Genomic DNA, 139,740 nt, shown 5'->3' on the forward strand with positions numbered 1-139,740 from the left:
CCAGTCCGGTCAGTGATATGTGGGAAAGGTTTATCCCACAGGGGTAAAAGGATGCTGGGACAGGAATTAGCAGGGCTCATTTGGAGGGCTTTAAACTAGATTTGAAGGGGGATGGGGTTGTAGCTGGGCTTGCATCAGTGGGGCAGCATGCTGGAATCCATAAAGACCGGGAGGCCCCTCAGGCTCCTAGGGTGAAATCAGTGTACTCGGCTCGCTCCCTGAAATGCCTGTACACCAATGCGCGCAGCATGGGGAATAAGCAGGAGGAGTTAGAAACCTGCGTTCAGTCAGGAGATTATGATCTGGTGGCATTAACAGAGACATGGCGGGACAGCTCACATGACTGGAATGTGGTCATGGATGGCTATGTCCTTTTCAGGAAAGACAGGCCAGCCAAGCGTGGTGGTGGAGTTACTCTTTATGTGAGAGAGCAACTACAATGTACAGAGTACTGTCCAGGTGCGGTTGAGGAGCAAGTTGAGAGTCTGCGGGTGAGAATTAAGGGGCAGCTGGCAGGGGTGACACTGTTGTGGGAGTCTATTACAGGCCACCAGATCAGAGTGAGGATGTTGATGAGGCCTTCTACGGGCAGCTGAGCGTGGCCTCACAGTCACAGGCTCTGATTGTTATGGGGGATTTTAACTACCCTGATGTTTGCTGGAAGGACTACTCAGACAGCCAGCCAGCCTCAGTCTAGGAGGTTCCTCCAATGCATTGACGATAACTTTCTGATGCAAATGGTGGAGGAGCCGACTAGGAGAGGTGCACTGCTGGATCTCGTCCTCGCTAAAAAGGAGGGTCTGGTTGAAGCAGTAAAGGTGGGGGGCTGCCTTGGTTGCAGTGACCATGAAATGGTGGAGTTCAGTATCTCCTGTGGTGGGAGCAGAATATTGAGCAGAATTGCAACCCTGGACTTCAGCAGGGCCGACTTTGGCCTGTTCAAACAATTGCTGGGGGAAATCCCGTGGGCAAGGCTGCTAGAAGGTAAAGGGGCCCAAGACAGTTGGTTAACATTCAGAGACTTCTTCTACCAAGCTCAAGATCAGTGCATCCCGACGCACAGGAAGTCAAGGAAGGGAGCCAGGAAACATGCGTGGTTAAACAGGGAACTGCTGGGCAAACTCAAGTGGAAGAGGAGGGTTTACAAATCATGGAAGGAGGGGCTGGCCACTTGGGAAGAATATAAGGCTGTTGTCAGAGGATGTAGGGAGGCAACTAGGAAAGCTAAGGCCTCCTTAGAGTTAAACCTGGCGAGAGGGGTCAAGGACAACAGAAAGAGCTTCTTCAAATACAGGGCAGATAAAACTAATGCCAGACACAATGTAGGCCCACTGATGAATGGAGTGGGTGCCCTGGTGACAGAAGATACAGAGAAGGCAGAATTACTGAATGCCTTCTTTGTCTCTGTCTACTCTGCCGGAGGCTGTCCTGAGGAGCCCCGTACCCCTGAGGCCCAAGAGGAAATCAGGACAATGGAGGAGTCTGCCTTCATTGATGAGGACTGGGTTAGGGACCAGTTAAGCAATCTGGACATCCATAAATCCATGGGTCCAGATGGGATGCACTCGCGGGTGCTGAGGGACCTGGCTGAAGTCCTTGCTGGACCGCTCTCCATCATCTTTGCCAAGTCTTGGGAAACGGGAGAGGTGCCTGAGGACTGGAGGAAAGCAAATGTCACTCCAGTCTTCAAAAAGGGCAAGAAGGAGGACTCGGGCAACTATAGACCGGTCAGTCTCACCTCCATCCCAGGGAAAGTGATGGAACACCTTATCCTTGGTGCCATCTCAAGACATATCAAGGATAAGAGTGTCATCAGGGACCGTCAACATGGCTTCACCAAGGGGAAGTCATACTTAACTAACCTCATAGCCTTTTATGAAGACGTAACAAGGTGGATTGACGATGGCAGAGCAGTGGATGTGGTCTACCTTGACTTAGTAAAGCATTTGACACTGTCTCCCACAGCATCCTCATGGCAAAACTGAGGAAGTGTGGACTGGACCATCGGGTAGTGAGGTGGACCGCAAACTGGCTGAAGGAAAGAAGCCAGAGAGTCGTGGTCAATGGGGCAGAGTCTGGTTGGAGGCCTGTATCTAGTGGAGTGCCTCAAGGGTCAGTTCTGGGACCAATACTATTCAATGTATTCATCAATGACTTGGATGAGGGAATTGAGTGTACTATCAGCAAGTTTGCTGATGACACCAAGCTGACACACCAGAGGGCTGTGCTGCCATCCAGCGAGATCTGGACAGGCTAGAGAGTTGGGCGGGGAAAAATTTAAGGAAATATAACAAGGGGAAATGTAGAGTCTTGCATCTGGGCAGGAACAACCCCAGGTTCCAGTATAGGTTGGGTAATGACCTACTAGAGAGCAGCGTAGGGGAAAGGGACCTGGGGGTCCTGGTGGACAGCAGGATGACCATAAGCCAGCACTGTGCCCTTGTGGCCAAGAAGGCCAATGGCATCCTGGGGTGTATTAGAAGGGGGGTGGTTAGTAGGTCGAGAGAGGTTCTCCTTCCCCTCTACTCTGCCCTGGTGAGACCTCATCTGGAATATTGTGTGCAGTTTTGGGCCCCTCAGTTCAAGAAGGATAGGGAACTGCTGGAGAGAGTCCAGCGCAGGGCCACAAAGATGATTAAGGGAGTGGAGCATCTCCCTTGTGAGGAAAGGCTGAGGGAGCTGGGTCTCTTTAGCTTGGAGAAGAGGAGACTGAGGGGAGACCTCATCAATGTTTATAAATATATAAAGGGTGGGTGTCACGAGGATGGAGCCAGGCTCTTCTCGGTGACAACCAACAGTAAGACAAGGGGTAATGGGTTCAAGCTGGAACACAAGAGGTTCCACTTAAATGTGAGAAGAAACTTCTTCTCATTGAGGGTGACAGAACACTGGAACAGGCTGCCCAGGGAGGTTGTGGATTCTCCTTCTCTGGAGACATTCAAAACCCGCCTGGACGCCTTCCTGTGTAACCTCATCTAGGTGTCCCTGCTCTGGCAGGGGGATTGGACTAGATGATCTTTCGAGGTCCCTTCCAATCCCTAACATTCTGTGATTCTCTGATTCTGTGATTTCCCTTACTCTGCAAAAAAATGTATATAAAAAGATAACAGATTGTTTAAGATAATAAAGCCTTGCTTGCAAAGTACATGGTGCCAGAAATGATCATTTATCTAAAATATAAAGAAAAGTTTCACATTTAAAATTTGTATTTGCAGATTCCTTGTTGTGAATGAAATAGCATTTGTGAAATAACACTAAAGGGCATAACATGAAGAGAATGTGCTGTCAGGTGGATCTTTGGAAGAAAACTGAAGGTTTTTTTGCTTGTTTGTTTTCTCTTTTCTTTTTGTGCTTTACAACGATAAAAAAAAAAAGATACAATATTTGTTTTATGTGTTTAGATCATCAGAGTTGTAATTCTATTATACAATCAGAGTAAAAATTATAATTTCATCTCTACACAATATAGTTGACTGTGGTGAATATGTACATACACACTTCTTTTTTTTAGTGGAAAGAATATTGGAAGTGTTCATAGAACTGCTTTTTCGGTTTTGATGAATTTAAGGGAGAATGAGTTAACATCTACACTGTTATACTATGGACTTTGTTTCTCCTGGAAATGGCATATTGCTCAGACAGTTGTAAATTCAACCATCTTTTCTGACCACACTTAATGAACGTAAACAGAAAATGACAGATGAATGAAAGTAATTAATAAGAATAATAATAATTGTTAATAATATTGTGGTTGTGAAATCTCCAGACCTCCGGACCTCCAGAGGTCCCTCTAAACCTCAACTAGTATATGGTTCTGTGAAAAACTAATAAAAAATCATCAGTGCAAGCACTGTACTTTCTTGCTCTTACATTTACTCTAACTCACAAAAGAGAACTTGTGAGGAAAATAAGAAGATGCAGCTAGGTCAGGGGAAAATCACAGAAAATCAGTTAGTGGAAAATGTACATTTCTGTATTCAGTGGACCCTCACAGGTCTTTCATGTGTGAGTCTATTTTATTTTTTTTTTAATTTCTTCATATTTCTGAAATCCACAGTCTGTTGTGATGATGAACTGATGATGTATCACAGGTTACCCTGCACAATATCTGTGAAATACTGATAGGACTTTCTGCAGTGCAGTAGTATGAAATGTCTTTAAATACTTACGTCCTATAAAAACTGGTAACTCTTGAAGAAAGCTACAAGCATAAGACATTTCATTTACCTCAGATGCCCAAGTGCTTCAAGAAAAGGGACTACTATGCTAGCTGTCACTAAAGCAACATTTTTAAAGCTAAGTGCTCTAAGGTCTTACTGGGCGTATTGGCACAAAACTGAAAGGTTTGTTTGCCTCAGGTTCTAAAAAATGGTTTAGGCCACATGGGTTCTGAACCTAATTCTATTTCAGACTGAGTAGGGGTTCAGTGATGATAGTGTAGCTAGATAACTACCATATCCCTTCATCAACTGAAGGGTATGAACAGCTGTGGCAAGTGATTTGAGAAATCTGTCAAAATTATATTGGGTAATTCAATCTTAATATGATTTTTTAAAAACTAAATATTTAATATGAAAAGGTTTGCTTTTGGTTTTGATACAGAAAACTTTTATTACTTTCAGATACATACTTTCCTTTTTTATTCTAAACTTTTTTTTTTGTTTCCTTTTTTCCAGATATATCCTTTTTCTTTTTCTGGGTATTCTGTCTCCCTGTTTTTCAGACACTGCCCTAAAACACAGGTATTCAGCTTCATTCTTTCACTTTATGATCAGTAGTTCTGGTAGTTTCTTTCTAAGGGTGTAAGCTGTTGATCGAGTTCTCAACAGCCACATTTGTCTTGTTCAGGTCTAAGCTTCAGAAAGGGAAGACAGCTAGGAGTGCAGAAAAAGCTGGTTGTATATTTCAGTTGATGTAAACCAACATCCATATAAGGTTGTTTCAGCCACCAGGATGTCCATGGGAGTCAAAGATCTCATACAAACAAGGATAATTTCTCAGAAGTCACCCGCTGAAGGGTGATGATATTGTAAAATATATGGAATGTTACTGAAGCTCCAGAGATGTATTTACTAAAATGTGTAAGATGATGACAACAGCATTAGATGACTTCTGATAATGATGTGCAATGACATGTTCTGATATTATTACAGTAATGACAGAAGCTATCAAAATACAACCATATGATTTACTGTAATTTAATGACTCTGTGCTTTCAAGCTCGCGTTCTGTTACTTTAGAGATAGTTTCATTTCAATGATGATTAGAGTTCAAGTTTCAGAGACACTAGGAAATTACATTTCCTACTTGAATTCTGAGGAAAAAAGTATATCAGAAGAGTCGAACCAGAAAGAAAAGAAAAAAGTGTACACACACATACATATGAGAACCAAGCTCAACTGAATATTTGATCACCAGGATAATAATTTTAGAAAGATACTTCCAGAGATTATGTCCCCTGTTTGTTGAGACTGCCAAATTCTATTGATATGTAGGCCCACTGATGAATGGGGTGAGTGCCCTGGTGACAGAAGATACAGAGAAGGCAGAGTTACTGAATACCTTCTTTGTCTCTGTCTACTCTGCCGGAGGCTGTCCTGAGGAGCCCCGTACCCCTGAGGCCCCAGAGGAAGGCAGGGCAATGGGGGAGTTTGCCTTGGTTGATGAGGACTGGGTTAGGGAGCAATTAAGCAATCTGGACATCCACAAATCCATGGGTCCAGATGGGATGCACCTGTGGGTGCTGAGGGAGCTGGCTGAGGTCATTGTTAGGCCACTCTCCATCAACTTTGCCAAATCTTGGGAAATGGGAGAGGTGCCTGAGGACTGGAGGAAAGCAAATGTCACTCCGGTCTTCAAAAAGAGCAAGAAGGAGGACCTGGGTAACTATAGACCGGTCAGCCTCACCTCCATCCCAGGGAAAGTGATGGAACACCTTATCCTTGGTGCCATCTCAAGGCATATCAAGGATAAGAGGGTCATCAGGGGCAGTCAACATGGCTTCACCAAGGGGAAGTCATACTTAACTAACCTCATAGCCTTTTATGAGCATATAATAAGGTGGATTGATGATGGCAAAGCAGTGGACATGGCCTGTCTTGATTTCAGTAAAGCATTTGAAAAAGTTTCCCACAGCATCCTTGCTGCTAAACTGAAGACGTGTGATCTGGATGATCGGGTAGTGAGGTGGACTGTGAAGTGGCTGAAGGAAAGAAGCCAGAGAGTCGTGGTCAATGGGGCAGAGTCTAGTCTGAGGCCTGTTTCTAGTGGAGTCCCTCAAGGGTCAGTACTGGGGCCAGTATTATTCAATATATTCATCAATGACTTGGATGAGGGAATAGAGTGCACTGTCAGCAAGTTTGCTGATGACACCAAGCTGGGAGGAGTGGCTGACATGCCAGAAGGCTGTGCTGCCATCCAACAAGACCTGGACAGGCTGGAGAGTTGGGCAGGGAAAAATTTAAGGAAATATAAGAAGGGAAAGTGCAGAGTCTTGCATCTGGGTAGGAACAACCCCAGGTTCCAGTATAGGTTGGGTAATGACTTACTAGAGAGCAGAGTAGGAGAAAGGGACCTGGGGGTCCTGGTGGACAGCAGGATGACCATGAGCCAGCACTGTGCCCTTGTGGCCAAGAAGGCCAATGGCATCCTGGGGCGTATTAGGAGGGGAGTGGTTAGTAGGTCGAGAGAGGTTCTCCTTCCCCTCTACTCTGCCCTGGTGAGACCTCATCTGGAATATTGTGTGCAGTTTTGGGCCCCTCAGTTCAAGAAGGACAGGGAACTGCTGGAGAGAGTCCAGCACAGGGCAACAAAGATGATTAAGGGAATGGAGCATCTCCCTTGTGAGGAAAGGCTGAGGGAGCTGGGTCTCTTTAGCTTGGAGAAGAGGAGACTGAGGGGAGACCTCATCAATGTTTATAAATACATAAAGGGTGAGTGTCATGAAGGTGGAGCCAGGCTCTTCTCGGTGACAACCAATGATAGGACAAGGGGCAATGGGTATAAAGTGGAACACAGGAGGTTCCAATTTAATTTGAGAAGAAACTTCTTCACAGTGAGGATGATGGAGCACTGGAACAGGCTGCCCAGGGAGATTGTGGAGTTTCCTTCTCCAGAGACATTGAAAACCCGCCTGGATGCCTTCCTGTGTAACCTCATCTAGGTGTCCCTGCTCTGGCATGGGGATTGGACTAGAAGATCTTTTGAGGTCCCTTCCAATCCCTAACATTCTGTGATTCTGTGATTCTGTGATATTAGTAATTCTGTCTCTTTTTCTGGCACAATGTATTTGCCAGAGGGGGAAAAAACTCAACAGTTTCTTACACAGACTTCCATAAACACTTCCTCCTTTAAACTTTGAAATCTAAGAATGTAATACTATAATTAATTTATGAAATATTATGCTGTAAATGCCTTCACAGCCAAGATAAGTATAGCCAGCATCCCTCTAAACTTAAGACCATCTCAGCCAGTTAGATCCTTTCTCTTTTTTCTCTCTAGTATATATACAGACAATAGTAAATGAGGATCAAATATTAATTTCCAGACAAGTACCACATCCATGAGACTATGAATGGTGGTTTAAGGTAGTTTTGTTTTCTATCTGTCACAGTCTTGTTATGTAAAATTGAACAAGTCCTTAACTTTCCATACCCATCTTTCCCTTTTTGTGGAAAGCAGTCAATACCAACTGCCTTACGTGGATATTAAATTTGTTATGTTTACAACTCATATGAATCTGAGTGTTCTATGGTTCTTGTCTTGATGTTTAGTCTTCCCAAGAATAGTCTGTCTAAAAGTCATAGCTTTATAATTCTTTCCATGAAACTTGTTACTTATGTATCAAAGCAAGGTCTATAGACCAGTATCAACTTGTAACTATTTATTTATATTTTGCTTGCCTGAATGTAGCTATATGAATTACACTAGCAGGTTTTCAGGAGGTACAAATTTCCATGAGGAAATCTTATCTTTTACATTAACATTTTAGTGGGACTCTGAATTTGTAAATCTGTTTTTTCAAAGTGGAAGGTTGGTTTGGTTTGTGTTTGTTTGTTTTAAAGATGCTAAGTTCATTAAATATTTGTGTATCTCGTACCTGGTACAATGAAAGAAAATCATAGAATAATAGAATTGTTTTGATTAGAAAAGACCTTTAAGATCATCAAGTCCAACCGTTAACCTAGCACTGCCAAGTCCACCTCTAAACCATGTCCCTAAGAACTTCATCTACCTGTCTCCTAAACACCTCCAGGGATGGTGCCTCAACCACTTCCCTGGGCAGCCTGTTCCAATGCCTAACAAGTCTTTCAGTGAAGAAATTATGCCTAATATCCAATCTGAACCTCCCCTGGCAAACCTGAAGCTATTTCCTCTTGTCCTATCACTTGTTACTTGGGAGAAGAGACCAACACCCACCTCACTACAACCTCCTTTCAGGTAGTTGTGGAGAGCGATAAGGTCTCCCCTGAGCCTCCTTTTCTCCAGGCTAAACAAACTCAGTTCCCTCAGCTGCTCATCGTAAGCTCGTGCTCTGGACCCTTCACCAGTTTGTTGCCCTTCTTTGGGCATGCTCCAGCATCCCAGTTTCCTTCTCGTAGTGCGAGGCCCAAAACTGAACACCGTATTTGAGGTATGGCCTCACCAGTGCTGAGTACAGGGGGATGATCGCTTCCCTAGCCCTCCTGGTCACACTGTTTCTGATATAAGCCAGAGTGCTTCTTGGCCACCTGGGCACACTGCTGGCTCATACTCAGCTGTCTGTCGACCAAAAACTCCAGGTTCTTTTTCTCTGGGGCAGCTTTCCAGCCACTCTTCCCCAAACCTATAGCATTGCATCGTTGCTGTGACACCAGTGCAGGACCTGGCACTTGGCCTTGGTGAACCTCATAAACTTGGCATTAGCCCATCCATCCAGCTTGTCCAGATCCCTCTGTAGAGTGTTTCTACCCTCAAGAAGTTCAACATTGCCACCCAACTTGGTGTTGTCTGCGAACTTACAGAGGGTGCAGTCAATCCCCTCATCCAGATCATTGATAAAGAGATTAAAGACAACTGACCCCAGTAGTGAGCCTGGAGAACACCGCTCGTGACTGCCTGTCAACTGGATTTAACTCCATTCACCACAACTCTTTGGGCCTGGCCATCCAGCCTGTTCCTTACCAAGAGAAGAGTACACCCATCCAAGCCATGAGCAGCCCATTTCTCCAGAAGAATGCTGTGGGAAACAGCGTGAAAGGCTTTACTAAAATCCAGATAAACCACATCCACAGCTTTTCCCTCATCCACTAAGCAGGTCACCTTGTCATAGAAGGAGATCAGGATAAGCAAGTAAGACCTGCCTTTCTAAAACTCATGATGACTGGGCCTGATTGCCTGGTTGCCCTGTATGGGCCATGTGATGGCACTCAGGATGATCTGCTCTGTTACCTTCCCTGGCACCAAGGTCCAACTGTCAGGCCTGTAGCTCCCCAGATCCTCCCTCTGTCCTTTCTGGTAGATGGGTGTCACGTTTACTATCCTTCAGTCAACGGAGACCTCCCTGGTTAGCCAAGACTGCTGATAAATGATAGAAAGAGGCTTGGTGAGCACTGCTACCAGCTTCCTAAGTACCTTTGGGTGGATTCTATCTGGCCCCATAGACTTGTGCACGTCTAAGTGGTTTAGCAGGTTGATAAACATTTCTCCCTGGATTATGGGGGTTTTATTCTGCTCCCCATCCCTGTCTTCCAGTTCAGCACTCATTGCTGTTTTAGAAACGCATGTTCCATTATTTATTTGTGCATCTATCCTAAGGTACTCAGTTGCAAAAAAAAGATACTCCAACAAAAGTACCTACACAAATATAAAGTAGTTAGTGACCTGGTTGTTAACTTTTTTTCCAGCTTCAAGGCAGAGAAATCAAGAAAGAATCTGAAAGATAACAACACATATATTATTCTGTTATACCAGAATCAATAAACAAATTAGATTCATGTGCAGCAAGTTGCCTTTTAATCTGATATGAGTTCCTCAGCAGCAGTGAATGTAAGTTTCATTCATATCAATAAAATACTTGAATCTTCTAAGATGTGTAGGAGCTTCATTTTGAATTCAAAGTATTCCCTTAAAACACTAGAAAGCAATATTTTGTAGAGACATTCATCATATACCAGCAAGTACTCAAACCAGTTGAAAACAGCTCAATTACTGGATATTTAACAAGTCAACACAAGACAACCAAATGAAAGCAACAATAATGTGAGGACAGAAACTTGCAATTATATGTTACAGGTTTAATCTTCACAGCTAGGAAAAATGCAGTCCTGATTGTATTTGTTCATATTTACAAAGTCACACTGAACTGGTAAAAAAAGATTAAGGCAAAAACAGAACAGAGAAATAAATTAAAACAAACTGCAAAGTAACATTTGGAGTCCTCAATGGAAACTTCCATGTTTACACAGGAGATTTCATGTGTTATGAAGAAAATTCTACTGTAAAAAAGTAGTGGACTTAGACTCTGAATTAATGTTTTATTTCACTAATTTTATAAATTTTAAAGTCATTTACTCTCCCCCATTAACAAAAAAAAATCAGGTAAAAATATATTAAACTGTTTCAAATTAAAAAAAAATATACTTCTGTTTTATATATCACTAGATTACATGGTTTTCAGAGCAGAATTTAGATGAAAGTAGCAGGTTTCTAAACCTACACTTGGATAACATACTGAAGTCCATAGAAAACTAATATATTTAATTCAGTCAGAAGGATACAGTAATGCAATTTTATTTTAGTCATTATGTTTGGGGTTTTTCGTTGTTGTCATTTGTTTGGGTTTTTTTGGTGTTGTTGTTTTGTGAGCTTAACATAAGTGTTGCAGATTATCTATTCCACAAAACACACACCCCTTCCCACACTCCCTCCCTGGCTTTGCTCAAGTATCCCTAAGGGCTCTTCTTTCTGCATTACCTCCATGCTGTGCCTTTCTTATCTATGCTATTTTCTCTCTCTTCTGTCTCCAAGCAAATTCAGGAGTAATGTCACAGTAAAGACAAACAAAAAAAGAGGTGGGAAAGCATGAGGGAGTGGATACATAGCACTCAAGCCCAGCCACTCTCGCGACTCTGTGCTGCCAGGTTATCATTTGCAAAACTTCACCGCAAATCGCACAGCTGTTATGTGCACGAGATTATAAAACAATGACAGACCTACACACAGCTTTCAATTTTGAAACAATTTTTGAAAAATATAAACACATTTTCTTTTAATTTGACTAGACTTGAACGTTATATTGAACTATGTTCCTTTTTTGCTTACACTAGGATCTAATACTAAGTCAGTGTTTGTTCAATGTGAGAAGGGTAAGGAGCTGAAGAAAAGGAAAGAGGGGCTGAAGGAGGCTTAGTTGAAGTGTTGAACATCCAGTGTTTTCAGTATAGCTTCAGTAACGACCAAGATGTCAAAACCCTGAGATATGAATGCATGAAAACAAGAGTTTTCAGGAAGCACAGCAGTCCTTTTATTACAGAAGAGCGCAAGTGCTCAGAGTTTGGTCTAACTTAGTACCTCAAGAGAAATTCTGACTTCATAGCAATGCAGATCTGCTCAAGATAGGTTCCAAAATTCATTCACTTTTCTTGTCCCTTGAGGACTCTTTCCTAGCAAGATGTGTGGTAACACCTTGATATCATTCACACCTCATTAGCAACAAACAATAGTCACATGGACTCTTCATCTTCTTACTCTCTCTCCATATACCTGTCCATCTTCTATCAAAAAATGAAAAATAGAGGGAGAGAACGTGTCACTATGGGTATACAAGAACCAAGGCTCTAGATTTGTATCTCACAGAATGTCAGCGTAAGGTTTCTCTTTCATTAGTGCTTTCTTAATCAGATTTCTCCTGCAGAAAATTGTGTCTATTTCAGCTATTTGTATGTCATTGTTTAACCCCAGCTAGCAACTAAGACCATGATAGCCACTCAGTCACTGTCTCCCACCCCCAAGTGGGTAGAAGAGAGAATCAAAAAGGAAGAGAGAAATCTGTGGGTTGAGATAAGAACAGTTTAATAAGACATAACTGTAGTAGTAGTAGTAGTAATAATAATAATACTAGATACTCAATGCAATTGCTCATGAACTCCAGTTAAGCCAAAAGGCCAGTCCTGGAAAGAAGAGAGCATTCTAGTCTCAAGCAGCCAATCTCAGTCTCAGTCTAATCTCAAATAGCCAGGAGAGCAAAAAGGCAAAAAGCAGAAAGGCCAATGGCCAACTACAAAATGGCAGAATGGTAAAAGGTTGAATGAACACCGAACTGAAAATGGAATGGAACTCCCAAATGCAACAGAATTAACTAGCTGGAAGAGCTGGCTCCAGCTACATAGTAAGCATGACGCTAATGCTAGGGTATATTTCCTTGGCCAGTCTAGATGTCAATCTAAGTGCTGTCCCACTTGTTTTCCCTCTCATCTGCTGGGTACACCTGCAGCTGGACAGCTGAGGAAGTCCATGGTCTCCCTGGCAGCAGTCAAAATATCAGTGAGTTCTTACATTCTTTTCATACCAACTCCAAAACATAGTCTAGCTATTGGAAAGAAAGAAGTTAGCTCCTGTCAGGCAAAACATGGGAAACTTAGTGTGTTATCATGTAATTTTCCTGTTAAATTCAAACCGAAAGACTGCACTACCTACTAAGAAAATCCTATCTGCATGAAGAAAATTAACTTGAATTTAGCTAAAACAGCATAATGTATTAGATATTGTTTAATTAAATTAAATAAGACAACACACCTGAACATCAGGAAGGACATTATGTTAAGCTGCTTTTGCCATATTAAAATTGTACTGAAGAATGACACAGAATAGATGGCAGGTAGTGTACAACTCTAAAGCTATGCAGCAACCCTTTGCTTTTTCAGCTAAAAATTAGAAAAATAACCATCTCAACAAGCATCACAAAGAAATGAGAGGTTTCTTCGACTCAAGGTTATAAGCGAAACAGATCTCAAATTTTCAAAGTAATCTAAAATTGTTAACAGACGCTCTTTCTCAGTTCAGTGGAACATATAACTTCCTTTGTCTCTTTTTTAGACATGTAACCTGTATTTAAGTATTGCACACATATCTGTACTGTGGCAAGATTGACATTCCTAACTTTGTAACCATATTAAATTAGAGCTACTCTAAACTAACTTAAATATTAAAAAACCCAGATTTTACAAATGTCTCCCAATGCTAGGTCTGTTGATGAAAGCAAATGCTGAAGTTGTTATAAATTAGTCATTATTAAACAGGTTTGAATACGGAAATTCTGTTAATATCTAGTATATTAATAAAAGCAACATTTAAAAAGTGTTAGTTGTGTCCATCAGCATAATTTTGACTTTACATCAAAGTCTGATAAAAGATTAATTATTCATGACTTTCAATGTAAAACTAGCTATTGATGAAGGTAAAGTTAAATATCTGTCACTTCCTAATGGAAAGACGGTAGTATTTTAATATTATTATTTTGGTTTTAAATGCAGTTTTAACTTTTGTCCTACTATTGCCTCTTAAATTGACTGCATTCTTTACTCCCCATCTTGTAAATCTATTCATTCAATGTTAATATTAACGTGGGGAAATTTTGAGAACAACACTGCTCAGTATAAGTTAGGACTATGTAATGAAGCCATTCACAAAAATTTTAGGGAATTAAGGAAAGACAGAAAGAAACCTGATCCAAGATCAGCTATTGTTTGTGGTTTTGTTAACTTGTATGAATCCTCTACTTTCATACATCACAAAATTCAAAACAGGAAATACCCTGTTTCTCCAAAAATAAGCCCTACCCCAAAAATAAGTCCCAGCATGATTTTTCAGGATTTTTGAGGATGCTTGAAATATAAGCCCCACTCCAAAAATAAGCCCTAGTTACAGTTCATTAAAAAAGTAAATTTAAATAGTGTCCAGGCAGCTTTACATGTAAAAAAAGTAAGAAGTTTTGGAGCAAAAAATAATATAAGACCGTGTTTTATTTTCAGGAAAACAGGGTATGTAGAAAGTCGACAACTAAGGATATACTGTGGAATTCTCAACAGCTGTAAGATACATTTTGTAATAGAAGCATTAAAGCAAATGTATCCTCGCTATAAGCAGAAAGAAAAAGAAAAACAAAAGAACCACACACACACATGCACACAAAAAAACCTGTAAAAATGAAGACTACAAAACAAGGACCCCTTTGCGTAGGGTCCAAAATGGTGATGTCCACACCATCATGTCCAACTGGGGAATTACCCAGGCCAACCAGAGCAGTGACAAATATTCATTAGCTGCCTCCCAAGATGGAAATCAGAAGGCCAACCACCTCAAGGGTACACACGGCTATGGTGGATCCTTCTGCACACCTCATGGGAAACCCGCATGCTCAATTACTTCTCTGAAGTGTCTGTACACTAATGCACATAGCAGTTAAAGGCCCGTGATCTCATTGCTATTACAGAAACATGGTGGGACAGCTCACATGAGTAGAATGTTGTCATGGAAGGCTATGTACTTTTTAGGAAAGACAGGCCTGCAAAGCAAGGTGGAGGAGTTGCTCCTCATGTGAGAGAGCAACTCAAATGTATCAAACTCTGCCTAGAGAGGGGATGTAGAATGAGTTGAGTCCTTGTGATGAAAATTAAAGGATGGGCTAACAAGGGGGACGCTATTGGGGGTGTTTACTACAAGTCACTTGATCAGGAAGAGGAAGTTGATTAGGCTTTCTACAAACAGCTGGGTGTAGCTTCACAATCACATGCCATGGTTCTCATGGGAGACTTCAATCACTCTGACATCTGCTGGGAAGATAACACAGCTAAGCATGCACAGTCCAGGAAGTTCTTATAGATCATTGATGAAAACTGATTGTCACAGGTGGTAGAGGAGCCAATGAGGAGAGGTGTACTGCTGGACCTTGTCTTAACAAACCAAGAAGAACTGGTTGGAGATGTCATGATTGGGGGCAGCCCGGGCCAGAGCAGCCATGAGGTGGTGGAGTTCAGGATCCTGCATGCTGGAAGAAGTGCAATAAGTAGGACTAAAACCATGGACTTCATCAGGGCAAACTTTGGCCTCATCAAGGTCCTACGTGGAAGAAGTCCTACAGGTTAGGAGCCTAGAAGATAGGGGATCCAAGACAGCTGGCTAATATTCAAACATCGTCTCCTCCAACCTCAAGACTGATGCATCGCTATGAGGAAGAAATCAAGTAAAGGGAGTAAGAAGCCAGCATGGATGTATAAGGAGCTCCTGTTAAAACTCAGATGGAAGTAGGTTCTTTATGTAATGTGGAAAAAAGGACAGACCACCTGGGTGGAATATAAGGTGGCTGTTAGAGTATGCAGGGATACGGTAAGGAAGGCCAAGCTCCACTTGGGATTAAATCTGGCTAGAGATGTCAAAGACAACAAGAAGGGCTTATTCAAGTACATCAGCAGCAAAAGGAAGGTTAGGGAAAATGTAAGTCCGGTGTTGAAATACATGAGTGTCCCAGTGGTGGAGGATATAGAGGAGGCAGATTACTGAATGCCTTCTTTGCTTCAGTTTTTATTGCTAAGACTGGCCTTCAGAAATCCTAGATCTTAGAGGCAGGAAAGGAAGTCTGGCAAAAGGAGGAGTTTTCCTTCGTTAAGGAGGATCATGTTAGAGATCATTTAGGCAAACTAGACATGCACAAATACATGGGTCTCAATGGGATATACCCACAAGTGCTGAGAGCTGGCAGATGTCAAGAGGATGGGACCAGACTCTTTTCAGTGGTGCGCAATGATAGGATGAGGGGCAATAGGCACAGACTGAAGCATAGAAGGTTCCATCTGAATATGAGGAAAAACTTCTTTACTTTGAGGGTGACAGAGCACTTGAACAAGCTGCCCAGAGAGGTTGTGGAGTCTCCTATGGAGACATTCAAAACCCACCCGGATGCTTTTCTGTGCAATCTGCCTTAGGTGAACCCACTTTAGCAGGTGGGTGGCACTACATGATCTCCACAGGTCACTTCCAAACCTAGCTGTTCTGTGATTCTGTGACATGAATTAAGGTTGGATTGGGGTAAGGTAAAATATTTTCCTGAAAGAATCAACTGAGATATTTTATAGATGTCTTCTTCATTTGTCTATACATCATATTAGTCTATTGCAATAAATAACATAGCAAATTGCACATGTGAAAGGTATTCTCTGCAATCCAATTCGAAACTTCTGTTGGAATATCTGAAAAATATTTTCTGTATAAGCCTCTTACACATGCACATTATTTAGTAGCCATCAGATTTAACTTTTATTTTTATACCACCAAATCACTGCAACAACATATTTTATCCTCCTCCCTAGCTAAACAACACACAATTTTCCTATTTCCTTTCACAGAACAATTACCTTACATATAAAAATATGTTTTCTTTCTACACCTTTCTGCTCAATCTACATAAAGAATGGAGCCATGCCATACCTTGCACCAAAACTTGGGTCAACTCAGCTGTAGCTAATTTCAAGAACAACAGGTGCTGCAATAAGCACTCCACAGGAACTAACTGTGGCTAATTTTGCAGTGAGAAGCACCTGAAGCACTTTAATATGCTTTTCTTCTAGGGTAGCTGCATTCATAGCAGTATGGCAGTATATGAAAAGATTTCGACAAAACTTAAGGAATCCAGTTCTTCAGAAAATCAAAACATCAAATACTTGATTTTGTGAATGTATGTTGTTATTTGGAGTGCCACTTTTTATGTCACTCATATCTGACAAAAATGTATTTTGTTGGTGATTCATGAATGCAGATACTATCTTCAATATAAGCGTTTAATGAAATAAATGGAATAATCAATATTTCTTGTAACATTTTGTTTCTCTTCAGCATTCCTATTAAGGGCTTAGTTCAGCAAATCTCATTCTGGTTTTAGGTCACCTGATACAAGCTCAAAAATGCCACACTTCCCAAAATTTATTTTTAATGAAAACTTACTCTTCCAGTTCAGGTATTCTATTAAAAGGACTGAAATAAACATTTGCACTCAAATGAACATTACACTGAGCCACTTTAACTTTATGCAGTGTATCATGTGTTCTTCTGCAGATAGTGTAAGCTCTATATTCTTTGTTCTGATCACTCCTTATCATTTGGTCTGGTTAATTCAGTCAAAATGTTGTTCTGCTGTTCAGTTCATACCACATTTGTGATTGCACAGGTCAAATACCAATACTGAGGAAATCACTGTCTTGCATAAAAAAAACCCCAAATTAGCAAAACAAAATTACCAAAATGAATTTCGCATTCCTGGAGTGCATTAAGAAAAGTGTGACCAGCAGGTTGAGGGAGGTTATCCTCCCCCTCTACTCTGCCCTCATGAGGGTACATCTGGAATACTGCATCCAGTTCTGGGCTCCCCAGTTTAAGAAGGATAAGGAATTACTGGAGGGAGTCCAGTGGAGAGCTACAAAGATGACTATGGGTCTGAAGCATCTTTCTTATGAGAGCTGAGTCTTTTCAGCCTGGAGAAGAGAAGGCTCAGAAGGGATCTCATCAGTGTTTATAAATATCTCAAGGGTGGGTGTCAGACCAGGAGGATGGGACCAGACTCTTTTCATTGGTGCCCAATGATATGATGAGGGGCAATGGGGACAGACTAAAGTATAGAAGGTTCCATCTGAATGTGAGGAGAAACTTGTTTACTTGGAGGGTGGCAGAGCACTGGAACAGACTGCTGAGAGAGGTTGGGAAGTCTCCTTCTCTGGAGACATTCAAAACCCACCTGGACACATTCCTGCGCAATCTCGTCTAGGTGAACCTCTTTTAGTAAGTGGATTGGACTAGATGATCTCCAGAGGTCCTTTCCAAACCCAACCATTCTGTGTTTCTGTAATTTAGGAATCTGATTTTAATATGGTCTGCACTTCTTGTCCTTTTCCAACTCCTGCTTTCCTCTTATACTTCCCACACAACTCTGGATAAGCATTTATCTTCCTGTTTGTTTCCAAATACTTTTCCACCTCCTTTTCTGTTTTATCCAAGACAAATAAAATATATTCCTGTCATCCAAATATAAGAGGCCTTTTAAGTGGCTTGACCTTGTATCAAAGAGCAAGGCAGAAAAACCTAGGGAACTGAAATCATTCTGAGTATTAGAATATGGAAACCATCCCAGGCAAAATGAAATAATAAAAATGTGGGTAGCAAGTGTGTCTTTTTCATTTAGCACAAAATATGTGGTTTCAGAGGAAATCTGTGGTCTGGGACTTTTTCCTCCTCGTAAACATATCTAACACATCTTGCTCAGCAATGAGCAGGAATCAAGGTCTTTGAAAATCTTCCTAGGAAAAAAGTATAGGTTGCACTTCAAAAACATGTTGCAGTAGTTAAAACATTTTGAGGAAGACATGCAAGTCCAAGGTTTTCTTTCTTCTTTGTAAACAGTCGTTAGATGAAACTGGATCTCTGGCTTAAGCAGAGAATACAATATTATGGCTTTCCTTTTTATTCTGAATTTCAAAAATTTTGAATTGATTCGTTTGTTTCTCTGCTTGTGGGTTTGTTTATTTGGTTTGGTTGTTTGTTTTTGTTTGTTTGTCAGTTTGGGTGGGTTTTTTTTGCAGAAGTACTATTTCCAAAAAAGGATACTTGCACTTGACATTCCACCTATAATTAAGATTTGGAGCTTCTCTTATAATAGCACTTTGAAAATGAATCTCTTACATCACAGGTGAATGGTCTAATCATTTGACTGATACAGAAAAGAGATTGGCAATAATTTATTCTCTAATTGAAAAGTATATAAAAGTTATTGTTGTTATTATTATTATTATTATCATTATCACATTTAATTACTGTGTAAACTCAATAGAAACCTGTCATGCTATTGTCATGCAGGGTAAGTAACATCTTTTTGCTAAGTGATAAAATATTGTAATGTTTCAAAATCATCAACTGGTAGAACTTAAGGAAAAAAACACACTACAAAATATATCTGAAACCTATTCCCACAGAATTTGGAAGTTTTAAACTTTATAAGGTTTAAACACCATCTTTGTGAAACATGAGTTACATCCATCAGTTTACATGTAAGACAGTCCTGACTGAAGAAATAGATTAAAATCAGATCTCAAATTTGAAATATAAAATACTGAGATCAAAGGACTCACATATTCAAAGGACTCTTTCATGAGTACTAACAGAATTAGTACTATACAAAATTCCTTTCCTTCTAGTAAACGCTTTCCCAGGGGTGGCAATTTAGATCTGTAAAGATATTAACACACAGTTCATGTGTAACACATAGTTCAGGAGTAATGATGAGGTGGCATAGTCCTTTCACAGTCTTGAATGGAAGTAAAGGTAGCCAGAAAACAGCCTCAGTCAAGGATGGTCAGACGTAACTGAAGATAAAACATGTCAGTTAACCAAAGAAAGTGGTCCTTTTCATTTGGTAGCATATTTATTTTGGATTTTAACAAATTTAATGGAAGCTCCTCAGAAATATGTTCTGAGTTATATTTCTGCAGCAGCCATACTTCCACCCCCTTGAGTGGCAAATGTGTTATTTGGCTGCAAGTAATACATCTCACACCATGATTTTTCATCTTTATTAACAAGTGAGCTCCACAAAGAATATCCTTAAGTGAACTGAAGTATTTCAATTGCCTGTTTAAGAGAAGAATAAGAAAGCGAACCAGGTGAGTAACCTAATTTGAATATTAAGGTTTTACTTGATCTTTCTCTTAATGTTATTTTTAGATGAAAATCAGGTATGGATTCATATGTCAGCTGCTTCTACTCAAAGCAGAAGCAACAATGTAGTGTTCATAAAAATGTCGTTCTGTTGCTATGGAAATCATTGTGAAACCAGAAATTAAGAATAATAGTGTCAGAGAAACATCTTTTGCAGATGCGTATTTGTTATCTGGAGCAGGAATTGGATGGAATATTAGAAAATGTAAAAGATGAATAACAATTAGACTTAGTGTCTCTTAAGACTGTGTTCTTTTTCTTACGATAGTAAAGACAAAATTAAGCATCAGACATCCTAGCATATAGTTTCTCTCTAAAACTATTTCTAATTTTTATAACTAACAATGTCACACCATACAAAATATCGCATTCTATGCAGCATACTTTTTTAATCTGTTCAATTTTATGAATAATAGGAGAAGATTAGGAATTTTCAAAATGTAGTAAGGCAAGTATACTACTTTCCCAGACCTATTTGTAAATCCAGGATTTACAAAATATTGCTAAAGAAACAGAACCAGCTTCTATATGGTCTTTAAAACACTTATTTCCTGACTCCTTTTGTTGTAATTTTACTTATTCTAGGACTCCAGATACTAGTCCATGGTTAATTATCAAACTGACTGACCCACACATGGGGGGAATGCAATATTCTTTCCTGTCTGCTAAACTGGTATTGATTAACTTTGTTGTTTATTATCAGAGAAATTAATTGCATTTATCACATATGAAATTACTACCCCCTTTTGGGCATGATTTAATCTAAGAAAGGAGCCTAAACTGAGACATAAAAGTTGTTCGCTTGAACAATAAAGGTAGTACTGTAATCAATGCCTGGCAATACATTTTTGTAAAGACCAATTTAAACAAAATACTTTCAGCACAAAGGATGTATGTTATTCCTTCAGATAACATGGTCAAGATGTAATGGGGAGAAGGAGTTGCAGTGGGATCTAGCTAGTCTGCTGATGTTACTATGAAAGTAAAGCTTTTTGAGTTGTTTTTGTTTCATCAGAATCATGATACTCTTGAGTGTTGGCAAGGAAATGCGAGGTAATGGGAATGCAGTGAACATGCCTTTCATCAGCTGAACATCTTTAATTGTAATTGCAGCATGTAATGGTATAATTAGTTGTCTAAGTGACAGGGTAGGCTTGAATCTTTCCTACTGTTCTGCAAAAAGACCATTTAGTTCCCAGAAACCTTTCTTTAGACTACACAAATGGCAGTGAAAGACTGAAGATTTTTTTTAACCCCTAATTGTCTAAAGTAAAGGAGGACTTCACCTTACAGAATGTCCAGAAAAACCCTGTGGAGACGCAGTGAAATATGTAGAATACTAGGTTACTGGGAAAAAAAAAAAAAAAAAATTGTGAGAAGCATTAAACACAGAAAAGGAGTATGCAAGGACTTGCACAGGAAGCAGCAAAGAGGAGGTGTTTGGAAATCATTCTCTGATACCTGGGAACAATCAAGAAAAATTAGTCGTGACTATCATGTAACATGTTCACAAATAAGATCAACAGAAAAACAAGCTAGAGGACTGTATCTTTTTTTTTTTCTTATTAAAGAAAGAATTAAACATCACTGACTCATTTTACAATATAATTTTTAAGTGGGACCAGTAGTTTCAGTTCATAGTTTATTGTAACTGGGTTTTTTGCCTCTTGAATTTATATCGATGATTCTACCATGCTGGATAGTGATATGTTAAAAAAAAAAAAAAATCTGTATTCTGTAGTTCTCTGTTTTATTGAAGAATAAGTCATCTAGGTGGGGCACATGTCAGGAATTCCACCTCTTCATTCCTCCATAATTCCATTGCTCTCTTTCAGATGGCTTCTGGGAGGAACTCAGGAGAAGGATAAGGGAGCAAACCATGACTCAGATATTTGCAAAACAAGATCTGTGTCTAATTTGTTGTTGCTGCTCCCTGTTGGCCTCTTTAAGAAACCTCCTGAGAAATCTTCCCTGAGAGCCTGAGAAACATATCAGCTGGTATTATTCACATGCATGAAACAATGGTCTTTGGAGCAGGTATTGTAATGAAATTTCAATGAACGTAGGTTAATAACATTTATACGTTAAAAACCCCAAACAAACAAAAACATCTGCATAGAATTAAAAATCTTGAGGAATCAAGCTTCTGTGATTAATTTATTAAGCACAGTTTAACATATAAAGCTATGCATGCTGCAGGTGTAGAAAAATATTTAAGTAGAACATTTACTTAATCTCAGTTTACTGTTAAATCAAATGCAAAATTTTAATGACAGAATTAGAATTTGACTAGTAGCTCTAGTGTTATGTTGACACATCTTTGTATTCAGTACCAGCTACTTCAGATATAATCTTTCTTTTGGTATTTTAAATTATAGCAGATGTTAAAAACATACTGTCCTTAGAGACAAAAAAAGTGTGCAATATGCAAGTTATGTTAAATTAAGAATACAGCTTCTTCCTCTAGCCTTCTCTCTTTGTACAACCAGAAAATCAGTACCTGGCTCAACATAACTGGGCAGGTACTCAAAAAACAGCTGTGGAAACAAAGGCTCTCTTCAACAACGAAGAGCTCAAAAGTCTTAGCAAACTTTTTATTTCAGAATTTCATATTTCAGACATGCACATGAGTCACTCCACATTTCAATAGTTTTCCATTATCTCCTAATCAGGTTAGAAATTAAGAAATAGATACTCCTAATATTCAGAGTCTTTAAAATAAACATTTTAAGCTAATATGTTTTCCTTTATTTTTTTAGTAAATAAATTATGGCCGAGGATCATATAGTTCAGGATTCAGAAAATCGGTATCATCTTTGTGTATCTGCTGCCAGAAGTGTTCTTTCTCAACTGTGCGAAAAGTCATTAATTTTAACAGATATGTTTATATATTACAAATAAATTATTTTCAAAGCTTTCCATTCAAAGTTCTTTTCCTTTCTTTTGAATATAGACTTAACTTTAAATATTTATTTTAAAGTTACTATTTTGGTTATTGAATATCATTAGCAATAATTACACTTTATTTCTCTTAGTCTCTCAGAAGATTTACTGTAATATTTTGAAAACTTTCACCTCATTAGTTAAGTACTAATTGGTTCATTGCTTTGTAATCGTACATAGGAAAGGATTTAAGTTTAAATCTCTGGTACATATTCTGTTTCACAACTCATTTCTAAAAAGAACCATCAAAGTGAGAAAAAATTAAAAGACTTTAAGGTAGATTAGACAATTTCTGTGTCAAAGCCTTTTGATATAAAAATAAGGTACCATTGGATGACTACTATTCTGTTTTAAACACATAGACTGACTGTAAGTTCCAATCTTCAATAAACAGGAAAAAGTTAGTCTTACGTATGGTAATTTCAGAAGCTGGCATTTACATATCGCTTTTCCAAAACTTGTAGTATAGGGGAATTCCTCTCAGTCTTTCAAATATCCAGGTGATTAATCTACTTTGTCAAAAATATTCAGACTGCCACTATATACCTTAGAATTAAAAAGCAAATACAAAAATCCAAATTGCTCATGTTTCCCTAATTTCTTTTCCTGATCCTTTCCTGATTTTTCTTGTCACTACAGAGTTTTTCTTAGGGCATTAGATAAGCTATTCTATAGTTTCTCACTAGTATCACCTGAAAAGTCTTCTGAATATACACAGCATCCATTGCATTTCAGGAAAATCTAAAGATGTTTAGGGAATCACTATAGCTGGTTTCATACAAAACTGGGAGATAAACGATTATTTTTCTAAAACTTGCTCCAGCAAAACCTGTTCCAATCAACTGCTAGTACTTCTTATATGAAGTGGAATTGAACAGGTTTTCTAGTCCTTATGCATTATACTATTACTTAAGAAAATAGTGGTCTACTTAGGAAAATAGTGGTCTGTTGAAGACTTCACAATTTAAGTAGTTGACAGAGATAACATTGGGAAGAAGCAAACCAGAGAGTACACAGGAATGGTGAGACAATAATTATAACAATACTTACTGGTACCTCTTTAAAAAAAGAAGAAAAAAGAAAAAGAAAAAAAAAAGAAAAAATAATTTCTCATTTTGATAATCTTTCAGTAGACTCTTTCAAAACAAGCTAAAATATTAGAAAAAAAATATTCAGCAGTGAACAGGAGATCTAAGTTTATGAATCGGAGCAAAAAGATTAAAGAGAAATAATTGATTATCATCTTTCCAAAAGTTTGGTATTTGTCTTCCATCTGCACCTCTCCAAAGAAAAGAAATATGTCCACTGCACTAAAGCTCAGGCTTTTATTTTCTAATCAGGACACACTAATCTTGTGACAAGACATGGTTACAATCCAGCTTTTAATACACAACAAACTGTAGCTGCTGCTGTTCAGTTATTCCAGATTCCAGGCTCCACCTGACCAGGAGGCCCATAGTAAACACCAACCACAAGGTTCCCTTTGTTTTCTTGGTTTCTGATTTTTACCCAGAAATCTCTGATGAGCACTCCATATTAGGTCATTTTCAAATTGGTCTAGCAAAAAAGAAAAAAAAATCTAAAAAAGAGTTTAGAACATGTCAGATCAAAGTCATTTTGACAATTTCTGCCTGAAAATATATACTGAATGAAACATTGCCTATAATAGAAACATCTTCAATAGAATAAGTGAGGCTGGCAGTCATGCCTGGAGATTGCCTAGCCTCAATGTTACTCAAGCAGGGTCGAGTACATCAGACTGTCCACAGCTATGACCAATTGGGTTTTAATGTCTCCAAACATGGAGACTACATGATCTGTCTGGAAAACTGTATCATTGTGAAAGAGTCAGTAACTCAAAAAATGGAAGATGGAGAATCCTTTACAGGTTCACGAGTTATTCTCCTGTCCTTGCATGAAAGCCAAAGTAAAAGTCCATTTCTTGTATAACTTGATATCTGAGTCATCAAGTGTTCCAGGAAGAAAAGTTTAGGCAAAAGAACCACAGCTACAAGTGTGCATTGGATTAATTTTTCTCCTTCATGTTATTGAGAGGATCAAAGACATTCATGATACAGACGTTCTGACTACCTTATTTCTTCCACGGTCTTTAGAGGACCATGCTTTTTTTGAATACGCAGAAGTTAGACAAGAATTGCCAGGCATTTGTCTTCAACTTTCATTTGAATATCGTCTTTACATTTCTACATTTGGACCAGTCACTCCACATGTCACTTTATGTCATATTTATGTGTCATCTTATGTCTGCCAGGTCTATGAAGTTATCTAAGATACCCCAAGAAGCCTAAAGTGGCACTAAATATTTATGATTGAGCAAATGAATTCACATCTCTCCCTTCTTTTAACTAATTTATGGTTCAAGTATACCTCTAAGTCAAATCTTGAGAGATCTGGACAGTAATAGCTTTTGAAAGTTCAAAGAGGCAGGTATATAGATTTCTGTAGCATTAAGCTCCTCTGGCAGGGCAGTGCAAGCTACTCTTATTTTAGTGGACTTTGAGGATGAGAAGAGAAAGGTAATGTTTAAAAAGATAAAAGGTATTTTAATTTCAAGCCTTGGTGTTAAATATTTGAGAACTTTTTGAACTCTGAGTACTATTTGTATGTAATAAGAAATCCTTTATTGACATAAGAAATAAAACTTTTTTTTTTTAATGCACAAAGTAAAAAGCACATGTATGTTCACAGACTGATTAATGGGCACATGGCTAGTCAGCTAAGGTCAGAGGCTCTTTAGGAAGATTATCTAACTGTAGGACAAGATGCTGTAAATAAATGGACAAAAGTACCTTCCTAGAGCCTGGAATTCAGTGTTTGAGCAGATCTACATAGGATTTACTTTGGCCACCTGTATTTTCTCTAGCTTGAGGAATCTTCTGCTGAAAATGGTGAACATCACTGTCTTCCTGATCAACATATCAAATGGCAGCTGTTTGTGTGAGATGCTGACCTTTCCTCTTACATCATGCAGGAAGAAAAGTTAGGTAACTCAAAATTCTGAATTTTGGAAGGTTTTTAAAGACTAAAACTAAAAATGTGGGTTATTTATTCAGTTTGGTCCTTTGATGCTAAAAAACTTTATAAATAGCTTGTTTGTTCTTGGCAGGAGTATTCTGTTTTCCTCATGATTCATGTAAAAGGACTGTTAAAACACAAACAAAATCGTATTGCTAGTCTGGTCTTACACTGTTTATATTATCAATATTGAGGTCAGATTCGAAAGCTACTTACTCGTACCAAAAATACATGTTGAATTGTGTGTAACTTTTCATTTTCTTCATGCAAAAGGAAAATATAATATCAGAACACTCATTGAATTACTACGTCAACTACAATTAATTAAATTTTATGATGAACTAATCTTTCAAATCAGTCTTTGTTACACTTCATAATCACAGCTGAGATTTCATAACGCAATACAGTATTTATGCCTTTCCAAGTTCACAGTGAAGTAGGATGCTTAGTATCACTAATAACTATTCATTTTCTCACATGTAAAATTACAAAAGGATGGCATGGATTAGGAGAAAAGATTATATTTAAAGATTTGCTTTTATTTGACTGCAGGGAAAATGGAATCTACATCGAGATCCTATGCTGCTGCTAAATATATGAAGAATACGTTCATATGGAGAACAATAACAATTCAGTCATCTGACTGACAAAGCACCTTAAGCACTCACATAAAAGTTGCTATCTATACTTGCTGTAATTTTTGTTATTGCATTAGCCAATGGTGTAAATTATCTAAAAAGGGAAAAAGACTAATATAAGCCACTTCTTTTATGAAGTCTTGATTGAGGAAAACATCATTCTTAAGGAAAAAAAAAAAAGCATTCTTTCAGAAAAAGGCTCAAGTACTTTCTTAAGATTACAACTTAATCTGAATGAGTTCTAAATCTGTAGTTTTCTGCTGCATTTACACTTTTCAGCTTCCCAAAACAGGTCCTGAGCTATGTGTTATTACACAAACACTGCTAAGTTTCTTTTCTTGGGTTCTTCCTGAGTCCCTGGTAATAAAATTCATACACTTCCACTAGCACCAAAACAGAATAAACTCAGTTCTGCATGGTCAGCATGTATGGTTGCTGATAAATAACTTGGGGCAAATCATGTCTGATTAACTTGGCTGCTGTCTATAATGAAGTGACGGGCTCCATGATTCACCAGAGTGGTGAATACTGTTTTCCTTGACTGTAGAGAGGCCTTTGACATGAACTCCTAGAGAATCCTTATAGTTGGATCAGTGAGACATGTACCAGATAAATGGATTACAAGGTGGATAGAAAATTACTCAGATGATTAAGTTCAACACAGTATGATACGCAGTACAAAAGATGTTTATGAGTATCATTCCTCCAAGGTCAATACTGCAGCCAACAATCCTTATTGATTACCTAACAATGGGATGGAGGGCACCCTCAGCAAGTGTGCAGATGACATCTGAGAGGTGTGGTAAATACAGTGGAGGACAGGGCTCCCATAGAACAAGCCAGAGAAGGAGGCAGACAGGAACTCAGTGAAGTTCATCAAAAGCAAACACAAAGCCCAGCACTTGGGACAGATGAAGCACATTTCCTCCCAGCTCTGTTACCTCTTCACTTGTTTTTTCAGTTCTTCCTTTCACAACAGGTACAAACAGAAACTCGATTGTCTGACTGTTTTGTAGTTTCCAGGCCAGAAGTATTATCTTCTCTGTTCTTATTCTCTCTCGTTTTAGTGCTTCTACCATTTTTTTCATTTTGTTTACTATTTTCTTCCTTTTTTGTTTGTTTGTTTATCTCTCTTTGTTTCATTCTCTTCCAACCATGGCTCTTTTTGGCTTCTGCCTAAAAGATTAACTGCTTCCATCCATGTCCTGCTGCCTTCTCTGGTGTTGCAGAGTGGATCAAGTGGACCAGGATGTTTGTCTGTGCTATGGATATATTTTGCTGTTTCAGGTCTGCCATGTTTCTTGTTAAGCAATTCCAGTTTTCTAAATGAATGCCAGCCATAACTTTCCGATCTTGATTCTGTTTTCAATCTCCTTTTACCTCCATTTCTTCTTCCAAGAAAACAAAGGACAAAGTATGAAACTATCTTGTTATTTTGTCCCTGTGAGGTTTCTTTTTTCCATAAGTACCTACTTCTTTCCTCACCTTTGTTAAGTCCATTCTAAGTGGTCTTCTTTAAACTTCCTTAATTTCTCTACCTTTTTTTTTTTTTAATTTACCAGTTTCTTCATTTCTTCTTGCTCTTTTCTTGGACACGGCTAGCATCTTCAGACTAAAAACTTTTTATCTTTGAACATCATTTCATTTTCTACCTACCACCTTTTTTTTTTTTTTTTTTTTTTACTTTTTTTTTTCTCCCATCACTGACTTATTGGGACAATATTTGCCAGCTTCCAGTCAACTGGGACTTCTCTAGATTCCCAAGAGCACTGAAAAATTATTGAGAGAGGTCTTGCTATGACATCAGCCAACTCTTTAAGTACACCTGGGTGAATCCCATCAGGGCCTATCAACTTACAGAGACGCAGCTGGAGCAGCAAATCCTGCACAAGTTGGGAGTTGGTTGGGAGTTATCTTGTCACCTTAGTTCTAGAAGATTCATGCTCAGCCAAAACAACTTTCTGCCTCACCTTCTTGCCTTTTGATATTTTGGAATTGCCAGCTCCTGTGCTCTTAGGAGGTGGTACTTAAAAAGTGACCGGCACTGATGGATCCCTGGACCTTCGAAAGCTTTTTCCCAGGGGACATTCCTATGTAGTTCCCTGAGCAATCTGAAGTCTGCTCTCCTCATATCCAAAGTTGAGGTCTCGCTGGCAGTTTACCTCCTGTTATCATAGATTTTAAATTTGACTGCTTCATGGTCACTGGGGCCAAGGCAGTCACCAATTGACACTTCACCCATAATAGATAAGCATTCACTGAACAACAGAAAGAAAACATGGGAAATAGAAATGTAACAGAGAGTTAATCTTCACTTACTTATCCATGAGGGACACAATATAACCCTGCACCGATCCCAAGAAGTATCTAAAGATGTGTAGGAACAGTAAGTGCTGATAAACTGAACTGATTTATTTTGTCTCCTAAAATTTATGCTGCATAGTCTTTACATTTCAGAGAATATGAGAACTCTCTCATGTCATTCTTCTTTGTGTAGGAATTGAGCTTTATATATGTTTTGATAAAGTTTTATAACAGGCACTTTTTTTGGATTTTTATCTCTTTGAAAATAGTTTTAATAATAGACATTTTAAACTAACAAACAAAAACCCAAACAAAACATTCAGAGTCACCTATCATCTGATAATGTTTAATTAGCTAAGATTTGGTTGTTTTTATAATATTTGTTCACTCATATATTTCTATTACCTATAAGAAGTGTCTTATTGCAAGTGCCTCAGGGTCAGAGGCATTCATTTGTTTTATAGTACTGAACATAATGTTATATTGTGAATTTAACCTTATGCAACTGTATGTTTATAATGAAGATACAATTTTAAGGTTGTTGAAGAGTGAAGACTGCAGTTCAACCCTTTTTTTGTCTTTTTTAGGTTCCTGAATTTACGCAACCAATCTAAAACTTAAATGATCTACTGAAATAATTTCCTCCTTCTTAAGGGAATAAGAATTCCATTTCTTTGTACTTAGGATGCATTGTTCAGAGAGCTTTTTGATTAAAAAAAGTCTCAATCTGTAAAGCCAGCATAACTTAAAATGTAAATATGAAAATACCCCCAAAGATATCTTTTCTTATTGAAATAACGACGTATTGTAGTTATAAAGGGCAAATTATTATAATGAGCACAAGCACTCATGTAACTTGTCATATTGCTCACTTGATGAATTAGAAATTAAGGGTTTTATTTTGTTCTGGTGCATGTATATAGCTTTAACCATACATCAATAGAAGAATAAGCCTTTAGATGTAATGAAACACAAATTTTATGTAGTGTGTGGGATGCAGATATGGAATCCTTACAATGGACACTGGAATGTAATATTTTTTCACCAGACTTTCTTTTTTTATAATCAAACTTTCATCTAGTGGAAACTACTTGCTGCCATAACAGCTGAAAATTAGCTCTGAGGGTGGCATATTTTTACTGGCTGTCTTGCTCAACTTAGTTTCCATTTTGTTTTGGTTCACCCTTGATCATGTAAAGTGCACCCATTTATAATCTAGTTTTTTAAAAAAATTTCTCACAAAATTATTGCTGGTTTTAATTCTATTTTCTACTCCTGTATTTTAAAAACAGTGCTTAAATGTACTTCCATTTCTCTAGCATAAAGACTATATAAAGAAATAAAAAAATGATTTTATCTTCCCTGAGAGGGCACCTGTACCTACAGTCTTCCCTCAATGCATGGCAAGCTATATATATATTTTTTTTTTTTTAACAAATGTATGGAGTGCATAAGCTCATGCAGAAATGTGTATATAATTCAATATGGAGCTGCACACACTTGCTATAGCACAGTGCTCTAACTATAGAATCATACTAGAAATTACTAGTGTCTTGTGTACTTCAAAACCAAATGCTAAAAGTTACTTTAGTATTACATTACTTTAAAAATGTTATAAGCATACTTATTAAAAATATATTAAAATATAAGAATATATTAAAAAAATCAACATACAAGAGTGGTATAAAAAGCAAAATAAAGTTAACACCTTAAATAAACCACATTTTTGTACCATATACCTGTAGTGTAACCATAATTCCAAGAAGAGATAAAGTAGAAACATTAGAAAATACAAAGGTCATGCAGTTTATTCTACAGCTAGCACTTAATGCAGATGTAATCAACCACCAGAGCTACCACTCACTTAGAGTCATAATTTTGTGGAAAAAATCAAATGGCAATTCTAAGATAAAATCTTCCTGTCTCAATCAAGTGAGTAATTGTTTGTTTCAGGTAAAGAAGTAACTCAACAGAGAAGATGACTCTTGAAGCTATTCTTTCTAATAGATATCTCACTATTTGAGTAGGTTAAGACAGACATTTGATACAGTGAAGTTATGAAGTATCCTTGGTTTTCAATTTTAGATTTTCAGCGATCTTTCTATCATAACAATACTTTCAAGGATGTATAGTAACTAGAGGTCATCTTGGATTCATCAGTTTGCAGCAAAGTTCAGCAGCTAGCTACTCCCAGTAGAGCCAAAGGACTAACTATAATTAAAGTCTTACTAACTAGGATGAAAGTCCTGAAGTCCCTCTTCTGATCAGATTTATCTTAGTTAAAAAATGCTAAATCAGGCAAATCATGTATTTTGTATGTATTTCACACATTTACAAAAGGTTCTTGATCTTCAGGGTTCCTAAATGGGTTATTTTAAATTCTATCATGGTTTATAATCTTTCCTGTCATGAAAGATAAAAAGTTCTTTTTTTTTTGCCTTTTTTTTTTTTTTTTTTTTAAACCCTGGAAGAGTTTTAGCCTAGTGAGCACAGCAACAGCCTTCTTTATTAAAGATATAGGGAAAGATGTGCTATTTCAGAGGACTAACAATTAGAATATTCAGAGCTTTCAGAATGAATAAACTCCATGGCATGCAGAATTGAAAAGGGAATGGAAAAAGAGATGTTTTGCTATGTGATGTGCTTGTAGCATTTCACTCTATTCGCAGAGCAGAGTGCTCCAATTGCAACATGCACAGGCTTTAAATAAGTTCTGTGCTATAATCTGTACCATCAATGTAGTTAAATATTTTAAAAACACTCAGAGTTAGATAGTGTTTAAAAGGACAGTAAGGAACATCACGAGAATAAACAGAAATTGATGTCCAGAGCTACCAAGGTTTAGTTAATTCTTCATAACCAATTAATGTGTTAATTTTTATTTTGGAAAATTTCCAGCTTTGTGTCTGGATGTGCTGTTACAATCATTTTGTCTGACAAAAATACCTTAAATTACTATTTCCCCACTCTTTTTATGGACTACTTTTATAGTATCTCGGAATGCTTTGCTTTGAGTTGCTACTTCTAAGAAAGAAAAATATTCTTATTTCCAGCATTATTGTTTAGAATTATTTTTTTCTGTTCAAATATAGCAATCATTTAGTCAAAATGTAAGTTTTGGATGCAGTAACTTTTTTGTTTTCTACACCTTTCTCAGTTATAAATATATGTACATAGTATAGACCCTTTTTTCCTGGCTTCTGGAATACAAGGCACATTTGAGAGACTGATTTGCCAACTCTTTCACTTTTTTTTATTACTAAGAATCATACATGCCAGATTCTACTTAGAAATAAACCATAAACCAATTTCAAATACAGTGTTTAACTATGGAGACTATGAAGCAAAACAACAGTGTAGATAACTATTAAATATGTTGCAGCACAGAAAGGAAAAAGAATCAAAAATCTGAATTAATCTAAGCTAGGTAAACAAGACCGTGGTAGCATATTTCAGCAAATTCTGAGTCCATCTTCTTGTTTCTTCTGTCCCTTTTACTTTATTGCTGCCTTTTCCATCAACATCCCTTGACATCTGTACAAGAAAATTGCCCTACCCTCTGGGACAAGGAGAGCTTTTTATCTTCATAGGAGCACAGCACTGAGCACAAGCAATCCTTATTTCCCAGCAGGAATCTGTGATTAAGTGATCTCAGGCTTCACACTGCAAGCTTTTAAGGATATTGCAGACCACGTATTGATGTTCACAGTACCTTGAACTCTGCATATTCAGATGTGGCATACCCAAGTTAGAGAAGCACGTGACTGTCCCACTGTATTAAGGTCTCTAAACTATTAAGTAATACAGTTGCACTACAGAATTTTGGTATTCAAGAAAAGAAAAAGTACCTACAAAGGTGATATACAAGGTTTACAGAAAATCAAAAAAGAAAAACTAATTGCTTAAATAAATCTCTAGAATTTTTACTCAAAGGAAATTAAGATATTGATTTTATTCTGCTAGATTAGTAACTTTTTTTACCAAATCAAACTTTCCTCACTGACACTTGTACTTCAAAATCGAGCATTATTTTTTTTCTTGGTCTTAATTTTGTTTTTCTTCTGTTTCTACCCTTTAGCTTACTTTCTGTCCTAGATTTGGTGGGACATTACTTAGGGACTGTTAGTACTAAAAATAAGAACTTTTACTTAATTTTAGAATCTCTTTTTATTGCTGTGAAATAGAATAGCATTTTGAATAGAAGGCTTATTTGAATGTTGTCTAGCTAATTGGTATTATATACAGGGTTTTTTTCTTTTGTGTCTAATGTAGCCAGGATATTATGAACTTATGACTTCACTTAGAATATGACAAAAATCAGAATAGGGATGCAAAACCGAAATTTCTCAAGGCCATTGTCTTGGATAAAACACTTCTAGAAAATAACGGTATCCCAATAATTAATTGTCAAGAGGGAACAGATTTTATTCAACTACAGGCTACAGTATAACTGATTACTTGGTAGATTACAATTTCAAGCTTTTGGAGGTATTTTCTTCTCTTCACCCATTTTGCAGATAATGTAGTACAGAAATACAGGGAAATATGTCACTAAGAAGGTTTATTAATTCATATGTGGTGGTGGTTTTTTTGTTTGTTTGGTTGTTTTGGTTTTGGTGTTGAGTTTGGTTTTGTTTTCCTTTGGTAAATATTACTTACAGCAAAGAAACAACATAATTTTACATTTTTAAATGTTCTTGTGCTTGGGGAAAGAACAGCTACTCCCCTTTAGACCAAAGGAAGAAGAAGGGAGAGACAACTGAAACAAAACAAAATAAGAATCATAAGTGGAATTGATGAATGGTTCCTTTATCCAGGCTTTGACTGTGGCTAATTTCTGGTATTCCTCAGACAAGTGCAGCCTTAACTCCTCCTTTAAAGTACCTAATAGAGAATTTTTAATATCAATAAAAGTGATGGATTTCAGTAGCACTCAACATACTACACATTAAATTTGTGTGGATTTCTTGTTGTTGTTTGTTTGATTGTTGTTGTTTTTTTTATTGTTTTCTATTACTTCACTTCAATCTGTTCCTTTGGAAAAAAAAATATTTTCTGTAATTCTCTCTACATCTAATATTATTTGTTTAATTCCTCTAAAAAATACTGTTATCAAAATTGAATACTGAAGTGTAATGCTAGATATTATTTGGTCTTTTTTTTCAAAATTATATATATGTGGATTAAAAATGTCTGACAGAAATGTTGACAGCAGGCAGACAACCCACAGTCATCAGCCTAGAACTTATTAAACTGAGCATTCCTCTAATATTTGGGTCTGTATCAATTGGCCTAAGAAATTGTTGTCCATATTTAGAAATTATGTACGGTACAGTATTACTCAAGACAGATTTTTAATCTTAATTTACATATTGCTTTACTTTTGAACATGACTGCACTGTATTAATTGAAAATCTATTAGCAGGCAAGATAAAATTCATACACTCTTTCCAAATACCATCACTTTCCATTTAGCCATGTTCAATTTAATCTGCTGTCATGTTGCTAAGCATGCAATTGGCTAGACCATTTTGAACTGACTCTTTCTTATCCTTTACTTAGAGTATTTTTCAGGTAACAGTAATTTCTATTTAAGTATATATAATAAACTTTTTTTTTTGCAACGTACTTTAATCTGAAAACCATTTTTAATGTTTTTGCAACTTTATTTTGTCTTGCATCGGAAAATGAAACCTGCACTGACAAAGTGTCGTACTGCTCAACAAAATTCTACTTTATGTTAAGTCATTTCTAGAAAGTGTACATGAAAGCAGAACTTCAATCAACACATAATAATAATTCTGATGCATATTTGTAATAGTACATGGAATTATATTTCACAGACATTAATAGCTTTTGCCTCTGTGCACACTTTATGTATTGACTGAAAGTGCAGATGGAAATAATAATATTATGTGTAACCTTGTAATTAGTCTTTGGTTCAATGCTTCACTTCATAACATCGAAAAACTTATCCAGCCCTCAAAATCACTAACATAAAAATTTTGTTCCCATCCTATCTTTATGAAACAGAAATTCAGGGAGAGCGATAAGTCTCAAAATTAATTTAAAATATATATATGTGTATCTTTCAATTTAAATTTCTAAACAAAATAGATCGATTTCCAAATTAGAATGGAATGTAACCTTTCAAAACAGTTCAGTAAAGCTACAGAGATGTCTGTATGGCATTTGTGATTAAGACCCAAATTATGTTCTAACTTCTATTTTTCTCCTAACTGATGGAGAGTCCTGCTAGCCAGCATCCTGATGATTTTAGGAATGCCTTTCTAATGGGATCAGATACTTTAACTTTGATTTGAAATAATTTCCTCAATTCAAATTCAATCAAAATGTTTTATATTCTCTTCAAACAAGCAAGAAAATTATTTATGGAAAAACATTTTCTGACAAAAATATTTACTAAAATTATGTTTTTAAAGAAGCAGACGTATTTCATTGGGCATTCTCAAATAATTAATAAATTATAGAAATTGAAGTGGGTCATTTTTCATAATAAACTTTTTTTTGTAGGATAATACTATTCCTTCAAACGAAATATTATAACTTCATGTTACAAAGATGTAACTTCATGATTCAGAGATTATTCACTGGCCATCTATCTGTAGATCAATCAATCATGCTACCATTTGCATAAAACTGAAATTCAGGGCATAATTACCTAACTATTAAGAAAAATTAAAGTGGACTTTCCTTCATGATAGCTGTCATACAACTAGTAGAACTGTGCTATATCTTAGTTCAATGAAGGAGTTATATATACGAGGTGTTGCAAGGAACTCTTGTGGGACTTAATGTATGTTTTGGGAGAAATATACATGATTGCAGGACCGCGTATTTTTCATTCAAATAAAAGAGCATTTTAACAGGTATCTAAGCTAAAACCAGTATTATAATCTCTGGCAGCTTGCTTCAGTAAACAACTTTATCGAACACTTTCATCAAAATGTAGGCAATTTATTTTACTGTGGAGAGAACTAATCAGTAAAACACAAAAATATTTCCATAAGGTGCAGTCAGGTCACTGGATTACTCATGAAGTGTTATTGGTGAAATACAGTCTCCTTTTCAAAGAATCTTGTAGTTTGTGTTGTAAACTCATTAAAAATAAGAAAATAAGTCATTTTTAAATTTTCTTTTGTCAGTACCCTAATTAATATGATTATCTAAATGCTCATTCCTGCTAAAACATGTTTAATTTTATACTTAATTAATTAATTAGTTTTTCTGTATTCCTTCTACTTCCATCACCTTTCTTCTGAGATGTTATATCTATAGCTAGAGAGAAATGTAAGTTTTCTTCCTATAATATTTTAAATTACCTTCATAAATACTAGTCTTCTGGAAATTTCCAGATAAGACCTTAAAGGAAGTAAACATTTTTAATTCTTCTTACTTCATCTAATTCTTTGGAAATTGGGGGAAACCTAGGTGGTATGTAAACATTTGGAAAATATTATAAAGTATTGGTGACACTTCATTCTTTATCAGAGATTTTCTATACATGTGTAGTTGTATTTACAACATTCATTATTAGTACAAAACCATACTTTAATCCTTTTTTAAATGAGAAGCTACAATGAACAGCTGCAATACTCTATTTATCATAAGCAATGACAATAAATGGTCCACACACTTTCCATTGAGAAGGTGACTGACCACTGTTACAGTGCAATAACAAAAAGGTAGCGAAGAAGTGACTTATCTCCATCTCAGCTCCTTGGCAAAGGTATGCAGCAGTGGATGCTGAACATGTAAACACACAGTTGTGCATAGTATTAAAAGCAAAATATGCACCGGAGTGAAGACTACAGGCCTTGATCCATGTTTCAAGCTGTTGCCGTGCTAGGAAAAAAACAAATTTTTGCTGTCTGTTTTCTGCCGCCTATTCATTGTTGTAGATAAGGCTGGAATTCTGTGAAATAACTTCTGTGTGAAAATAATATGAAAATTTCTGGATTCTGGAATGAGAAGTGATGTAGAAGATTCAAATTGTGTAGCTTACCAAGTCACAAATTAGTTAAATTATTATAATATGCTGGCAAAAATAAATTCACCTTTCCATATAGATTATATGCATCTTCCTTGAGGGAGGAGACATTATGATCTTAGTCCAAGGTGCTAATGACAGTAATACATTTTCTATGCCAGAGCAGGAAATCTAGGTTTCTTTGCATATAGCTGGTACATGCAAAGGAAGAAAGGATTTTTAGAAAGGATTCCAATTTGAAGGAAATTTATTGAATCTTTTCTAGCCATCAGTAAATTAAATCTAGAATTTCTAAAACCATTTGTGTATTTGTAAGAATTAGTTCCTTTAAACAAAACTAACAACAGTCCAAAACTTGTTAAATAATAGATCACTGATCTGGGAATTCTTTGTCAGCAATCAGTGATGATCTGATTACATTTAACAAGGTCAAAGAGAAACCTATCAAAACCAGTAGCATGTACAACTGGAGCTTCCAAAGACTTAATATTTTAAAGTGAAAAGAAAGTGCAAGTGAAATGATTAGCAACAATAATTTGTGTAAGAACTTATAAGAGATAATTGAATTTGTTTCAGAAAAGCTTACAAGATGGCCGAAAAATCCTGGTTATGTGTGTCCTCAAAAAGAGAACACTCCTGATAGTAAGCCAGCTCTGCTTGAGAGTTTCTCTGCAAAAAGACTAGTAATTTAAACTTAGTACAGAATCTGAAGTTTGTTCATTATCAGGAATGATGTGAGAACTAACCAGTTATCAGCCAACTTTCATAAAGTACCACATTTTATAAGCAATAAATGCTACATGAAGAACACTTTTTTTTAAAAAAGGCAGTTTACACAGACAGTCATTTAGTGATATTAGCTACAACTCAGCCAGGTTTGTGAAATCTGTTACAGTTATACTTGCCATTTCTTTTTTTTTTTTTTTTTTTCCAGAGGAAGTAAAATCATTTAGTCATTTCCCAACAGAGCAAAAGAACAAGGACTCAGGTATCTACATAATCTACACTGGGAATTCTCATTAACTATTTCTCTAAGGATTTCCCACCTAACCCACCTTCTGATGTAATAATACAAAAAGTCTTTATAGATTTTGTCCCATTACTTTATAGTAGTCTTTGAAATCTCTTTGCTTCAGAATATCCCTTTGATCAAGGAATGCCATGGAGCCTGGCTGGATATACAGTTGAACTGCCATGTAGGTTGTCCTTTTAGCAATTGCCTCTTCTGCCCAAAAGAATTGCTTAGAAATTCATATTAAATTTCCAGCAAGTGAACTGGTGATTCAAAAATCTGAAGCTCTGTGAAGAAATTAAGGGAACCTCTGCATAATGCACAATTTTCTGTGTGAAAATTTCAAGTACAGATTTTTAGCAATGGGAGAAAATTTTTTGCAAAACTTTGGAAGAGGTAAAATGTAGATTTCAAAATGGATAAAAATGTGGTACAACTATAAGCAAATTTAGAAGTTAGAAACTTAAGGAAAAGCTTCTACTGCTGGAGCTTAGATACAGGATCTGTTACTAACTTCTCCACATGATTTTCAACTTGCAGTACATTCACATGCCCTTGAAAAAAAAAAGTTTATATTACATTGCCTTTCAAAACTTTCAGGAAGAAAACATAAAAAAAAATTCAACAGATTATTTTCCTGCAAAGTCATAGTTCATTATTATTTAAATACTTAAAAGCTATCCTAAGGACAAGAAAATGTTGTCAAGTATATAAGCTCTTCTGGGACATTGTCATTTTTTACTATCAACTATAAATGTCATCAGGATTTCGCAGGTATCTGAATGAAATTAAAATAACTCTATGCCTCAGAACTCATCGAGACGCACATATTACTTCAGCCTTCCTGAACACGTAAGCAAGTAATTCCCAATAGAATATACTCTATCATGGTATATCAACATAGTTCGGAAGTGCTGAAAAATACTAACTCCTTTACAAACTGACACTTCTTCCTTCATAACATCTACTAAACCAGAAAGGCATCATCACCTGGACAGTCAATAAAACAAAAGAGATGACTAATGCAGATCCGGATTTATCTATAATATAGTGCACAGATCTAAAAGTCACAAGGTCACTTCTGAACTGCAACATGCTAACTTCAAAGTCTGCCCTTGAAACTGAGGTTATTTTTTTTTGTAAAAGTCAATACACATTTCTTTTTTATTCCAAATAATACAAAATATCTTGAATCTTTGGATGGATTTTAAACCAGGGAAATTGAGTAACATACTGGGCAATAGCAGACATTAGCAGATGCTTGTCTTATTTAAATATAGAGATTCTTTTTACAGTTTAAGCAATTCTTCAATTATACGAGTATGGTCAATCTTTCATCAGAACTACTTTTCAAGTTAAAATGCTGGAAAGATTGCCACACAAAATTAAATAGATCAGCTTGTAACTTATATTCTCCATTTTTTTTTTTCATCTCTTCTGCAAGCAATCTAGACATCCATAAATCCATGGGTCCAGATGGGATGCACCCACGGGTGCTGAGGAAGCTGGCTGAAGTCATTGCTGGACCACTCTCCATCATCTTTGCCAAGTCTTGGGAAATGGGAGAGGTGCCTGAGGACTGGAGGAAAGCAAATGTTACTCCAGTCTTCAAAAAGGGCAAGAAGGAGGACCTGGGCAACTATAGGCTGGTCAGCCTCACCTCCATCCCAGGGAAGGTGATGGAACACCTTATCCTTGGTGCCATCTTAAGACATATCAAGGATAAGAGGGTCATCAGAGGCAGTCAGCATGGCTTCACCAAGGGGAAGTCGTGCTTGGCCAACCTCATAGCCTTTTATGAGCATATAACAAGGTGGATTGATGATGGCAGAGCGGTGGATGTGGTCCACCTTGACTTCAGTAAAGCATTTGACACCATGTCCCACAGCATCCTCACAGCTAAACTGAGGAAGTGTGGACTGGATGATCGGGTAGTGAGGTGGACCGCAAACTGGCTGAAGGAAAGAAGCCAGAGAGTCGTGGTCAATGGGGCAGAGTCTGGTTGGAGGCCTGTATCTAGTGGAGTCCCTCAAGGGTCAGTACTGGGTCCGATATTATTCAATATATTCATCAATGACTTGGATGAGGGAATTGAGTGTACTGTCAGCCAGTTTGCTGATGACACCAAGCTGGGAGGAGTGGCTGACATGCCAGAAGGCTGTGCTGCCGTCCAGCGAGATCTGGACAGGCTGGAGAGTTGAGTGGGGAAAAATTTAATGAAATATAAGAAGGGCAAGTGTAGAGTCTTGCATATGGCAAGAATAACCTCAGGTTCCGGTATAAGCTGGGTAACGACCTGTTAGAGAGCAGTGTAGGGAAAAGGGACCTGGGGGTCCTGGTGGACAGCAGGATGACCATGAGCCAGCACTGTGCCCTTGCGGCCAAGAAGGCCAATGACAGCCTGGGGTGTATTAGAAGCGGGGTGGTTAGTAGGTCGAGAGAGGTTCTCCTTCCCCTCTACTCTGCCCTGGTGAGACCTCATCTGGAATATTGTGTCCAGTTCTGGGCCCCTCAGTTCAAGAAGGACAGGGAACTGCTGGAGAGAGTCCAGCGCAGGGCCACAAAGATGATTAAGGGAGTGGAGCATCTCCCTTGTGACGAAAGGCTGAGGGAGCTGGGTCTCTTTAGCTTGGAGAAGAGGAGACTGAGGGGTGACCTCATTAATGTTTATAAATATGTAAAGGGTGAGTGTCACGAGGATGGAGCCAGGCTCTTCTCGGTGACAACCAACAGTAAGACAAGGGGTAATGGGTTCAAGCTGGAACACAAGAGGGTCCACTTAAGCTTGAGAAGAAACTTCTTTACAGTGAGGGTGACGGAACACTGGAACAGGCTGCTCAGGGAGGTTGTGGAGTCTCCTCCTCTGGAGATATTCAAAACCTGCCTGGACGCCTTCCTGTGTAACCTCATCTAGGTGTCCCTGCTCTGGCAGGGGGATTGGACTAGATGATCTTTTGAGGTCCCTTCTAATCCCTAACATTCTGTCATTCTGTCATTCTCTCCTAAGCAACACTAAAGATCTGGTCCAGAGTTTTCAGTGGTATTCAGCAACAAAATCCATGGAGCTTCAAAATCTCCAATAGGGTATTTTATTTGTTATTATACAAAATCCAGTAAGTGTATGGTCATCATACTGAATTCAGGATCAATACTAAGATTTTTACATCATTTCAACAAATCTCTAGAAACTAATTGTATTTTGTCCCCTAAAAGCTATCTTTATGTTTTCATGTATTTGGGTGGAGTAAGCAACATTAATTAATAAATTATTTTAAGATACTACAGATGAAATAATTTTGAATAGAACTAGATTAAATTTAAGAACTTAATAACAAACAGCTTTTTACATTGCAGAGCTAGACTTATATTCCTGCATGTAAATTTTAGCTCTCTATAGTGTCTTGTTTTTCAATTCAAGGATGATAGAATATTCAGCAGTATTTAGGAGAAGCTTTAGTTCTCTATGAGACCTTTTTTTAATTTCCCTAGGTCTTTACTACCTGTGACTTTTACCTCTTAAAGTGAATGGTTCTGATGAATCTAGGTTCTTTACTGTAAGCATTTTACTGCATGTCCTGGAGCTGTACTTACATGAGTAAAACACAATGTCTTTCAAAATCTACTAGGCATTTTGTTTCTTGTGGAAAATGTAACTTAAAGAAGTACAGTTTAAAAAAAAAATTTCTTCTTATTTTGCTTGTAGAGTAACTCTTGATCATAGCAGCACACATTATTTTAATGGAGCAGTGCACTAGAAAAAAATAATAAAAATGTTGCTTTGTGTTAATCTGTGTTTTATTATACCATGGAGCTTCTCTCAGTGGCCATCTTTTTACAGAGGTTGAACAAATCTATCTATTTGCATTCCTTGATTTTAATAATCCTTTAAATAACTATTGCAAAACTCAGTTCAGAAAAAAGTCCTTTTCCTTAAGGCAATTGTAGGCTACGGTTCCACTGTTGTTTTGGTATTTATTTCCTTACAGTTAAAAGGTCTAGTACTGCCATGAGTATTTGGTAACTGGCAGCTTACTTGAGTCAAGTTATAATAAAACTACTAATCTTAAAGTGGAAAGAGCATATCCTCAGATGAAGACATCTATAATTTGAAATACTGTTTCTCTGCAATATAGGACCAAATTTCCTAACACTAGGATCAAGAATTAGACCTCCTTATCTCTGAAGAAAGAGAAATATCTTTCTATACCAAGCCTTTTACAAATTACTCAGTAAACCATAGTTTGTTAGCAAACAAACCAACCAACCAGTATGGAGTGACCTGACCATGAGGAAGCAAGGGATACCTGCAGATATAAATCCTCCTTTGTACATGTAGAAAGCTTCAAAGCCCAGTTGCCTTTTCTAACCTCAGTCAAAAACCTCCTGTATTTTCAAAACAGTGCATCTGAAATCTCAACTTAACTTCTTGTCACTCATGAGATAGTGGCCTTGTCTGGTAGATCAATCTACATTGTACATGCTGCAGAAATGTATGCATACACCTGTACATATAAACATATGTATGTACTTACAAGCATAAAAATATATATGGAAGTATTATGCATCTGTGTGTACATACAAACATTAAAGACCAAATCCTTGTTAATGCTGAGCTCCTGCAAACCCTTTTGACTTGCATGGGACCTGTGCACTTCCTCAGAAGGTAGACAAAAAACTATGACTCATATAAGGTTTCACATTTAAGCAAAATAAGATAAAACCATAATAATGTACATAGTGCATAAACGAAAGAGTCTGAATTGTCATTATTTACACTATCATGCATTTAATAAAATACACAGGTTGCAGTGTTAATTTTAACAAACAGTATTCTCTTTAAATAGATGTATTTGAGGTAGGGGAATTCACAATGTCAGAGAAAATTTACTTAGTATTATATAAATGATGATCAAGTTAACAGGTAGGAACCACAGAAAGTTAATTAAACCTCATCAAAATAGGAAGAAGCAGTATTATTTTAAGGTCAATCTATTTAATTCTGAAGTTTTAACCAGATAGAAGACAGAACTCAAACAAAAAGGGACTCAAGAGCTTTTACAGTTTATTAGCAAACCCAGTTATTGAGTGTTAAAAAGTGTTAATAATCTATTCTATTTCAAAATTTAGGTTAAAAAAAGAGTAAAGATAATTTGCTTAATTCTGACTGAATTTTGTGCAAAATCAATAATAATCTTCTGTATAGTTTTCCTTGTTGAATATCTAAATTACATGTAGCGTATCTGATTGCATCGTATCTTTTTATAGTTACAAAGTAAAGGAGTTAAACAAGTCAGCTGCTGAAATTATTTGTACTATGACACATAAACACAAGCAGGGAGGTTTGGTTTCCCTTTAATTTTCTCTATTCACTCTATTTCACAATGTTTAAACATTGCAGGTGTTTCTACATTGTGAACAAAATAATAAACTGAAAAGCACCTACTAGTTGAAATTGCAAGAGGGCAAGAACACCAGTAGTAAAAAATTTGGTTATCACATACCATCTAACAAAGGCTACGCATGAAAGACTTTCCCTTTTGAAAGCTTTTTTAGTCACTTTTCCTGATAGATCACCTTACAAGGTAGTAAGAGTTTGCTTCTTCCTCCTCTTACATCTTTAACCTCCTTGAGGAAACTGATCTTTTCAGTGTTATCCTTTTGAAAAATATGGTAACCATAATAACATGAAGCTGTATGTAAAGTTTAATAGTTAACAGTTTATTAAAAAGATTATCACAATAGGGTGTGCTTCTTTTAACTGTATTGGCTTTAAAGCTGAAAATATCAGCACACAATAACCAGCAAAGGGAAGCCACTTGGAGGGTGTTAGCTGTACTTTAAGGCACAGAGATACTGCAAAAAGGTTTATAATTTTCAGGTAGAGGTTGCTCATATTCATGCTTATTTGCTGCTATTTGCTGCCTGCACCTTAGCAAAAACATCACCTTGAACTTTCTTCCTGATGATTGCTGATTTTCTGTCCCTGACAATTGACAAGCTTGACAGACTCTATTTAAACTGCCAGATTTCTAAGTTGTGGAAGACCTTTCTAAATAGCACCTGGATAACAGCAAAGAAGTGCTATAATGTGAACCTAGCATGGATTTTAATACAACTCTTTTGTTAAGCCAACTGCTGGCACAGCAACTGAGTTTTTTTCACCAGTCAGAGAGAAAAAAAACTGTAACAAGACACTGGGTATACTTAGGCTGTGATTCCCATCTCTTCAAAAATTTTAGTTCCATTTAGGTAATAGGTTTATTTTTCATTTCTGCTGTTCAAAAGAGGCTAAATAAAACCTTCAGCCTTATACTAAAGGTTGCCCCTGGCCTTCTTATCTGTATGCACTTGGCACTTAATGTTACGTGTGTGTGGTTTCAATAATCGGTCTAAATTAAAATTCATACATCATTCAATCTGATTTTCTTTTTTTTTCATCTTTCTGGCCATCATTGCAGACAGAAGCAAAAATGCACTCTGCTTTGAAAATATCATAAGCAATTTCAGCAACTCTTCAAAATCCACATGGGGAAGATTCTAAAAGACTCTTCTTTGATGCAGCAGTGCTGTGAAGGTTCAAAATTTGAGGGAAACAGCATTCATAGTCCAAAGAGAAAAGAAACCATGCTGATGGATTAGTTTATTCTTGTACTATTTTTTCTAATATATTAAGTACTGTATTGTATACCTTTTTATATTATGATTACCCCAGGATTTTTCATTTCCAGAAAGGAAGGTATGGGTAAACATGAGGTACAGTATTAACACATCGACATGATCACTGTAATGTGACATGAAATTCCATATTTTCCACCAAAAAGAGAGTAACCGATATTTTAAGGAAATTGCAAGTATGTGATTGACAAGCAGATTTTTTCTCTGGAACTTATGCACCAGACAGTACAAGAAACCCAGACTTGAAAAAGCAAACCAAGCAACTGAAAAAGAAAACTATTACAAGTAGAGTCAAGATAATTTACTACACCCAAGTTTTAGACACAAGTCTATTCACAAACACAAATCCTTTTATCTTCATGGTGTATTTGCTAGCCAAACTTATACATTCACAAACATACTTGGAAGACAGAGCTTAAAAAGCAATAAGAATATCTATTGCAACCAAATAGATATAGATAAACAAAAATGTCCTTCGGGATCACCAAGTTTTTCTAGTGACCCTCTTCATGTATGTTTTTGATCTGCTTTTATAAGGCACCCTGTAAGTAATTTGACATCACAACATTTTTTTTGTCCCACAGTTATAGGTTCAAGAACCTGAATGCAGCCTTGACCAGGGGGCCATGTCCGTGTCTATTTAGTGACAGAAAGGGTACAATTATGAAATACCAAACAAAAGCTGAAGTTCAAAAAGGAAACAAGAGGATAAAGGGGCACAACTATTCACAAAGATTACCATTTTAAAGCATTAATTTTCATATCCATAAGGAGATGTTTCCCATGAATACAAGCCAAGCCTGATCTGCAAGATACAGATGGAGTACTCTAGCTTTTTAGTAATTTCCTTTTATTATAATGACATATTTTAGTAAGGGCAGAGGTGGTCAACTTTAATGGTGTTGAATCCAGAATATGAACACTTAAAATGACAGAAAGTGTCTCTGCTTTTTAGGTTAATGGGAACATAATAGAACTCAATAAACCTGTATTCCCCTCCTTCCCATCAGCAAAGGCCAAGCTCACTAATGCAGCACATGAACAGAGTATTTACCAAGTTAGCAGGAGCTTGACTTGATCAAGGTCAGACAGGCTAAAGCTGTCTCGGTTGTGACAAGGAGCAGCTGGAATATTTACCATTTCAAAATGTTTAAAGATTTTTTTTTTTCTGAAATCCTTAACTTGCTCTGTAGGCAAATCTAGACAAAACTAAACCATTGAAATATGATCTATTTTAGTAGCTCTAAAATACACACTATTTAAAACTGTATTTCACTAGGTAATTCTTCTAAATTAACTACTACACTTTTTGTGCAACTGTGTAGCCATAGTCCCTAGAATAAGTCTATTTAACAAAAGAAAGGTGTGACTGCAGTCTTCTGCTGATGTTCTTGTGCAAGATCCATCTACCCAACCAACGCAGATCAACTATTAATACATGCTAAGACGGGCTCTAGCACAATGTAGAACCATAGCCCTCTTTACCTAGTTGGAGAGTTTTTCCTTTTGATGACTAGAAAACATAATAACGATTTTGTCACTGAAATTTTCCTGCAATTTTCAGAATGACTCTTTTCAGAAAAAGAGCCCTTACTTAGTATCCCAACCTTCTTTAATTACCATTCTACTCCTGATAATGGAGCCCTGTACACATAGATATAACAGTGGTTGAGGATCATTTGTTGCACTTCATTTTCCTCAGACGAAAGCCAAGAACAGCCTTATAAATATAGAGGTAGGCTAGGGGTGAGGACTTAATCTGAAAGCTAGATGAGGATTTTAACTGGTAGGTGGAATAGCTTTACCACAGTTAAGAATACGCTTCTCTGAAAATCAGTATTTGTTCTTATGGAAGGGAAAGGGAAAACAAAACGGGTAGGAGAAGAGACATTCTGTTTCATGATTGAGAGGTTTAAAATTTCAGTTTTATTCTGGATGGGAAAGAAACAAAGATATTTTAAAATAAAAAGGAATGAGCACTCAAATTCATGATAGTGTTTACAAATTTATATTACAGAAACATCTAAATCCTCTATCATATTTGACTGATGCACAGTATTATGGAACTACTCTTTCTTTGGAAAAAAATATAATTCAGAACAAATTGGAAAAACCTTCTGTAGTTCACAAATGAAATTGGTAAAAACTTGTGTCCGGCTAATCCTCTTCTTACATTAATATGAACTTTGACTTGGTATTTGTATGTATTAGCCACATCTCTCAATCTCATTTATGCTTCATCCATTGAAAAATATATTATAATTTTGTTATTGGACAGAATATTCTAATTCAAGGAGAATTCAAGGCTACAACCTGCTTTAACCTTTTTGGTGAAAGGTAAATCAAGATGTCTATAAAACAATCGTGGTACAATGAAACCAGGCATAAGAAAGTCTTAAAGCTCAGTTTTTTGCATGCCACCTTAGTGCAGAGCTTTATGACCAGGATTTAGGCAGAGTTTGTGCTCTTAAACACTCTAGTCCAAAAATATTGAAAGACTTCTCAGATGAATATGGTGTTGAATATTATATTCATATCATATGAATATGGTGTTGAATGTACAACTTTTTCACAAAATATTTTGTTTTGAAAGAAAAAAGACTAAGGTTTTGTTGGTGTGTTTGGTTGATTTTTTAAAATAAAAATTATGCCTATGTGTACATATATATATTAACTATTTTTAAAGCTTCTGAAAGAATTTTAAACTTTTTCAGTGTACCCTAGTTTACTCCACAGAGTGTATTTGTACATATTTTTAATTATTCAATCAATTTTTCTAATGAATTTGTTTAATATATTGTTGAAGTTTATTGAAAGGGAAGCTTAAATGCTACATGATCAAGTGCACATTCCCTGTACATCCCCAGTATAATTTTTCCACCTTTTAGTTATTTTCTGAGATTTAGAACTTTTTTCTTTTTTGTGGTAGTTTTCACTCCACTGAACTCACATATGCTCTGCAAATCAGAAAGTAAATCTGAGGAATTAATCTGAAAACATTAATGGAAAGTATGAAAGATACAAAGAAGGTACCAGTAACATCACCTGTAAAAATTTACTCAGATGGGGGAGTTTCTGTGACAGGAAGGACTCATGAAAGGTCAAAGAAGAGATGTTGGAGAAACTTACGGTTTCTTGGGGAAATGTGGGTTTATAAAACTAGTAGACTAAAAACAAGCAACCAACCAACCAACACCTTTCAGAATCAGCTGGGTGGTGGTTTTTTTGTTTGTTTGGGGGTTTTTTGGTTTGTTCGTTTGTTTTTTTGGTTTTTTTTTTTTTTTTTTTTTTACAGATGGTTTGCCAGTCTCTATATTCAAAATAATTTTTAAAAATCATGAAGTGCTAGAAACTTCAATTCTAGCAACAGTTTCAAGAAAATCTCATCCACAAGAATGTTATTTTGAATGAATTATATTTTCTCTGTTTTCTGTTGTGATGATATATGAAGTTTGGATGACCTTATTAAAAAACATTTCAATATTCATCAACTCTTTCTAATTACAACCTCAACTACCTCTGACCTCTTATATCTTATGCATTCTATTTGATGTACCATGAAATCCTGTTGTTATTTTGTAATTAAAATAGGTTTGGGGTTTTTTACTTCCTATTTGTCTGTGCCCTACTGCTCCTTTTGTAACAACATTGACTCTTATAATCCATGCTGGTTTTATCTACTCTTTCTTCGTTATTCATACCATGACTTCAAGAGCTTCTATAAAAAATAGCATGGCAAAATCACGGAGATGACATAGCAAAGGGAAACAATGGGTTTTCCATCTCTTAAAATCCTCAGACAAAGATCGTATGTATCTCTCAAAGTAAGTCATTAACCAAGAAAAAGGTCACTGAGGGATTAATAGAACTGCGGTGTTGTGCCTTGTGGTGACCAGAAGTAATTGAAAAAATAGGTAAAAGATCTGTTGTGCCCTAAATAACGTCAAACAACCTTATACTAGAAATTTTTTAAATATTTTTTTTTTCCAATTTTGCATTGAAGATGAATTTTGTATACTTATAATGATAGTCATAATTATATACATAGGATAATATTCTTATTTCATAGATTGTGCAAAACTCCATATCTCAGAAAAGCTCAACTACAAACAACTCTAATTTCCATTTCTAACACAGAAGAGGCCATAGAAGTAAGGCCTCTATTTGCTAACACCCATGTTTCTTTTACTCTTTGAAATCCAAGGAACAGTTAAAGTTGCAGCAGTTAAAAAAAATCCATTAATTAGAACTGGAAGCAAGCACCCATTAAATACAGGTGATAACCATAAATCAGAACAATTAGTCTGTCTAAAAAAGCAATATGATCAAAGCAGAAACTCTCTACCAGCTGCTCATTTAATCTTACATCGCAGTGTTGTTCTATTCTGATGAGACAAATCTGTATGGGATGATGCCGAAATTTTACAGCTATGCATGCCTCAAGGTTATTTTTTGCAAGAAAGTACAGCCTGAATTGCGTGCCTCCTGAGATTTTTTTCATATGATCACCTTTAATATTGCCAGTCATTTCAAAGAAGCATGAATAAAACTAAGAAGAAACATTAATAAAATTAAGACCTATGTAGGTTTTGTAAATTTTAGTGACATAAGTTGATACAGTCAATTCCCAAAGTCATTTAAATAGATGTCAGTATATAATGCTATAATGAAATGTACTATAATAATTAGAAAGAAACAGAAGTGAAATCTACAAGTGCTATCACATTATGCAAAAGAGGAATTAAGAAAAAAACAAAAAGAGAAATCTTATATAGAGCTTCAACAGTGATATGGAGAGAAACATCAATAGGAAAGGACAAAACTGGAGAGACAAAACAACACGTTGTTTATCTTTTTACTCTAAGTGCTGTTCCTATCATAGAAGGACAATTAGTGGTGCGATTCAGATTCCATAAATTTTATTAAACATCATCTCACCTTTATTTAAAAGTAATTAATTTTCTGCAGGTCTCATAAATAATACAAAATGTTCAAGGAATATCCCAATTCTCCCTACTTTATAGCAAAAAAATGCAGGGACAAAAAGGAATTTCTCACTTAAAAAAAATAAAAAAATAGTGACTTGATCATGGAGGCCTTTGGGGAGCACATTTGTTCTTTCAAGATAAAATAGAAGCCAGGCATATTTGTATAATGATTTTGCTAATTACTATCATGCCTAATTTTCTTGCTGCAGTCTCACTGATATCTGTGGATTTTACAGTAGTTCAGAGAAAGAGAGAGATGATGTGCCGGCCCCCAGACTATTGCTGTTACAACTGATTCTCATTAAGGCTTTCTCTTCCCCATCATCCTTTGCAAAATAAGAGTGGTAGAAGAGAAAAACTTCTGCTACATGTAAGAAACTGTCAGGATACTACAAGTCACTATCCTTTAGAAGTGCTCTGAAATAAAACAATAAAAACAAAATAATAAGTTTTGGGGGTTTTTTTGTTTGGTTTTTTTTGGGTTGGTTTTTTTTTTCCCCTCTCAGCAAGACTCCATGGCAACAATACTGCAAAACAGACATTGGCCAGGACACTGCTAAGAGATTATTAGCCAGAGTGACTAGGACCTGTTCCTGAAAGTAGAAAAAGAAAATAAAAAAAAATCTAGATGGGGAAATTTCCAACTCTGGTTTACTTAAATTATTAAAGCTCAACACAGATGTAAATATGTGAAAACTTGACAGCTGTTTGGAAATAAACAGCAAGAAAATACTTGAGAAAACTGCGATCTGATAACCTTTATCTTCCTTGCTCTTCCTCAAAGATGGGATATAAGTTCAGCCAAAAATGCACTCTTCTACAATCATATTCCAGTCTTCAAAGATAAAGCTACAATCCAAATAATCCTCTTTTTTAGTTTCATGAGGGCAGCTGTTTCTTTCAGTTACTTCTGTTCAAACATTACAGAATGATGAATTCTTGCTAGTAATGAGATTAGGTTTTGACCCTAAATGAGCAAGACCTGACAATCATTTATGAGAAAATAGCAAATACTTGACTATGCTTCAGCTAGAACCTACAAATATAATATAGTCAACACAGTCAAATCAAGAGCAAAGTTGTACTGACATATGCATTGTTTCAGGTTTACTGTATTAATATACAATTTACTGGAATATCACTTCACACCATGTACTTGAAAAGTATGTTGGTCAAAAGCAAAGCTTTTCAACGAAGGCATTTCAAAATCACAGTAATGAAATAGCATCTCTAAATAGAGAAGAGCTATGATGGGAGAGAGAGAAAGAATTTCTCTCAAGAAAGAAAGAATTCTCAGTAACAGTTTTCTATTACTTCTTTTTCTTCTCCTGGGAATCAGCCTGAACATTTATTTTTTATGCTGCACGGAGACCTTTGTTAAGAGCTGGAAATCCATTTTACATACTCAGCTGTATCTTAGGTCAAGTACTGCTCAGTAAACAGTCACAGAATTGCATATGACAGGTAATATTTCATAACAGGTTCTTCATCCCTAAGATGCCCATCCTTTCATGCTGAACTATAATAGCTGAATTAATATTCAACTGAAATTGGAGATGTATAATTATCTATTTTATACCAAAATTAATTTGATTTTGTGGAGAACTGAGCACAGGAGCCAACATTTGGAAGTTAATACTTCAGACTGAAGACAAAAATATTATTAGAAGTTACTTCAAAAAAAGCAACATATGCCTGTTTGATTTTTTTTCACACAGTACCAGAATGTACTTCAGCATTACTATTAATAATCATAAAGATAAATAGTGTCATCAATACACATACTGCTGTTCAGTAGCTGATTGTTTGTTGTGCCATACAATAGCTCTCTACACATAGCAATCAGAGGCACAAAGTTATATAATTCGGTACAGCAAACCTCACAATATTGTTTTACTTTTCAGGGGGAGGGAACACAATACAACCTGAGTGCTGTGGCTCCCATAGCACATAGTAACACAATACACTTGATTCTCTATTACAACTACACTTTGTACAGCCATTTACCCCTGAGAAAACTGATGTATAAAATGCTGCCAGACCATTAACTCTAGGTTTTCACAACTACTTTGTAAGATAAATGACTACATCAGGTGCAATTGTGGATAATCAAATCCACGATTACTTTGCAGGACAGTATTGTCAGACATGAACACTTACTCATGATGTAGTTCCAGAACAGGTTTTATTCAGGAAGAAAATAGCTTAAGAAGCTCCTTATTGCTCTCCTGAAATGGAGCTAGCCTTCTGAATTGAACCAGAGCTTTTGTTTGCAGGGGAAGGCTTCATTGCTAGCACCATTGCATGAAAGTAGGAAGGGTAAGGAAAAAGAACTGTATCGCTGGTATTTACTCCAATCATTTCACCTATCTGGTTCACAGCAGAGTCCCACATAAAGCTCTTCCAGAACAATTGAGAGAGAAGCAAACAGATGTGAAGACAGAAATTGGTAAACAGGAGCACAAGGAGAAACATTTGTACTGACTCTTAAAATTTATTATTTGTTCAGATACATCACTGAAATGACTCTACTAGAGTCAGCAGAAAAACTTGGGTGAGGACCCTTGTGAATTAGGATTTCGTATTTTCCCTTGTGGAATCCCTTTAGTCCTTTAAGACAGTTGCCAGAGCAAAACAATGTTATATAAAGTTAAGAATATGTGACTAATGTAATAACTTTGCAAAACAAAGGAGGTGTATCAGAGATCCTAAACCAGGATAGTAATAGTCCATCATGCTCACCATGAATTATCAGGGTCATTGTTACATAACATTTACAAATAAGAGAACTAGTGGAAAACCATTGATTTTTAATATTCGTAATATTATTGGTTTTCTAACCTGCCTCAAACAAAAGTGGAGAAAGATTTTTCTTACTTGTAAGTTTCCAGTATTCTCTGAGTTGGGCATACGAAACACAGAGGACAAATTTCATTATTAAAAATTAATGCAATTAACAACTTTGTTTTAGTATATAATCCAACAAACAGAATACAGATAAAGTTTAAATCAAATGATATCTTATATTCTGGTCTGAAGCCTTCTATCTGAGAACATATACAACATAGAGTGGGAAAAAAAAAATCACTTCAGTGTAGGGAACACTAAATGGGAAGAGATCTTTAAAAAACACAGTAGACTTGCCAAAAATCTTTTTCTACTTTTCCACATACATTTTCATTGGTCAGTTCACCGTTTATTTTTCTGTCATAGCTCCATTAATGCAAATTCTGTAATCTTGAAGAACAGGAGAGCTTTCATAAAGTGTGTTTACTTACAAAGGTCTTAATTCAGATTATCTGTTAAACAGACAAAACAACCCCCCAAAACTTTTTCTTAGTTACTTCAAAACTTTGTGGCTCAATACAACTTGAAATGGAGTTTGTACTCTGTGTACTCTGATTATTCTCTTCCTTTCCCTGATGTGGATCTCTGAATTTCTACATGAACATGTTCAGGTTCCCAATCCAGCAGAAAACTACTCAGATGATCTTGAACTGTTTGATCAATGGAATTGACTAATACTAGATCACAGTTACCCTGTAGGGCTCATTTTTCATGCTTTTTAGGCAAAAAAATACGTATCTACCTCAGTTCCACATGTAAGTATGGAAATAGTTAGGTAGAAAAAGATGACCTTGAGAATGATTTCCAAAGAAATGTCATAACGAAATCATTTATTTGATGAGCAGCTTTTACTCCAAGTGGTGAATACATGGTTATTTTTAGATTCATCTTCAAATAATACACAATGTTAACTGTAATTTTATTTTTTAAAAAATCAAAAAACTCTTTGTACAATAAGTGGAAAAATTGAAAAGCGGAACTATGGCACACATCTCAGAAAAGTAATCTGGAAATACTTCCAGGCTAAATTCTCTCTGGTTTATTTAAGAATCACACAGTGATGCATTCAAAGAACAAATCTAAAGTTGCAAAGCATTGCTATAAAGATAGGAATGCCTTTAGTCACTGTCTATATTGCACTACTGGGCAATCACTTTCTCTCCAAACAGATAATCCAAACCTAGAAAAATTATTTCTAAATTAATTCTTGTTAAGATTGTAATGCAAAATGTATTCCCTACTATTTTTTTCCTTCTGCAATAATCTTATAAAATATCATAAAATTTTGTATTCCTCGGCTTCTCTCACAGTTAGCTTCTGTTATTTAAAGTAGGAGCTAACACTTTGTGTTTCAATGTTTAAGCCACTTGGTCTGACTAGGTGCTAAAAGGTGCAGCAACATAGGTCAATTGTCTTTTTCTTTCTTTTTTTTTTTTAAAAATAGAAATTGTGAAATTCAATGGAATTTGTATAGCAAGAAAAACTTCAATACAATACAATTCAAAAGTAAATTTATAAAAGGAGTATCCTTGTCATTGAAATTATAACAGGTATTTAAAATAAATTCAACACCTAGGCCATCCCAGAATTCTTACTTGAAAAAATGGATAGCTCAATATTATGCTTTTGCACCTCAACTTCACAAACATAAATATGGGAACCAGCATAAATTAAGCACATAGTGGCATATATATCAAGCCTGACTGAATAATTGACTAAAATATGGTGAAATTGTATTTCTTTGCTAGAGAAGTGAGTTTCCCCCAAGAAAATGATACATATTGTCAGGCATTATTTGTTACTATAGAGTGAAGTTCATTCCCGTGTTGAAATCTAACACAACGCCAGCTGTGTATTACATAAATCATTAAAATCATTTAAACACACAAATCTATACGCCTTTACATCTGCACACATGCGTATATATCTCAAGATATATATATATATATAAAAACAAAACCAGAAAATGTTTTGAATTGATTATTGCTTTGGCAGACGATACTTCTTATAATGTAGAAGCCTAATTAATATAACATAAAAATTAATTCAATATGATATAATTATGTCACGGTTGAGATGGAGAAGACATAGAGCAAGTTCTTAAGTACAAACAGCAGTCTCCATTTATTGCCACAAACGCCTTTTTGTATAGTCTTCACCAGCTCAAGTGTCTTTTTGCTGTTGGTTACAGGCTGCAACAGTAACATATTATTGGCTAATTTTGCTATAGTCGATGTTATTCTTTAACTCCCTTCTTTCTCAAGGGTATACCTTAATATCTCCGGATACTCCTTTACTCCCTTCTTTCTAGCGGATACACCTTAATATCTTCAAGGCCAATCTCTGTTCCCCTACCCTCTGTCAGGGAATCCACAGACCCACCATAGTTCCCCACATAATAATAATATATTACAAATAATAATACATAATATTGCATACTTTCATATAATATAATAGAATCTTATAATTGTCTGCAGCAATGGCCAACATTAGTATTTTCCCAGAGTTTGTCAAGCCTTCTTTGCTTATTTTTTCCTAGGAGATTTTTCAAGGTTTTTGGTTGGTTGGTTGGTTGGTTTTGGTTTGGTTTGCCTGGGTTTTGCTTGTTTCCTTTTCTTTGTTTGTTTGTTTATTTGTTTCTTATTATAAATAGTTAGAAAATTAAGTAGCTATTTAAATCATTTTCTGGTGACAGCATGCTCACTGGAGGTGAGCCATTCGCTGTTTATGTCTGCTGTCATGGAGTAGAGAAGGAGATACATTAATTTAGAAGTACTTCTTTTACTTGTGCAAAATTGGGCAACACGTACCAAAAATTCAGAAATTAAGTAAAAAGTTAAGCGATACAAGCTAGATATAGAACAGCAAAAACCAGTACTAAAACAGATAAATTACTGCAAAACAAGGAACTTCTAACGAGCTATCTTGATTTACAGGCTTTGCTTTCATTTCACCTAAGTAATCTGTACTAATACAAACACAAAGCTTTTTCTCTGCTTTATTAAGTAATACCTTTCACATTTCATTCCCTTTTAAATGGAAAACAAACAAACAAACGTATACAATATTTTGGTAATATAACGCATCATTTGCTTAAGATTAGCACAAGGTAAAATTTAAGCAATTTTTGAAGAGGTAGAGGTATTACTATTGTTTTACACTGTGTTTGACTTTGGCTATAGTGTTAGTTCTGATGTTGAAAATTCTAGCAGACAGATATAACAAGTAGTATTATACATATGCCATAATACAGCTAATACTTTCTGACCTTTAGACAGACGAAGTGATAATTTCAGATTCTATCAGAATAAATTCATGTCACTTTGCATTGACTAAGGTCCTGTCTTTCTGCTGACTGTACATAATAGTTCAATTTTTACCTCAAGAATTCAGTTTTATTTGATAGTGCAAAGTATATGCTACAAGCATAAAATATTATTTTCAGTAAGAAAGAATGGCTGAAAATTATTTGTTCACTGAGGTACACGAAGTCACTCTTATTCCAGAAAATGCTGATCTCTTACTGAGGCAGTTGTCACAATAATTTTAACATAAGGGTCAAATTAGGCCTCCTGTCATGCCTATACACTGAGGAGTGCAGGGCGGAAGAGGTCTCTGGCCCTGGATGTAAGAGATGCTGGCCGGCATTCATCTGGAGAAGGCAACAGAAGAACAAAGGCACTGTCTCACAAACATACATGTAATACAATCAAGCCAGGGTAGCACAATGCAATTGTTTGTAGCTTTGTACTATCTTTTTATTTCTATGGTAAAAAGGAATAGAAAAAATAAGGCTGTATAAAAGAGGAAAGACATTTTTAATCAGGAACCGTGTCAGATATTAGTCTCACAGTCACTGATCCCCTTCAAAATATAACCAATGCCTGAACGCAAAATGATATTTGTGACAAATGCTGTATAACAGTGAGTTACTTAAAGTCAGTTAAATTTTGGGGATGTGAGCAGGAGTGTGGAATCACCAAATGCCAGATACTAGTGCAGTACATTCATAAATGTTATGTATGTTTTAATGAATTTGATGGGGATCATATTCTTGATCAGAAGTGGTGTTTCATTAAGGAAGCAAACTCAATTAATACTGAATGCACTTCCCAGCTGATAAAAATCTCATCCCACTCCTGAAATGAAAGGCATACAGCTTTGACCTCCTTAAAAAATCTTGAAGTTTTTCAAACTATGTAAAAATAACAAACCTTCACTGGAAAGGGGAGATATTTTATGAAAACTACCAGACAGGGGTTGAAAGGATAGTTTTGGAATTTTGTGTAAAAAGAAAATACTCCAAGTTGAAAAATGAGTGAAATAATAAAAGATTGCCTTCTAAAAATAAAAATTACAGCACATTTTGAAACAAAAAATTAGTTATAAGAAAAATAAATTCAAATGAACCAAATTAGATATTGGAATTTATTTACTGCTAAATGAATTTTAATTTTTTTTTGTGAAACTGACATTCCTATTGACCTTAGTGGTTGTGCTAAGCAGTGAGAAGTCTAGCTTTCATGGAGATCTAATAGTTATTGACAGTTTTAATGTTTTTGACTGAGAAAAACTTTATTTCTGCAAGGTAATTTGTACTAATATGTGTGAAAGTTCACTTCCAGTGGACAGTTCCTCTGTAGTAAGATAGAAATGAGTATCTGACATTTTACTGTCTGCTGAAGTGGCCAACTATAAATTTGAGTAAAATAATTTTAAAAGACTATTTTTTTCCCCATTTACCAGACAAACCTAATTCGTAACAGGAAATAAGATGAATTTATGAGACTATTATTTTATTTCTAAATTGGAATAATAAGTATAGGAAATTTCACTTATGATAACACTTACAGAGAACACAAAGAACCTTTTTTTCTAAGAATAAAAATGACAGATGAAATTTTGGCTCCTTTCTGGATAACAGAGTAAACATTTTCATTTCAGTATGACTATTTCACAGAGGCTGGAAAAAGATCTAACATTTTCTCATGTTAAAATATACTTTAGGATTTGCATTTTTACTTTGCAGTGTTTTCTTATGTTGATGTCTAATTCCACCTTCAATAGTTCCGCTGGAAAAAATTAGTTTTAAAGATACTTCATTAGAGGGTGTAAGGACAGTGTCTATTAATGCTCTCAGCACTCACGATTTTGCCAATACTCAGAAACCCAATCCATGACGTCCTTTTAGCCTAGACACTTAACATCAGAGCTTGTCACAAAAGATCAAATACTTAAGTTTCATGTATACACTTAACAAATATCAGCAGCACAAATTTAAATAACAAGGTCACTATGTTCCTTAAAATGTCATATACCTACCAGGAGAATGACTGTGGAATAACAGAGTTAAAAATAAATACACATTATACATCAACTGTTTTTCAAGACCCTCAATAGTGGTTCCATTGTCTCTAAAGCATACGGGAATTATATTTAGATAAGCTAGAAAAAATAAACTTATCAAATTAGCTATTATATTAGAAGAATGGAATGAATAAATCAACACATGGTTTTTCAGCACCTCTCACAAACATAAGTGATTTTTCAGCTGAGACTGAAGTACCCAATAATAGCTCTAGAAGTCTAAATCCATAGATAAATTTCTCTTTTTAACATGTGAGATTGCCGTTTTGTTACATTTTGTTCTGTTAACTATAACCAGAATTCATGGAAGAATTGTTGTTTTGGGTTTGCAGCAACAATTTAAAGATCTAGCACTTCTTTTGTTGTTGCTGTTGTTGCATCTGTTGTTGTTATTGTTGTTGACTTGCCTTTCTGTATCAATATTAGGTATTTCCCCTGAACAGAAATACCTGAATTGTTATTTAAGGAAGTGTATCAACATTATTATTCTTCTAGCTCTTTAATTACAGTAGTAATGGAAGCTGGCCTTGTTACCAAATCAGCTTTAGAAACTTTACATTTGGAGACAAATAAAATCTGAAGTCACCATGCACCAACACTGAAAATCTTATAATGCTATTCGCCTCTGCACAGTAGTGAATGTGTGCCAAAAGTAGACATGAACTATTTCTCACATTCCTAATTCCTAATTCTTAGGAAGTACATTGTAAAGGAATAATTATTCATATAGATGCATAAGCTATTGGAAACTAATACTGACTGTTGCCTCATTATGCTATTGTAGCTCAAAACTTTTTATACACAAAGATGTCCCCAGACTTCTCTTAAACATTTTTAAATTATTCTTTTTGGTTTGTTTGTTTTTGAGTAAACTTTGGAAGTCTCAAACAAATCAAGCTTTTCCAACTATCTAACTAAAAAGAAAAAAAAACACACCATATCATTACTCTATACTTGGCTTATCTTTCTCATACTTATATTATTTTTCCCCCTCCAAGAGCCAGTCATGGTTGCCACCCAGACTGAGGAAAACTTTAAGAAATGTGGTAGCACCAAGACACACATTCTCTTCCTGCTTAAGGGAGCGCAAAAGCTACACAGAGATCTCAGAGACTGATGTGCATCTGAATGTCATCATAAATAATGTCATATGAACCAACACCTAAGAAAGGAGGAAATTCTGCTAATGCTGAATTCTTTTTTGGCCAGTAACTGTCCTTGTATTCTGTTCTTCAGTTTGAGTTCGTAGTTGTCCAAGTTTTGAAAGTAAATATGACAGATTTTTTTACAAAATTCGTCAGTTTTATTTTATCTTGGAAATTTATCACAAAAGCTTGTCATTTTACACTGATTTAAGGAATAGCAAGAACAGGGGGCAGATGGTTAGTGTGAGAGAAAAATGTAAGAGAAGAAAAGGCATAGGATAGGGATGCAAAGAGGGATGGGAATTCTTTTAATCTGTCAAGTTTTTGCTAAAATTATATTTCTTTCAATTTAGATAAGACTAGGTGGGACTCCCCTTTGGAAGTAGAACATCACATTGGCCTTTCAATTAGCCTGGAGAACAGAAGACTCTGGAGAGATCTTATTGTGGCCTTTCAACACCTAAATGGGCCTACAGGCAAGATGGGAACAGACTTTATAGCAGGGCCTGTTGCAATAGAACAAGGAGTAATGGTTTTAAGCTAAAGGAAAGGACATTCAGGCTAGATGCGAGGAAGAAACTTTTCACAGTAAGTGCAGTGAACCACTGGAACAGGTTGCCTAGAGAGACAGTAGATGCCCTGTCCCTGGAAACATTCATGGCCAGGATGGACAGGGCCTCTGAGCAACCTAATCTAGTTGGAGGTGTTCCTGCTCACGACAGGAGGGTTGGACTAGATACCTTTTGATGGCCCTTTACAACCAAAAATATTCATAATTCATTGCAGAAGCAATAGTCCTCAGGCTAGGTGATGTTGCATGAATAAATTCAGTATGAATATTGTTTCAGGCCAAAGAGTTCCAGGCAAAAAGTAGACATGCATGGTTCTTACAACTGCAAAAGAACACCTGGAAAAGGAAGAATCAAAATAGAAAACCTGGACTTTATTAATAAAGGTTTGCATGGCATAGGCTGACATGGATATCAGCAATTAGATTATGAAATCATAGTCCAGTGAGTCACTCTGTGGCTCATAAACATAGAATCATTTAGGTTGGAAAAGACCTTTAAGATCATAGAGTTAAACTGTAAACCTGGCACTGCCAAGTCTACTTGTAAACCATCTCCCTAAGCTCCACATCTACACATTTTTAAAATACCTCCAGGGGTGGTGACTCAACTACTTCCTTGGGAAGCCTATTCCAATGCCAATGCCAATGCCAATGCCAATGCTCTTTCTGTGAATAATTTTTTCCTAACATCCAATCTAAACCTCCCCTGGCACAACTTGAGGACATTTCCTGTCTTCCTATCACTTGTTCCTAAGGAGAACAGAACAATACCCACCTTACTACAACCTCCTTTCAGAAAACTGTAGAGAGCAATATCATCACCTCTCAGCCTCCTTTTCTCCAGGCTAAACAGCCCCAGTTTCTTCAGCTGTTTCTTGTATGATTTGCTCTTTAGACCAGGGCTATCAAACTCATTATCACTGGGCACCACATCAGCCTCATGTTTACCTTCAAAGGGCCAAATGTAATTTTCAGATTGGCTAATATTCAGTTGGCTGTTGATCAAGACCCTCAGGTCTTTTTTTCTGTGAAGCAGCTTTCCAGCCACTCTTGCCCAGGCCTGTAGGATTGTCTGGGGTTTATCTTACCCAAGGGCAGGACCCAGCACTTCCCCTTGTTGAACCTCATACAATTGGCCTCAACCATCAATCCAACCTGTTCAGATCCCTCTGTAGAGCCTTCTTACTCTCAAGCAAATCAACACTCCCACCCAACATGGTGTCATCTGTAAACTTACTGAGAGTGCACCTGATCCCCACATTCAGATCATTGATGAAGACGGTAATCAAAATTGACCGCAATACTGAGCCCTAGGGAACACCACTTGTGACCAACTGGCAACTGTATTTAACTCCATTCACCGCAACTCTTTGGGCCTGGCCATCCACCCAGCAAGGAGTACACACATCCAAGCCATGAGCACCCAGTTTCTCCAGGAGAATGCTATGGGAAACAGTGTCAAAGGCTTTACTAAAGTCCAGGTAAATCACATCCACAGCCTTTCCCTCATCCACTAAGCAGGTCAACTGTCAAAGAAGGAGACGAGGTGAGTTGAGCAAGACCTGCCTTTCCTAAATCTATGCTGATTGGGTCCAATCACATCCTCGTCCCATATATAACAGCATGACGGCCTCCCTCTGGCCCTTCTTGTAGATAGGCATCATATTACTAACCTCCAGTCAACTGGGACCTTCCCAGTTAGCCAGGACTTCTGATAAATGATGGGAAGTGGTCTGGTGAGCTCCAGACCAGCTCCAGCTACCAGCTCCTTCAGTACCCCTGGGTGGATTCCATCTGGGCCCATAGAGTGGTGTGACTTTAAGTGACAAAGCAGGTCACTAGCCATTTCCTCTTGGATTATGGGGTCTTCATTCTGCTCCTCATCCTTGCCTCATAAGTCAGGGGGATGGGTACGCCAAGAAAAATTGGTCTTATTATTAATGATGGATAGAGGCAAAGAAGGCATTAAGTACCTCAGTGTTTTCTTCGTCCTCTATCCCTATGTTTCCCCCTGCATCCAATAAAGGATGAAGAATCTCGTGAGTCCTCTTCTTGGTGCTAATATATTTATAGAAATATTTTTAATTATTTTTTACCACAGTAGCCTGATTCAGTTCCAGTTGGGCACTGGCCTTTCTAATTTTCTCCCTGCATAACCTCACAACATCTTTGCAGTCCTCCTGAGTTTCCTGTCCTTTCTTCCAAAGGCCTTAAACTCTCTTTTTTTTTTTTTTTTTTTCTTTTGTGAACACCAGTCAAAGGTCTCTCTTCAACCAGATATGTCTTCTTTCCCACCAGCTTGTCTTTCAGCACATGGGGTCAGCTGCTCCCGTGACTTTAAGATTTCCTTCTTGAGGACTTTCCAGCCCTCCTGGACTCCTTTGCCCTTCAGAGCTGCCTCCCAAGGGACTCAGTCAGTGAGGACCCTACACAGGCCAAAGTATGTCCTCTGGAATTCTAAGGTAGCAGCAATATATTCCCATGCCCCTTATCATGCCACGTATATCAAATTGTCCAAGAAGAAACTACATGTGACCAGTTAAGACAGTTTTTTCTATCATTCAAGATCTTCTTTACACTTGAATTTCTGCTGACTTGACAGTATCTTTCAGTATCCTTTGCATCAATCTGACTCAAGCTGCTCCCACGTAAGAAAAACAACAAAAAATGCATTACTTAGCTACAGTAAATTGATGCGCTTAGCAAAAAGCAGTTTGATACTCTGCAGCATTTAAAAAAGGCAGGAGTGCATCCCTAGTAAAGAAAGAAAGAACCTCCCAGAATAATATGAAGTTTCACCCATAAGGCATCCCATCTGAGATTCATACTATACATGAGGTAAAACTTAAAATACAGGCCTAAAAAATTTTGCTAGGTTTTATTTTCCAAAGATTGCACTGCACTGCCACCTGGTAACTAAAAGAATCAGTATGGATATTCTGTGCGAACAGCATGTTGTATACAATATTAAAACAAATGAAAATGTTCAAATATATTATTTATAAGACTTTTACAGAGTGTAATATCAGTTTAGAATGATCTAATGAAATCTATATTGCTGACAACAAAATGCATTGTTATTTTGCTGTTTGTATATGTACCGCATATATATAGTTATTTTTCTGATTTTTACAGAAATATACTTTTACATTTTGGTGATTATATTTATTATGTATGTATAAAATAACATTTACACATCTACATGCATATATACTTACTTGTATAAAAATGAAAATAACACTACAATAACAATTGCCAGAATAACAATGTATTTTGTATATGTATGTACATATATATATACATGCATATATACATATATAGCCAATACTGTTAGTTGAAGGATGAATGGGGGACACCATAAGAGTATACAGGCCCCAGGCCCAAACAATCAGGTACAGTAGCAAAGTTTCCCTTTAGTTGCAAAGAAAGTAGGCACAATTATTCAATAATCTTTTGGCTTTGCAAGCAACACAAAAACTCATGGCTGACTGGGAGAACAAGTCTGTTTGTCTTGCAGTGGATGGAAGCAATTACTCTTATAATGTTATTTTCTTTTGGATTAACAGACATTTCGTTTGTAATAAAGATATGAGAATATATGAACTGTGTGTTATTGTCGTCTGTAACACTTCCACAGGGGAGAATGTAGATGAGTGTATATTCCAGGAGATCGTCTACCCTCCCCCCAAAAAACCCCAACCCAACAAATAACCAACAAACCACAAAAAAACCAACCAAAAAAACCAAAACAAAACAAAAAAAGAAACTAATGACAAGAGCAGCTATTTATTGAAACAAAAGGGGGGTTTGTTTGTTTTTATTTGTTTAGTTTTGGTTTTAGTTTTTTTATTTTGTTTGTTTGTTTGTGGTTTTTTTTGTTTCTGCAGATGAATCTTCAGTTGTCATGGAGGTCACAAATTGCAGCTTTATGAGGACAGAATGAGGAAAAAAGCTTTCCTGCAGTCTGAATTTTGATACTCCTGTCAGTCTATGCACTTCTATGAAATTAATATCTTCAACAAACAATTTAAAGCCTTGTGTAAAAGTTAGTTACTGATAAGGAACAGATAGCTATGAAAATTAATTAACCACACTTTGAAAAACCATTCTGAGACAAAAGAATAGCCTCACTGTACTAGGAACAGATTTTATAATCCAGATTCCACATAGGGTGAATTCAGTTAAAGTTATTAAAAATCTCACACTTCTTACTTGGTAATTTCCTACTTGGTGTGATCTATGGTATTTTCCTATGTTTGACCTAGAAGGTAAAATACAGCAGACACAAACCAGACGTGTATATATGTGTCATATGTATAAAAGTCTTTGCTTTATATTTCTATTAATTAATATAAAAAATACATTCAAGTTGGGTAAAACATCGGAAATGTTACTATTGCATTTAGGTATATTACTCTTCTAGTGAAATTTAACATGCTAATCAGTAGAAATGCCAGCCTAAGCAATGCTTCAGGGCCTTAAGCTGCTTTATGCTGTGTGGATGTCTCCCTTGCAGTGTAATATTCATACTTGATGAATCTAACTTTCATATTTGGGCATTCCTGAACTTTAGTATCTTTATCTCCATTTGTCAGCTTAAAGCCCACCCATGCACAAAATCAGAAATAAACATTGACTGTTTCATCACAACACAAACATGATAGCTGACATTCTCAACATTATGCATCATGAGTTAAGAATTGGCAGTACAGCAACATCGCTATAATCCTGTTATGATAGGAGAGCTGAGACTCAAATCCGCTCTCATGCTAGATCTGCAAATGCAAATGTGTGAAAGAGGCAAAAATACTATGTAAATTCTGTTTTCCTTCACTGAATATCTAAAAGTATTTTTTATTCAAAGGGCAGGATTAGGATACTTAGAATGTAATTAAGTAGTATTTTATAGATCTACATTTCTTTTCAAAATGGAAAAAAGGGAGGATATTCCAGATTTCTGTGATGTGAAATTTCAGAGGGTTTTGAACCATAAAACCAGCAGGAGGCAGGGATTGAAGCTCTGAAGTGAGGGAGTAAGTGAGGCCACAGGCTTCTATTGTGACCCTGATTAAGATCTTAAGAAGGATGGAAAAATAAAATTATCACAACCTTTGAATGACCCCAAGTCACAGTGATACGTTTCACCTGCATTTAATCCATACATTGCTTGACATTTTTACTAGCTTTCTGTACTATTCCTCTAAAAAGTCATACTTTCTTCAGTTATTAACTTGAACAGAATTAGACGTTTGGTGTCTAGCTTACTTATTATTGATTGCACTCTACTGAGTTACTGCATTAAGATATTACCTTTTAGGGCATAGTTACTCCAGCATTTCCTATGGTAGCAAAACTGATTTAAGAAATGTCTTTTTACCTCTATCCAGAAGTAATTATTCCTACCTCTATGTCATGGCAAATGTCCCCCATCTCGTGTGTTGGCCCAACAGCTGTTGAACTCTTGGGTAAATGGGATCATAGAAATGATCCTATTCGGAAGAAACGGACAGTCCCAGTGTCAGAGCTTCTGTTTCCCTGAATGTCTGTGCTACATGTGAACTGAGGGAGTTACTCTCACCGTAGTCTTGTCAGAATCAGGACTTTTTCTGAGATTTGAGCAACAAGTGTTTTGAGGTTCAAAACTGAATGACTTCTTCAGGAAAGGAGTGGAAAAAGTGTACAGGTGAAAAGGGAAAAGGAAGAGACAGAGTTATGTCCTAGAAAGAAAGGACACATAGCAGGGGTTAATGCCAATGCTGAAAGCTCACATCATTGCAGTTTCCATTATTGTAGATTTGTTGACTTGTTGGTCTGTTAAAGGTCTTAAGTTTCTATCCCAGGCAAGTGAATTTTCACAGTTGAGTCACAGGAGATGCTTGTGAGATGAAAGCGTAACACCGGGAAGACTATATTTTTAAATGGTCCTATTTTTTTCTTATAATTCCTAACACAGAATTTCACCATGTAACATCTTAATCCAAAATGAAGGAGCATGCCAGACAAGAACTGGAGAATTATACACCTGTCTTGATAGTACGAATGCAGCAGGTGGTTATTTCTCATCTTATTTCCTTTTCCCTTTAGACTTATTCTTTATTATGCCTGATGAATACAGGTGGTGTAGACACTAATAACTTAAATAACTGAGGTCACCTGTCATAACAACCAAAGCACCACCTTTGCTTAATATACTTTCTGAAAACAGTAAAAAACACCATTATAATATTTACCTCATACAGGAACAACCTATTTTTGACAATCTCTATATGCGATTTAGGAAATATATACTTTAATTCATCATAAACAACTAGATTTTTGCTGTGGTTTTGGTGTTGGTGTCAAGATTTCTTCTCTGAGGTGAATATTCTTGCCCCACAGTTGGGAGATGCTATACCACAGCAGTCCCTCAATAGCAAAGGGAAAATTTAAGATCTGTTAAACTGATAAGATCAGTTTGGACAGGGGGACAAATCAAAGAATCACCAGCCCCTTGTGATAGTACGTGAAGACATGTCAAAACTGATCGCATGCTGAACAACCCTTCAATAGCAGTGATTAACAGGATAGATTCTGAGACTATGCATATTATTTTTTCCATCATCAATACCTAATACATAAACACTAACGAGATACATAACTTCTAATTAGACAAAGCTAATGATGGCTGCCCTGTCACTAGCATTAATGGATGTAATAAAAAGCAGAAATTAACATCAGAGGAATTAAAAGTGGGTCAGTGTGGGCAAGACCAAAACCTTTCTGGGAGCCTTCAGCTCCCAAAAATGCTCCTCTTCACTAGTTTCAGGTGTGTCAGTATACTTTTCAGATTAACATCAGTGAAGAAAAAGGTGGTTATCACTTTTCTTCTCCTAAAACACTTCTGCCAAACTAGCCCATGTAATGCTGGGTGGGGGTGTGGGGGTGTGTGTGTGCGTGCACCGTTTTGCCTTCAGGACAGTCTGAAGGAAGTACTGTAGAACTAAGGTTTCAGACAGTTCCCAAAACGTGGTTAAATCTAACTCATGCAGGAAATAATCTTGGTACTCTTCCAGCCTATGTAATCATACAAATATTAATTTGTCTGGCCATTCAATATCTACTATTCTTAATTTCTTAACTAGCAACTTTTTCAGGAAAAACTTCCTCCTTCCTTTGGTAATCGAGTGTGTACCTTTTTAGTCTAAAGTATTGTCTCTGTGCACATGTACATATGCACAACTGACAGAAAAGAGTTTAGGTGGAATACATCTTTGTAATTCACTGTTCTTGACTAACAACAAGCAGGAAGTAAACTGTCGTTTTGACATAAAAATGATCTTTGGGCAATTGACCCTACTCAACTTTCTTCTGAGAGTGTTGTAAAGTTATGTATGGCACACTCCAAAGGAGGAATCAAAGGTTGATCAGAGCTATGTCTCCTCTTAACTTGTGAGTGGCTACATCTGTGTATTGGTACAAAGTGTTCTTGTATTATAGTGTCTTTGAAGTAGATCTTCAGTTTCTGACTGACAGAGAAACAGGGCTCCTGCCTCCTTCGTTGTCAGCAAGAGTACTTCTTAGTCACTGAAGTGCCTATCTACTAGTTTTGAGTAGGCTTCCAACAAGAAAATTGGGCTAAAAGATTTGGAATTCTGTCTTCAAAACTGAAGAACTTGACCAACAAAATACATGTACTCAAGCTGGACTAATCACTCATAACCACTAAAAAGTATTACTATTTGTAATTATAATCACAACACAATTACCAGAAGAAGCTTGCTTTTTTTTTTTTTTCCCAAGTGGTACAGCAAGGTTTTTCTCACACCAAATAAACCAATGAAGATAAAAGTATCTAAACCAAGGTGAACTCCAAAAGAATGTCTGAAAAGCAAACCTATAGGAAGGCCATGCCTCCCTCATTTTCCATTCTGTTCTGTTACTCCAACCTTTAGATTTAGACTGGGTAACTCTCCACTGCAATAGCTTGTCCTATATAAAAGTAAAGTAATAACACACCAGAGAATAAAGAAGTATGATTTCTACTTTTAAATCCGACTTCAAAAAGTAAGGGAAAAAATGTAAAATAGATCACCTAGCAGGAAGTAAATGATTTAGTCTATGCAACCTAAGAGGAGTAGAGGTTCTAAATGGTTTAGAACGGGGTGAAATCCAAACTACTGACAATTGTTTGAAACACTAGCAGCACTCTATGTATTATGTATTTCCTGGGAGAATAAATGATTCTGATTTTTTCAGTGTTCACTACACGTAACTTAAGCAACAATACAACTGCTGCAGCAGCATATTTACTGAATACTACATGTGATGAAATTAAGACATCAGAAATCTCAGAACAATTTTAGAGGTAACATTGTATATCAGCATGTTTTTAAGAATCAAATATGTACCTTTTAAGACACTATATACATCCAGATCATACTTTCCATTCTAGATGCCTTAAAAAACTTTCTGGCTACTTTGTCTGTTCATATTTTTACCTTTTATGGAAGCAAAAGGCTTTAATAACTTCTGACAGTTACAAATAAAACCCAAACCCACAAATAACTGATTTCAATAAAACAGAAGGTTTTTTTCAGTCCTTAAGCTTTGTAGTATAAACTATGCAAATATGAAAAGATACAATCTCTTATCTATTTCATTTGAAACAGATTTATAAATCTAAATATTCTATTGTGAAAATAGTAAAGCTGTGTATTTTTTTCCTAAATAATCTTTATCTTTTTTTGTTTTGTTTTGTTTTGTGTTTTCAGACTGCATAGGTTCAGATAAATATGGTGCTTTCTACTGAAATAGTCAACAACAAAAAATAATACATCATGCTAAGCCCTATTCCTAATACTCCACATTTAATGTTAATATCTGATTTATATCTGGGTTTTGTTTGTTTGGGGTTTTTTTGTTGTTTGTTTTTTTTTTACTGGGGTGGGGGGAAACTGCCCAGTGTCTTCTATTGTCCCTGACATTCAATAGTTCTGCATTTTTATCATTAGATCCATTATCTAATGAGGGGCAAAATGCTGTGTAATGTAACGTTACTTTAACAATTTTACTTTTATCTCCAGATTTATTCACATATTTTGCTCACTTTTGCAGTATGAAAATTCTTTCTATTCTGCTCTTAGGGGAAACTCCACGTATTATATCAACTGAAAAATTTCCTTCATTGCTCTGGGAAATCTAATATTTTAGTTCTTGGGCATTTGAGTCATTAAGGGAGTTTTCACGTTTAGTACTCTGCAACAGATTCAGCCTTGCATAATTCAAAATAACTTCACACCACTTATGGTAAATGGTCCATGCAGAAACGTTTGTTTTTCTTATCCATTCTTTATCCTTCCTCACAGATGATTTTTTTTAAACATTTTTAAAATTATCTTTCCTCAATTAATGGCAAAGTGTAAAGTGGCATCAACTGATTATCACAAAAAAAGTCTGGTAGTTAAAATCTGGAAAGGTCTGAAAGGTTGAATTTATCTGCCAGTTTTCTGCAGGTAACTGGTTTCCATGCTGTCTATCCAATAATATCCTTTTTTCCCACAACCATCCAAATTAGAAAACCTCTACACCCAAGTGCAGTCCCGCCACAAACAGTTTGGAAAGCCAGAAGCTGAGGATGTAGGTCTTGTCCATGATTACTGAGAGTGAAAAAAGTTTTGAAGAACTTCTAATTAGGATTTACTGGGAAAGAGTTGAAACGAAAACTTAAGCCTGATAAGTAAGAAAAAAATATTCCTAAAAGGGCATCTAAAAAGGAAGAAGGACATGAGACATCTTGAAGTCTGGTCAAAGCAGGAAATAAAAATTCATGGATAAAAGACACTACACTAAGCATAGGTTAGCTGCACTAAGAATGAACTTTTGCATTTCTGGAATGCACAGCTTTCAAAGCAAAGTCAATATGAGCCAGTGATTATTTAGAATTCAAACAGTGTCAAACAAATATGAAATCTATGGCTGCTCAATGGTTATGTTTCTTGTAGTATTGCAGAAACCAGTCTTGCATTAAATGGCACTGGATAGTGTCATTCAGCAGGCCTTTTCTATATCTAACTATATGAAGCTGAAAAGGAAATTTGGAAGTTAATCTATTCTGCTATAAGTTATACTTTCCTTTTACCCACTTGTTAAGTAAATTACTCTACTTTATATTTCTCTAAATTTTATTTGTAAATACATCCAATTTAAAGAGAAGAAAAATATAATGGAGGTTTTCTAGAACACATCTATCATTAAAAGAAAAATAAAAAGAAAACCAGGAAACACCAGACCAATCAGTGTAACGTTAGTTGTAAGAGAATATGCACAGAAATAGTCTAAAATGCTTGCAGAAACACCTGGAAAAGCACAGTTTGATTGCTACTCAGGCAGGAGAGTTCATGCTTTGTTACACAGCATTCTTTGAAAATATTTCTGTTACGACAGATACAAGAAGTTCTCTGAATTCTGTGAAATTACTCTTTCAAAATGCATTTGAAAAGGTTTCATGCAGGAGATGAGTGGTTAACATAAATAATACTGCCTGTAGGAAAATGACCAGAAAGAATATATATTCTGGTAGATATTACATATCCTCCTTCTCTTTGAATTCCCACACCAATATAAGATTATGTAGCATAAGAAAGAGAAAGAAATAAACTCTCTCTCCTACTCTGTCACTCTCACTATTCTTAATTGTTGAACAGATCCAAAGTGAAGATAATGTTCCAGGAGGAACTTACATTTTAATTTGGTGTCAGAAATGAGAAAAAAATCTCTCTTTGAGTTAAAGAAAAATGTATAGCCAAATTAAAGCAAAACTTCCATTTCATTATCAATTTCTGTAAGGAAGAGATTTGAATGTTCACATTTCATTACATCATCTCTTATTTCTATACATTCTATTAAGCTCATAAGTAGAAACTCTTTCCTGTATTTAGTTCTTCAAAGTTTGCTAAGCTTCTGTAGACCATAAAAGTAGTAAGCCAACACTGTAATCAGCTCAATTTCATCTAGGCTTTTCTAGTATGTAGGGAACCGCAGAACTAAGGTTGGCCTATAATGCTGTTCTGAATTAGCCCTTAAAACTCTATTTCAGATCATAAGCAATCCAAATTGCTGCTTTGAGTTACTGCTTTTCTAAATTTGTATAGGATCTAGCCAATATAAATTTATTCCTTAAATGTAGGCATCAATTATTTTTGACAGAGAAAAACTTGAGATATACACCTTTCCCTTTGGCCTTAGGTCAGTCTTTCTCCTTACTTTTAAAGACCTTCACCTTGTCCTTGATGACAGATATAAAGTTATTTTGGGTGACATGAGTATTAGTACAACCCTCTAAAATACTGGAAAATCATGACGCATCATTATGCTAGTGTAGTCAGAATGGCAAGGCATGTTCATACAAGTTGAATAGAAATTTAAAAGGAAAACCAAAGCATTTCATGAGAGGTAAAAAATGCATTTATGTTAAAAATGCACTATTCTTTTTAAGAAAATGTTGTTCTGCTAGTAAGTCAGTGAAGAAGCTTTTTGTTTTTCAGTTAGAAGTTTGTACTTTCGCTTCATTCCTCTCAAAACATAGCTCCCTGAGCAGAAAGATCTTCTAGAAGAGTCTTCGTTGTCAGATAAACTAATTACAGCTGTAGAGCACTGATTAATAATCCATAGTTAATTCTCTGAATGTGCATTGAGATAAAGTGACTAACAAACCATACTGTTTGCATGGAACTGTATGAAATAGTACCCATCAGGTTAGAAACTCAGGTATCTGTCTACATTTGGAAAAAGGATCAGAGAAATATAAAATGAAAAATGTGGTTATTTTCCATTTCTTCTAACTAGACTTTCAGACTTGTTTTTTGGAGAAAGCTAAACAAAACCTGTTAAACTATAAAATAATTTGATTTTAAAAGATTATTTACATTGTTAAAGATGTCATTTTGCTAAGTGATCACATAATAATCATATCTGCAGAATGTTTGTTAATATTTGGTGTTTTTTATAATAAGTCAAAACTCAAATTTGGAAAGATAACTCCACCTCACTTTGGGAGGAAAACATCTTAAATATCAAACCACTTTATGAAGTCGTGAAAAAGTTTCAGATTACTTCCTTGATTATTAAATAAGAACTATCATCCTTTTTAATAACTTTTTTTGTTTATTTGTTTGTCTTTTTTAGTTTAAAGGTTCCACATGGGGAAACTGTCCATTTCCTGCCTGGCAGTTCATCCAAGAGTTTTTGGTACACACATAATTTTTTACACAACAATATACAAAATGTTGCTAGGTTACACCTTTCACAACCAACAAGATACGAAACACACATAGCTAAGCATTGATTAAACCTCTCTTACTCACTCTAAAAACACGTTTCTCTATGTCAGGGAAGATCTAAGAGTGAGCAAGAAATCTGTGGGAACCAGCTTAAGACACAAAAATGTTTTAACAAATATCAATTTTCCATAAATTTATTTGGAAAACTTTCCAGGTGACCAAAATATGTAACCATGACAGGCATTTGTGGAGATCTGCCAGTTTGTGGATGGTGTAAATCTGATAGTACAAGGTTCTTCACACTTTTGCAGACCTTCTCACATTTCTGGTTCTTTCCTGTTTTCCTCTTCACCTCTTTCAGAGTCTGCCTTTGTTTTGCTTTTTTGGTTTTGATTTTGTTTTTTTTTTTACCTCCGCTAACATGTCAATATGTTCCAGCAAGCCCTGTCCTCATTTTACTATTTCTTCAGAAATCTCAGTGTAACTTCTCACAGCATTTTTCCATCCTTTTCCTTTGCTATACCAAACAATAATAAAACCCCCCTATCGCCCAGTGCTGCCCCAAAAGCAACTAAAACTGCTGTTGCAGAAAGCAGCTTTTATCAAACTGTTTATTTTTCCTCTTGGAGCTGTACCTCGAAGTTTCTTTGGCAGCAATGCTTATAACCAATGAAAACAGCGTTGTAAGGGCCCCAAACAGAAGCAGTCAGAATCTGCACTAGCACAGAGGAATCCACAAGATGCAATGTTCCAGAGGGCTGCCAGGTGAGAAGAAGATAGCTGGAAAGTTTAGCAGTGTGGAAATTTATGGGACTGAACTGCAGGCCTACAGTTCAGCAGAAAACAGCCAAAAGCCCGGCTGAAAGGAGTTTTGTTTACCAAGCATTTCTAGAGTAAAAGGCAAACAAGCAAAAATGTAAACATATTTCCATTCAGCTGTCAGAGGGTCTGAGACGTGAAAAGATTCTTATCTTATCTAGGAAAACAAAGGTAAGACCGTTGCTGACTGCCTTTTCATTCAGTCCCCAAAAGAGCAGTGCTAAACCAGACAGGATGGAAAAAAGATTCTTGGAAACCTTTTCTTTTGGAAACTAGGAAAAGAAGTGCTTATTATTTCTAAAAATAAACAATATATCAACCTGGCTGATACACTAGGTATCTTTGGCAACCTGAATTATATTATTGACATTTTAATTTTTTTTTTTTTTTCATTTTAATTTTACATTGAACTTTAAGGTATACTATGGAATTAAATACATTCTCCAATTACAAAAATCACGAAAAGAAAGACAACTTATAAGCAACTGTCTACGGATTCTCTCTCTGAGCACCATTTTGTTTGAGTTCCTAAATTCTTTGTGTTGTTCCCAAATTTATGTATACTAGAAATCTAGGATTTAGAAAGCTGGAATCTACATCTTTCACCTACATTTGTGGTTTTAAAGAAACAAAATTATTTAAGTCACTCTTCTTCAGATCTTATTTTTCACTTCTGAAATGGAATTTTTAACTGATATTTGTTGCTAAGAATAAGTCTTAAGCACAATCTTTCGTCTACTTATAGCACAATAAGGTCTCTGTGGATCTACTTATTGAAAGACCAAAATACTGGAAAATGACTGCATTTACTTTACTCAGTAAAAAAAAGAAAGAATAACATAGCACAGGTCATGCATTTTAGTTCTTTGAGTGATTCACACTACATTTATACCTCTTCCTCTTTTTCTCCCTCTTAAAAATTACAATAGTCTTCAGATTTACTAGCATTTATTTCCCAAAAGTAAATTCATATTGAGTGTTATAATGACAAAAATAAAAGTGTTTTAATTTCAAAAACCTATTAAAAAGCCATTTCTAAAAACAGAAAAAGGGTTTGAAGTTCAAATGAAAGACAATATCTGAATGACAGTTATCCCTAGGAGAATGCGTGGCACTTGCCAGACACTGTAAAGGTTTTATAAATGTTGTCTTCTGCAAAGTCGACTGCAAACATCATAAGGCCTTTGGTAAATATGTCTACCAGCCTTTTTGTTTGAGTAGAAATATTGAACTTCCTGCCTTTATGATTATAAAGTAGAGAAGATTATTTCAGATTTTTTTAAAAAATATTTTATTAGTGGCCTCTCTCTTTTCCCTTTGAATTAAGTTTGAAATCACACAAAGAGTTAACTGTTTGAAAAAAGCCTTCCTTAGCAATACAAGCCTGGCAAAACAATCTATTTGGAAGTCATATATGGGTAAACATATAGAAACACTGAGGCTGGAAAAGAAAAAATAATTTGGCTGCCTGATTCACAACAATGGAATGAGAAGGCAAAATTCTGCACTGTAGCAAAATAAAACTGCTGTTTATTTTGCATAGTGGAAAATGTTAATCTCTTTGGCAGAGGGAATATAGCACATTCTGTTTGTCTACAATCATTTACTGATAACTGTAGGAAATTATTTTTTTTCTGATTATTGTTTCAAGTGTAATGTTCATAGTATTTCCTTTTTTTTTTTTTAAGAAGACCAAAATAAAAAATGCTAATAAAAATCAGCTAATAAAAACCATCACAGACTTCAAAATCAGCACCATTAAAAGATTTTCAGTTAATGTATTATGATAAATTCTGTGGTGCTTTAAAGAAACATCATCATTAGGACAAAAATCCTACATTTAACATTATTTTGACTACTCGCTGCTGTTAGAATAATACAGTCAGAAAAGGGAACAATTTAAAATGCTGCTGTTTGGATAATGACAAAAACTATATTGCCTTACTTTTCTTCATAACACATTTCTAATTATTTCCCCTCTGCTTTGAACATGAAAAATACTACAGTGCAGATCTTCAGGTACCTCATGGAAAATTTTTAATCCAGATAAAACACTTAAATTCTTTGTTGGACCTCTTCATATCCAAACTTCAATAGAGACTTTTCCATCTGTGTAAAATTTACACATTTAGGTTTTTGGCCCTACCTAGCATTAAAACTATCAGAAAATATTTGATTAGAAACATTCTGAATATTAAAATAGAAAGGTGGGAAAATACTAGGAATCATTGCCACAGACAAGACTTGCACTTGACTACTGGGCTTGAAAATCAGACTGGACTGCAACTTCTGTCTCCCAGATATGGCATAGCAGTCATCTGTGGGCAGCTCCTTCAATTCTCATGTACTGACCTCAGATATGAATCACATACAAGACGAGAAAAATATTCTCTCACTGTTCATCTTAACTCTGTCTTCACACAGAAAAAAAAAATATGGTATTTACCTTAAATAGCAATAATTTCAGTTCTTAAGTTAATTCAGAAACTTACTGTCAGAACTAACTATGTTCTTCTACACAAAATTACATATTATTGCCACTGTTCTATCAAACATCTGCAATATTTTTACTGTTTATAATGTGTTAAATTAAATAATAAAACAATTAACAGAAACTCTGTGCAGCCATAGTAACTGTAAGAACTGAGATCAGAATTGAGGTCAAGGCTTTTAACATCTTAAGTACTAAAACAGAAAAAGGCCAAACCCAAATGTATTCTTTTTTTTTTTTTTTAAATAAAATCAATGTGTTGTAAAGACTTCAAACAGCCCTTTGAGAAAGAAGCATAAGTTTAATTAATAGATATATTTTATACAGCAGAAACATACCAATTTAGTAGCATCTGATATATAAGTTTTGGAAGATATTATTGAGGTAGTTTCACTCCCAGTTCATGAAATTAAGAATTTGGTGAATTATTCATTTCCAAAATGGACAGTTGATTGGGATTTTTAGTTGGACATCAGCAGATCACTTATAAAAGGAAGCTAGGTAGGGAATATGTTGTTATTGTTCCAGAAGAAAATCTCATATATAGGCGTAAAGGTAACTGCCTATAGGCTTCTAAACATGTGGAGTTCTCGGAAGTACCATGATGCTAAAAATTTGTGCTGAGTTGCCTGCCATACTTTACAAAGTATTTAGGAATTTGTGCCAGTTGGTTAATACACTAGAGGTCTTTGCTTTTCAGAGATGGAGGTTGCCATTCTGAAACTGCAAATATTACTCACTTCCATTCTAGATACCTGGGTTGCATTTGTTGGTTGAGGTCTCTCAAGTGGGAGCTTTACTTTTTCTTTTCAACAAAATTTATGTAGCTTGATTATTTTATTTCAGTTGTTTTCCACTATTTGACATATTAACAAAAAAAAAAAAAAAAGAAAAAGAAAAAAAGAAAAAAGAGTGAGGTTATCCGATGTGGTCATGTAGGATATATCACCTTTGGAATTTGTTTTGAAAACACTAACAAACATTCCTTTTGCTGTTATAATAAACACAAGGTTTTTGCATTGGAGCAAGAAAAAGGAAAGCATTGTTATTTTTTTCAGGACCTTCTCAGACGTTATAGAAATAATGTTCTAAGGTTTGGAGTTTTGTAGTTACTTTTAAATACACAAGGAGAAAAAGAAGTCATTCATAGGCAAAAACATAGACATAGACGTTTTTATTGGCTGAATTTTTTTGGCTATTCTATTTTCAGCCATATGCTGAATCATTTTATGAGACTATAAAATTTTCCTCAGTTTACATATATGCCATTTTTTCTGCCTGTGATATGTAGGTAAGATGTAGATGCATTTTACAAAATAGTGTACAGTTTTTAGCAAATTGAAGACTAAACTGTTTTCTTATCTCTTTCATCTTCACTTACAAATAACACTAAGGTCTGTCTACTAATTTGACTGTAGTAAATAAAAAGGATTAGAAATGTTACCAAATTCTTTTTAATTAAGGAACACATAATATGAAAAAAAGAATCCAGAAATCTATTAACAGAATATCAGAAAAAATTCTGATATATGCAGAGAGACAGACACAGAATTGAAAAATATTTAACTATACAGCCCCAAAGATCACTGAAATTTATTCCATTTCATTGGTCAAAAAGTACATACACTGGACCTCAGTTCAGAACTGATCAGCTACTTCAGCTGGTTTGAAAGAATTTTACTGGAAATCATATGAACATGGTTGTCTCATTTCATATTGACAATGAAAACTGTGAACACTTAAGCACTTCTAAATTCTTTTTTGTATGAATCTCTTTTTTTGTGAGTGTGTGTAATAGATTTATTTCATTCATTTCCTTCAAGTTTATCTTAATGTACAAGATTTTTAGAAGTACCAATTTGAGATGCAACCACATAGCATTATTTTTATTCCATTTCTTTGAAACAGGTAATGTGTAGTAAACACAATCATCTGCAAATTATTACCTACATTATACAATTTTATTATATATATTTGTTTAAATTTATTTTATGTTAACTCTACTATTGCATAATAGCAGTTGTAATAATAACTCGAACATTTACTTGCAAATAAAGAACGTAATTATTCTCCCTTGAAACCTGTGCTGGTTTTGGCTGGGATAGAGTTAATTTTCTTCACAGTAGCTAGTATGTGGCTGTATTTTGGATTTGTGCTGAAAACAGTATTAATAATAAATAATACTGAGATATTTTAGTTTTGCTGAGCAGTGCTTACACAGAGTCAAGGCCTTTTGTGCTCTTCACACTGTCCTACCAGCAAGTAGGCTGGAGATGCACAAGAAGTTGGGAGGGGACACAGCTGGAACAGCTGACCCCATCTGACCAAAGGGATATTCCATACCATATGATGTCATGCTCAGCAATAAAAGCTTGGAGAAGAAAAAGGAAAGGGGGACATTTGGAGAGATGGTGTTTGTCTTCCCACGTCACTGTTAAGCATGATGGATCCCTGCTGTCCGGGGGCTGACTGCTGATGCCTGCTAATGGGAAGTAGTGAATGAATTCCTTGCTTTGTTTTGCTTGTGTGTGCAGCTTTTGCTTTACCTATGAAGCTGTCTTTATCTCAACCCACAAGTTTTCTCATTCTTACTCTTCTAATTCTCTCCCTCATCCAGCTGGTGGAACTGAGTGAGCAGCTGTGTGCTTACTTGCCAGCTGGGGTTAAACCATGACACAGCCGAACACAGCTGCTGGCTGATCAGAAGAAAGCAAACAGGTGAAGATACTTTCTAATCAAACATTTTTGAAATGTTCCGTTGTCTTTTGGAAATTATATGATTATATCAAAAGAATAACAAAGCTGAAAGGCAGAATTTTCTGTCCTTTTGCACATACTACCTTTCTAGGAACCTTGTAGTCCAAATATATTTAGAGGTGTAGATTTGTTTTATTATAAGAAAGAACGTATTTTGTCATTATGAGGGAGATGAGGTTTTGAATCACAGAATCACAGAATCATTTTGGTTGGAAGAGACCCTCAGGATCATTGAATTCAACCATAACCTAACTCTAGTGCTAAACCATGCCCCTAAGAACTTTGTCTGAAATGCCTTTTAAACAGCTCCAGGGATGGTGACTCCACCACTTCCCTGAACAGCCTGTGCCAGTATCTGACAACCATTTCTATGAAGAGTTTTTTCTTAATATCCAATCTAAACTTACCCTCGCACAACCTGAGGACATTTCCTCTTGTCTTATCACTTGCTACTTGGGAGAAGAGACCAACACCCTCCATGCTACAACCTCCTTTCAGGTAGTTGTAGACAGCAATAAGGTCTCCCCTCAGCCTCCTTTTCTTCAGGCTAAACAGCCCCAGTTCCCTCAACCGCTCCTCATAAGACTTGTGCTCCAGGCTCCTCACCAGCTTTGTTGCCCTCTTCTGCACTCTCTCTAGTACTTCAGTGTCCTTCTTATGATGAGGCACCCAAAACTGAACACAGAGTTCAAGGTGAGGCCTCACCAGAGACAGTACAGTGGCACGACCACTTCTCTAGTCCTGCTGGCCACGCTATTCCTCAATACAAGCCAGGATGCTGTTGGCCTTTCTGGCCACCTGGGCACCCTGCTGGCTCATATTCAGCCGACTGTCAATCGACACCCCCAGATCCTTTTCCAACAATCAGAAAATGTTCACTCTCTATGAACTTTGAAACCTGAAGTCCTTTAAAACAATAAAGAAAACAATTTTAAAATTAAAAACAGTACCTGCTTCCTGGCACTATTGCTTAGAAATTTTTCAAGGATATACATTATCTGTTAATCAAGTTTTAATGGAGTTTCATATTAGTCTGACTGATACAGCAAATATGCAGAGTAGGTGTTCAACATTTTGCATTTGACAGGACACAGCAGGATCAGTTAAAAACTAAATTTCAGGTACCCATGTTATTTCTCCAGAAAAAGACCTGTTTTTTTTTTTTTGAAAGTATCCTGTTCTCCCATATTCTAAAGCTTTTTTTAAGCATCCTTGCTAAGTTTGAAGACTTTTTAAAGGCTTTAATTATAAACATTTTTATTTTGTTAAGGTGCTTTGCATTTTAGTGCAGCCCAGGATCAACCTAATGAAATAAAATTTTGCAAATATGATCATATGACTTCTGTTGACATAATGGTAGCTTAACTCTGTAATCTGAACTTTGTGTGAAAACATGTTGTGCTGGTTTGACTGAAAATGAGTTAATTTTCTTCATGCAGTTAGAAACCTTCCTTTTTCATAGCTAGCAAAGTCATTATTGGGACTTAGTTTGAGAACAAAAGATAACACCTCAGCACAGAGTTAGTATTTTTAATTGCTCTGGTCTAAGAGACAAGGACATTCTGAGTGCTGTGCCCACAGGTGTGAGGCATCGAGGAAGGGGGCGTGGATGTGGCAGAGCTTGACGGACATCCAGACATTCCATCCCATTAGCATCATGCTTCATACTTAAGGAGAGTTGGGATCTTCCGGTCTCTCTCTAGGGCGTTCTCACTCTTGTTCGCTGTCAGCAGTTTTCTCTCTTGCGCGCTCTTTCTTCATTCCTTTTGCTGGAGCCAGGGGAGCTCATTTTGGGACATTTAGTTTGGCCTTTTGCCATTTTGCAGAGGCCTCTGGGCTTTTCTGCCTTTTTCCTCCTTTTTTCTCTCTTTGAGATCAGCTGTTCGGGACCAGGGTGCTGCTCAGAGTAGGCAGAGTTTGTGAGGAATTGCACTGAGTATCTTTTATTTTAAATTCTATTTCTATTCTCTATATATTTACTAGCAGTGTATTAGTATCACAGAATCACAGAATCACAGAATGTTAGGGATTGGAAGGGACCTCAAATGACCATCTAGCCCAATCCCCCTGCCAGAGCAGGAACACCTAGATGAGGTTATACAGGAAGGCATCCAGGCGGGTTTTGAATATCTCCAGAGAAGGAGACTCCACAACCTCCCTGGGCAGCCTGTTCCAGTGTTCTGTCACCCTTACTGAGAAGAAGTTTCTTCTCAAATTTAAGTGAAACCTCTTGTGTTCCAGCTTGAACCCATTACCCCTTGTCTTATTGTTGGTTGTCACCAAGAAGAGCCTGGCTCCATCCTCATGACACCCATCCTTTATATATTTATAAACATTAATGAGGTCACCCCTCAGTCTCCTCTTCTCCAAGCTAAAGAGACCCAGCTCCCTCAGCCTTTCCTCACAAGGGAGATGCTCCACTCCCTTAATCATCTTTGTGGCCCTGTGCTGGACTTTCTCCAGCAGTTCCCTGTCCTTCTTGAACTGAGGGGCCCAGAACTGGACACAATATTCCAGATGAGGTCTCACCAGGGCAGAGTAGAGGGGAAGGAGAACCTCTCTCGACCTACTAACCACCCCGCTTCTAATACACCCCAGGATGCCATTGGCCTTCTTGGCCGCAAGGGCACAGTGCTGGCTTATGGTCATCCCGCTGTCCACCAGGACCCCCAGGTCCCTTTCCCCTACACTGCTCTCTACTAGGTCATTCCCCAACCTATACTGGAACCTGGGGTTGCTCCTGCCCAGATGTAAGACTCTACACTTTCCCTTCTTATATTTCATTAAATTTTTCCCTGCCCAACTCTCCAGCCTGTCCAGATCTCGCTGGATGGCAGCACAGCCCTCTGGCATGTCAGCCACTCATCCCAGTTTGGTGTCATCAGCAAACTTGCTGATAGTACACTCAATTCCCTCATCCAAGTCGTTGATGAATATATTGAATAATACTGGTCCCAGTACTGACCCTTGAGGCACTCCACTAGATATAGGCCTCCAACCAGACTCCGCCCCATTGACCACGACTCTCTGGCTTCTTTCCTTCAGCCAGTTTGCGGTCCACCTCACTACCCGATCGTCCAGTCCAAACTTCCTCAATTTAGCCGTGAGGATGCTGTGCTAGATGGTGTCAAAAGCTTTACTGAAGTCAGGGTAGACCACATCCACCGCTCTGCCATCATCAATCCACCTTGTTACGTCTTCATAAAATGCTATGAGGTTGGTCAAGCATGACTTCCCCTTGGTGAAGCCATGTTGACTGCCCCTAATGACCCTCTTATCTTTGATATGTCTTAAGATGTCACAGGATTTCCCCCAGCAATTGTTTGAAAAGGCCAAAGTTGGCCCTGCTGAAGACCAGGGTTGCAATTCTGCTTGCTATTCTGCTCCCACCACATGAGATCCTGAACTCCACCATCTCATGGTCGCTGCAACCAAGGCAATATTTTGTTATTTTATTAAACTGTGTTTATCTCAATCCAAATTTCTCTCTTCCTTTTTGATTCTTTCCCCTGGATGGGGGAGGGGGAGGAGGTGAGTGAGTGGCTAACATGGTTGTACTGCTAGCTCAGGTTAAACCATGACACATGTTTGTTTTAATGACACCTCTGCTGACATGAAAGAGTAATCTGCAAATTAGTGGACTTACTTTTACCTGCCAGTAGAAGGTAAAACTAGGAATATTCCAATTGGAACAGTAGCCAATACAAGTGGCTAGATGGTGATCCCTTCGTCTGTGGACATGGGTACCCACTGCTGTTTGTGTACCCGAAGCAGTTTGACAGTGAGGTTTTTTCATCAGTGCTGCTGGTGGTGCATCTTTGCTGTCTCACACATTCCTCCTCAAAGACTAAAGAACATCTTGGATGGTATTTTTTACAACTCACTTATCTTTTGGGAAATGAGAGAAGCTAAGAACAAAAGGCAAACTTACTTGTTTACAGTATATTAAGTGAGAGTTATTTCAGTATTGGCAACATGATTTACACATACATCCTTTGTTTTCTAGTAAGTAATAGCAATGATTATGGAGTTCCTATCTTAATAGCTCTGGCCTAGTATACTGCTGAAAGAATACTACAAATGAATATGATGGTTGGAGGCTGTCTTCAGCACAGCAATGATGTAATACAAGAGTTTTTGACTCACAGAGAAGTAAGGAGGGGAGTCAGCAGAATGACTCGCTTGGAATTCCAAAGGGCAGACTTTGGCCTGTTTAGGAGGCTGTTTGACAGAGTCTCTTGGGAGGCAATACTGAATGACATAGGGATCTAGTAGGCCTGTACATTCCTGAAGAAGGAAATCTAGAAGGTGCAAGTGTAACCATCCCCATGTGCTGAAAGACAAATGAGTGGGGAAGAAGACTGGTCTGGCTGAACAGACTTTTGGCTGGAATATAGGAAGAAAAGACAGTTTATGACTTTTGGAAGAAAGGGCAGGTAACTTAGGAGGATTACAAAGATGTTGTGAGGTTATGCAGGGAGAAAATTAGAAAAGCCAAAGCCCGACTAGAACTTAACAAGGCTACTGAGGTAAAAGATAATTTAAAAAAGTTTCTATAAATACATTAGCAACAAAAGTAGGGCTCAAGAGAATCTCCATCCTTTAATGGATGCAGGGGGAAACATAGTGATAGACAATGAGGAAAAAACGCTGAGTTACTTAATGCCTTCTTTGCCTCCATGAGTCTTTAGGGGTAGCACCAGTTGTTCTTGGCATACCCAGGCCCTGATCTGGAAGACAACAATGGTGAGCAGAAGGAAGACCATATAATTCAAAGGGAAATTGCTAGTGACCTGCTCCATCACCTAAACATGCACAACACTATGGGGCCAGATGGGATCCACCCAGGGGTACTGCGGGAACTGGTGGAAGTGCTCAACAAGCCACTTTCCATTTATCAGCTTTCCTGGCTTACCGGGGAGGTCTCAGTTGACTGGAGGCTAGAAAATATGATGCCCACATACAAAAAGGACCAGAAGGAGGATTCTGTGAACCACAGGTCTGTCAGTCTGACCCTGGTGCCAGAGGAGTTTGTGAAGCAGATAATCTTGAGGCCCATCATGCAGTTTGTACAGTACAAGCAGGTGTGCTGGCCCAGTCAGCATAGGTTTATGAAAGGCAGGTCTTACTCGACTCACCTCATCTCCTTCTATGACAGTTGGCCTGCTTAGCGTACAAGGGAAGAGCTGTGGATGCGGTTTGCCTAGACTTTAGTAAAGCCTTTGACACTGTTTCCCACAGCATTCTACTGGAGAAACTGGCTGCTCATGGCTTGGATGCCCATGCTCTTTGCTGGGTAAAAAACTGGCTGGATGGCCAGGCCCAAAGAATTGTGGTGAACTGAGTTAAATCTAGTTGGTGGTCAGTCACAACTGGTGTTCCTCAGGGCTCAGTATTGCAGCTGGTTGTTTTTAATATCTTTCTCAATGACCTGGCTGAGGGGATCAAGTACACTCTCAGTAAGTTTGCAGACAACACCAAGTTGAATGGGAGTGTTGATCTGCTTGAGGGTAGGAAGGCTCTACAGAGGGATCCAGACAGGCTGAATAGATGGGCCAAGGACAACTGTATGAGGCCAAGTGCTGCATGCTGCACTTGAGTCACAACAACCCCATGCAGAACTATAGGCTCAGGGAAGAGTGGCTGGAAAGCTGCCCAATGGATAAGGAGCTGGGGGTGTTGGTGGACAGTCAGCTGTGCATGACCCAGCAGTGTGCCCAGGTAGCCAAAAGGGCCAACAGCATCCTGGTGTGCATCAAGAATAATGTGGCCAGCAGGACTAGGGAAGTGATCATCCCCCTCTACTCAGTGCTGGTGAGGCCGCACTTCTAATACTGTGTTCAGTTTTGGGCCCCTTACTACAGGAAAGACATTAAACAAGAGAGAGTTCAGAGGAAGGCAATGGAGCTGGCCAAGGATGGAGAGTACAGGTCTTATGAGGAGTGGCTGAAGGAACTCTCCTTTCCTGGAGAAAAAGAGGTTGAGGGGACACCTTATCACTCTCTACAGCTACCCAAAAGGAGCTTGTAGTGAGATGAGTGTGAGTCTGTTATCCTAAATAACAAGTGATAGAACAAGAGGAAATGGTATCATGTTGTGCCAGTTGAGCTTTAGATTGGATATTAGGAAAAATTTCTTCACTGAAAGGTTGTCAAGCATTGGAACAGGCTGCCCAAGGAAGTAGTTGACTCACCAGCCCTGAAGGTATCTAAAAGACATGTAGACATGGCACTTAGGGACATGGTTTATTAGTGAACTTGGTACCATTTAGTTTAAGGTTGGACTCAATGACCTTAAAGGTCTTTTCCAACGTAAATGATTCTATGATTCTTTTTTATGATTCTATGAGTACAACTGTAGAACATACCTAAAATGGGTAAAAGGTAGCAAGGCAGAAATATTCTAATTTATTTTCAATCAAAATACTGGTTTTATGACATAACACTCACATTTTCATTTACACTATCCCTTTTTCCCCCTAGTTTGTCAGAAATGTCTTCCTAGTGCTACTTGCAACTGTATGAAGTGAACTGCATCCATACTGTTTTCTGTCTGAAAATGTCTTGGTTTAGCAAAAGATCAGTTATCCTTCTAACTTCTAAATGTGTGGTTCAGATTTTGCTTATGAATGATCTGATATTTGTAACACAATCACTTTAAAGAAGGAAAACTTCATTTTCCTGTCTTGGCTTGCTTCCTCCCATTAGAACTTTATCTCTGCCCATTTAGTGAAAATATCTTGAGGCCTTATCAGGATACAACTGTGAATAGTAAAGACTAGTTCAGAACTAAAAGACATTCATGAATTGAGTACAATACCAATTTCTCAGTAGGCCTGAAAGCAGCACAGATCCCAAATGCGAAATGTCTCTTGGAGTACCCTGCAAATATGACTGGAAGTATAACATATTCTCACAAAACTTATCAAAGGAAGGGAAAAATGAAACTTATTAATTGAGGGAATAAAGATTTATGTTCAAGCAGTGAGGTGATTAAAATTAATACCACTGTGATGAATGTAACGGAAGTATGACAATTGAAATGCATTGAAGATATACCTCAAGTGATTTCAGTGGCTGTAGAAGATTGCTTTTATTTTTGGGGAAAATAAAAATGAAAGATTCTCCTAGGCACCAGGCATAGATGATCTACTCCCAGTATTGCTCCTATCTTTGACTCATTGCTTTTTTCTTTTTTTTTTTTTTGTGTGTGTGTATGTGTGTGCAGTGAAACAAGATTCATTTTCCTGGCTAGAGAACTTCTGTTCCTTCAGGAACTGGGGTTAGTCTTTGGTCTGAAATGCAAGTCCTAAACTCATCACAAAAGGCAAAATTCCAAGTGCACTAATGTTCTCTTTTATAACTGCAAGATTATAGTAACTTGAATTTTTGCACTCAAACACACTTTGAGGCATCTTTAACAAACAGAAATAAGGATTAGCAGCCAGCATTGTAATGTAACATCATATCACTTGGAAATCAATATTACTTACATTGCACTAATTTTGCTGTTGAAAAACAGCATGACACCTTCTTGACTCAGCAGAGACTTGACACAGCAAAGACTTTGCTGTTTAGTCACTTCCTCAATACCAGTTAACAGACACTGTTCGTTTCTGCTCAAGATGTCACTGAGTCACTAGCATTTTAACCTGTTTTTATTGTGATAAAGCAAAATGATACAAAATATGGGCATGAAGAATGCTTCCATTTTAAAGCTCATCAAGTATGCTATGTGATAGACATAAATTTTATATTAGTCTTATGTAATTTTATTTTGCAGTAGAAACAACTTTCCAGGCACTAAGAGAAAATAGACATTCCAAGGCATAGAGAAAGAAGAAAGCCTCATGATTAACAGGTAGATAAACACATAAAAAAGTTTCAATATGGTCTTTTTGTATCTAAGATGCACATCAATGAAAAGACACTTGCAAGTGTTCTCTATCACCTTCTTTATTTCTTTGTTTTGAGAGAATAAATCATCTTCCTTAGGGTTTCTTTTCTGGAGGAAAGTTACCTGAAGGAACAAAACCACCTAGGAAGTTTTGCTATTCATGAAATTTTAGGAAATCATGAGAAACATAGCTGCTTAAATATTTGATAGTAATTTACTAAAACTGTTAATGTTTATAATATACTCAAAAGAATGTTACTTAGGCAAAGCTCCTGTCAAAATCAAGGGCAAACCTGAATAAACAATGTCGGACTTGGCAAACAGGATTTATTAGGTGTGGTATACGATTTTTACAATTCCTGGATAATGGATTCATTTCATCAACCTCAAGATACGGTATCCAGTATCAAGTTGTTCTTATTATAATGAAAAAATATATCAAAGACAAGGAACTTTTTTTTTACTTACTCTTCTCCAAGGCACATCCTATTGTTCTGTCTCAGGATAGAGATCTAGGAAAAAAAAAAAGGCATTTGATATTACTAGTAGTAACAGTCATTGTCAAATACTAAATACTGTGTTTTATGCCTACACAGATCTATGTTTCTTGATAGGAATAGTCAGAAAGAATTATGACTCATAAACATTGCAATACCTGATAAATATCTGAAAGGAAAAATTAACAATAAAAGCGGAAACGCACTTCTACAGTTCTTTCTTTCCTCTTTCTAAATGTATTTGATATTTCTGAATTTTCTTACAAGTCTTATTATGAATTTCAAATCATATCAGAGAACATTTTTAATTGCAATTTTCATAATGGAATGCTTAAATGATAGCATGAATTAAAGTCTAAAGTGATGCAGAATTCAATATTTGTACTATGGGTCAGCATTTCCAGATATATACCTTCGTAATTCTTGAAACATTTTTTCAGGCTTCAGTTGGTTTACAGATATTAATGACATTTAAAGACCAACTCAAAAGATATAATGCAAAGAACTTAAATGCACTGTTTGCAAGGTTTCAAAACATCCTATTAAATATATTAAAAAAAATAGTGGAAAAGCAATACTCAATTAATAATAATTAGATCATAATAACCAGGGTAGGCTATTAACATTAACTTCGGTGTTCCTACATCTGGGTCTTTTATATTGTTGCAACAGAACTATTCATATATAGAATTTTATTATGTTATTTCAGAACTCTACAATGTTTTATAATAAAGGATGAAAGTTTAATCAGACTGTTTTGAGAACTGCTACTTTATTCACAAATGATTTGACCACATGTAATATCGATACTAGAATTTCTTATGTGTACATCTTAAGATCTTCATGCATTGAAGAGGCAAATGTTCAAAAGCTCTATTAATCAATTTACCTCACCCTTTCTTCTGCTGATACAAGTATATATGCACCTGAACATGAAACCTGTATACACAGTTTTCACATAAGTCTTCCAAATGCTTCTATTCAGAAAAACATAAGGTTGTTATAAATGTTAAATTTTAAGGTCTGCAGGGTCTAACAGTAACAACAGATACTATTAGGAAGCTGAAATCTACCATACCAGTGCATAAAGATCTTGGGTTTAGCCCTGCAATAATTAGAAATGCTGAAACTTAAGTGTCCAAATGGGAAAAGATTGATTGCTTCCAGGAAGGATATTTCATTCTATGGGGACAGAGCAAGATGCTTTTCTTAAGTAATGTGACTATATAAATAATGAATACTTGAAACTGATATGGGATCAAGATTTTTCAAACGTATTATTGAGAGTATGGACAAGTGGGAAGAAAGCAGATAAAAGCAAAAATTGCGATCAGGAATTACCTCAGAAATAATGTACCATCAGTTGATTACATGACAGACTACATAGCTTATTACTACTCTATACATGCAGCTGCTGGCCTAAACAGTTATTGACAATTCCAGTTTCTCTGACAAAAACAAACAAACAAAGAAACACACGCACCAAAACCACCAACAAAAGCAAGCAAGCATTCAGGTAAACAAACAAAAAATAACCAGATCTAACCAAGTGCTCAGAATGCACAAATTTCAGTCTGTGTTCATGCTAGTTAAGCTTTTGATCTATTTACTTCAGAAGCTGAATTACACTCCTCTGAGTTATTCACACTTTTAAACTTTGTAAGGTTACAGCTGTAATTAGCAGTGACCTTACCGTAAATTATTACTTTCCTTCTTCTTTTGAACATAACAGAATAATCTAGACATTCTAAAAGCCTTCTGCAGCTCACCTTTAAGAGCAGTGACTGATTTTATCACTTGTCAGATTTGTTGAAATGTTTCAGTCAAGGTTTACTGATCAATGTCGATATGGAGGGCATGAGAAACAGTACATCATATTCTTCAAGAATACTTTAGCTGAGTTTAGAAGGCAGGGGCATATCTTTGAAGTGAAAGGGAAGTCTGCTGAATTCTTTATATTCAATAACCCATGCACTTTCTTTAAGTTAAGAATCTGTAAGAATCAGTGAAAGCACATAGGATTCTTTTGAAGTGTCTAATTCATGGCATCTTAACAAAACAAAAACCACCACCACCAAAAAAAACCCAAACCAAACAAAAAAACCCCAAACAAACACCCCCCTGCCAAGAAATCAACCAGAAAAAAAAAAAAAAAAGGGGGGAGGAAGAAGGTAAGAGTTTGTTTCACATGACAAATACCTAGTTTCAAGATGTCATTCTCAGAATAATAAATATTCCATAGACCACCAACCATTTACTCTGCAAACCAGTTGCATCCTAGATTAGCACCACACCAAGGCGATGTCTGTTTGGCAGCTAAGTGACATGTTTCGTCATGAAACAGTTACTCCCTTCTGTCACCCTTCCTAACCCTCCCTCAAAATACCAAATTTTCTATTGTGTTCCTTTATCGTTTAAAGAACAATAGTCCTTCCACATAACTTAATAATTGGCTTCCAATAATAGCCCAATCTCCTCTCACCTTGTCAGTTTTCCAAGACCTGAAGATTAATTATGTTTTACTTGAAGGATTAATGTTTACGAGAATTCTAGAAATAGTTAGTGTCGAGAAGACTGACGGTAACTGAAAAAAAAAAAAAAAGAACTGTGCATTGAACCTAAACAGAGATCGAAGATGTGTTTTGAACTTTTATTGATCATTTAAGAAAACAAACAGGTTTCTTGGCAGCAACTGAGTGACTCGTGTGATATTTGGCTAGTGAGAATTAATTCCTTCTTACCTTATTTACATTAGTATCAATCGAAAACAAGGTCACTGAAATTGATGTTACAATGATGAAAGTAAACACAGAAATCACAAGATTTCACACCAAAATTGTGAACTGACTTGATTCACTTATAAAAGTGCAAAGGATACTTTAAGACAATATGTATTTGAGCAAAAAAAAAAAAAAAAAATTTGCCTGAATATAGGATCTGCTAATGGGCAAAAATAGCTTAACCTTCTATGATGTTTTCAAATGGTTTATGATAACCTCTGATTAAGAAATTTCAACCTCATTTGCTTGACTTTTGGGGAGCTTTGTGAATGAAAGCTGAGCAGGGTCTGGCAACCCACTTCATGCCTGAGCAGAAAATAATCTTCCCATTCACTTCATTTGATCAGGCATTAAACTGTGATTCAGCTGTTTCAGACTTCTGCAGCTTTCATGATGTGTGGAGCCAGAAAAAACTACATGGCAGCTTTGTTCTTCAAATAACTCTTAGTATTTTGGATGATTGGTATATTTGCAGTAAGAAAAAAAAAAGGTTTTCTTTGAATAGCAGACTTGACATGCTCCAAACTCCAAGGCCTGTTCCTCACTCATCCTAAGTCCATGATGTATATAATGTAGAAAAGGAAAAAGCTATTCCGGCCAGTATATTTCTGGCCAGTATATTGCTGTCCCCCCACATAGTTCCGTCTGGATTTGTCTTATGTTTTTTCTTGATTGTTATTACAGATGTCTAAGCTCTAAGATTTCTGAAAGGTATTTTGATACCTTAAAGATATATGTAGATTTGCCAAAACACTTAATCATCTAACTCTCATCAATGTGATTTGTAAAAGCACCTGTGTAGGTTAGGTGTTCAGGGGCTTGTCCAAGCATGCTAATTCCTTTGAAAATACAGTCTGCAAGCCCTATCTCAGAGTTCAAAATTAAAGAGATGGTGCCATGACTGGACAGATGTTAATGACATCAACAGTAATTCGGAGATTATGGAGGCAACTTAATCAAGAGCATTTGATGCTTCTTTTGGGACTAGGACTGATGGGAGACTTATAGTCTCAGTTATTGCAGATCTGATATGTGTGTGAATATTGCTTCCATGGATATAAAGCCACTGAGCAAACATTAGCTTTATTTATGGAATGGTATTTCTTAATAAAGTTGCAGCTGGAGGTCTTTAAACTAGATCTGACTGTTGTATACTTACTTGCACCAAATGTGAAGTGTCAGTCAGTTGTATGAAATTTTTACTATCTGAGGCAAACGGTGATGAAATTGAAAGAAAAAAGAAGAATGTTTATAAAAATTAAACCTCTCTTGAAAAGATACTTAATTACTGTCAAAAGGCTTAAAGTATTTAACCTTTGATGTATGAATATTTGCCTCATATTGATTTATTAGGAACGTCAGGCAAAGAAAATGTGTGATATTTAAGTTTGTTGATTGCCTTCAAGGATCTGCTTTGCAAAAGCCAGCTATGTAAGGAATACTTAATTCCTTGCAATGGTTTGTGAATTATAGGTAAATATACACATGGGAAAAGCAAGAGGGTTCAGAACAGAAGCAGTAAACTAAAGAGTTATTTTGTGTACCGAAGTCTTTCTTTGAAGTGGTACAAACAGATAAAATCCGCATCTTCTAAACACCCACATAATGAAAATAAATAGAAAAGCCTTCTCCAAGACATGGATCCATAAACGTATTTTTAAATAACAGCAGAGGAAAAAAAGAGGAAAATACATAAAAAATGGAGTCTTGGGATATCATCTAGAAATCCTCATTTTATCATGGTTAATTTCATATCTGCGTAAGTGAATTTACTTGTGTAACACAGTACACAGAAGAGGAGAATTTGATTTCTTAAATAGTGTTTAGCTAGATTTAGAATTAGGACTGAAATGAACCACTTCCAGTCACAGCATATTAATCCCCAAAATCCTCTTCAGATGTTACCACTAAATGATAATTTTAAGGTATTACTAGATCTTCAGAAACACAGAAAGTGCCTGATCTTTCTCTTCCTACCTAACTACTTATTATCTGACACAAATACTTAACATTCAGTCGAAAGTATTCCATCTTCAGTTTTGTATCAGAATAAGAAAGCTGGACAAAGCTATGACTGTTCTCCATTTTTACTCCTATAAGAAGAGGAAACCATGGAGAAGTCTTGTTAAAACCCTGACTTAAGTTTATAGGCACAAAAAATAACCATGAGTCTCCTTTAAAAAATATTTGTATAACTGTTTTGTTGTATAAAATGAACAAGTAACATAAGTTGCATTCAATATATTTGTTTTCTAATAGTCTTGACTTTAACTCCAACGAATGCTTTAATTCTTTGTTTTCTACCTCAGCAACATTGAACAACCATTCACTGTCAAATTCCAGTATTTTCCTTTATTGTCAGGTCTATTAGAAAGATATTACTGTTTTCATTCACTAGCTTCGTTAGTAGAATTTTCCAGAAAATTAATACTGTTTTGCTATTTCACCATAAATTTGAGCATAGTCCTCAAATTTGATATTCCAGAGGTGAGTAAGCCCACTAAAGCATGCAGATTGGGCCGAAGTCACTATTTACTTACAGTTCATGAAGAGTTTCTTAACCATTACGAGGCAGAAAGTTTAAGCCACAGTGAATGTTTCAACTCTGAAACAGTTAATCTTAATGAAAATGTATTTGTTTTCTGTATGATCATTCTATACTTGACTCCCATTCTGCTCTTATACATATGATAGAGAAGTATTCTTAATCATTATACTCATAACGACCTAATAAATGCAATAATTATTCATCACGTACACATTACATCACACTCCTAAAAGCATGTCTTAACATTTTCCTTTTGAAATCACGGCAGGACTCTGCTACTGCCAAAGAGAGTAGTTATATTAATGTGCAATGACAGCAATGTCAGAATTATGCCCGGACTTATTCATATTACCTCATAAAAGAATATCAGAACCTCTGATAGGGGTAAAGGGTCTGAATCTGTGTAAGTGTGGTCTGTTTTAGTTCTGGCAGCTGAACCACACCTGTGAATGACAAAATGGTAATTGTACTATTTTATCTGCCTGCAATACTGACATTAATTTGTGATGCCACTATACCATTACATTAATGGAAAGGTAATATGTGTCTTTGATTTCTTTTTAATTTTTACCAGAGAAAATGTTGTATGTGCAAGACATGTAACAAAGAATATTAAGGAAGGAATATTTCTACAGATATCACACTAGTATCTATGCATCTCCTTTATTATTTTTTTCTCTATTAGATTTATTTTAAGTTTTTCCTTTATGTAAACCTGCTGATAGTCTTCTCAACAAAAGCATGCTCAACACATCCAGAGGGCACTGTTCATCTGCTCAACAAATTTGAGCTATGTGATTTGACTTCCCTTTTTCAGCATGGTAAACTCATTTCTAGCCTCCGCTACAGTGATTCAGACACCTTCACAGCATCACTTCAGACCTTCAAGCACCTCTGTTTTCAAGTCTGGATCTCAGATCACCATATGTCTCCAAGAAGAGCTGCACAACGCACTAACTTTTAGCACAGTGCTAGCATCAATATTTCCAGGTTCTGTTATCACGTCGGCCAATTTATCTCACTTTAAGTTTTCCCAGAATCTGTTCCCAGTAAATAGCCAACCTTACCTATGGGAAGGTTGTTTATTAGTACTAAAATTTACCAAAACAAAAAAGACAATGACTAATGTTTAAACATTCTCATCTTCCCTTAATTCTTACCATTTTCTATACCTTTAGAGATACTCCAATTAGTTCAATCATTTCTGTTAGCCATGCCCTTGTGTTTACATCACTCTGTTCTCCCAAAAAAAAAGCTCACTGAAAACTTTACTTTCATTCTTTTCTTCTCTATCCCTTCTCTCCAGTCAACCATTTAGGTTTTCTGCCTCTCTCCAGCCTCTGAACTTTAGTAAAACGGCTATGTAACTATGTAATATCTTCCTCATCAAAAGCATGGCCATTTTTTATAACTGTGGTTTTCATAAAGTGGCTTATTTAAATCTACTGGTTTTCCTTTAACCCCAAATAACTTGACAGGAATAATATCATCAGCTAGCGTGGACATCACCACATGCAGTATCATGCTGCAAGGAAAATAGTACCTTCTTACCAATGTTTGCTCTCTGTGTTACATCATCATTCTGTAAAACCACTCTTTAAGAGATGTTGTGTTTCTGAGCCAACACACAGACTTCGAGTTCAAAGTTTGTGCAGAAAACAACATGCGAGACCCAGAAGGACAACTGTGCTGAAGAAGGTAAATTGATGATGCTTCCTGCTGAGTTACCTTTATTCTGATTCTGTAACGTAGTGGACTTCCTTCCAAAGACAATCTTCTTATGGTTTGGAACAAATAAGTGGAATTCTAATGATTTAGACATTAATGTAGCTCAATAATGGCCTCATTTTCCCTCTCCTCCAACATTAAAAAATGAGGAAAAGGCATGTATGTTAACGCTAGTATTTTGGACACTTTCCAGTTTGGATAATTGCATTCTGTCTACTAACAGTTCTCCTGCAGTTTCAATTAGATACAGTGTTCTTTATCACTGTCCTAAGCTCTTGTGCAGTATTGCTGTTCACTGTTTAACAGCTGCCACATTTTGCTCGGGAGGTGCTTGAATTTCAGTATTTAATGAGATGAGCCTTATAACAGGGCTTTCAATTAGCTGTATTGTGACTTTTAAACTGCAATCTATTTCAGAAAAATGACATGTTTTGTGAAGTTAGAATTTCTCAGAAAAAGTTCAGATAGCTTAGGAAAGAGTCAGATATCTGGTATAACACAAAGACACAGAGAGATCCTTAAAATCAGGATTTCTGTCCACTGAAATAAGAAGTACGCTAGGGAATCACAATCATGTCACCTTTCTTTTTTGAGCATATAGAACTTTTTAAAAATTATTTTTCCTTTTTATTTATTGCATTCTGTGTTTTTACATTTTTGGAACAGTTTGTGTAGGGAAGGCTGAGGACACCATTAGTTCACAGCTGTCAACATCTCCTACTTTTCTTCTCTTACTGAAAACAAACCAGACATGCTTCTGAGTTCCATCAGAAGAAACAGAGAATTGGAACAGTTTTATCATATCACGAGTGAATAATCTCTGCCTAGCTGTAGCAGGAGTGGGTAGGAGGTGTGATTGCCACTTCTGTGTATTGGTATAAAGGAATGACCTAACTAGGAGAAAAGTCTCTGGAAATTTTGGAAGAGATCTCAGAGCAAAGAACTGAGTAAGATATTTGCCTGCATCAGTTGAAAAGATATTGAAACACTGGAGAAAATCTGGTGTAAAAAGTATGTTTATCCTTATCATGGCCTATAGTCCAGCTGCATGTAGTTTCTCGGAGTGGTGGCTGTGAATTGCAGTGTTTAGCTCTCCACACAAATGTATGTGGCACCTAAAACAAGCATTCAAAGATTCAAGAGTCAGATTTCAGCACTGAAGATTCAAATTCGGTCACTGAAAACGGGTACAACACAGGCATATTAAAGGCTGTGTGGTAAAAGACTGAGCTAGTACCCAGTCCGCACTGGGAGCCAGTATCCCATCTGTATGTACTTCAAGATGAATGCGCAATAACAGTTGGGTCATATTTTGTGCACTTGTGAAGCAGGGTGTCCACTTCAGTTTCATCTGTTTGCAGAACCAGGACACACAGTGAAGAAATGCCTTGTCAGTAGAGACTGTCAGAAGATTCACTTCAGAAGGCTGATCCAAACTGTAATGTTAATGTTAATACTATTTGTAAAATATTATTGTAATCCAGTTTACTTGTAAATCTTACAGTAAATGAAACCAACTTTACATTTGCAGATGATACAATTAAAAATGAAAGGCAAATGAGTAAGAGATTAATTTCAAGATCTCCTTGCTTGCACAGCTCTGGAAATAATATTTCTAGAAAGGTGGTGTTTCTCAAATTCTCAGGTTTATACACTCTAAAAGAATCTGCAGATGAAGCAAGCCATAAAAGTAACTGTGAGTTATTTATGATGTCAACAGATAACACAATGTAGGAAATGCTTATAATACAGCAAAACCTCGATAACAGATGGATTTTTAGAGATACCTACACTAATTTTGTAGGAAAGGAAGGAAAGAATAAGTGTTATTTTTCCTAAAATTAAATTATGTTAAAAGAAGCATGACTATCTATATTCAAATTGCTTTTTAGTTTTAATCAGCTACATATAAATATGTGTCTCTAGTTTCGTTGGTTCATTTCCCTTTTTTACTTTCTAGCTCTAGGTAAAGGAATTATGGAATACTAATGAGAGAAACTGTGTAAACATGTAGACTGACTTTTTTTTTAATAGTTTGAGATATACATAATTTCTGAGTTTATCTGGCCAAGTCTACCCGGGATCTTCATAATCAGTATGTAAGAAAATCACAAAATTTTAACTTCTTGTACAGCACCAATGACTATTGCTGAATCAAAATCTCTTTAGCAAGGAATTCAATGTCCTTATATTTTTTTTCCTTTTCAGACCAAGAAACAGACAAAATAGTATGTGATACCTCAAAATATATATCAGAACAGTCTTTCCTGTATCCCTATGTGATACAAATACTCTTGCATACAAAATTCATTTCATAATATGTTCCATAACGTTGAAATATACTTTCTTTTTACTAACCACCTTTCAACAAGGTTTGTTAGATCACTGAATCATGACAAATGATTCTTTACATATTAGGATACTCAGTTCACACTGATGAAGTAACAAATTAAAAAGTAATATGAAATGATGCCACTGAGAATATTAGGAACAGTCCTTTTGATATAGGGAATCTGTAATTAGACAAAGATTTGTCCTTTAATTAAAACATTATCACACTGATAATGCTGAATGTAATGCAGTTTTGAGGAATTCAGTGAAATAACATTAAAACAACAAGAAGCTATCATACATTTTTCATCCTGAAGCAGCCATATTTCATTACACAGTATTGAAGGTTAGAAAGCAATCAAGTGTGTTTTGCCATCCACATCTCAGGCTAAGGTAATTATTAGTCTGAAAGTTTCTGCCTCTCTCTCCCCACCGTCCCCCTTATTTTTTTAACTGTGCCTACCCAAGAGGAAAATGAACCACAGTACTTAGCACAATGCGTACATCAATGATACTGAAGCAACTGACCATGGCTGGACCCATAGGTTAGTCGCAAATCCATTAGTGATTAAAAAAAATAAATAAATTTTAAAAATATATGAATCTAGGCTATATCTGAATGATAAGTGTAGAAAAGTCACAAAACATGACAATGTAATTTGCATTAATATTGGATCAGAAAGGCTTTTAAAAGGCCAAGAAACAGAGGTGAAAAGTTATCCATAATGGGACTGAAAACAGATTTTCTAAAATCATAATATCAAAGATGCTTCAGTCATGTAGTTATTTGCATTTAGTCTGAAAAAAAAATATTAATTTTAGCAAAAAACCACTTCTTTTTTTTTTTGCACAGAAGGATGATAACTACCAGAAGAATATAAAAAAAAACCAAAATAATAAAAAGATATTTAAGATCTTAAGGGGCATAATGAGCTTAGATTAAAGATACACTAGCATTTCAGATTAAAAATTGAAGAAAATACATTAATTTAAAAATCATTTGTATTATTTTTTTTATTTGTTTTAGTTTTGTTGGTTCTATTATAAGTTCAGTTTGTGCAAATTGGGGTTTAGTAATTCTCATTTTAATTTAATGTTTTCCAAAGAAATCTCTATAAAATTTCACCTTTATGGTATCTCACGAGTGGTCTATTTCTACACTTACTACAAAATACCCCTTTTATATGTTACATTCAAAATTACATGATAAAATTTACTAACTCCCTTTTCTGGTCAGAAGAAAATTTAAGAAGGAAGAGACATCATTTTATATGTGGCTATACTTAAAAAAGTAAAACATTAATTTACCTAACAATCATGTTTCTAGATGGTCTTTATATTATCCAATATTTTAATTTAAATAAATGCCTGCTTTTTATCTATATCTTTCTGAAGTCTTCTTTTTATTAGAAGAATAATCTTAAATCATTGTATCCAAGGATTAATATGACAGGTATAAATGGGACTAGCACATTCAAGATTTTATTAATTTCATTGAAGAATCAGCTATAAATTCCTGAACAATGGAAAACCTTTGTTTATATAAAAGCTAAAACCTGGATTTCACAAAACAATTTTTGTTTCTGTTAACTTATGCATACTCAAAATTTAAGCTACTAGCTATCAAATAGAATCAAATAGAGATTGAATGCACCACCTTTTCTTACAAATGTCATAATTTATAAAGTACATCAAAATCAAATATGTCACCTAAAATTCAGCTATCCAAACTACAGAATGATATTTGTAAATCCTGGTCAAAGAACTTTATAAACTATATTAATGAACTCATAAGTTGATATAATAAAAGAAAGGTAATTAATCCCTTCTTAAAAAAGAATTATGAAAACAGAGAAATCATGTGGTTCAGGAATAGTAACTTGTCTCTATCTAAGGAAAACCAAACCTTTACAAACAGAATAGAGATTTCTATAGCATAGTATCATCTCTTTGCCTGAAGGGATGAGAGAATTGGGTTTCTACGACTGTTTAGGAAAATAAAGTGTCAGGAATATCAACATCCGGATGTCAAAGTGTTGAATGTGCATAATTTCAGTTAGAATATTAGTTTAGCTGTTGTTTTACAGTTCTCTTCTATGTATAGAAATGTTTTTACCTCTCCCACACATTTCCAAATACATATTTTAAAATTTAGGTGAGTTTTGCCCCACTTTGTTTTTAAATTAAATTTACTGCCGCTATGTAATTGTATTCTCGCCAGAGTAAAGCATGGAAAAAATGCAACCCCGAAGACTGATCTTCCGCAGCAGCTTGACTTCTTGTGAGAAAACTGCTTCTCACATGAATCTTTCCAACTCTGACATTACAATGGTCTTTGCACAGAGGGCTCTTTCAGGACAGATTGCACACAGAATGGAATACACCCTTTTAGATGCACTCATTGCTGGGCTACTGCACAAACCCACAACTTTTCTGTCCGCTTGCATGTATGCCTGTGCCCATGTGTATGACTCATATGTCTGTAAGGCACACTCTTTGCCCAGCATTCAGCATGTGGTTACAACCTGCCACTGAGCATGCTGCAAAATATGGTTTAATCACTTTTGAGTAACTAACATGGTCACTCATTTCTACTGACTCATAATGCCCAAGCATAATCTTGATACATAAAATAACTTTAAAATAGATAGCATATGTGACAGTATGACTGGATACAAAGGCACTGCATATGTGAAGATGGGTGTAGGAATGATATCTGTCTGTTTCAACTATAGTTATATAATCATTGACTAATTTAGGGTGCAAAGCATATCTGGAGGTCATCTAGGCCAACAATCTCTATGTGTGGTCTGCCAATAGTAGGCAGCACTCTTGGGCCAATAAAGCAGAAGTAGATGGTATATGAGCAGTACAGGACCTACAGAACTGCTAACACTTAAATAATTGGTTTGGTTTGGTTTGGTTTGGTTGTTTTGTTTTTCTGAACGGATGGAGCTAATTGTTCTCATATTATTAATATGTAAAGGTCGGTCTCTTTTGGAAATGTGCCTCAGAGGATGTAAACCAGAATTTTACTGAACCTCTTCAAAACAGTCATTTAATAATGGGGTAGAAGACAGAGCAAGTCCTGCCTGTAGTCTTCCCATATGCTAGCAATATTCAAGTTCCACTTGAAACTTGCAACACTTCAGAGCCTGATTTTAGTGTGAAACAGAGACCTGGAATTGTTTGAACAGTTTAAAAATTTCTCTTTGCATGTTCAGCTTTGGTAAACTACAGCACATTATGTACTAGTAGTAACTGACCCTGACACCAGCAGAACTCAGAGCTTGCTGTGATGTCACAGGGTAGCGAGCTTAGTGCAGGGGCACCCCTTGCAATGTGATGTGTCTTGTTCTGCCAGTACTTTCAAAGTCATTACGTTGGACTGTTGTCTGTTCTCCCACCATAAGTCTTACTACACCCCTCTGTTACTTTTCTTGTTAATTTTTAATATATCTTGTTCTGTGGAGATACATTCTTATTCTGTGATACTGTTTGAGCAGTATAGATGCACCACTGAGCAGAAGCTACAGCATGCTGGTTGCCCAGAAGATGCACTTTCAGCCAGTTTCTCATGTGCTTTATTCCTGAAGAGCTTTGCAGAGAGACTGCAGCAAGGGAACAGCTGCTGATCCTTGAGAGAAAAAAAGAGGACAGTGGAGAAACAGCATCAGTAGGAAAAAAGAAGTGTAGAACTGAACAGGAAAAAAGTGGTCCTTTAGAAGTCAGAAATAACAAACAGGAGTGTCAAGGCTGGGCTTCTAAGGGTGGAAAGAATGTCAGTATTTAGGGAGCTGCAGGTGTCAGTTGCTATATTTTGGCATGTCTGCATTTGTAAAGGAACAGCTGTTTTAAGACTGTTGTGAATACGTTATTATACAGACTCCTGCATTCCCCTGAAAGAGGTGGTGCTACAAAGGAGGTCCTCCACTTAAAAACAGAGGAGAAAAGACAGTTGTTCTCTTTAGTGAAGGCAGATGAAATTGGGTAGAGCAGGTTTTGTAGGAATGTAGCTCCTGACTGGGTATTTTACAAAGTCCTTCCTTTCTATGTTGGGATGAAATTTACCCATGATACCAACATTTCCCAAGTGTTCTGCAGAGAAACCAAGCAAAGTAGTTAGTGTTGTGTTGTTTGTTTCATATTCTCTCAGTGTTAGCTAATGCTGGCTTTTTTAGCCTTAAATATTACAGTTATTGGTTTCTTTGTCTAGACTTTAAAACTTTTTTTCTCTCTGGAAAAGTAATGATCTTTGTGTCTCACTCTTTTGTAGACTTCAGCAGATAAGGAGTTTGTAGAGAATAGCAACTTTTTGCTCTAAGCTGCCACAAGTAAGTAGCACCACATGCAAACGTATTGGAGGAGGGCCTCCCGGAGGAGGGCTATGAAGATGTTCCGGGGGCTCGAGCACCTCCCCCATGGGGACAGGCTGAGAGAATTTGGGTTGTTTAGACTGGAGAAGAAAAGGTGTTGAGGAGACTTTATAGCCACCTTACAGTACTTAAAAGGGACCTAAAGGAAAGCTGGGGAGGGGGACTCTTCATCAGGCAGTGTAGTGATAGGAAAAGGAGTACCAGTTTAAAACGGAAAAAGGATACATCCAGATTATATATTAGGAAGAAATTACTTACTGTGAGAAGGGTGAGACACTGGAGCAGCTTGTCCAGAGAAGCCGTAGATGCCCCCTCCCTGGAAGTATTCAAGAGCCGTCTGGATGAGATTTTGAGCAACCTGATCTAGTAGAAGTTATACTTTCCTGTGGTAGGGGGTTGGAACTGGATGATCTTTAAGGTCCCTCGCAACTCAAACTATTCTATGATTATATTAGTTTAACCCTGGCCAGTGACTTAAGGACCACACAGCTGCTTGCTCACACCCCACAATGGGATGGGGGAGACAACTGGAGACAACAAGAAAACTTGTGGGTTGAGACAAAGACAGTTTAATAAATAAAGAAAAAGCTACACGTGAAAGCAAAGCAAAAAAAGGAATTGACTCACTGCTTCCCACCAGCAGGCAAGTGTCTTGCCATCCTCACGAAATCAGGGCTTCATCATGTGCAACAATTACCTGGGAATACAAATGCAGTAACTCCAAACTCCCTCCACTTCCTTCTTCTTTCTATAGCTTTTATTGCTGAGTGTGATGTCACATGGTACGAGATGTCACTTTGGTTAGCTAGGGTCAGCTGTCCCAGCTGTGTCGCATCCCAACTACTTGTACACCCTCAGCCAACTCACTGGCAGGGCAGTCTGAGATGCAGAAAAGGCCCCGAGGCTGTGTAAGCACTGTTCAGCAACAACTAAAATATTCTGCTGTTATTAACACTATTTTCATCACAAATCCAAAACACAGCATCATGCAAGCTACTATGAAGAAACTTAACAATGTCCCAGCCAAAGTCAGTATATCTGGGGGTTCAAAACAAGCATCTCCTGATTCTAAAGCCCCATCTGCTTGGACAGGTTTGACAAAGTTGGCTGTATAAATTACTGCTTTTACAGATTCTGTTTCTGTTTTGCCAGTAGTTCAAGCAGTATTTCTACTCTATTTTTCACAGAACTCTTGAGGAGGATGGCCTTAAGGCATACATACTCAGACTGTAAGAAAACGGCTCTTTTGCCAGCCCTGATGGCTGGAGCTTTCCCTGACATGGGAATACCATACTTCAGCTGAGTTTGCCAGTCTTTCTCTGTCTCCTTTTAACTTAGAAGCATATGATCAGCATGCCCAATATCACTCTCCTGCTCCATTGTAGATGAAGAGAGCTGTTCAGATTCATCAGTTATTACAATATCTCCTTATGCGGCAGATGCTCAAGAACCAGATCACAGTTCACCTGTGACTGGTATTGATCATCCTCCTTGAGTGATGAAACCCCAGGGCTATCTTGTTCCATTTCTGGAGGGAGAGGTTCATGTCACAATACGTTTTGCTCTAGAGGTTTCAGAAAGTTCTGGTTCTGCTGTGAAGACAACTGAACAGTAAACTCAATTACAGGCTGATGTTGACTTAAATGACAGTGGTTGTTCTTTGGACAATTGTGTTATTGTTGGTTATGTTAAGCCATTAGCAGAGAGGACACTAGAACCACTTAAGGTGTCCTTGGACACTGAGGAGTCAGTCAGGAGAGAGAAAAAAAAGAAACGGCAGCCAAATCAGTTTCACCGTTGCAGTGACAGTGGACCAAGCAAAAGTTCTTTGCCATACTCCTTCATATAGTCAGAGAATATAGGTAGGTTTAGAAGCTGCTCATCCCTTGCAGCTGAGAAGATTATAAGAACAAATGTAAAGTGAAAGATCTGTCTCTACAGGACTTGATCTAGAGTCCTTCTTCAGGAAAGGACACAATGTGGTCTCCTTGTAATCACAGATTGTGTAGAAAAGGAAAGTGCATGAGTCCACAGTTCTAAAAACAGCACAGTTGGGGCAGTTATGGCCATAGGACTAGGAAGGTACATCATGGCAAAAGCCAGCTTAGATAGAGATGATCAAGTAACAGACCAAATAGCATACACAGGAGCAAAAGAAACAAGAGGATGAGAACTGATGACACCAGCATCTCTCAAGAAAGCCACTGAGACTAAGTTATGAAAGCACTGCATCCAGAGAAGTAAGTAGATCACAAGTACATAATAAAGGCCCTGAAAAAAGGCATAGACAGTCATCATTACTATATGAGAGACAATTGCCAAAGTAGAAACCAGAATAGTTCTGCTTTTTATAGTCAAAACATCATCTAAGATGCCTACAAATACTCATGCAGGAGGACAACTCAGTCTAATGCTCAGTATTGAAGGCAATCTACTAGTCCAGAATACATCTACAGTCTTTTACTGAAATTATAGGTCTGCATAGCTGGAGGGGGCTCTATGAGAGACACTATTGTTATTTTGAAAGCTGCAGGTCAAGGAGTCATTCAAGCAATATGTCAAGGACACCTTCTGGAGGTAGTGATGGAATTAAAAGTGAAAAGCCACTTGGAAAAAGGAAGTGTGAAACCACTTGGACAGTGCAGGCAAGGACAGGACCATCCTAGATAAAGGAAATGACCAGAAGAAAATTTTGTCAGAATTCGAAGACTGCTACAAAAATGAAGATAGCCTTTCAGACAATCAAGCAAGTAGCAATACAAACTTTAAGAAAATGAGAAAAAGAGAGTAGGAGCTGAAGTGCGGAGACAGTCTATGAAGGAAAAAGCATGCAACAGGGCAGTGTAAAAAGAAAAAGGAAAATCATTAAAACAAACAGAAAAATCACACAAGTAACTTGGCACGTTCTTTTCCAGCTGTGATAACAATTGATAGTGATAGTGACAAGGAGCTAGAAAGTATTGAATTTGATAGCAACATTACTTGGACAGGCACAAATCAGATAAATGAGAAGGAAAATGAGCCTTCATCATCTTTTCTGGGAATGGCAGAATGTGAAGATGTTTTAGAAAGTCGCAAGGAAACTGGAATAGCCACAAAAAATTATAGGTCTACTACCACAAGGGCCTTAGATGGTGATGTTAGAAATGCTGAAGTTGAGTGTTGAGAAACAGCAACTGATCAGAGGCTTGTCATAATGGATACCAGTACTAACACTCCACACACAAAAACTGTAAGTAGCCATGTTCAAGGTGCACAAGCAGCATCCTCCAGTCAACTGTCTTATCCCACCACTTCCTTTCTAGAGCATCCAGAAGAATCGCCATTGATACTAAGACTGACAAAGAGATTTTTCTGCAGATCCTATTGTTTCGATTCCCCAGGAAAAAAAAAAAAAAAAGGAGAAAATTAGTATGCTCTACACTGAACAATTCTTAAAAGTGAAGAAGATAGAGTATTGCCAGCACATAACTTTTAAAGTTCCTCAGAGCTGAGTTTGAAAGTTGTAATTTCATAAAGCAATCCTGTATTCTCATAGTTTGTACAATATATCCAGATAATATTTCAAAGTTGTGTGAAAAACAAATAAAAACACAGAAATGGGTCACTCGCTTTCTTTGAGACATGGTTCTCTTCTCCCTTCACTTGTACTTGGGACAACCTTCCTCAGAGAAGCAAAATAGACTCTTCTCCCTGAATATACAGAACAGAGTAGGCTGTAGAACTGACACTCATTCTTGAGTCTGCTTGCAGCTACAAAAATGTGATCCTTGGCAGGACTTCCTTTTGGTTTATGTGGGGAGATATTTGAATGCTAATTTTATGTTGGTTTTGATAGGATACTCACTAGAGCAATTATTTGGAGCTCTAATCCTATTAGCATGTTTTTCATCCATTACAATTCAGAGTGAGAGCACAAACACTTGACCACATGGAGGAGGAATCACAGATGCTCAAGGTCTGGTAAGGAGGGGAGTGCAAACAGGGAACAGCAACCTGGACATCGTCCTGCACTTGCCACCCAGGGGGATAACTAGTCTGGTATAAACCATTTGCACTTCAGCTTGTCTATGAGTTTTACTTTTGACTGAAGCCAAGGAGCAAAATTTGCAGAATGCAGGGTAAAATGTTCAGGACACCCACAGTCACACACACAGTTGGATACAATCACACTTAAAACCAGCCTGGTGTGCCAGTCCCCAGGTGGCCCTGGAGCGTTTGGGTTGCTGAAGCAGGCAGCATCAGCCCCTGCCTTTGGAGAGCTCTTGGGTCACCAGACTGAGCTCCTGCTGTGCTGCCTGGCCACTTTTCCAGTCTGCTGTAGTCATGTGGCCCAGCTCTCTTAGATTAGGGCTGTACTTTCTGCCTAGAATGTGCAAATCCATCTTCTGGGGCTGAAGAAGATAAGGTGGTGGCAGGTCTTTGGCCAGATCTCACTATCCCTCCTCCATCACCATGAGGAACTACAAAGATCACCTCAGTCCATGCAGCAGTACAGACAGCAGTGGTCTAGGAGAACAGTATCCCCCCACAACACTGGCTAGGTATGCACTTGTGGAAGTTTGAGCAAATTAGAACAGTTTTACTCTTTTCTGGTGCTTTGAGTTTTCTGAACAGTTGTTGGTAACCCTGCAGATTCAACATTTGAGATGCCTGGGCAGTGGCCACCTTCAGTAATCCTTTCATGGAAACCCAGATCAGTTGTGGTCATGGAAAGCATATGTCTAGTACAATAGGAGAAACCCTGATGCTTTCCTTATCAATGAACAGTAACACTTAGCAGGGATAGTTCAAAACTCATGAAATGGGCTCCTGGATTGCAGTATCATGTACCACAGGAAGGTTATGAAAGCATGTCCCAGGGAAAATTAATTCAATGGAAGCATTTCATTCCCTTAGCAGTGCTAATGTTCTCGGATGTAGGGGAAAATCTTGCTTACTGAACACTGTGAAGGGTCAGAACTACTTGTTTCCTCTCTCCTCCGATAGCCTTGTTTCCTTTGATTGGGGAGACTCAGGCATGCAAAAAGGAAGCATGCAATGTATACCAACAGGTCCTGCTCTTTCAACAAGAGCATAGGCACTACCCCTCCAGAATTTTTTTTCTTAATTTAGTAGGGACAACGTTAGCAAAAATTAATAAATGACTGTATATTTTGAAAAATCTAGTATGTGGACTACACAGATTCATGGACAATTACACAGCTTTCTCTGACCCTAAGAGATAAAAACATGCAGACAAATGTAAAGAGTTAATTCAAGGAACTCCACATATAGCTGGTGACGAAATTACTAATCTTTGGGTTTTGGTCTTTGCATTTGCTTTTGCTTTTTCCTGAGATAATTTCAACTGGGATAAAACCAGACTTGGTTTCCACTAATTTTATTCCAAAACCATTGCATATTTGTCTCTTTTTCAGATAAGATTCTGGCTGTCTGCTTTCAGAGGATATGTTTAGCCTTTACTCCAGACGTATCAGGAACACTGTGAACGGCTAAAGAACATTTGAATACCTACACACGTGAGCATAGTTCTTGGTCATCAGTGTTTGGAAGCTGAACTGGCTTCAATAATAGATGCTTGCATCTCTTTTTGTATACTGAAATTGTGATTTCTGTAAGCGAGACCCTCTGTATTTCCCTCCTGAATTGTTCATGGACTCCCAGGGCAGTAGATGATCATACGCTTCTGCATTCAGAGAGCTAAATAAGTTGTTTCTTCTAATTCTGATCTCATGAAGAAGAGATCTTTCTCCTGATCCTGAACCAGGGATGTGGTTTTTTTTTAATAACCTCACCATGTTGAAAAACAATGGTATCACAAATGTACTAACCTGGGCAGAGCTAGGAAAATGTTTCTTATTATACTACCTATTGGAATTGCAGTGCAATGGAAACAGGAAATAACAAGAAATACTTTTTTCTTTTATACTGTTCTTCCAAAAGATTGCGTACTTCTTGGTATCTAACTGCTATTAGAGTAGTTCTGTCATGTCAGACCAAAAGCACATCTAGTGAAACACTCCAAGTTCAATAGTGAGCAACAGCAGAGACAAAGTTTAGAATATAAAAGCTCAGCATGGAGTATTTCCCTAGTATACCTTCTTAGCTTCCAGTCTGAAGTATTAAATATGTATCAAGATTCTACATGCAGTAGTGCAGTACAGGTGACAGGGGATGTCCTATATACCCATAAACAATTTAGTGTGCTTTCTGAAGTTGTATTGTAGTACACTAAAAGTTAGTAATACCACTGCAAGTAGTTGGTATTCCCTCCCACTCCTCTTAGATTGCAAAACTATATCTAAAAATTAATATAAAATAAAACAGTATTTTTCATTCCAACAGAGAATTTGAAAAATTGAGGTGCTAAAAGAAAAACTAACAGTAGACAGAAGGATAGACAAATGTACAGGTTGTATGCAATCAGTGAGTTTGGTTTTACAGGACATAGCTTAGTCTACCCTACAGAACCAAAAATAAATCCACCATTGGTTCTTGGCTCCCACTCCTTCTAGGAGCAGAACGTGGAGAATACGTGTAATTCATAACATCATAACCCACAACTTCAATACATGGCAATTATTTCTAACTTACTGAAGGTTTCTTGTATCTGATACTTACAGTTTTGTCATGTTAGCAGTTTATCAAATAATTGTACTAACAATAGGCCCAGAAAGAAACAACTGGTTTGTGTTGCAAATGTTCTATGAAAACAACCACTGTTTTTTCCATTCCTTCCTTCCTGCTTTCCTCCACTCCTTCCCCCCAGTAACTCAGTGGTGGATTTAGGAATTAGCAAGCAGCCAAATGTTGTTTTCCATTAAACTTCAACTATTTCTAACAAACCACATTCTGATACTATTTTTTTTCACACTGTCCCTATTTTAAAATATTGTGACAGATATCCATACTGAAAAATGAGTTTAATACATCCAATCCAAAAAGTTCAGAAATGCATTTTGGAGTATTGTGATATTACAATACCAAGACTGCCACAAGAACAAAGAGTTTTGTTTTGTGATATTTCTGTTCTCATTGTTCTGAGATTGTCATGAAGATGGATTCTATACAGTTTCTTGCTTTATTTTTGCAGCTCTTGTTACGAATATGGTCTGATTTTGTGCCAACCTTTGTCATTAGAATGAGAATCAGAATATATTATGCAAACTAAAATGTACTAAGCATTAAAATTCTGTGATAGCTCGTTCTTGTGACAAAGAGATCACTGGGAAAGAAGGACACAAAATTAATCAATTATAGTGACAGTCTCACGATTGTAATAAGAATAGAAAGTGGCACTACATTTTGTGCATTTACATAACTGAGGAATGGTTTAAAATTAACTCATTCATATCTGGACAGTTACCTCTTTTCCTGGAAAACCAGAACTGTGGCAATTTGACCCGGGACCATAGCTACTGAATATACTCTGATATAAAATAAATAAATAAATGAATAAATAAATAAATACTGTTTAGTTTTGAGTAATTCCCTAACTTTTTCATAGTTTCTTTCTAATAGATATTCTTTCTTTTTTTTTCACCAAGAAAATGTCTCACCATCAGCTTCTAGTACATAGCTTTACACTCTGGAATTGCAGTGAGAAGGGAGGCAAAAATGGTCCTCTGGAATTTTTCTTAAAAATAAAAATAATAAAAAGTAAGAAAAAGGAAAAGAAAAAGAAAAAGAAAAAGAAAAAGAAAAAGAAAAAGAAAAAGAAAAAAAGAAAAAAAAAAGAAGAAAAAAAATGCCTCTGAAATACTCCTCTCTGTTTTTTTTCTTATGCTTTTTTTTTCCCCCAGATTCTTTTATCTCTTGCTTACTCTGATTAAAATAATACATCAAAAAGCAATTATTCTCAGGAATATCAGGGGAGGGGAAACAAACAAACCCAACATCGAACCCAAAACACAGCCAGAGGTATTTAGAAATCTCCTCTGTCCAGTTATTGGCTCTTCTTTTCCTGGTTATGAGGCAGAATTATCAAACTGCAGCAAGAGCCCAGGCATATATATATATATTAAAAGCTGAGTCCTCATGGTAGATTAACTTGGTTAGATATCCCCTGCAGGCAGATTCTTATTGACAGAAAAATCACTAAAGTACCTTCACAAGTCAATGAGCTCTAGAAAACCTGCTTCATCAGGGAGACAATGAAGAGCAGCACCCAGAATGGTCCTTCCTGTGACTGGCTCCTGGCAAACCTAAGGTAACTCAGGCCATGGCAAGTTTTAAACAAATTCTGACAAGCATACAAGCCCGCTAGGCAACTGGTGGAAGAAACCTCCAGCTGAGAAGAAACTTTCATATATGCAGACGGAAAGGCTTGATGTGGAGGTTTGAAGTTTGGGTAGGGATTTTTTTGGTACTTTCCTCAGTATTTTGCATTTAACACTTGCCAAAGACAAAATACACAAGATGGACCAGCTGATTTGATTTACGTCAGCATGCTTTTCCCATTATCGAAAGCATTATCTTTTCTCAGATACATATTCATCTACAGATGATTTTGGACTGATAGATGATAGACTGTGCTTCTTGGCCCTGCCTACATGTTTATAAAAATCAAAGAAAATAAAATGTTCCTTAGTTCCAGTGATCGTGATGCTTCCCTAGATTTGTGACTATGCAACTGTAAAATGATACAGAGATTTGCCTGGATATCTAACAAAAAACCCAATATTGTTCTGGAGATTTCTCTCCTACTGTTTGAATTCTTTCCATCACAGCACAGATTCATAGAGCTGAAGGTGAGATCTGATATAAAACTAACCCTCTTTATAGATAAATGTGGTCGTTAGGTTATTATAGTGGTTTATTTTCTCTTCATTAGAGTTGTCTTACAGTGAGAAAATTAGACCATGTAGGACTTCTAATTTAAAAAAGCATTCTTAACTGTTAGGAAAGAGACTCCTTTCCTCCTTCCTGACAAAGTTCACTGCAAAGATACACATGTAAATATACAACACTGCTCATAGAAATGTTGGATCTCAGTGAAATGGGCATAAGATTCTATTTGGGTCATTTTTTTACTGCTGATAATATTTCCTTTGCCATGTGACTTATTAAAACTGTACTAAAAATGGTCAATTATAGAGTTTACATAGTTGCTATGTAATCATCCAAACTAATCTGAGCTTTACGTATTTTACCCTAAGTAATTTTGCCATGCTCTTCTCATTTTAGTACTGCTACTAAATCTTTTTTTAATAAAAATCCTAGTAACAGTGGTTAAAAAAATACTTTTTCTATCAGTGAAAGAGTAGAATGAGACACAAAATGGATTAAGCAAGAGTAAGCTTTCTCAGTTTGGAACCTGAAAGGTTTTGACTGAATGATATCCAGTCAAATTGGCAGAATAGCAGAAAAAAATGTATTTCAAATTAAAAATGTAAGCCAACACCATATATTATTTTTTATTATTTTTAAATTTTGGGTTGTTTTCATATTTGGGAAGTAGAAGAGGGAGCTTGTTAAAACTCATGGTAAATAAGGTGGTGGTTCTTAGGGTATATTACTAAAAACTGATTTCAGACAGTAAGAGAAATTCTTCCTAATATAAAATACAAGTAATCCTTTAAAGGAATAAACATAGAGAATTTCTAAATAATAAATCTATAATTGTGACAGATTTTGATTTTTTTCTAAATTCATTAATTTGTTTCCTAAGATATGTTTTGATTCCTACATCTTTATTTTTGCCTTTATCTTAGGAAGAAAAATAAAGAAGTTGGAGAACATGAACTTGTCCTTGACAACAAAAGACAGATGAGAGATGGTGGGTGATTAGCATGTTCATCCTAGTAAGAGACTGTCTTGATAATTCGTAGCATCAGGAAATGGCCTTGCAAAAGCTTCTTTCTCAGTTCGTTGAGTGAATTTAAATATAAAAATCACTTACCCACTAAGATTTAAAAATTGCACCAGGTAAATTATTTTATTGCTTTCTTGTTGGTTTTTGTTTTGCTTTGTTTTGGATTTTTTAAATCTTTCAGAACATTTTTCATGTCTTCATACATGCATCTCACCACTAATGGATCCAGAAGGAAATTCCCTTCCTTTGACAAATAAAGTTTTCATAAATCCACAAAAGTATATCTTTCATAAACTTGCTTGAAACAGATATTTTTTGCTGAAGCAGATGAAGGTAGCTTTTTATTTTTTAAAATATATTATTAGCTGATATCCCAAACTACATTGAATCGTCAGAGGAATAGACCAAAAGGCTGCACAAATGCCATTCTTCATTGTATCTAAAAAGGAGATAGTGTGATATATTCCATTTGCTTTCTATTTCAAATTAATGTAGTGCTAAGCCCTGTATAATTGCATAAACGCTTAACTGGTTGAATGTCAAAATAGAAAGCAAATCTAATTTTTTTTCCCTAAAATATCAGAACTTATTTATTTGTTTGAAGAAACTGAAGTGTGATTTGCTATATAATAGTGTATGCATTGTTGTCTTGTGTGTGATCCCAGAGTAGTTCATTAGAGTCTCAAGGATCTACAGAGCTAAACACTTGAGCTTAATTTGCCCATGGGAAATAATATGCTAAATAATAGTATCATCCGATTAAGTCTTCTCAGGCAAAACATGTGCTTGGTGGCCATAACGTTCCAAATTAACATCCCACAACAAAATTAAAATTCACTGTGATTACCTCAGATGATGATAACATGCTCATGGCATTTAGTCCACTCAAGCATAATATGGTGTCCTGATCACAAAAGTAAACTACTTGTCAAAACTTGTATTAAGATAAGATTATTTTCACTGTTTTTTTCATTTTACACCCTCTTAACACACATTAAAGAAAATGTAGAGATGCCAAAGAATAAAAATCTTCTAAACTTTTAAAGCACCTCTTGCAATTTGTTTATTGAGGTTGAGGAGTCTTACTCTGACACAGTAGTTTGCAGACCTAGATGAATTCCTTGCTAATAAGATTCATAGGATCTTCAAATTTTGGACAATGCGGGAAGGTTCATATATTTTGGACTAACACGATTCAGATCCAACAGGGATTTTTTTACTGCAAAATAGCCTCTGGATCTGCTATTAATTATTCTAAGGCATCTCTATTTCGTTTTTTCTTGCAGCTAAGTGATGTGTTTTCCCTACTGATATTGCTGGGAGAAATTTTTGCCACTCTTGATCTTTGGATTTCACTTTCTACAATGGTAATAAAGAACTCATAGTTACTCCACCAGAAATTCTGAAAAAATTCCCTCCCCTGGAGGAGAGGTATATTTGTGTGCCCCATCCTGCAGCAATGAAACTAGGGTCTGGCAAATACCCATTACTAATCAGCAACTCAGAAGACTCCTTAAAGGTTAACTTTGACAAAACTGTGCATGCTGTTAGACTGTTTTCTTGAATCCACCCTAGGATTGAAAGTGGAGTAGAAAAGCTTCACTGCAAAAAACCAGTAGCAAGTCATTATTATAATATTGGAAAAAGTATAATAATTCTTAGGAATGTGGAAGCCTGCCTTGCGGACATTTCAAAAATTGTTTCATGACTGGTGCTGTCACAAAGAATCTGAGTGGGCAATGGAAATTGTCAATTCCCTCATATATATTTGAAAGTAAAAGATTTCTGAGGCCACCTAGAAATGTATTTTGCAGAAACTATAATTTAGGAGCAGAGGGGAGAGAAAAAGAATACAGAGTAGATTAACTACTGATCACTGAATAGCCTGGGAATATTTTAATTTTGCCACAGTATGAAGTTAAATATAAAAACTCAGGTGTTTAAACAATCATATTGGTGGCTGGCTGGTAGGGTACTCAGAACTGAACAACATGTAAAATTTAAGAAGCTTGTTTGATTTGCACAGGGCTAGAGCTCTCCATGTAGAAATACTGTATTTTGGTAGATGAACACAGAATAACTTTTTCAACAGATTACTAAATTATTCAGTACGAGTTTATTTCTTTCTTTTTAATTATGAAGGCATGAAGTAAGGACAGGAAAGAGTCTGAAATTAAGTATCCCTTTTCTGAAAATAACAGAAATAGTCTGAGGTCATTAAATAAAGACACATTTTTTCTTATCCCTGTACTTCTCTTTACCAGACTGAGATTGTTTGTTTTGTTTTGTTTTTAAACAGGACTCCTTGAGTGTGATAACAAGAAAAAATGTCGTCCAGTTCATGACCCTGTGCTTTACCAATTTCTTATACAGTCTGAGGACAAACAATGGCATGAAATCCAGGCTGAAAAGGCTTCCCACATGAGAATTTTGCTTGTCAAAGTGAAATTACCTTAGAAAAGAGTTTTCCTTGATCACCAATGTGCTGAGTAGACAAAACAGAAGAAAGTGAAAGATCACATTCTGGGAATGTTTCTGCTCTATTACTTTTGTCATGGCATATCCACCACCTACTATCCTCCCCATTTTCCCAGATGTGCCTGCTCCCAAAACACGTGGTGATAGAAAACAAGTATTGTGCAGTTTGCTCGTATGCTTATGTGTAAGTATGAGGAAGGGAAGGATACACTTCCAAACACTGGTTTCTTTTAGGTTTTGCTGACTTTGGAAAGGAAAATGTCAAAAGCATGCCTTGGAGTACAAGGAGACCTGAGCTTTTAAAGTTGAGTTTTCAAGAGACTAAGCCCAAAAGACCCCAAAGCCAGGCAAAAGAAAACAATATTGTTCACTGCAGTTTAATTCTCTTGTGAACCCTCTCAAGAAAACAGTTTTCTTTTCCTTCCTTCTTTTTTTTTTTTTGTTTTTCCAATACATTTATTTTTCATAATGACATCTATAATCTTCCCTTCTTCTAGATGTAGTATAGTTTGTCAGTGAGAAAAGTGAGCTTCTAAATAAGGTGTTATAAAAGTTCCAACAGAAAAAAATCGCCAAAGAAACAGGAGACAAATGAGGAAAGATCTAATGTTATAAACAATATAGGAGAAGGCAGCAAGAGATATGGATGAAATGAGAGGAAAAAAATGAAGAAACTTGAAACAAAAAATGACTGAGACATACTTGTGTTCCTATATAAATCTGTTGCTGTCTAAATAGGTCAAATTGCACAAGGAGCTGGGACTTACTCCTTTAACGAGAACAGGGTGGAAAGAGAGGCAAAGGAAAGGATATAACTGATGAAGAACTGTGAAAGCAAACAGACCTGCAGTAGTCAGAGTGACAGTTTTTGGGTTTAAAGAGGGAAGCCTGTTGTGCTGTTAAGCATTGGCAAACAGCTAAACATTCACCCAGCTACTCACTCTCCAGTCTCAGCAGGACAGAAAAAGAAAATAAGATGAAAAAAAGTCATGAATCACAGTAAAGGCAGGGAGATCACTTACTAATTACTGTTGCAGAAAAAATGTAATTATTTCGGTGAGAATGAATTTAACTTATTGACCATTAAAACATATCCAGGTAGTGAGAACCAAAGACAAGCATTAAACCAAGGCCTTTCTTCCCCAAACAGAGCAGCCCCCAGCCTCTTTTTCACAGAGGCCACCCCTGCAGAACCCACTGACAGCACCTGGGCACATGCACAAGGCAAACAGCCATTCACTACCAAGTGAAGTGGAAGTTGCAAGCAGCCTTGCAGAAAGACAAGCAGCTTAAGGGCTGCAGGAGACAGATCCATTTCAGCTGTGGGGTGGCGAGGTGCAGAGCTGTAGGCTAGTTATGGTCTATGGACCCATACCTCCAGGACCTGTTTCTTCAGGGATACTAGCCAGGAAAGCTGCCACCTGCTTCCACTTGTAATTTGTCTGGTTCAAGAGGATACTACCCTTGTGAAGTGACAAAAATCCAGTGCCAATCTAGCAGTGTTATTGTCTGCTTTTAAACATTTCATTTGGACACCTAAAGCACTGAGCAGCTCATGCACCACTTTATTGCTGGTGGATTATGGTCCTTGTCTTTTTTCAATTCAGTTTATTTCTGACCATTTCTATTCCTAAGTAACCAAAAGGGCAGGTTTTGGTTGTTTGTTTGTCTGGTTTGGTTTCTTTGTTTTTGTTTTGTTTTAATCTGATTTTAGCAGAATTTTTTCCTGTTTGCTGGCTGTTTTACTGATATCTAAAAGCTCCCTGAACTGTGGTGCCTAACAATTAGCAGACCAAAAAAAAAAATTATTACCTATTAAAAAACCACTAGTATTCTCCATATAAAATGTATTATTAACCATTTCTAACTCTTTTTGATTAATACTTGTGAGAAAGATGAACATTTATTGCTGATATCTCTCAGAGTTTAAGACAGCATTTTTACAGTTTGGGAAAATGTACTTTTTGCGGTTTCTCCTCTGGTAGCGTACATATTTTTTATTTACTTGGTTGCTTGCTTCTTTTTTTAAGGGAATGGCAAAGTTACTATGTTTGCAAATAGCTACAGTTTTATATTATCAATTAGAAAAAGACATGAAAGAAAATAAATTCTGAAGAAGATACACTTTAACTTTAGCACTTCCATGGAACAGAAAAGATATTCTGCAGGCCTTAATAAATGCACAGAAAAGTGCTTAAATACAGATAAATTTCCTCATGAATGCAAGTTCTTTTTTTTTTTTTTTTTTTTTTTGTGGTTTTGTGATTTGTATAAAACGGTAGTGTGAGAAAACTGCTAATCCAAAGGATTAAAAGCCAAAAGGCACCACTGCAAATCTGGTACTGGAACTAGCTTTCAGGCATGGTAATTTGACTTAAAATAGCAAAGCCAGTGATTATCAGCAGTGTGTTGTAGATAATGGAAACCAATGCATTCAGTTCTGAAATTATTAACTTGTCCTTTTCTTTTTTTCTCTTCACTTAATTCTCTTGAATAGAAAGGTCCACTAGTTCCAAATCCAAACGAAAAAAATTGTTTGTGTTGAAATTCTCTGCATTTATAGTAAATATTTTTAGAAGAAAAATTAACTCTGAAAAGACTTCATATGAACACATGATTTGTATCAAAATTACACATTTGCTATTGATCCAAAATTCTCATTATCCATCTGCATGTTCAGAATTGAGTAGGAATGGCCAACTGCTTTCTGTATGTATACTTTTACAGCAGAAATGAGATCAAACCTATTGAAAACATCTGAGAAGAACAGGCACGGAGATCTCTATCTGCATCTTGGTGACAGACTTCATATATTTCAAGAATTTTTGGGGGGACGCTTTTGGGATGATGCATACTTGAAGCCAGTGAAGAATCCACTGAATATTCCCACACCTATTTTGTCTAACCTTTAGTGTTTAACAAAGAAAGATGCTGAGGGGATACAGGAGGAAGGGAGCAGAGGGAAGATGTCTGTGAATTTAGAAGTTCTGGTTGTTTAGAAATGTTTTATTTTTAGAATTGCTTTTATGTGTGGATGTACCCATATGAGTATATGCACATGCATACTATTGCTGTGAAAGAAATGTTATTTCTCTAAGAAAAGACTGAAATTCATTTAAGGAAAGTGTATAAACCATGTAACATATTCATAACTACACATCTCATCCTGCTTCTGATTAATATTTTGTAGACTGCATATTTAACATATTTTTACATATTTCCTCTATAGCTCACCAGAATCTTTCTTTGCTTGAAGTCAGGTGTTAGCAAAAGAGATTTCACTCCTAGGAATTTCTGTCTTTCAGTAACCTAAGTTGATTTAGGTCTTTACATCTAAAAAAAAAATAAAAATCCCCTAAACACTGAAAGTGTTGCTGTGTTACTTTTCCTGTACCAGTCTAGGAGTTACAGTTCCCTTTTTTCTACATCAGTTAAAAATAGCTGCCACAATGCCACCTTATGGCTAATACAGATTTTAAAACTAAAAATGTCTCCCATTGAGTTTGTATTTTGATACTTCAGCATTTCATGTGGTTTCCATGGTGTGAGTAAAGAATCTAACCCCTTTTCAGAAACAGCTTAACCTTCAGTTTAAACTGAAACATTGTTACCTGGCCATCTTTGTCTCAAACTGTAAGAACACATCACAAGACAATTCACACAGGAGGCTTAACATTGGGTGAGTAATATCTAATCACATTTTCAGAATGATATCCTGGTTTCATGTGAGATAGAGTTAATTTTATTCCTAGTAGCTGGTATAGTGCTGTGTTTTGGATTTAGTATGAGAAGAATGTTGATAACACACTGATGTTTTAGTTGCTGTGCAGAGCTTACACTAGGTCAAGGACTTTTCAGCTTCTCATACTGGCCTGCCAGTGAGGATGCTGTGGTGGCACAAGAAGCTGGCAGGTGACACAGCTGGGACAGCTGGCCCTGACTGACCAAAGGGATATTCCATATCATATGATGTCATGCTCAGCATATAAATTAGGAGGAAGGTTAACTGGGGAGCCCACTCCTCAGTGAGTGGCTGGGCATTGATCAGAGGGTGGTGAGCAATTGCATCATCTATCACTTGCTTTGCATATTCTTTTATCATCCTTATGGTTATTATGATTATTTAGTTATTTTTCTGCTTTGTCTTCTGTCCTATTGAACTGTCTTTGTCTGAACACACAGATTTTACCTTTTCTCCAATTCTGTCCCCAACCCCACTGCAGGGGATTGAGTGAACGGCTGTGTGTGGTGTTCAGCTGCTTGTCAGGTTAAACCACAACAGATGTGAAACTGTATGAAAGTCTTTGATCAACATCTGCTTTTCTTATGTGGTTCAAGTCTATATACTACACATTATGCATCTGATGAAGAAAACTAAATGGAACCTAAATCCATTGGATATGTCATTTTTTTTTCCTTTCCAGTGCACCTATGTAGCAGTGAGAAATAAAACTGTGACATGCACCTACCAACTGCATGGGCAAAATAGAAAATTCTTTTGATTATATTAAATGTAAAGAAAAATGTGATCCAAGGTACTCTGTAGTAGAATCTGTGGTTCCGAATACATTAATATTTCTCAAATGTGTGCAAAATGTCGCAAAGTAAAATTATGCATGACTCTCCTTAATTAAACAATTAATGATGACACAACGTCTGCCAAAGTCAAAACTGAAAGTAAACAATTTACTTTTATCAATGTATTAAGAACTATATCAGATCATCCCTAAGTAAATTAATAACAAATTCACCACAGTTATCCAATCTTTTTCTTCTTTAAATCTTCTAAACAAAATTCTTGGGAAAGAAATTTTCAGGAATAAGAAGATCCCTTTTGAAATAACAAGAACTGACAAATGGCAGAAGCAGGCACTAAACAAGGTACGTATTGAAAATACATATTTTGCAGCAAATAAAATGTTTGATAAAAAAAAGCACGTAAGCGTTGTCTATTTATTTAACTTATTTAGTAGTTGGTATTACTATATGGAAAAAAATTGTTCTTGACTCCCTATGAAAATAAAATCCAAGAACATGTAAAAGGCTTTCCTGTGCTGCAGTACTATAATTAATTCCACATCCCCCTCCACCAAAAAAAAAAAAAAGAAAAAACAAAAAGAAGAAAGACAAAGTAATCCTTATTTTCAAGAAGTAGCAAAGCATGCTTGATCATTAAGTCAGTATAACTGAACTGAATGACTTCACCCTACTGTTTATGTGACTGAAAACCTTTATATCAGGCATTGTATGTGATTTTTCTCTGTCAGTCAATATTCTCCAACATTTGCCTAACTTGTATTCTCATGGAAGCATCTGTGCCAGCAAGCGCATCTGCTGAAACAGTGTAGAAGAAAATTCCAAAGTATTTTTTAATAGACTTGAGATAATGTGCATGGTTTTTTTGTTTGTTTTTGTTTTGTGCCTGTGTGTGTGGTTTGTTTTGTTTTTGCTTTTGGTGAGTCTTCTTTTTTTCTTTTTTCTTTTTTCCCCCTTTTTCCTTCAGTATTCATCCAGATGTAGTCAGAAGCGTATGAGCATGGAGAAAAATGCCAGTAGCAAAAACAGTCTTTTTCCCTGATGGTTATGAAAACAAAACAAAACAAAAAATCAGCTGCTGAGTACAATATGAAAATAAAATACAGGATTCTTTATGAAGAAACTCAGTTCAAAATACTACTAATGGAGAAAAGAAAGGCGAAATATCCTGCAAACAAACCAGTACTAGACAAAATAGTATGAACAGAGTTCTATAAGAGAAAATTTCCCTAGCAACAGGAAGACTCTTATACCCTCCTGATCAGATTCAAGCAGTAGACGGAGCCTAGCTGAGAAGACCTACTTTAATCTGGTTGTATAGAGACAGAAAATTCACTCACATGCATTACGTCTCAAATGCTTAAATCAAATGTTTTTTTTCTAAAGGGAATTTATGAATATATTTCCTAGCATAGGGTTGTCTAAACTGTGCATAAAGCATAGTCCTTCAGTAGCATTGAATAAGCTATTGTTTTTATATTCCAAAAATAAATATTATTCATTTGTTCATATAATATTAGAAACAATGTGTAGCACAACAATTTGTTTCTAAGGAAAAGGCAACAAAATTAATCAAACTGTCTCTTTTTGTGCTGAGTTTCACTGAAGTGATAACCTGATTGTTTATTTTGATTTTCACATTTTTATGAGACACCATATTACATTTGTATAACCGGAAGAAAACTCAGTTAATGAATCAAATCTCTAAAGAAGAATTGGTGGAAAACATTCCATGATAAAACCAAACACGCTATATTTGTGCTCTGAGCAAGCTCAGCTCCTTTTTGACAGACTATGCAAACTGACCTCCAAAATCTATATTTACTATATGCAGTTGTTGTCTAAGGCCAAAATATATCTTTCTGTGTGTTTATATAGCATAGTTTGCTGATTTGTATAAAACCTGCTTATTTCAACAGCCCAAACTATTGTGTACTTCGTGCAAAAGTGTATTAACTATTTCATTTGGACTCAGTGTTCAGTATGCAGACCTCTGTAATCTTCTGTGTGTCCCATTCAGATTTTGGAGTAAGGTGAAACTGATTAATTTATGTGATGATCTCATTAAATTCACTCTGATGTTCTAACATCATATTAGCTTCTCACAAAAAATCAGTTTGTGTTTCTCAAACTGCAATATGGTTAACTACTACCATCCTTCATACTTTGCAAATGGAGAACAAATGTATAGAGATTTCAGTGCAAGAATATTTACTACTTTGTGAAATTCAACAAAAAAGATGGACACTGTGATTTTCAAGTGTATGTAGAAATGCACACATAATTTCCCTAGCAGCAAAACACCTCTAGGTCTTTAATGTATCAATACAGATGTTGAGACACAACAAAAAATCAAAAGGGGCAGGACCTTCTATTTGCCCTCTGAAGATCCAACAGTTCTTCAAAACACATACCCAGAGTTTCAGGTCAGGTACCCAGAAAAGAAACAAAATGTACTACACATCCCCAATAGCACAGCAAAACAAAGAATCACAGAATGGTTGGGGTTGGAAGGGACCTCTGGAGATCATTTAGTCCAACCCACCTGCCAAAGCAGGTTCACCTAAAGCAGATAACACAGGAATGTGTCCAGGCAAGCTTTGAATATCTCCAGAGAAGGAGACTCCACAGCCTCTCTGGGCAGCCTGTCCCAGTGCTCTGCAACCCTCAAAGTAAAGAAGTTTCTCCTCATATTCAGGTGGAACCTCCTGTGTTCCAGTCTGCATCCATTGCCTCTCATCTTGTCATTGGGCACCACTGAAAAGAGTCTGGTCCCATCCTCTTGACACAATCCTTGAAATATTTATAAGCATAATTAGGATCCCCTCTCAGCCTTCTCTCAGCTTTCTCTTCTCCAGACTGAACAGATCCAGCTCTCTCAGTCTTTCCTCATGAGAAATATGCTCCAGACAGAGTATCATTTCACTGTTATGGTGTATAAACTTTATACACAAATTATGTGGTCAGCTTTCCCTTTACAAATAAAGATGTCAAGAATAAAGGAACATGTGAGTAACAAGGAAGTTCAAACCAACAGTGAAGGACATACTCTTGACATGGACGAAACCTATAGAAAATTTCAGTCTAGTTTCCCTACAGTATATGGTACCATGTGAAAAAGGTTTGTTTCTCACTAAAGTGTTCTGTAACTTTTTTTTTTTGACCTAATAGATAAAAACTTTCAAGGTGGAAATCTATCCTGAGAAAAGTTATCAAATGCTTCAATGCCTCTACTGTCTGTCAAGTATGAGTACATTACATTTTTGCAGTACTTAAAGGGACAGTTTTCCAAATAGCTAAACTCTCAAGCTCAGCATGACCTCAGAAGAAAACCAAACCAAAGCAAATACAGATATATATATATATATAACAAAACAAAATAAAACAAAACAAACCCTCAAACCCAAAACCAAACAAGCATAAACCCCCACAAACACCAAAAAGCACCCAACGCAAGCAGGAAAATAAATACCAAATATAACTTTTGCCTATCTGCAAGAATCCTGCCCTTTTCAGTTTGGTTGCATTCACCACTGTTGTAACTTTCACTAACTCCACTGACTTCATCGAAACAACTAATCCACCATGTATTAGATTCTTTTAGGTTCCTTTTATTTTACAGGATTTTTAAAATGATCTAACAAATGTCTCTATTAATGTGTACCACATTAATAACCAAGCACAAAATAATTGTTTACTTCATCTCATATCAGTTTTAATGGGTTTGGGCTAAAGCACTCCTTCTGCCCTGAAAAAAAGGTTTGGTAGTATAATTTCTCCAACTACTTGCTAGACAAACAGATGAAGTGTCCCATACACAACTATGGTCGATAAATTTAGAGACTTAATCAGTGAGTGGGTTAGATTTAGGAGTTACTGGAGATACTTTAAAAGTACTGCTGCCATTTTGGAAAAAGCCATGGCATTTTTATGGATGGATGTATTTGTGTAAGCCTAATATCAGTAGTACAAGTAAAAACAGTAGTGAAAAGGAAGTGTCATTATATACAGAGATTCCCTCCTTGGACCTTCAGGCTTCTGGTACATTCTGTTACTCTTCCATTGTTACAATTGCTACATCTGTTATTCAGAATAATCTGAATATGTTACTACACTAAATCTTTACTAACTTTTGCTTGTAGCCAATGAGATGATTTCAGTTTGTTAAGGCATAGGGTTTTAACAGATCAACTGCACTTCAAAAGGAACCAGGAGTCAGTGAAGACTACTAAAGCACTGATGTTGTGTTTTGTCTGAGAAAGGCCAGTATGTGGGCAGGCAGCTTCTTGAACAAATATTCTAGGTATACAGAATGCATTAATCTAATTTTGAAAATGATAAAAAGCATGGATAGCAGAAAAAAACTACATTAAAAATGAAAAACCTCAACAACATTAAAAATCATGGCTATCTGTAAAAACTTGTAACTGGCCACTTGGGAAGAATATAAGGCTGCTGTTAAAGGATGTAGGGAGGCAACTAGGAAAGCTAAGGCCTCCTTAGAGTTCAACCTGGCAAGAGGGGTCAAGGACAACAGAAAGAGCTTCTTCAAATACATGGCAGATAAAACTAACACCAGAGGCAATGTAGGCCCACTGATGAATGGGGTGGGTGCCCTGGTGACAGAAGGTACAGAGAAGGCAGAGTTACTGAATGCCTTCTTTGTCTCTGTCTACTCTGCCGGAGGCTGCCCTGAGGAGCCCCGTACCCCTGAGGCCCCAGAGGAAGGCAGGGCAATGGAGGAGTTTGCCTTGGTTGATGAGGACTGGGTTAGGGAGCAATTAAGCAATCTGGACATCCCTAAATCCATGGGTCCAGATGGGATGCACCCGCGGGTGCTGAGGGAGCTGGCTGAAGTCATTGCTGGACCACTCTCCATCATCTTTGCCAAGTCTTGGGAAATGGGAGAGGTAACTGAGGACTGGAGGAAAGCAAATGTCACTCCGGTCTTCAAAAAGGGCAAGAAGGAGGACCTGGGCAATTGTAGACTGGTCAGCCTCACCTCCATCCCAGGGAAGGTGATGGAACACCTTATCCTTAGTGCCATCTTAAGACATATCAAGGATAAGAGGATCATCAGGGACAGTCAACATGGCTTCACCAAGGGGAAGTCGTGCTGGACCAACCTCATAGCCTTTTATGAAGACGTAACAAGGTGGATTGATGATGGCAGAGCGGTGGATGTTGTCTACCTTGACTTCAGTAATGCATTTGACACGGTCTCCCACAACATCCTTACAGCTAAATTGAGGAAGTGTGGACTGGACGATCAGGTAGTGAGGTGGACTGTGAACTGGCTGAAGGAAAGAAGCCAGAGAGTCGTGGTCAATGGGGCGGAGTCTGGTTGGAGGCCTGTATCTAGTGGAGTGCCTCAAGGGTCAGTTCTGGGACCACTATTATTTAATATATTCATCAACGACTTGGATGAGGGAACTGAGTGTACTATCAGCAAGTTTGCTGACGACACCAAGCTGGGACGAGTGGCTGACATGCCAGAGGGCTGTGCTGCCATCCAGCGAGATCTGGACAGGCTGGAGAGTCGGGCAGGGAAAAATTTAATGAAATATAAGAAGGGAAAGTGTAGAGTCTTACATCTGGGCAGGAGCAACCCCAGGTTCCAGTATAGGTTGGGGAATGACCTAGTAGAGAGCAGTATAGGGGAAAGGGACCTGGGGGTCCTGGTGGACAGCAGGATGACCATGAGCCAGCACTGTGCCATTGTGGCCAAGAAGGCCAATGGCATCCTGGGGTGTATTAGGAGGGGGTGGTTAGTAGGTCGAGAGAGGTTCTCCTTCCCCTCTACTCTGCCCTGGTGAGAAGTCATCTGGAATATTGTGTCCAGTTCTGGGCCCCTCAGTTCAAGGACAGGGAACTGCTAGAGAGAGTCCAGCGCAGGGCCACAAAGATGATTAAGGGAGTGGAGCATCTCCCTTATGATGAGAGGCTGAGGGAGCTGGGTCTCTTAGCTTGGAGAAGAGGAGACTGAGGGGTGACCTCCTTAATGTTTATAAATATGTGAATGGTGAGTGTCACAAGGATGGAGCCAGGCTCTTCTCAGTGACAACCAGCAGTAAGACAAGGCATAATGGGTTCAAGCTGGAACACAAGAGGTTCCACTTAAATATGAGAAGAAACTTCTTCTCAGTGAGGGTGACATAGCACTGAAACAGCCTGCCCCCAGAAGTTGTGGAGTCTCCTCCTCTGGAGATATTCAAAACCCACCTGGATGCCTTCCTGTGTAACCTCGTCTAGGTGTTCCTGCTCCGGCAGGGGGATTAGAGTCGATGATCTTTTGAGGTCCCTTTTGATCCCTAACATTCTGTGATTATGTGATTCTGTGGACACTTATTAACTGTTTTTTCTGTCTGTATGTACTTTTAAATGTTTGGAATAATCTAATTACCTTATTCTTGCTTTATGCTTCTAGTATTAAATGAAAGTTGTATAAGTGAGATCACTCTTGAAAACAATAATGGAAATCCAGTGTATAATAATTTTGATGCCACAACTAAGTAATTGAGAGTTATAAAATCAGCCTCATAACTAATTATTTCCACTTTATAGAAACATATTTGCACTTATTGTAGAAGAGAGAAAATAGGATGGGGTGTGTCAAAATAATAATTAGAAGCAGAAAAGGCAAAATCAAGTTTCATTGCTCTGCAACTGGAGCAATCAAAAGCAAACAAGGGCCCTTCAACTGAAGGTTGTTAATTTGTATCTATCATACTTGAAGATTTAATATGGAAGCTGTAAATAAGCAAATTACCATCTGTCAGAAAAATTTTCACTACTAACTTAAATGAACATCCTTTAGGCAAGCTAACATTTTTTTAGCCTGCAGGCTAGTTCTACAATTGAAAAATGCAAAAATAAAGTTAATTTATTTCAAAGTTCATTTTCCATGTTTGTACTGATATGAAAATAAACTTTTATAGCCAGAACACTGTGTTTATAAGAATGAACAAAATGATGAGTGACCTCCCTGCATGATATATAATTAAAGAGATTCTTGTTATTCTGCCTGTTTCATTTCTTTCTTTAAAGGTGACTTTTACATTGTAAAATTTGGTTAGAACACATGTGCCTTGCAAAGGTCAAACTGTAAAGCTTTTTATCATGAATCTGAGGCAGATAAAAGCCACTCTGTGATTTATGTTGGTATACGGTACAAGATGTCAAATATGAGAAGTGACCTTAGCTCCTCAAGCAAAACTGTCTCAGAGATGCCCTTAGTGGCTGAAACCACGGTTTGTCCTCTATAACTCATCAAAGTTTCTGCTACATCTTTTTTACCTAACACTGCCTAGAAAAGAAACACACTATTAATGCACCTGCTTACATATGCTCTTTTGAGTATGTCTACAGACTGGAGAGGAGAATAGAAATCAGAGACTGCTGTTAGCATCTGTTAAGCTCCTATGTTTGTGTAGGGAAATGCTGCATGGCACTGAGACCTAAGGTGGGTCATAAAAAGCAGGAGTTTATGCATTATTAATTACTTTTATAATGTCATATTTTGTCTACAGTTCAGGTAACCTCCAGGAGAAAACAAAACAAAACAAGACAAAACAACAACCAAAAAAACCCAACTTGTGTTTTCACCAAGTACAAGCTTATAAAAAGGATCTTTATACAATATTATAAAAGTTACATGATTCACATCTTATTTTTTTCCTTGCTCGCATCATTGCATGACCTGTTTGGGAAAAATAAAAATAAGAGAAAAAATATATGTAAAAGAACAAACTTTTTAGGATAGGAATAGCTTAAGCTTATCATGTTGATGATCTACAATTCTAATGAACCAGTCACTGCCACACTTCAAAAGGTAAATGGAGAATATATGTAAGAAAGGGTTAAGGTAGTCCAAATAAACAAGTTTCTTTTACTTCTACAGCAGATCTTTAACTTTACATTCATAATGTAAGGTTTGTGGGTTTTTTAATATGTCAGCCTTTATATTCCTGATTTGCATGACGGTGGATATTCTCATTTTCCAGAAAACAAAACAAAACAAAACAAAACAACCAACCAAACAAACACAGAACACTTAATTTATTTCTGTCATTCCTTGTACAGACATTAATACAGCAGTACTGGCCAAGATGTTAGCAATATAATGATTACTCTGCTAATGAGGATTTATCAGATGCCTCAAGACTGCAAACTCATCCTGGACATGCTAGACTTCTCCAGAATCCACAGCCATTGCTCAGCTTCCTGGCAACCAGTAAAATACTGAACCTTCTTTACCAAAAGCTCAGCTGCTTACGAGTGTGGGAAGGGTGTTTGGCTGAGATGCCGATAAGCTAAAAATTATAGGTCTGAGAATGAAAAATTAGTTTCAAGATCACAGCTTAAGTGGAAAGCAAGTTAGAAGGGGTGCAGAAAGGCAGGCAATAATTGACAAAGCTTGAAGCAATTTCCACTTTCATGGTTCTCTTCAACTAAATGTCATGAGCCATAACTTTACCAGGGAGGATATGCTGATACTGGTCACTGGGCTTGCACTGTATATTTTTGCTCCTTTGAAGAACTAGTAGTGCAAAGGAGTAACGACCCATTTGTACTCCGAATTTATACATCAATCCTTCTTTGAAGTCAGCTATCAGCAAATAAATAGTTTACAGTTGCACATAAAGTGCTGTAACTACAATCTCTCACAAATAAATTTGCACTGTATATAAAAATTAGTGCATGAAAAATAAATTCTTGTTCCTCCGCTACAGGTTGTTTGTTGTACAGTGTCATATTTTGACAAATATCGTACTTATTTCACTATTTAGTGCAACTAAACAAAATCTAAAATGCTTATCTGTCCTTTCTAGTAAATTTCACACCCATTCAAGAATATTTGGAAATGTTTTATCCCTCTGGAGAGTCTTTTAAAAGTAAATAAACTGCTGAAGTTTATAAAAAAAAAGGCATATATTCAAATTTTCTGCTGAGGCAAAGGATATCAGAGCGACTAAAATGGCATTATGGAAAAAGAGTTTCAGGTAAATGAATTTCTACAAAATATCTCTCAATAAAACAAACAGTAGCATTTTGTTTCTGGTGATTTTACCTGTTTATTGTGTTTATTTACAGTACAAAAATAGTAAATCTTACTGATCTCTGGATATAAAATTGTGGCAAACAAAACCATGCAGCCAGATAAGTTAAGTCAGGGCTTATCCAGAGGCTATTGAGCATTTATAATAAACTACGTGAAAGATTTACAAAACAACAAGTTTATCTGGGACTGCTGTGAAATGCAGCTCTCTTCGTCGGCTATAATCCAGAATCTTGTGATGTTCTCAAAGGGTAAACTCAAAGCTTGCTTGTTAAACGTATCTTAAAAACGCATAGTTTTACATTTTGGGGAGAAAGAACAAGGAATAATGCTTTACATTAACTCTTACTATGTCTCACAGTTAATACCCTACTAAATTACAGAGATTTAACCCTTACTCCATTAGTTATATGGAATTCATAAGGACTGAAGGGCTTTTAGAGTAGCAATTACTGCATAGGTACTCTGAAACCAGAAAAGCTCTGAATTTATTTCCTGTATTTTTACCCCTTTCATTTATTTTATAGCATGTTTTGTTTTGCTGTCTCACTTATGGAACACATGCAGTAACCAGGTTTTAATGTTTATGGTAATTATTTTTTAAAATAGATTCAGTAGTAGAATAGGATTAAAATGTGATATGCCAAAATCACACTACATTGACATAAATAATTACTTACATGACAGTAACAAAATCAAACCATCTCAACCAGCTGGCACACATAGATTCCGATACATTATTGTCACTGCTAGCAGATCATAGATTTTAAAAAGATCTACTAGTTCTTTGACATAGTTAGGTATGTTGGGAAAAAGAAAAAAAAAAAGTTATTGGTGACAATTTTCTCACTGCTATCTATCTAGGATTACAGTTTAAAAATAACTCTTTTTTTTTTTTTTCCCCTCCTCCTTCTGGAAGGGGAATGTTTAGATGCACAGGAAAGACAGGAAAGCAAGGAGTCATCTTTTTACAAATCATTCAGAAAATGTTATCGGGGAGATGTTATAGAATATTGTTCTTCCTTGTGCAAAGAGTCTTTGAATGTTCTAATTCCTATCAGCAAAGCAAAGCTAGTACAGGAGGGAGAAAAGTAGCAAATTTTTGTAATATGAGAAAGATAATTTCCAATATACATAAGAAAAGAGACTTTTCAAAGAACGATGCAGAAACGTCTCACAAACTTTTGTGTTCGAGGACCTATTTAGTGTTTTGCAGAGACACATTGTAGGCATTTATGGAGCTGGATTTTTATCAACATGTTTTAATAATGTTTTACAAGCATTGGCAGGATGGGGCTAGGGAGAATATTCAGAAGGGTTACTTCAGAGAGTGATGTAATGCAGAATTAAAACACAGGGAAATGATTTAAAAAAGAAAAATTGGTGAATGTTATCAGGAACAGAGTGCTGTTCAAATGTGACACTGCAATAGTAAACCCAGCATAATGTGCTTGTCCTGGTTTTGTTAAAAACAGGACCAGTTCTCTTTCAGTGAATTTTTCTTTCGGCTAAGTTCTTCTAAGTACCTTCTAAGTAACTGCATGTTTTTCGGACACTGCTCTCCAGACTGATAAGTGTGACCAATGGAATGCTGAAGAAGCTCCTATTTAGATTTATTGCTATGACAGCCAAGAATTCTGATAAAATTCTGCACATTATGTCATGAGAGGGGTGTGTTTGCAAGGAGGGGCAAAAAAACCAGGTGACTAAAACTGACCAATTGAGTATTCCATCCCATACACATTATACTTTAAAAGTGGGACATCACGAGGGTCTCTCTTCGACCATGGCTGGCATCTGAAGCGGACCCTGCCTGTCATCCCTGCAAATCTCAGGACTACTTCCAGAACCTGCATTCCTGAATCCAGTTTCCGGTTTGCTGTGAAGTCCCATCCAGGACTTCCGGGTGCCTGCCCTGGAGGTGCTGGAGTCAGGCCAACTCCACATTGAGCAAAGCCACTCTACCCCAGGACATTCAAGATTGGTTTTGTATATTTTATATATTTTCTCTATTTATTAGTAGTATTAGTAAAGCGTTTAAAACTTTTCCAACTTGCAAGACTCATTCTAACCTGAAGACTCTCTTCCTTATCTTTCTATTACCTTTTATGGTGGGGAGGGATTAACAGAGAGCATCTTCCACGGTTTATTGTTGCTTTGCAATTAAACCTTGACAGTGCCTAAGAAATCTGGCTTTCACTGAAGTCTGAATCAACAAAAACACCACGAGTCAGTGATGAGGATCTTATCAGTGATTACAAAGGCACAGATCAGATGAGTTCTTTGATTCTAATTTCAAGTGGTAAAAACAGCAAAAGTAAACATCATCAAGGCAAGATAAAAGAAAAACATTGGTTGTATTGATCAGTAGATTTATACACTGGTTGTGTTAACTGGCAGGTTTCTGTGCATAAAAACTGGATTATTCTATGTGTTTCATTGTTACAGCAATAGCATTTCCTCAGAAATTCTACAGCGTAATATAGTGATAACTATTTTAAGAGGATGACTTTGTTTTCTTCCTCCGGTAATCATTATTGGGTCAAGGTTTGCAATGCTGATGTAAATTAATCATTCCACATTGGGTATCTAAGAAACGGAATAGAAACTTCTGTTTGTAGAATACCTTTGTCCCTGGCAGAGAAAGCAACTTAGTCCACTATGAGATAAATAAGATTCTAGCATTTTCAGCCAATGTCTAAAATGAGATAAAGAAGTTTCTAGCTTTTTTAGCCAATGCCTAAAAAGTTCAGAAGTTTTGGTCTGCAATGTTTTAATTATTCTATTCTATTCTATTCTATTCTATTCTATTCTATTCTATTCTATTCTATTCTATTCTATTCTATTCTATTCTATTCTATTCTGTTCTGTTCTGTTCTATTCTATTCTATTCTATTCTATTCTATTCTATTCTATTCTATTCTATTCTATTCTGCTCTGCTCTGCTCTGCTCTACTCTACTCTACTCTACTCTACCCTATCCTTATCCTTATCCTTATCCTTATCCTTATCCTTATCCTTACCTACATCAGCATGCACATTGCTGGAAAAATAATGTTAAGTAGGGCAGGCAGAGGACAATGCAAGTTATACCAGTCAGACCAACTTACACCTTCTAAGTTAAAGAAGCCACTAAACAAAAATGCCCTAGCTGAGGCTCTGCCTGATGGGAGAGCAGAAGCAGGAGGTTAACATATTGTAACAACTACTACAAGAATGGTTGGGTGTTGTGGAGGTGACTTTTAGTTATAGCTTTTTGGGCTGGATGCTGAATGTATTTCCATAGGAGTTCCCCAGTGGCTGCTTAACAGGAGTGGTGTTATCAGTCTCCTTGGAGTAGATGGTACATTTTGCCTGCTAAGGTAGGGGTGGAATTTTGCAGATATAGTCAGAAGGAAAATTGATGGCATGACAGTGCTGTGATGTGTGAAACCAGCAAAGAGCACAACATAATAAAACTAATAAAAATAAAAAGTGTTTAGTAAAGTGCATGATGGAATTCAGAAAGAGCATGAACCTACCAATAATTGCAACAGTCATTCTTCAAAATTCATTCTTCCAGATTTAGCTTTTTAACTACTTTACAATTTTGTCTTTGCAAGCTATATACTTCAGTCTCATTTATGCTTCTGAATCCTGATATATATATATATAAAAACTCTAAACAAATTCTAAGCATGTATTGAAATTTATACTACAGTTTCATTTCAAATATCTTTTCTGTAAAATTGGTGCATAATCTTATTTTCTTCTTCTACATTCACTTTATAAATCAGATTTTTAAAGATTTTACAGGGAGGGGGCACTTAGTACCACTTTGTTCCTGTTGGTCCAAACATACAAAAAGAAAAGATCAGTCAACCACACAAACATCATCAACATGAATTCTTCTTAATTTGCAAAATTATACAGTTTATTTAGTTTGTTGTTGGTTTTGCGGCTTTTGGGTTTTTTTGTTGTTGTTGTTTTTTGGGTTCTTTTGTTTTTCTTTTCCTTCCCCTTCTTGAGTACCATCTGCAGTATTTCAACTGTGTAAAATGCTGTTTAGTGCCATAAGGGGACTTACATAATTTGCTTTGAGTTTCCCTGAGAGTAGTACAAATGGTTCATCATTACACATTTGATCAAGTTAACTGTTGCTATCTCATAAGACTAGAATCAAACACAGCAAAAAATCCCTAATCTGTAGTTTGGGTGAAATTGTAGCAAAAAAAAAAGCTCTACTTAAAAACAAACAAAAAACCAAACACCCACACATTTGGACTAATTTCTCTATCAAAAAACCTTTAATATTAGGTAAATCAGTCCACACTAAGAGGTTGCCTATCTGTAAAAGTTACTACACAATAAGCTAGGATATTGTCCTGGGTCATTGTGGGGAGCAACAAGAGGAGGTGGTCTGAGTCAGGTGACCACAAATTGACCAGCTGGAGTATTCCATCCCATTCACAACTCCCTGGATATAAAAGATGGACCTGAAGGACTCTTCCTCTCTTCTGCTGGGTCTCCTGCTGCTTTGCTTCATCTCTGCATCTTTCTGCTGTCCCTGCAGGCTGAGGCCTCGTGGCTGTCCCTGCAAGCTGAGGCCTCGTGACAGACTGAATCGAGTTCCGGTTGGCCGAAGGATCCTGCTGGACTAGCTGCTGGGAATTGCAAGACTGGTTCTATAATATTTGTTCTGCTTTATTTTTCTCTGTGTTTATTTAGTAGCGTTAGTAAAACATTTTCAAATTTTCCAGCTTTCTTCTCTCTGTTCTTCTTTTCCTTTCCTCTCAGAATCGCCTGTCCTTAGTGAAAAAGGGGGAGGAGAGGGTGGGCGGAGAACGGGAGGTGGGAAGAGGGTTAAGGAAAATACATCTGCCATGGTTTTTGATTGTCTCCCCACGATCAGACCACGACAGATATTAATGTATTGGAAAGAAGTTACTCTGCATTAACTTCCTATGCAGAAGTGTCTTTACAGCAGAGTTAATGAGACTAACTGGAAAAATCAACGATGTACCTGAATTCCCTGCAATCAACATGTTTACCCATCTTTCAAGAGAAGCATTTGTGAATTATCTTTCACTTATTAAGGGAAAATCACAATCATTTGGAGTATTCCTGGGAATTAGCTCACTGACACTGATGTGCTATGTGCTGCTAGGTGAAGTTTTCCATCTTTCAAAGACGTTAATTTCCGTTAATTTCTTCTTATCTCTTGAGAGATGACAGCTCTCAAGAAAATATTCCTATCTATTTAAATGGGATAACTTGAGGTTCTGATACTGCCTATCATAGCAGACCATGAGGTTACATCTTAAATAAAAGAGAGATAAATGTATATTATCTTGAAATGGAAGGGATTGAACACTTCTGGGTTAAACATAGAACGGGCATAGTAATTAATTACAAAAAATCTCCAGTGGCAAAACAGAGTGATTAGCATGATACATGTCTCAAAGGTAAGCAAGGGTGATCCTGTACAAAAAAAGAGTTTTTTAATGGTTATGCTAAAGTTCTGCATCATGGTCATAAAGATTACGTTTAATTAGCAAGAGATTTATGTTTTTTAAATAGCAGGGTTTGTTGCACAGGTCAAGTAGAACTATCTGTCAGCAGTGGTAACAGTTCTTTTATTGTGTTTGGTATTGATATTTTGGCATCAAAACATGACTTGAACAGAACCCACAGAGAAGTCATTCAATATGAAAACTTCATATTTCTTAATTGTCTTGCCTTTTTTTTTTTTTCAGGGTTTTGTTGAAGTATATCCTTCAGCTGAACCTAGGAAGAACTGAAAAAATTTTCTTGCCTTATCAAAATACTACCCTACGCTTTCAAGAACAGATTTTCTTAAACCAAATCTTAAATAATAAGCTTTTCACTGAGAGCTAGAGTTAAGGTAAGACGATGTTTTCATTTGTATTGTTTGATGACAGTGTATTAGGTCTTTTCCCAAAACACACAGGTGACATTAAAAATTTACTTTGGTAAGAAACAATTTAAAGACTGATCAATAACTCTGGTTCCCTAGGTTATGAAAAACTCATATACAACATAGTTTTAGGAATTTGTCATGGAAAAGGCTTGATTGTGTATTTAAATCCTACGTTCTCACTTCCTTCTTACAGACTTTAGAATCAAATAATTAAGTGATATAAAAGTAAGATGGGTAACAAATAGTTTTCCTGATAACCTAGAACTATATTTACAATGACCAAAAGTGAGATTCTTTAAAGTTTTATTGCAAATTCATAGAAAATGAGCAAGAGAAGGAACAGCTGGTATTAGACACTTAGGGATGGCTCTTGAAAATGGGTTCTTCAGTTTCAAGTCAAGCTGAGACTTCTATCCTCACTTTATTTAGTTTGGCAAACCTCCTGTACTGAGATATATGTGCATGGCTCTCTTTCTCCATTGGATAACATGTTCTGGAAAGGAAGTTCCTTCCCAGCATGTACTGTTAAAAAATTATGTGTTCCCACAGAAGGTTTCAGATTCCACAATTACCAAATTCACTGTGCAATTCATCAAGACCTTAGATAATGGCAATAATACTATCACATAGCTTAGATTTCATGGAAGTTCTAGATGTAAATTCTACACAAAGCTAAGCACTGACCAAACCAACTTGGGTATTCTTTTAGAAAATTGGCTAAATGCTTTCCATTCAGATGGCATTCAGTAAGGCAGCATTTAAAGTTTTATTTAACTTATTTACTTAAAATCAAAAGTTTCTAAAAATATTTATTCCAAGGTAAATGTGTCTGCTACCACAAGGACATAAAAATATACACATGGTAGTGTGCAATTATATTCATGGTGTGCAGGGTCATTAACACAAATTTTAATACATGGAAAATATTTTTTGTAAAAACAGTAATCCAGGTTTAACTGTAAAGAAGATTTTATAAGTTAAACCTATTCCAAACCTGATGTGAACTGGCCCAACACTAAATAACTTTTTCAGACATCCTTAACCTAAATTGTTGACTGGCTGTAAGATGAGAAGATCACAGCCATTAAAAGAGCTTGAAGAAGGACACAGGGAGCTATGTGTGTCATTTTGAGCTCATAACAAAATGCTTGGAGAAAACAAAATGTTTGAGAGGCTTTTGTTCTAAATAAATACCTTAGTATTTACCCTGAATGTGTTTTATTATGGAGAAACTGAATATATTAATAAAATTTACTGATTTGGTATCAAACATGTTGAAAACCAAATACCGTATGGGCATTTTGAGATTCATAGATATTACCAGTCTTTCAGTTTTGTGTTTTGATTTTTTTTTCATAGTAATTGCTTCAGAAAAGATATTTCTAGTACTACACTAGCCACAACTGCTCTAATTATAGTTTTTATTGTACCATAACTTCCATCTGATCTTATTAATAGAGGGTGAATTTTCATTCATGCCACCTTTGCTTCCAACTGCAAGTTAAATGATACAATATCTCTTACTGCTTTTCAATTAAACCTATTCTGCAAAGGCATGAAGAATACTCCTGTGACAATGTGTTACAGTTAGAGCTCATCTTTGTTTGCTTTGCTGAAATCTGTAGAACAAGCTGTAGCATCACTCGAGAAAAACGACCTTTTCTCCAAGAGGTAGAGATAAGAAAAATAAATGGATCATAATTATAACATTTTAGACAAAAATTACAGACAGAGGCCTAAAAAATCTGTAACTGAAAGGATCAAAACACATAAGACATACATTCAGGAGCCCTATTATACACCAGTCTGTAGTATTTCATCAAAATCATTATTATCATGATCCTTAATGACCACCTTCAAGGAAAGTATAAGAGGCATGTCTTCTCAATTCTTATTCCCTTCCAGTTGAGCAGAACTTTTCACTGTTATATCTGTTGGTTTTCATTATTTTTCTATGGAGGTTTTGCTTTAAAGAAATTATTCTGTTCTTATGTCTACTGCTACAGTCTATGTCATCTATTTCATTCTGTCTTGTCCAAAGAATGGCAATTATCTTTTTTTGTGGACACATGCTTTCTCATAATTATGTTTTCCAGTGATTATGTTTTTTTTTCCTTTTCCTGTATTTACTTAAGTCAGTGCAAAATTATCCATATTCACAGAAATGTGATAGAATACTGCTTGTGACAGAAACACAAATTTGGAAATTCATTTTACTAAAGAAACTTACTAGCATGACTGTTTTTTCCTTTCCACTTTTCAAATTTCACTTCTCTGTCTTACTATGAATGTGAACCACATTTGGACCACTATAGATTTTTGTGAGGAGTCTTGAATAATAGCGGAGGGAAGCTGAGTAGGGCACTTGAAATTCAAGTTTCCATTCAGGTCTGTCTATGACAATACGTTTATTTGGAATTAAGTAGCTAAGTCAACTTATATACTTTGTGGTAGTAAGAAATGGCATAATTACTTCTAGCAGCTATTGAAGTTTGATTTAACTGAATTTCCTTAATGAGTTTACCTTTTCCTCTCTCCTATTTTTAGTATTAGTAAGTGCCCATTAAGAATACCTACAAATACAATTACTGCCACATCCCTTGTTTCAGAAACATTAACATCATGTTACATTTATTAACTCTGACATTTACTGTCTGAATATATCAGGGATAGCCAGGACAATAAAAGGGCTAGTAATATCGCCATGGTACCACAGAACTCATCATGGGCCTCAAAACCTTAGAAATCGAGAAAATATTCAGTGAGGGGCAACGCCAATCTCTTTGCTGCATCAACTCAGAAGTGTTCAAGACCAGTTTTAAAGTGACTGTATGATAGGTGTAATGGTTGACCAGACGTACAAAGGACAAAATTGCTGACTTACAGACCAGCTGTCTAAATAACTTCTTTAGTTAGTTGCAGGATCATAGCTTTTGTGTTTAAATCTAGGGGGTGGAGAGAAAGATATCCTTAAACATTTGTGGGTGACTTAATAAGGGTCTCTGAGATCTTTCCCTTCATGTGCTTGGAATACAGTCTTTCTACCAAAACAGTGAACTACCATCCAGACAATTAAGAAGAAGTTACATTACTAGGAATATAACCATGGCAGTCCTGCTATTTTTAGTTGATTTTAGCTAAATGCAGATGACCTGATATAAGGATTTTAATGATCATTAAGCACTACTGAATTCTAGCTCCAGAAAATTGCATTAACATTTAATTGCATGATAAACTGTAGTGAACCAAGCGTGGCGTAAGTACTTGAGTTACAAAGTTAAATATGCGGAGGTTAGCAAATACTTAAAATTGTTCCCCTCATCAGACATACTGCTGGGAGAGTTCTCAAAGGTATAAGTGACATTTCCTGACACACAGAGCCAAGCATGATTGGGTAGCAGACTGAAGCATGAAAAGATGAATGGAAAAAAAATATGTAAAATTTAAGGCTGCAGAACATATCTTCAAACAAATTGAATTCCATAGGAAATGCAAATTCAGTATCTCTCAGCAGATGCTAAACACAACACAGTGTTGAATCCTGTGTTAACACATTCCATTAATTTATCCTGTTTTTCAAAAATAATCTCTTACTCTAGTTGGAACGAAACACTTTTAATTACCTTGTGATAGGGGATTATACAGGTAAACACATTATGTTCTTTCCGTACTGTACTATCTGTATCATTAATCATTGCAATTACTGAGAAATAGAGTAACTCTGTGTAACCATGAGTGATAATAAGAAGTGAATATTTCATGTTGACATGACACATAAATATCTTCCAACTTCTGTGAGAAATCGACAGTGTCATGGTAAGAAAACCAAAACTAAACCCAAAAAACACTAAGAAAAACCTTAAACGATCTATCAAGAACAGAAAAAAGAAAAAAAAGGAAGGAAAAAAGAAAAAACAAAACAAACCAAAACTTTTAATACTTATTTTAGTAACACAGTATTTTAGTAACACAAGTTACATATAAAAGTTATATACTTTCTCTTAAAAAATATTTGTTTTTAAAGCATAGCGTTCTTCTGTGATATTTATTTTGCAACTTAAGATCATATGAATACCAAAATCTGGGAATTTGCAAGCTTGCATTAGCTGCAGCAATCATAGTCATATTTGTTAGTCAAGTGTAATTTGTCTCTGCTGAAAAAACAGAGATGGACTGAGAAGTAGTGACCAATGCTGGTGAGATACCCTCTCAGGATCTGCCTCAGAGTCTGACAAAAGCTTTGCCTAGCACTTTGTGCAGCCTTGCTCCAGGCAGGCTTTAGGATGTCAGGCAAAAAGATCAACCTCAGAACAAGTGTGCAGCGTCCATTTGTGTTGACACACAAATGTGCACCCGAGCCTAAGAGACAGAGACACGAGTGCTGGACTCTGTACTGTATTTAAGTGTTAAACCCTCAGAAGCTTAAGTTTGCCTTGAGTACGCTTAACTGCTCACAAGGCTATAGGATCAAGAGGACAAGGAATAGAGATGAAGTATGAAAGTTACCAACTTGATTACTCAGTGGGAAGGGCTTGTAGTCACCATTGCTTTCTTGCCTTCCAGATACCAAACACCCTGACTATTTCTAGCAGGATATAAAGTAAAGGGCATCACTTAGTTTCATAAGTCAATTTTTTTTCTATGCCCCAGTATCACTGGTGACATCAGAGGTTGTTTCTTACATTTGCTTCTGCAATCGAATGTCTTTTGTTGCTGTTATTATTTCACGAGATACCAAAGTCAATGAAATTTTCTCTGCTTTGTGAAAGTATGCTAAGAAGTTCCATTACAGATGCTAAATAAATGTACAGAAACTATTTGGCAGTGAATACCATGCCAGTTTAATCTCTGTGTTGCTTGTAAATTAGCTTTCTGTTAGTGGACTATTTGAAAAAGCAAGTTTCATTAAGAAGACTGTGTAGGGAAATACAAGACTTGGAAAGTGATGACAAGTAAAGTTTGTTCTTTCTGAAGAAAAAAGTAAGGAGAAATTTAGGCTGTTTATATGCACATTAGATATTATCACTCTGCATCCTGAAGGGTTTTTTTTTGCCATGCAGTCTGATGGACACAAAGGCAGAGCCAAAGATTTCTGAGTAACCTCCCCAACCCCAATTTCTGAGATCTAGCTCCCCAGAGATAGCACTAATAATGCTAAGGTGGAGACCAATGACTCAGTTCAAAAATATATTGCAATAAATTTAATACAGAAAAAATGCACTACAATAGAAGGGAAGCACTTCATGCGTGTATTTCCTTGGTGTTTTCTTTTTCATTTTTTCCTGTCATTCTACTTTTTCATATACTTTAGATGAGGATAGAGAAGCTATTTGCAATATTGGTGGCCAAGAAAACCAGTGAGGTTTCTTAAAATTTTTAATGAATAGTGCAAACACTTTTAATATTTTTATAACTGGCAGTTCAATATTAATGAATTTCTTATAGAGCCTTGTTTTTTAATTCTGTCACTAATATGGACATCACTTCCTTTTCTAAAAATCACAGGTATTTTGCTAAAAAATGTTAGGCACTTAAAAGTATTTATTGAATTCTCAGTTTTTAATTTCTAATCATTTCAAATAAGACAGACCTATCTTTTTTTAAGGTTATAGAAGCCCTAAACTCAAAGCTTCAAAAACATAGTCAGTTTCAGATACTATTTCTATATTGCAAATTGTTTTGATAAGATTTAGCTTGCATTTGACTTTGAATCACAGAATCATTTATGTTGGAAAAGACCCTTAAGATCATTGAGTCCAGCTGTTAACCTACAATTGCCAAGTTTACCACTAAGCCATGTCTCTAGCACCACACCTACACATCTTTTAAATATCTCCAGGGATGGTCATTCAACATTTTCCTACAGAGCTTGCGCCAGTGCTTGATAATCCTTTTGGTGAAAATTTTTTTTCTAAAATCCAATTTAAACCTCCCTTGGCGCAACTTGACTCTGTTTTCTCTTGTCTTTTCACTTGCACTTATTACTTGTACAAGGCAATAAGGTCTCCCCTCCGTCTCCTTTTCTCCAACAGGACACTAAATTTCATTTTATGCTTTCATCAATTATTGAAATGTGATTATATAATAAAGCACTCCAAATGTGAAAATACTTGTTAAAACACCCGCACATATTCAGCAGTGGGATAAATACAAGATCACTGTATCTCATGTAACTTATTAGAATGGATATTTTATCTTCTAAGGTATTTTATGTTCTACGTTCTACGTTAGGTTTTTTTTAAAAAAAAAACTTCCTAAAATCTCTTTATAGATATCATATTTATAGTCATGTCTAATATTCCTGACGTAAGTGTTACACATTTACAAATGTAACATAAAAATAAGAGACACAAATGTAAAATAAAAATGTTACAGAAATCTATGATATACAAAATCATCAAGCACTACTATTCATAGATTTTAAAAAAAACCCTACTGAGAGATAAAGGTAAATTTCGTTGTTTCCACAAATATTTGCTGGAAAGGAAATCAAATAAAATAAAATAAAATAAGATAAAATAAATAAAAGAAGACAAAAGAAAAGAAAAGAGGAGAAAAGAAAAGAGAAAGAAAAGAAAAGAAGAGAAGAGAAAAGAAATAAGAGAAAAGAAAAGTAAAGAAGAGAAAAGAAAAGGAAAGGAGCAGAAATGAAAGGAAAGGAAAGGTGCGGAAGGTGCGGAAAGGAAAGGTGCAGAAAGGTGCGGAAAGGTGCGGAAAGGTACGGAAAGGTGCAAAAAGGTGAGGAAAGGAAAAGATACGGAAAGGAAAGGTGTGGAAAGGTGTGGAAAGGTGTGGAAAGGTGTGGAAAGGTGTGGAAAGGTGCGGAAAGGTGCGGAAAGGAAAGGAAAGGAAGAAAGGAAAAGAAAGGAAAGGAAAGAAAGGAAAGGAAAGGAAAGGAAAGGAAAGGAAAGGAAAGGTGCGCAAAGGAAAGGAAAGGAAAGGAAAGGAAAGGAAAGGAAAGGAAAGGAAAGGAAAGGAAAGGAAAGGAAAGGAAAGGAAACGAAAGGTGTGGAAAGGTGCGGAAAGGAAAGGAAAGGTGTGGAAAGGAAAGGTGCGAAAGGAAAGGAAAGGAAAGGTGTGGAAAAGAAAGGAAAGGTGCGGAAAGGAAAGGTGCGAAAGGAAAGGAAAGGTGGGGAAAGGGAAAGAGGCGGAAAGGTGAGGAAAGGTGGGGAAAGGAAAGGAAAGGTGCGGAAAGGAAAGGAAAGGAAAGGAAAGGAAAGGAAAGGAAAGGTGCGGAAAGGAAAGGAAAGGAAAGGAAAGGTGCGGAAAGGAAGGAAAGGAAAGGAAAGGAAAGGAAAGGAAAGGAAAGGTGCGGAAAGGAAAGGAAAAGAAAGGAAAGAAAAGATGCGGAAAGGAAAGGTGCGGAAAGGAAGGAAAGGAAAGGAAAGGAAAGGAAAGGAAAGGAAAGGAAAGGAAAGGAAAGGAAAGGAAAGGAAAGGAAAGGTGCAGAAAGGAAAGGAAAGGAAAGGAAAGGAAAGGAAAGGAAAGGAAAGGAAAGGAAAGGAAAGGAAAGGAAAGGTGTGGAAACAAAAGGTGCGGAAAGGAAAGGTGCGGAAAGGAAAGGAAGGTGCGGAAAGGAAGGTGCGGAAAGGTGCGGAAAGGTGCAGAAAGAAAAGGACAGTTGCAGAAAGGTGCGGAAAGGAAAGGAAAGGAATGCATAAGGTGCGAAAAGGAAGGAAAGGTGTGGAAAGGAAAGGAAAGGAGTGGAAAGGAAAGGTGTGGAAAGGAAAGGTGCGGAAAGGTGAGGAAAGGTGCAGAAACGTGCGGAAACGTGCGGAAAGGTGCGGAAAGGAAAAGAAAGGAAAGGAAAGGAAAGGAAAGGAAAGGAAAGGAAAGGAAAGGAAAGGAAAGGAAGGGAAAGGAAAGGAAAGGTGCGGAAAGGTGCGGAAAGGAAAGGAAAGGAAAGGAAAGGAAAGGAAAGGAAAGGAAAGGAAAGGAAAGGAAAGGAAAGGAAAGGAAAGGAAAGGAAAGGAAAGGAAAGGAAAGGAAAGGAAAGGAAAGGAAAGGAAAGGTGTGGAAAGGTACGGAAAGGAAAGGTGCGGAAAGGAAAGGTGCGGAAACGAATGGAAAGGTGCGGAAAAGAAAGGTGCGGAAAGGAAAGGAAAGGGAAAGGTGCTGAAAGGAAAGGAAAGGTGCGGAAAGGTGCAGAAAGGTGCGAAAGGAAGGAAAGGAAAGGAAAG

At 36.5% G+C, this 139,740-nt stretch overlaps 1 pseudogene; it reads left to right on the forward strand.

Moving 5' to 3' along the window:
* Window positions 1-1,334: 1,334 nt before the first annotated feature.
* On the forward strand, window positions 1,335-103,163 carry LOC136002097 (E3 ubiquitin-protein ligase Topors-like; annotated as a pseudogene).
* The last annotated feature ends 36,577 nt before the right edge of the window (window positions 103,164-139,740 follow it).

The sequence above is a fragment of the Caloenas nicobarica genome, chromosome Z (assembly GCF_036013445.1).
Source record: "Caloenas nicobarica isolate bCalNic1 chromosome Z, bCalNic1.hap1, whole genome shotgun sequence".
Classification (NCBI taxonomy): domain Eukaryota; kingdom Metazoa; phylum Chordata; class Aves; order Columbiformes; family Columbidae; genus Caloenas; species Caloenas nicobarica.